Raw genomic sequence first — 144179 nt, 5'->3', positions numbered from 1 at the left:
AATGTTTTTGTTCGCACTACAAATTCTTGGCATTGTCCTAAACAGCACCAAACATGTCCTTTTGGTAGCATTTCTCTATGCTGAAACCACTTCCTGCCCCCCATCTGGAGTTTTCCACTGCTGCATGTCATCATCTGAATAGAACCTACTGCAAAGCGACATAACTACAGAGCACATGTATGCAGCACTCATAACGGCGTGGATTCGATGCAGAAGTATAAACCAGTCTTAACGGTGGGATTGTCTCACGGCTCTGACTCATGATTTTTCTGAAACTGAACAGGAAGTTTTGTTTGCTAAGCGGAGACGAAACAACCTGTGAACCTTTCAAATTAAATCGTTCTGCTTCGACTCGTCAGATTTACAGTAACAGTTTATAACAGCAGTGTTAGTTTACAGTCTGAGTGTACAAACACACACTCTCACACTCACACAGAACAGCAGAAACCAGTGTTACCCTTTCAGAGTAAGAGCTTTGATTAGCAACTTTCTTTCAGAATAAAATGGCTTCTTAAGTTTATCGCTGATAACACTGAGCAGCCGTGACCACGTTAAAAACACGTTAAAAACATGTTTACAAGTTAAAAATGTGACGGCTCATCCTCACTTTTAGTTTATTCTGAAAATCCGATCACTTCCTGTCACGTGATGATGTCAGAACCTTCACCTTTTTATGTCAGCCTGTTACATCTTCCAGTTGTTCCCATGAATCCTTGTGATTCCATTACAGCGAAGAATCCATGTACGGTATTTCCATCAAAACAAAGACTTCCAGGTTTTCCAGGATCCTGATCAAGTCTTTTTAAAAAAGGAAGACAGACTTCACTCCAACATCTCATGTGCAAAAAGCTTCAAGTCGGTTCATGTGCTGTGGTGAATCAGTTGCTGTTAGCAACAACATGCTGTTGACTGATTGGACGAGCAGTGATTCATTATTGCGTCTATCTGTTGTACTTCCTGTTACTCTCCTTCAGAATAAAATATCCTCCATTCTCCTTATTGTGTCCTGCAGCAGACCCCGCCTCCACAATGCTGTCAGACAGGCTGACTCCGCCTTGTTGATGATGTCAGAAGAGCATGCTCCGCCTCCTTGAAGGACTATTTGCTAGAAGAAATAAAAGAAGCTTTTTGTTTGATATTTATCAGGGGGGTGTAACGGGTCAGACAGGTCAGGGTTCGGCTCGTACAGACAAGGATAAAATAATTAGCCTCTCTATGAAAATTTAATTTTTTAAAAAGTATTCCCCAAGTGCTGTTAAACCAATCAAGGAATGTTAAGCACAGCTTTTCCAAAAATCCCAAGACAATTTGGAGGCCTATATTACTTAACTTTGCACACAGAAACAGTCCCACCACAACAGTGAAGGTTCAGGATCAGGACAATAACAAATACCGTTACACCCCTACTAACGGGCAGGATTCAACATTAAGCAAGGACTAAGCTATGTTTTTATGTATTCTCTAGACAAATGGTACCGTTCAGGCGTAAAAGACGGCGAGTTGCATTTTTATTGGTAGGCAAAGGCTAAAGAAAAGGTGATATATACATAACGTTATAATAATAATTTAAAAAAATATATATCATTATAATAAAAACAATCTTGCAAGCCAGGTTTTATTGCTGGCATGCAGGCTTGGCCTGGGGGCCATCAGTTGCTGACCCCCCTCTGGTCTAGTCAGTCTAGTTCAGAGGATTTAACGTTAAAAACAGTTTGAAACTGTCCTCGCACGTTTTTTTTTTTTTTTTTTAATTAGTTAGATTTGAAGACCATCTAGCGTGTAGCCAGCCCAAGTGTATGTGTGTGTGTGTGTGGGAGTGTGTTACCTGTGTCAGGTGTGGCTGTTGGTCTCACTGATTCTTTCTCCAGTCTGATCTCAGGCAGGCTGAAGATGGACGTTGCTGAAAAAGGCAACACAGAAAAACTTTTAAGTTTTACAAATGCATTAGACAACCCATGGGTGAAAGAGACTCTAGAAATATGGAAAACTATTGTAAGAAAGTAAAAACTTGAAAAAGGTGTTGCAATGCTTTTAATTCAAATTCGACATCCAATAGTGATTTCTAAGGTCCTTTTGTAAGGTTTTCTGGGGTAATAACTTTTCCAAGTAAGACTTAAAACAGCCATAAGTCCTCACTAAGGAGCCACTAGTGCCACCCTCTGGTGGTAGTAACACATTACAACTAGGTGTCTGTAAGATTGCTGGAAAACAAATATTCTTAAGATGGGACAAAGTCTCTTGAAATCTTTGGGATTTTTATAGGTTTCTAAGTCTTTGAAATTTTTCGAAAAACGTGCCCTATCCCTAGTTCATACTTAAACTTACTGTCAGGAAGTGACATCACATTGTTTCCAAGGTTGCTGAAGTAATGATGTCTCATGGCCTCATCTGCTGAGATCCTCTTCTTCCCTTCAAACTGCAGTTTAAATAAAGTGTCAACAAATAAATCATTATTATTATTATTATTATTATTATTATTATTATATTGTTATTATTATTACTATTACTAGCAGTTGTGTTATTGATCAGCAGCATATTTCCATCAGAATGAGACGTTTACTGACCTGTAGGAACTTTGACAACAGCTCCACACCTTCACTGCTGAGCCTGTAACACAAACACAGTTATATCTCCAGGCAGTAACAGATTTTAGTCTCCTCTTCTGTTTTTGTTTCTAACAGAAAATCACAACACCATAATGGCTTTGTAAGTGTGTAGTAAAGTTGTCTACCTGGGAGTGTGTGTGCTAAGGTGTTCAGCGCGGTACTGAGGGTAATTGTGTGTCATGAACTCTCCGTTTGAACTGATCCCGGGCCAGCTCTGCTCTGTGGGAGTACCTGGATAAAAGACACACAAAAACATGACACACAAACCCATTCATCACTTAAAATGTATGGAGCGCACACTGAGGTCAGGATAATGATGCATTTCCACCAAATTCTCTGGATCCATTCAGTTCAATGCAGTAATTAATGTTTCTATTATCAAAAGTGTGAAAAGTATAAAAATAACAGATCTGATTTTTTGCCATTGATCTGTTGGTGGCGTACCTCTCTGACCCTAAAGGGTGGGGCTAGACTCACTGCTTAAGCCTGTAGTTTAATAAAGCCTGGTTTACATTTCTGTGCTAAATCTATGTTTTTATGCTAGATCCCAGTCCAGCTGCCACATTTCCTGCTAGTTTGTGCAGGAAACCAAAACAAACACAAGCAAGATCAGGGATTAGTACCATACCAGACTGCTCGGTGGGAAGGCTCCATTAAAGACGCTGACTAGAGATCAGAATAAAGGAAGCTGATTGGCTCACCAAGTAGTTTGAAGATAAAGTGAAGCTCCTCTTCCACCGTTGAACCAGGAAACAGAGGACGACCTGTCGCCATCTCATAGAAGATACAGCCAACACCCCTTCACACAGCGAAAGGCAGGTAGAGACAGAAAGGTATACAGGTAGGAGGAAAGACTTTATTTTCAACAAAGAAGAGGAAAGTTTAAGAGAGGAAAGAAGATCTGAGAATCATTTCTGGTACCAAATTACTACAGCAACTATACTGTACTACAATACCATTATACTCAGAGGTGGGCACAGTACATAAAAATGTAACTGTTCAGAGTTGATCTGTCAACAAAGATGGTGACTTAATAAAAGAGATAATTCTACATTTTTGAAGCTGGGTTTTATAAGGTACTTGACAATAGTAATGGTATTAGCCTCCATTGATATTAGTGTATGTTACCCCTCGGTCTCAGGGTACCACCAGGGACGCTAGAATACACAGGGTAACAGACATTACCTGCCTGACTGCATTGTGCCAACTGTGAAGTCTGGATGTGGGATAACGGAATGGGGCTGTTTTTCAGGGTTTGGGCTAGACCCCTTATCTCCAGTGAAGGCTAATCTTAATGCTTCAACATACCAAGACATTTTGGACAATGCCATGCTTCCAACTGTGTGGGAACAGTTTTTGGAAAGCCTGTTTCTATTCCAGCATGTCTGTGCCCCAGTGCACAAAGAAATGGTTTGACCCACACAGAGTCCTGACCTCAACCCCATCCAGCACCTTTGGGATGAACTGGAACAGAGATTGCATGCCAGGGCTTCTGGTCCAACATCAGTGCCTGACCTCATAAACGCTCTACAGAATGAATGTGCACAAATTTCCACAAAATCACTCCAAAATCTTATGGAAGCCTTTTAAGAATAGTGGAGGCTGTTATAGCTGCAAAGGGAGGCCAACTCATACAGTGTTATTACAATCCCTGCTGGTGTAATAATCATGTGGCTGAATACTTTTGTCCATATAGTGTATCAATACTGTCTCTACTCCAGTAGTGCTCATAAAGTATGTGACTGCATGCCTAGAAAGAGCTTTCTTATGTTTACATTTTACTGTTGTGTTTTGTATTGCCTGTGGATGACGGTAAGTGTGCCCAGTTCTGGTTGTGGAACAGTACAACTACTTAAGAAACACATTCTACTACAGCAGACCTACACTAATCAACAGTAGTACTACAGTACTGACCACATGTCGATGTGGGTGGAGTAGTCTGTGCTTCCCAGGAGGATGTCAGGCGGTCTGTACCACAGTGTCACCACCTCGTTAGAGTATGTCTTTGTCGGGATCGACTTTGCTCGAGCCAAACCTGAGGTACACAAACACACACCTGAGTGACATCATCAATGATTCTACAACACCTGAGTGATTTCATCAATGATTCTACTGTACTGATGAAATCTTCCTCCTCAGGTAAAGGCAATAAACATTTTGTAGTTGTCTCACCAAAGTCAGCCAGTTTCAGCTCTCCTCGCTCGTTGATCAACAGGTTTTGGGGTTTCAGGTCTCTGTGGAGAACTTTCCTGCGGTGACAGTATGACAGACCACGCAGCAACTGGAAAAGGAAGAGCTGAGAGAAAAATCAGTATGGTCACTGTGGGGTGGCTACTGGTAAACTGGACAATCACAGATAATAAACCACTTCAGTCTTCACAGATAAGGGTAAAGCTATTGGTGACAACTTGGCAAAAGCTACAACTACATTCAGGTGGATCCAAAAAAATTACAGTCCCCCAATCAAAAATCCACTCTCTCAAAATATTAGAATTTGTTCAAAAGTCCAATTTGCAAAGCTTTCCTGAGCCTTCATTCTCTCATTCTGATTCAGTGCACACAACTGCAATGAGGGGGACGACTGCTGACTTGACAAATGTTCAGGAGACAGTCACTGACATCCTCCACATGAGGGTAAACCACAGAAGGTCTATGCTGAAGGAGCAGGCTGTTCTCAGAGGATGTAGCAAAGCAGATTCATGGAAAAAGTGTGACTTAACTGTCAACATGTCAACCAAACCCAGGATGAACCCCAAAATGCATGTAGTTAAAATGTTCTTACTTTGACGTTGTGTACATTGATGACATTTCCACAGTCGTCCAGATACTGTTTAAGATCTTTGTCCTGAAAAAGGAAAAACACACAAATCAATACATCAAAAACATAAATAAAAAAGTAAAAGAACTAGGGGTGCACCGATCGATCGGCCAAAATCGGTATCGGCGCCGATTTCCTTAATTTTAGGAGATCGGCGATCGGCCGATCCTTGTAAATAAGATTGGTGGATAAGATCGGTTTCATATGCCTCTACCTACTTAAATGTGAAAAATGAAAGACTAAAGGAACTGATATAATTTAGTAGTTTGGACAGCAAAGCTTAAACTTTTCATCTATATTTGTGAGAACTACCTTGTGTGCAGTTAAAACAACAAGTTAGTATTGTTCCATGGGTATTGTTCAATGTTATTCAATAAAATAAGATTGGAACATTGAAGGTGTATGCTGTCAGTTATAAAAAAATCTGTATCGGCCAAAATCAGAATCGGCAGGTCAGGCTTTTTAAAGATCTGTGATCAGTGATCGGCCAGAAAATTGCAATTGGTGCACCCCTAAAAAGAACCTGTTTGCATGCGCGTGCCTTACCAGATACTCAAACACCAGCGTGAGGGATTTCTGCGTGTGGATAATGTCATGAAGCGTGACGATGTTGGCGTGTTTCAAATCCTTCAACAGAGAAACTGAGAGGGAAAATACACTATTTTATACACACATTTATATTCATTGACCATCAAGTATAAATCACATGGAAGTTTAAAGCCTACAGTGTGCAATTCTTTCTGGAGTTTGGCTTCTCCCACTGTCTCCTAACGCCTCTCTCAATGCAGACAACACATTCCCCTGCCCATACAGAAAACAGCTATAAATCTGTGGTCCAGCAGAACCTGTGAGCCTTATCTCTGCCTAACAGTAACATTACATCAACAACTGGGAGTTTCTGCCTCCAAAAGCTTTTTTTCCCCAGTGATTACACAGGAGAGCTCCTTGCACTAGGTCTGAAATATGCTCCTATGTCATAAACAGCAAGTTGTCACGTGTGCATCAGCACAGATAACAGGACTAATGTATTCAGAGCTGTGAGTCTGAAGGGGTAGACAAGACTGTCCCAACACTATAGCATCTATTTAAGTTTGTCTGCTGTGGTATTTCTATCTGACACTTCAGCCTGCTCAGTGAAACTGCAGTAAAAAGACTGATTACTGTAGTATTATAAGTACTGTAATGCAGTATAAATTTTGTGGTACCTTCTCTGATGGCAGTACACGGAGCTCCTTCTTCATGCTCAAGTCGAATTTCTTTCAGAGCGACAAGGTTCTCTGTCAGTTTACTGCGACCTTTGTACACCGTAGCGTATGTGCCCTGCAGACAGATGAGTGAGAAAGATGTCAAACTGGTCAGCTTAGTTGGTGACAGTTTAATGGTGTATTCTGCTCTATCAAGAGTATCCTCACCTCTCCCAGTTTGTCCAGTTTGATGTATGTCTCCAGTTTACCAAAACCAATCTCTGACTGCAAAGAGTGACAGACAGGAAGGCAGAAAGTTCAGAAACTTGAAGTGAAAAAACAAAACAAATAAAATCCTGTTTTATTGTTGTGGCAAATGCGTTTCAGTCGTGTAATGTTGGGACTTTTTCTTAAAGAGAGTAAAACAATGAACTATGGGAAAAATTCTAATGCCCCTGGCACTGGAATTTTACACACTGATTTTAGACCCTCAAGTAATGTGATGAAATGTTTGAAAGACTGCCCTGTAAATATAGTCATTAAAAGAGACGTACCAGAGACACTCTGCGCAGACGCCTGCTGATTGGCTGATCAAACAGAGAAGGACCCATCACATTAAACTTCTCCAGGTAACCGTCAGGCAGACGAATATCAGCCGGCAACGACAGACGTTTGTTTATGTCCTGAAACATCAGAGAGATGGAATGGTATGGGTAGGATTTTTTTAATAAACGAGAATGAGGGTGCAGTGTTATGAATGAGTTTGTATCATTATGCATTTTAGCAAGACTGCATACCTCAGTGGAAATCTTTTTATTCCTCAGTCGGACTCTGACGGGACTCTGAACGTCATCTGAAGAAGATGCGGGATCACTCTCACCATCTGAACTCATCTTCACGTCTTCATGGACGATCTCTGAGGACACAAACACATTATTTTTACACAGACGCAGGTTTTATACACTCAATATTATTAAATAGCTATGGAGATATTAGTTTCAGTATGAAGATGTCTGGTGTTGTAGTATTTGTACGTAGAAGGGTTGTGTTTTCACAGTATTTTTATGCCTTTCGCTCCTCAGTATTGGGTGAAAATTTACATGGTTGTTACATAATAAACCTGTATCTACACCTGTAATCGCCTTTATCTAACTGATGTGTTTTGTTATTTAGCTTAGCAGTGAAGGGTGGGGGGGGGTATTAAAGGGACTTCCTGGGAAATAAAGGAAAAAATAAACAAAATAAAGGATTTGTACCCAGGCGGGTGGTGTGGTTCAGGTAAGAGCTCAGGCTGCGTCCAAGATTTCGTGGTTTCCGTCCATACGACTGAAGAAGAGACGAAACTGAAGAAGAAGAAGAACCTCGAACCTTTAAACCTGAAGAGGAGGAAGAGCCACGACGAGACACCACCTCTAACAAGGGAAACATAGAAGAATGGACGTGGTTAAAATGGGATCATGGATGATGATTGAAAAAGTCTGAAAAGATTGCTAAGGGGAAGTAAATCACAAGATCAAAAAAGCAGGCTTTTTTATTTGATTGCCTGTCTAACTGATTAACTGACCAAACAGCCGATCAATGAATTGATTAACCATCTACCTATCTGCCCACCCTTCTACCTGTCCATTGTTTTGTTATTTATCTCCAGTTTTAGCAGATGGTTAAATTTCTCCATCACTTTTATTCCAAGACATCCTCTACAGAAGACACTACTTGTAACTCGAAGCTGTGACTCAACTATTTTGGAACAGGGGTTTAAAGTGTGTGTTACCTGAGTCACTGTGTGATGTCACTTCCTGGTTGTTTGTGTCGCTCAGCATCCTGTCCCCGCCCCCAGCCCCTCCCCTTCCCAGAGTGAGCGACAGCTGTCGTTTGATCTTCCTCATCCTCTCCATGAGGGGGGGCCGGGGAGGCAGGGGAGGGCGGGACGCTGAAGGGGGCGGGGCAGCCAGGCTGGAGACCACACCTGAACACACAGGAGAGGAAATGTGGGTAAATTTCACAATAAAAGTACCATACAGTCTTCAGCAGGAAGCAGATATGTTTTTACATTTCACATTTATTTAACAGAACGCAGAGCGTGCCAGCTGAGGGCTTTACTTCTAAATCCTGAATTCAATGTCTGAGGGCTGAGCTCATTCCTGTTGTTTATGCACTTTATCTGACCAGCCTTCTCCCTTACAATCAACTTTCCATGAATATGCTTTGATACAACTTCGGAGAACAGCCTGCCTGTTCAGCTGTGTGAACTGGACTAGAGCGGAAGAATAACGTCACAGGAAACCTTTGCAAACTGGAATTTTAAGATAGTGGATTTTTGAGCTTCAAGCTGTCATGATCAAGATGAAAAATGTTTCAGTTTGTATTAGATGAGTCTAGAGTTTATGAAAATGTAACTTTCTGAAGTAAATCATGGGGGAAAAAGAACTTTTACATGATATTTTATTTTTTTGATATGCACCTGTATGTCTTTTTTTCATTTTCTGCTAAGAAAAGACATGTTGCTGCCACTCTTTTGCCTCTGACTGATTACGGTGATGTTTTATATATGCATGTATCTTCTCAATGCCTTAAATCTTTAGATACTGTGTACTATGGGGTACTGAGGTTCATTACCATCTAAAGAACTTAACTCATCATTTTCTTCTAGGTGATTGAGCTGGTTGGTTCCTCATTGACCACACTGGACACAAACATTGCCATATCCTTATTTATAAGACTATACTCAATCTGCTTCCATCAAACTTCTGTGAATATATGTGAAAAGTGCTGGAAGCTACAGCCATCGCTTTGTGACTAAGACATAAGACTTCATTTTATTTTCTGTTCTCAAAATCTGTCCAGGAATGGGTAAAAAGGAGTTTGGGGTATGCTGCCTCTGCAGCCTGAAGTCTGCTGCAGGAAAATCTGTGTCTCTTCAAATCCTTTTAAAGAATAGTTTGAAGGTGTTTGAGGAAATGCAAGGTGGTAGATGTTTTGACTGATGACCAGCACACTCTTGTAAATGAGATTATTGATCACAGTGAAGTTTACCTGGTTAAATAAATTACTGCTAACTAACAGGTGATCTACCTGTTATGCTAATTAGGGGTGTTATGGTATTTCTATTCATCCTGAATGCACTGAAGGCACCCACACAGGGGAAAATCTGCACCAGGTTTTAAACTTAACCAAAGCAATATGTTTTTTTTTGTAGTGCAGATATTTATTTCCTTGTTGTTTTATTTTTCACCACTTTCATGTTTTTATCCTCTTTTTTTATTTATTAACTACATTACAGGTAGAACAGACTGTGACAGGTAGTCTCTTTTTTATTTATTAACTACATTACAGGTAGAACAGACTGTGACAGGTACTTTTGAACAACACTAAATGGCGTTAAACATTTCTGTTGTTTCAAAATAAAATACTGAACTTAAAATAGGCATCCTTTTTGTTGCTTCGTTTCTTTATGAAACGAACTCTTAACCTCTAGTAACCGTTACACCTCTGATTACACCTGAATGACAGGCGGTCTACCTGTCCGCTAACATGCTATCACCTGGCTGACAGGTGATCTACCTGACAGCTGTGCTACGTCACAGTGAGATAGTTACACTCCCACTGGTTTCCCTGAACATTAATTATGATGTAAGGCTAAGAGCTAACGGCTAACAGCTAACGTCATGACTGCGCTCTCTCCGTGTTGTCGTCTATGTACTGTTTCTCTGTGGTTCCGTCTATATGCTGCGTCTCTCTATGGTGCAGTCTATGTTCTGTGTGTCTGGTGTGGTCTATGTTCAGTGTTCCCTCTGGTGTTGTCTATGTGCTTTTTATTATGGTGCCGTCTATGTTCTGTGTGTCCTTTTGATGCCGCCTGTGTTTGTCGTTTCTCTGTGGTGCCGTCTATGCTCTGAATTCATTCACGCCACGGTTGTGTATCAGTAAACAGAGGACGGGGCCGTCTATTTGCTGCAGTAAAGTCAGCGTTATTAATAGCGGCGGAGGCGGAGCGGCAACGGTAAGGCTACTCCGTTAACGGTTCCTCACGGTGTAATAAACGGTTCCCTTTAACGGATACCTGAATCCCGAGGGAAGGGGTTACTCACCGGGATGATGTGTCCCGGTCTGTCCCGGGTTATCTTTGGCTCGGTTCAGTCTGACAGATAGTCCCGTGTTTGTGTCTCCCGGTAATCTGCAGCCATGTTGCTGCTCCGCTCCTCCGGTGTGTCCTAACGGAGAGTATTCGCAGCACCGGGAGTGACGTCACAGCCCGGTACCCCCAGCGTTCATTATAAAACAATAGCAGGTTAAACAATACAAAAACCCAATGATTATCGTTAAAACGAAATTCATAACAGCCTCATCTTTACGAAGATATTTTTTTACAATCGTGAAAAATATTTGGCATATCTGTAATGATTAGCGTGAAGTTTATTCATATTTACACAATAAACTCCGGTGGCCCTAAAGTGCAACTGTATAAAAAGAATTAAATCATGATCCCAGAAAAAAGAGGCAAATATATTTCATTTTTTATTTTTTATATATGGCATGTATTTCAATTTCATGAAATTTTTGTCTTTTGAAAATGTCTTGGTGGATGTTGCCCCATATTTCCTGTCTTTTCATCTGTCCTATCAAAAAATAAAGGCTAAAAGCCCCCCAAAATGTGTTTGTGTTTCACAAAACATTTTTGTGCTTAGTGTTTTTTTTTTTTTTTGTTTTTTTTTGCAACAATGCAATATTTTTTGTTTACTTTCAGGGTCACCATCATATACTGATAAATTTGCTGTATTTATTCTGACAAATAAGTTGATATCTGAATCTTATATTCTTTTAAAATTAATCTTTTTTTCCATAAGTGTGGATTATAAATGTATATGAACCAAAGCAAAAGGTTCAGTTAAAAATATTATCTAAAGCTAAAAGTTTTCTTTGTCTTATTCAATTTAAAACACTGATGAAGAGTTTGCTTTTTTTTCTTGTTAAACAGTTTTTCTTTTATGTATTTTCAGGAGGTGTCAATAAAAACAAATACAACATAATTAGGTTTTCTTTGGCTTATCAGGCTCAACGAAGCTTCAAGCTTCAGATAGAGAGATCAGGTAACACACAGCTGGACGTGAGCTTCCTCTGTTAAATCAGACCTTCTGCTTAAAGCTGTGTGCACACTCACATAAAATTGGGGCTTTAAGGCATCATTTGATGCTTCTTCTGCAGGAAAAGGATTGATCAGCACCTGTTTAATTCTGTCAGATTAAAATAATAAGGAATATGGAAATATTTGCAAATATAATTTTGACTTCCTACTCTAGGTTGGGAACCAATGAGCTACATGGTGATGTTTAGGCTGTGTATGGATGATACCTTCATTTTATTACCTGATTGAGGCGCTGTACTCTTTTTGCCTTCTACTGTTGTCATGATCTACTAAATTAAATGTAAATACAAACAGGAAAAGGTAAAAACAAGGCGGGCTCAGAGATGTGATGCAGGCCTGTGTTACTGTAACTGCATGGCTCTCTTCTGTGGTATTTGATATAATGTTACTCTACCAGAAGTGTCCATAAGTATATTTTTTAAACTTAACATCGGTATAAAATCTATGGAGATCATTCCCAGGTAATAACTTACAAAAACAAAGACTCAAAGACAGTCTTCATTGATATAAAGCTGCCACTCTGGTCTGGTCCTGACTGAATAACAAGTTTAGGTGAGGTTTAAATTTTCATGTTGTTGACAAACATTCACAGACATCATCATTAAAATGTGTCAAACATTTTAATCTCATTATTTAAAAATCAAACTTCTGTCTGAGTAATACTCAGGTAACACAGGTGTGTCAGGACAGGTGAGGGGGGTTGATAAAACACAGTTCAGCAAATCAGTCAGTTTTATTTACAACTTTTTACACACACAGCCTTAGATCTGTAAAATCTTTCATTGAACATGTCCAGCAGGGCCCGAAGGTAGGCGTGCCACTATCCACCTCCTGTTCCCATGGTTGCAGTCTTGCTAACCATCCAGTCAGGAAATGTCACTCTGACTTGTTGGTGTTGAATATCTTGGCCAGCAGTGAGACATTTGATTGGCTCTTCTGCTGTATAAGGCGGGCCTTGTCCAGGCGTTTCTGGGAAACCGAGTTCTTCTTCTTCTTCCTCTGTTGGATTTCCTCCTCCGTCTGACGCTGCGTGAAGTCCCACGTCTTGTCCTCCACCTGACATCAAAAAATAAAATGAGAAATAAAATTTTTCAGCAAACATCTCTGTGACTCTTGAAGTCTCATGTAGATTTTCTCCCTACATCTTAAGCCTGGTTCAGACCAATGATTCACAGCACAATGAATCACTGGTACTCATATTACATACTTTATGGTAAAGTAAATGCAGCTGCTAGGCAAGCATGAAAAGTGGATGTGGAAACTAAAGCACAGAATCACTGCTAAGTTTCAACTTACAAATCTGTGGTTTGAATTGGTCTTTTTACAAGCTGTTATGGATGCATGTGTTATTATATCCTTCTTTGTTCAGGAAATCATTAAAAATAAATATATTCAACATATAGCTGGGAAATCATATTTTTCAAAGAAGTTTAAAGAATCAACAAACAATGTAAAATCTATGTGAAGTATTATGGACCAGCTGCTAAATAAACCAGAGAAACCATCATTATTGCTGGCTTCAGCTTCTTAAGGGTGAAAGATTGATCAGAAATACACAAAGGCCTGAATTTCGGTACAGGATTGCGAGAATCATTCAACATTCAATTCCTGCAAGTCTTAACCTCATAATGTGGAAAAATCCTGCATAAAAGTATTAGTGTACAACTATTTCTCAAACTGCCCCCATATATCATGTCTTTAACATTTGCATGATCCTATCTCTGAGCTCTGCAGGCAGTTCCTCTGACCTCATGGCTTGGTTTTTGCTCTGATGTGCATTGAGCTTGAGAGGACTGCAAAGAAGAATCCACCAATCCTGGCGTGTAAAGCTTTTGTCATATTCAGAAAGACTGGAGGTTGTAATTGCTGTAAAAGGTGCTTCAGTTAGGGGGTCTGAATACTTCTGCACTGTGTGTAGGGGTATAGTTTTTTGGTTTTAGATTTAAATCTTGTTTTTTAGCTCATAATAAAGGCATTCTGTTCCATCCAGGTGAGTTTACCTGTTGTCCGTCTTTCTCCCTCTTCCTTTTAACCTTCTCCAGGTGAGCGCTCCGCTCTACGTTGTTCAGGTAGAAGTTTGTCTCCCGCTTGGCCTGAGACACTTCTGTCCTGAGTCTCTGCTGTAAGACGGTCTTTTCATACGCCAACCGCTCGCTCAGGTGAGTCCAGTGGAACCTGTGCAGATACTGCACACATACAGACAAGAAAGAGAGACTGGGCTGTGACTTCTGGTTTATCTATAATGAACATCCTGTGCAGTATAAGGGTGTTATGTCACAGACTAACCTTTATGCACCACAAGTCAGAGGAGAAGCGTTGGCGTTTCCTGGTTCCCATTGGCGTGTTGTGAAGAGACGCTGCGACTCTTTTGGCGACTCGTTTGTCCATAAACTCCACCCACCCTTCAGTAAAGTCACACCTGGACTTCCTCTTCTTCTTCACCTGACGATCTGAAGACAGAGAAGACGACAGCGTTTGAAGGTTTGGTCCAGACATTTCACAATAAGAGCATCTGTTCTGAAACATTCGATCAATCTTTATTTGTCATATGCATCAAAAAGCACAATGTAAAGTCAATGCAATGCATTTCATCGTATCACCTTCTCATCCATTAAAACAATTAGCAACAATAAATAGAAGAATAAATAAATGGCATCATAAAAATAGATAAATAGGACTGTTGTCATAATGATTTACCATGATATATATATATTATAGATCATTATGCCTTAACAATAATATACAGTCAGTGCATTCAGAAAGCATTCAGACCCCCTTGAAGAAGGTCTGAATGCACTATATATGTCCAAACTGTACAAAATAATGTGCATATATATATAAAATCAATGAAGTACCTTCAGGTTGAAGAAAGATGCGCCCAATCTCTCCATACACTGACAGCAGGTTCCTCAGGTGTTTGGGGCGGAGTCTTGGAGGAATGTGGCCCAGGTAAATGATACCTGGTACACACTTCCTGTCTCCAGCACCTTTCTGCTTAGTGCTCTTCCCCTTCCTAACAACTTCATCGCCACCACCAACTCCATCCTCATCACTTCCTCTCTCTGCAGAAACCCTCTCCTCCTCCCCCTCTTCTTCTCTCATTTCCTTCTCCTCTTCACTCCTCTCCTCATCCTCCTCCTCTTCTTCTCTCCTCTCCCCTTCCTCCTCCTCCCTCTTCTTCATTTTCTGCAAATCAAACAAGCACATTCACAAAGACAGATATTAATGAATCATGTTAAAGTGATGTTTGCATCCCATCTTACTGTTGCCCTATCACTAGTGTATATCAGGGTTGTCCAAACTACAGCTTGTGGGCCAACTGCAGCCGGTCAATAAAAATAAAAATTAAGGTTATTAATTATTTTTGAATGGTGGACTTCTTCTTTTGCATAAACAGGACACTGTCCTATTCTCTTTCCACCTCCGCAGATAGTAACTTTTGATTTTTATAAGCTGTGATTCTAAATAATTAAAGTAAAAAGAACAAAAAGGCTGTGAATGTTTTATTTTGTCTAATCAGTCTAATATGCGGGTGAAAAACAACTTCTCTGTTTTGGTGGATGTACCTGTCCTGCTATCGTTCATCTCCCTCTTTCATTGTTTTTGTTGTTATTGTTGTTGTTTCTCCATCTCTCTTTATCCCCTCAAACCCCAAACACATCTCCAGTAGACGGCTGTTCAACATGAGTTTGGTTCCTCTCGAATTTTCTGCCTACTTAAAACGAGTTTTTTCTTCTCACTGTAACTTTGCTAAGTTTTTCTAATTGCTGAACTCGTGGAGGATTAATGCTAGGTCTTAGTAAAACAGAAATGCCATAAACAACAAAAATGATACACATTTTTAGTGAGAGCTTTAACAAATCCAGAAAAAGAACCGAAACAACAAACAAGCAGCTCCGTTTGACACTCGTAATAAACCAAAGAGTCATTTAAACTTACCTCGATTTTGGAATATCCAAATAGCTGGATTATTGCTTTTTTTATATATATATATATATATATCATTTAAGTCATTTTAATCCTCTTCTGATAAAACTCCACTGCTCCTCTTCTCACGTGCGGAGAAGCCGTCGCGTAATGATGTCGAAAGCAAACGTACGGTGGCCGGGAAGTCTTCGTCTTCCCTTTACTGGCGACCGCCAACAGGCGGAGCGTTATCGCCACCTAACGTTCATATCAGTCCTTCTATTTGAGTGCATTCTCATCAGTCCATCTCACTCTAAGTTATTGATTCCAGTGATTCCTTCTTCCTTTAGATTGTCCATGAATAATTGTCTTTCATTCGCGAATATTTTACACAGCTCCTTCTTGATTACAAAAAAGTTCACGTCTTAATTTCAAACACACACACACACATATATATATATGTGTATATCTATATAAAGAGGATGATTTTCCCTTTTTTATTTTATCCATAAATCTTGGTCAATAAAACTTGTCTTTTTTTTCACAAATATTTACAAAAAGCCCTAATGCCAAACGTGAAAACAGATGTCTATAGAGTAATGTCAAAAATATAAAAATATACACTGTAAAATAAATTACTGCATAAATATTCACCCCCTTTATGTTGGTATTTAGTTGATTCACCTTCAGCTGTAATCACAGCACTGAGTCTGTGCGGATATGACTTGTTTTTGTATCCATCCTCTGACGTATACTTTTCAGTAGTCTTTTCTCTGAGTTGCTTGGAGTGTTCTTTTTGGTTCATGGTTTAATGGTAGCGAGGAATACTGATTAACCAGTGACTGGACCTTCCAGACACTGGTGTCTTTGTGCAACAATCACTGAAACACATTCACTGGTGATCCAATTTCACTTATTTTTTATCACATATTTTGTGATGTAAAATAAGTGTGGTTTTGACCACAATTGATTTATAAAATGTGTTTATGAAATGCAAAATTGTTCAACCATCTAAACAGGAATGGTATGTATATTTTTCAAGATTCCCTTCTAGACCATGGTGATGTGGTCCGATAAATAATAAATAACATAATGTAGTCATAGAGGCATATGTGTTATACAAGTTAGAGAATTAATGTTTAATGGTTGTGTGTGACTGGACACCGCTTGTAAGGTGCACCCTCTCCTGGATTCTGGGCAAAAGACAAATTAAACTTTTTCTTTTTCTCTTTGTTTCTTTATCACATTTCAATGTTTTGTCCTTTTTGTGGAACCGGTCTGTAGTATGATTCATTATTCTGCAGATCATGTTGGAAACCATTATCTTATTGTTTGGCAAGCCTGGTGAAAACATAGAAAGACTCAGCACATCAAAAATTATTTGTAGCTAGAATCCTACATCAAACAAGAATGGGACAACATTCCTCTCCCAAATCCCCAGCAGCTCCTCATTTCCCAGATGTTTACAGACTGCTGCTAAAAGAAGAGGGGATGCTATACAATGGTAAACATGGCCCTGTCCCTGCTTTTTTGAGATGTGTTAATAACATGAAATATGGGCTTGTGAGCTTTGCATTCATTGCATTTTGTTTTTGCTCACATTTACACAGTGTCCCAATGTTTTTGGAATTGGGGTTGTAAAATACAGATTTAATATCTGAAAATATCACCTTTTCCTTGCCCTCTTTATTCACGCTAAAAAGTTCAGTATATAGACTTGGCAGTTTGTGATTAATGCCAGATAAAGACTAAGATTGAGTCACAAAATGACGAGGTTCCTGTTCATCAGAAAGACTGGATGACGCCCAGAAATTATGACTTTAGTCTATAAATAACCATTTTTTCATCATACTTTACCACATTTTCATGATCTTATCAACGTTCTTCCACTTAAAACATAATTTCTCTGCAGTACAATGAAGAAGATGATGATATAGATCTGTTTCATCTGCCAAATGACTCAAACCTTAAAGGTTAGGGTTAGAGTAAGGGGATACATTTAAGTTTAACACACCATAAAATAAGGAAAACCGTTAAATCCTGTCCCACAGTTGAGGTCGCTCCACTGTCGGGGTCTGCAACAGATGCCTTCTGGCCAGCATGCAGTCTGGAACCTGCCAATCCTGCCCCCTCCCCTCGGGCCCTAACAGGGTTGAGCTCAAGGGGAGTCAAAGACTTTATATTAGATGTTGAGGCTGCAGAACCCCCCCCCCCCCCGACATAATGAGAAAGAAAAGCTGTTTAAAAAGTGGCGCTGCCAGCTTACTCCACTCCAGGAGCAGACGGTGAAATAGTGCAGAGGCGGATGAGTGAAGGAGAGGGAGCACAGTTTCGCAATTATGCACAGTTGGAGGAAAAATAAGTAAATATTTCTAAAGCAGCTCTGTTTAAGATGAAGTGAAAAACACTGCAGACTGTCCTCTCTGTTAACAGAATGATAACCTCTGAATAAATACATCTATTCCAGTTATACTGAACGTGTAGTTCTTGAGCCACATGTGGCTCTTTTGTGATGTATGTAGCTCTTTTATGTCTTCATTTTAAAAATTATTCCCAAAACATTAAATAAAGGGACACTTTGACCCCAGGAATTATCAATGAAAAGTCACATTAATAAGTTTGTTTTCCACACTTATACTGTTGACTTTAATTGTCAACATTTAAATTTGTCTGTATATTTCTATTGCCCTTATTTGCAATTTTTTTTGCCATTTTTAATCAATTTTTACTGCTTTAAGCCCATGTTAGTCACTTCTTTTTGCCCAGTTTTTGACTTTTATCCTGCTTTTTACTATTTGCAGTTTTCCCCATTTTGCCCATTTAACTGCCTTTTGCCATTGAATACCACTTTTTCATCAAATTTTTGCCACTCTTTGCTGCTTTTTGCCCATTTTAATCACTTTCCACTAATTTTTTGTCATATTTTTACCACTTTTTTTCCATTTTTGCAACCTTTAACTATTTTTTTGTCCATTCTCAAACAAATTTTGCCACTTTCTGTCCTTTCTTGCCACTTTTACTACCCCACAAAAGTACCGCCAGTTGTTCCACCCTGAACAGCTGATCACTGGTAAGGAGGATGCTGCCAACAACTACGCCCGTGGACACTACACCATCGGCAAAGAGATCATCAACCTGGTGCTGGACAGGATCCGCAAGCTGGTGGGTGACTTTATTTTAAAATGATTCAGCTCTTAATTTTAATTAAAAAGTTTCCATTTAATCACATCCCTTTATCTCACATGTGCTCACTGTTTCCCCTCTTTGTCCTCAGGCTGACCAGTGCACAGGTCTTCAGGGCTTCCTTGTTTTCCACAGCTTTGGAGGAGGCACCGGCTCTGGTTTCACCTCCCTGCTGATGGAGCGTCTGTCTGTTGACTATGAAAAGAAGTCCAAGCTGGAGTTCTCCATCTACCCAGCTCCCCAGGTGTCCACTGCTGTGGTGGAGCCCTACAACTCCATCCTGACCACCCACACCACCCTGGAGCACTCTGACTGTGCCTTCATGGTGGACAACGAGGCCATCTATGATATCTGCCGTAGAAACCTCGATATCGAGCGTCCCACTTACACCAACCTGAACAGGCTGATGAGTCAGATCGTGTCCTCCATCACTGCTTCCCTTCGTTTCGATGGTGCCCTGAATGTTGATCTGACAGAGTTCCAGACCAACTTGGTGCCATGTCCCCGTATCCACTTCCCTCTGGCCACCTACGCCCCTGTCATCTCTGCAGAGAAGGCGTACCATGAGCAGCTGTCGGTGGCTGAGATCACAAACGTCTGCTTCGAGCCAGCTAATCAGATGGTGAAATGTGACCCTCGCCACGGCAAATACATGGCTTGCTGCCTGCTGTACCGTGGTGATGTGGTGCCCAAAGATGTAAATGCTGCCATCGCCACCATCAAAACAAAGCGCACCGTCCAGTTTGTGGACTGGTGTCCCACTGGTTTCAAGGTTGGCATCAACTACCAGCCTCCCACTGTGGTTCCTGGTGGTGACCTGGCCAAGGTCCAGAGGGCCGTGTGCATGCTGAGCAACACCACTGCTATTGCAGAGGCCTGGGCTCGTCTGGACCATAAGTTTGATCTGATGTACGCGAAGCGTGCCTTTGTTCACTGGTATGTGGGTGAGGGGATGGAGGAGGGAGAGTTCTCCGAGGCCAGAGAGGACATGGCTGCTCTGGAGAAGGATTATGAGGAGGTGGGAGCTGAGAGTGGGGAAGGGGAGGAGGATGAAGGAGAAGAATATTAAAAGGCATGTGCTCTCTTGTACTGCACTGTAACCTGTGCCTTATGTCAAAATGAAACATAGTCATGTCTGCACTTGTTTGGCTTTCATTAATGCACCTGTTGCCTGATTTTTAACATCAGCATTATTAATATAGTAGATTACCTTTGTCATTTTGTTTTGCTGTACTGAAGAGAATAGTTTCTTTAGGCAATAGTTCTTGTTTTAGCACTGTTGCTTTTTTCACTTTGGATAAATGTTGATCATAACCCAATGTCTGTAATATTTTAAAATTACCCTTGCACATTAAGACATGTTCACTTCCTTAGGCCATTGTTGCTGCCTAGTATTTCAATGTTACACAAAGAAAGCTAGACTTGTGAATTTTGGGAATTAAAATATTCACACATTATGTGCCATTGTTGTCAAACGCTTGTATTCTTTATTCCCCACATCTTTTCTCATGGAGTGTCTGCCTTAAAGTCTTTATAACTTCTGTCATTTGTTTACTGATGTGTGTCTGTGCTCTTTACTGTAAGTTTTCTATGCTAGGTCAAATTCAATAAAAAGTAAGGTAGCTTGAGCTCAAGGTTTTGAGGAGGGATAGGTAGAGATAAAAACCAGTTATCCTTGCACAACATAAAATACAGTAACGTGAACACAATGAGGCCACTATTTCTTTATATGCAGGGCTCCAGTATTGATTTGATGCCATGAAGAAGTTCGTAGAGAGCCTGCTGCTGTTGGGGGTAGCTGGTAATAACTCCACTGACTAATCAGGTTTGTCTGTTTAGTATTCCCTTTGAAAATACCTTGAATTTACTCATGTGACAGTTTTTTTCTTTCTTTTCCTATCACAAATCATTGATAAGTCAGTTTCTACATCCTGGTTATTTTTTTTCCAATGAGTTATAATTTTTTAAAGTGTCAAGGGTAGTTTTACCGTGAAAAACCTCATTGAATTTAGAAAGGGCCAGCTCCTGAACACAGAAGGGCCTCTAGAGGTAGGAGGGAACTGAAACTAAAGATCACAAGACATAATGCAAAGGGAGAAAGTTGGGATGGAAAATAAAAACTCTAGGTGCCTAAGTAATATCTGGTTATCAGCAATAATTGCTATGCCTTGCCTAAAAAATGGTTTTCCAAAATAATTTTCTACAAACAAATGCACAGCCATCCTTTAGATGCATGCATGGTGTCTTACCAAGTTATAATGGGCATGATTTTTCATCTTAGTTCTTTAAAATTCTCCAGCAAGATAACAGTAACTCATTGAACATGCCTACATAAACATATGTAATCATAGTGCCCCCTTCTGACCACAGGAAGTGAAAAAAATGGGTCATATCTCCACTGATTTTGTCTTTGCTGTCCCCCAAAAATCAGCCTCAGCCCACCGTTCAACCCAGGATTCTGAATTTTTGTGTGAATATAGGTCATCATCAGACCTACAAAAAAGTCTCTTGCACCCATGCTCAAATCCCAACAGGAAGTCTACCAGTTTCATCCCAATTTCACTAAAAGAAGTTTTTGATGGTACCAAATGAATTTAACACCTTCTAACTTTTTAAAAAACTTGATTCTTTGTTCTTCAAAATTCTCCAGCAGGACAACAGTGCTACACTGAACTCACCTACATTAAAAAACATCACAGTGCCACCTATAGGAATAACAACAATACATAATAGGAAGTAACACCAGTGAGTCATATCTTCAATCCTCTTGCTGTACTTTACTTTTAAAGCTTAGATTAACACAGAAAACATCAATATTTTTTCACAACAGGGCCAATTTTTAGAAGGATGTCTCACTGGAGACAGCAAGTGCTTCAATATTTTGTCAACTTGTCACGAATGATGTGTAACTGTCATACTGTACATCTGATTACCTTCAAATTTCACATGTATAATCAAGGTCATAGTTTTTTCTTCCTATCATTGATTTTAACCAGTCAAGCTCAGATTTAAATAGAAACACCCAACTATTTGATCCCTAACACTGACATGTCATGTATTTAATCATTTATTCATTCATTTATTGAATTATTCATTCATTATTTTTTCTTTTTTATTCACAGAACAATGTTGTATCCTCCTCAGCAAAATCTACAACTGTCATCGTCAGTTCTTTTCCTGAATTTCCACACTTTCCTTCTTGTGAGTACTTAGTGAGATAACTTGAAAGCCCATAAAGAAGCAGAGCAAGATTAATTCTACATAAACTGTAAACATTTCAGTCAAGGACCTGTACCTACATCTCCATATTTTAAGATTACAGACTCATATTTAATGAATTGTCCTTTATCATCAAATGTGTCATTTACAAAATACATATATTTATTGGAATGTAGAGGTCACTATGCAGGTTAATTTTTGATAGAACATTTTTCATCCAACCATAGGATCTGTTGTCTGGCCTCTGTAATAGGTTTTTTTGTTTTGTTTGTTTTTTTTTCATGGCACAGACTGAAAGTTATACCTCAAAGACTGCAAGATTATCATAAAGTTCATTCAGAGACTTTTCAAGGCATATCAAGCACATTTTTAAAAAAGTTAGGGGTAGCTGAAATAATGGAAAAATATCTACAAAATGAAGGATTTAGACAGAGGAATAGACTGGATGTAAACAAATTAGGGTTATGAGAAAGTATTTTTTACCCGTGAAGCTTTCAGACTGTGATCGAGATTTCCATGTATGCATAGATAGACATACAATTCTGAACTACAAACCCTCTTTGAACAGCTCCTTGCTGGGCAATACATTCAATGAACCACTAGATGGCAGCAAAGACAACGTTTTCCTAGAAAGGCTGCACCCAAGATTGGAAAGGCTCAAAATGGTTCAGTGAGTGTGTTTGGCGTTGTATAGCCTAGCTTCCTTGCTAGTGTGCTTTCTCCTTAAAGAGACAGAGCACACTGGAATCTTAGGGGGACTAATGCCATCATAACTGCAAAGTACCTTTAAAAAGCCAACTTCAAAAATACAGAAATATCCCTTTAAAATCTTCATCACCAACACTGAAATTGAATAAGACTGAACCTCTGTTTCAAACAGTCTTTTAATAGGAAATGTAACCTCTATTTACAAGAAATACACAGATCTGTTTGTTCTTTTGCCCGTCTCCTATAAAACTTTACCAAAAATACTTTAAAAATACTTAGACGTTTAACTTAACAGAGCGGAAAAAGTCTCATGAGGCTATGTATGTTTATGCTGTATATAAAAAGAACAATAGCTTATCAAAAACAGATTTTTGTTTAACTGTAACTTATTCAAACCTGTGTGTTCACCTGTCATTCACAGACAGAGAGTAAACCTGCTGAATAGCATTAAAGCTAAAGCTAATATGAAGTGACAGTAGAGTACAGAGGAGCTTCGACCCGAGGCTCAGAGTAAATGACATTATTTACTCCACCAGAGGGGGCGCTGTTGAGTGAGGCGGCTTGATTGTCGGAGAAATTGATTTCAGAATAGGCAAGGTTCCTTGAGTCGTCTTCAGTCTAGAAGAAAACAGAGAGGTGAAAGTTCATCAGTCCGTCTCCTGGTCAAACTCAGACTTAAATGTTTCCCAAGATCTAAATTATTTTAATAAGGAAATATCATGTTAATGAAGGTACTTCTAGTGTCTGCTGGGGCCCTGCAACCAGTGTTTGTCACCAAATGTCGTAAATGATTTACAGCCCCATTTACCAAAAAAGTTGGGGCACTGTGGCTAAATAAAAACAGAATGCAATGGTTGCCAAATCTCATAAACCCATATTTTATGCACAAAAGAACATAAACAAAATTGTAGCTGTTGAAATTGGGACGTTTTGCCATTTCATAAAAAATATTAGCTTATTTTGAACTTGATGGCAGCTACACATCTCAAAAAAGTAGGGACAGGGTCATGCATATGTAGCATCCCTTCTTCTTTAAACAGTCTGTAAACGTCTGGGGAAGGAGGAAACCAGTTGCTGGAGATTTTTGAGAGACATGTTGTCCCATTCTTGTCTGGTGTAGGATTTTAGCTTTCCTGGGTCTTCTTTGCCAGATTTTTCACATTATGATGCTCTACATCTTACTACTATAATTGGAGAGCTGTCTGTATGTATGTATGGATGTCTCAAGTTGCAAACCTCCCTGCTGCTCCATTTGTCATTCATACCTCTCAGAGGACTTCTTGGGTGGACTGGGTTGAGACTGGAACGATAACAACTTCATAAATATGTCTAGATTTTGTATAAAACTCCAAATTTGCTGTTTTCTGCTTCAGTTTGTTCCTCCTCAGGTCCTTATCCACCATACGGCTGATGTGCTGGTGTATAGTTAGCGTATTGCATCACTTCCTCTTTGAGCGGTTGCTGTTTCTGGAACTTTTCTGACTGCCCATTATGGGGTTAAAAAAAACCTCCTGTTCAGTTTTGCAAAGTGCAAAGAGCTTCACACTGTCATATGGACTAAAAAAATATTGTAAAATGCAAAGCAGGTGTTTTAAACATGCAAATAAAGCGCAACTAAATCTGGCCAAACTACTTTATTATGCAGGACTTTCCATTTAGTGAGTCACAGATTGCATAAGTGCATGCACAGAGTGTTATAAATTAAAAGATATGCAGGAGTGTGTGTACAAAATGACGAGTTCATGCAGGGGAATTTGCTTTCTCTGTGCAAGTAACCCAATCAAGAAATTTTTTCTCCAGAAAAAGTTTTTTGATATTCATTAACTTTTTTATCTGTACTTTCTTAAGTAAAGGATGCTTTACTCATGCAGATAAAAATGTGGTTAATAAAAAAAAAATAAGGCTGTTCTGTTAGATCAGAAGTAATTATTTCAGCTTAACCACAGAATAATGATATGCCATGGATCAAACAGTGAATAAAATATCTAAAGGCAACTAAAAAAGGTAAATGTTTGATATCACAAGGTGCAGATAACATTTGAGTCGTCCACTGAGCTGTGAGGAGTTTTTTTGTTTTTTGTTTTTTTTTTACAGTCAAATAAGACATTAAGAGGAGCTGTATTGCTCTTTTTTAATCACTGTGAGAGCAGGAAGGAGCAAAGGTGAGTAGTATCCAGCTGTGATGTGTTCATTTACGACTTGAAATGTATTGTGATTAAAGGTCACATATTTCCTCCCCTTAAGACAAGTTTATATTGTTCTCAGAGGTCCTCAAAACATGCCTGTGAAGTCAGTTGATTCCAGTATTGGATTTTTGCATGTCTAAAAGAATCCCTGCTCAGAACGAGCTGTTTCTGTGTCTGTGGCTTTAAATGTTACTGCACACATTTTCTGAAAGGTGGAGGAGAGAGGGGGGAGTGAATGGATTTTTCTGATTCTTGGGGGGATTGTGGGCTGGTCAGGGCACATATTTTTTGCTAGAAAAGCTTACAAAGTGTATTTTGCATAGTATATTACCTTTACACTAATAGCTCTGAAATAAACCTAACCTTCTGCATATGACAAGACTGAAAGTAACAGTTAGGGTCTAATTCCTACATTTGATAGCAGATGTCACTTTCCTCTTTCAGTGGAACACCATGGGAGCTTTTTGCATTCATCATATAAGGTTTTAATTGCTCCCTCTGTCTGTGCACATTTGGGCAGAGGACTTCCTCAACAAAACAACGGAAATTGTTTCTATGAGATATGACCTCTGGTTCCTGTTTCTGAAATTAGAAGTTGGCAAGTTCGCTGTACATTACTTGTTCTTCTCATAAAGCTCATTTGAAACCACAGGACAATTTTAAGGACTTTCTCTCTGGTCTGCCTCAGCTAAAATATTTCCTCATACAGTCCATGAAGGTTCATTTGTGAAGGAAAATGATCCCAAAAAGTCTGTTTTCTAATCACAAAGTTTAAATGCTGTGGCAGGTTTTCTCACTTTGTCATGTGAACTTGGTAGGTCGATGAGGCTGTAGTCGTCTGTGGGTCCATTGTTTGGTTTTGCAAACGTGGCACTCGTGTAAACTGTAGAAACGCCCACAGGAGATCTGTTCTGTCTGTCCTCTCTGATCTCCTCATACACCCGGTTCACCTGCAGAGGGTTGTAAAGATGCTCTGATTCATGGAGTGTATTTCTACGGAGACATTATTGTTGCAGAACTCAAGAACATATTTCAGTGTTTTGAGAAGATAACTTAATGAATTTAGGTTCAGATATTTCTTCAAACATTCCATTCAAACTTTCCCTGGTGCTCAAAACTGCCTTCATGGACTTGCGTAGATTTTCTCTGTGCTAAAAATGTCTGCTTGCTCTCAATTCTTTAGTTGCTCGGTCAAATTTTTGTTCAAACAATTCAGATAGAACAATTCAGACAAAATTTCTCCGCAAAGAAGTAAACTTTCTCTGCTTGCACTCAAAACCGTGTCTGCATGCATGTGAAACTCTCTCTGCTTGAGCTCACAACTTTCTTCACATGTACAAAACTTTATCTGTGCAAACTGCTTGCACTCAAATTTTTCTCTGTGTATAGAAATTTCTCTGTATGTGAACTAAACTTATTCTTAGCACATAATACACTTCCTCTGTTTGTGCTCAAAATCTTGTTTTCGTACAAAACTTGTTCTGCCTGTGCTTGAAACTGTCGTGGGAATGAAATTTTCTCTGCTTGCGCTCAAAACTTTATCTGCATATGTGTAATCTTCTCTGCTTGCGTTCAAAACTTTCTCTGCTTAAACTGCTTGTGCTCTAAACTTTCATTGTGTGTAAAAAAAAAGTTTTCTGCTTGCACAAGCAAAACTTTCTCTCTGTGAGAATTAAACTGTTTGGCTTGTGCTCAAAACTTTGTGTGCTTAAGTCTTGCTTCACTTGCAAACAAAACTTTCCCTGCTTAAGCTGCTTGAGCTCTAAAATTTCTTGCATGTGTACAAAACTTTTTCTGCTTTCTTTGTGTGCATGTGAAACTTTCTTTGCAAAAGTAGGAAAGTTTCTCTGCTTTTGCTTAAGACTTTTTTCATGTGAATAAAAAACTGCACCTGTGAAAGCTCCTTGTACTCTAAACTTTCTTCAAATGCTTACAAAACTTTCTCTGCTTCCACTCAAAACTTTCTCTGCCCATAAATTAAACATTTTCTGCTTGCTTTCTAACCTTTCTTTGTGTACGTACAAAATTCCTCTGCTTTCACTCAAAATTTACTCTGCATGCAAATTAAATTTTTCTGCGTGTACTTAAAACATTCTGTGCATGCATACAAAACTTTGCTTGCTTGCTCTCAAAAAATTCACAGCATGCAAATTAATCTTTTTCTGCTTGCACTCAAAACCTTCTTTATGTGCATACAAAACTTTATATGGTTTAAAACAAAACATATTCTGAACAGTACATTTTTTCAGCGTGTGCCAAAAAACTTTCATTGTGTGCTTACCAAACTCTTTGCACAAGTAGGAAAACTTTCTCTGCTTGCGCTCCAAACTTCCTTTGCATGTGAATAAAACCCATTCAGAGCACAGAGAAGACTTTCTTTGCTTGCACTCAAAACTTAAGTTGCTTGCTCAAATTCCATTCACTTTCAGCTTCAACTACTCTCCACTCGTTAAGATTGCTTTGCTTTCTTATTAAATGGCCACTCTTATTTTTCTTTGTGCCTGAGCGTGAAACTTTTTCTGCTTGCACTCAAAACTTTCTCTGTCGCTCAAAACGTATTGTGCATTTAGACTGTTTGATGAACCAATCAATAGGATACAGTAATAGAATTGACAAATCATGTTTGCTCTCACAATGTAAAAATCCTCATAAAACATTCTCTAAAAAGTGAAAAAATTGCATTTTTTTCATTAAAAAAAATGCAAGAGCAGAAATACATTTTGAGCGTGCAGAGAAAGTTCTTTAAGTAATCTGAGAAAGCAACTGAAATGGAAGGAGAATTGTTTGAGCACAAGTGCAGGAAATTTGAGTAAGCAAGAAGGCAGTTTTAGAGCACAAAGAATGATTTTAATAGAAAGTTTAAAGAAAAACCTGAGTCAAAAATCAATAAATCATGCTCTCATAACTTTAAGATGAACTATTCACTCACCTCCTGAATGTCAGCATACTCAGTCTGAACAGGTGGTCCTAAAAGATAAAAACCAGCTGAGATAAATCTATATATATTTTATAAAGAAAAAATCTCATAAGCCTAGTGTAGTTTCTGTTTTTTAGACTGAAGCAAAAGGTGCAATATTTTTGGATTTTATAGAAAATATGTAAATATTTGTGATATTGTTATGGCACCAATTTTGAACCAGTAACCCCAAGAAGTTTTCTGAGAATAATCAAGGACAATTGGAGCAACGATGTGGCTTGCAAATCGAGACAGACATACAGACACGCCGCTAATTGCAGAAGTAAGATAAGGGAGTTAGGAGAAGTAGAGCAGCAGCCTGATTTAGCAGGGGTGAGTGGTAGCACAGACCAGGGCACCTCATCCTGGCTCTGGTTCCTTCACTCCTCCTTCTACACTCTCTCTTTAGACCTCTCTATTTAGTTTCCCTTTTCATGTGTAATGCTGGTACCAGGATCTGTGGTATTCTGATTATGGGAGAAATTTAGGGCCATGTAGAGTAGAGAACACTACCCGGAGTTTGCATGAACCAAACCTGGATGTCTTTTTGGGCTGAAATTGTGGTAAATTGTTAAGATAAGGAGGTTTTTGTGTAAGTATGGGGGGCAGTAGGAGATAGTATAGAAGGAGGGATCCACTTTTAGTTTTTCCTGTAGTCTTACCTTTGGGTTTTCTGGTCCTTTTCCTGTAGAGTATCAGTAGAACCACTGATAATATGATGACCAGGATGAGAAGAACTAGACCCAAATACAGCAGATGACCTAAAAACAAATGTATAATATCACACTTCATGGTTTGCTGGAAGATATATACTCCTCGGTCACTTTATTAGGCACACCTGTTCAATTGCTTGTTAGCACAAACAGCTAATCAGCCAGTCACATGGCAGCTACTCAATGCATTTAGGCGTGTAGATGTGGTTAAGATGACTTGCTGAACCGAGCATCAGAATTGGAAAGAAAGGGGATCTAACCCTCAGAGCTCACAGCTAGTTTTTTCACCATCATGTCTCGTCTGGACTTTTTGTCTTAAAAAGCTTATAAAACATCAACCCTGTGGTGCACAGTCAAGCTCTATATATCCGTTTTTTTCAGGACAACCTGGGCTTTAAGAATATATCTACTACAGTTATGTCACGTAAATGTTTTAAAAAAGTTATAGGATTCTAAAGACAGGAAAAAAACAAATTGGAATTTGAAACTCAGATTTTTATTTGTAACACGCAGAAAACATTAGTGACAAAGCCTTTTCTTTGTACCCCTCCCACAATGCATTGCGCTAAACAATATGGCAATGCCCTGGGCAGAAAGCTGAAGTAAATGATCCAAAATGGATTAAAAATGGACAAAAAGACACTTATTATCGGATTCACCAATGTGGATTCAATCTTTAAAGACCCCAAAAAGTCACAGAAGTTCCGGGTTGGCTAGAACGGCGCCCTTTAGGGCTACGGAGACATAAAGAGTAGCAAACAAATGCAAAGAGAGTCAGCTTTCCAAGAAAAAAGAGTAAGGATCTATGAGTTATGGTTTAAAAGCTATCAACGTTTTTATAAACTTGTCACTTGTTATATACTACAACACCATCCCAGAGACCCCCAAAAGTTCTTGTCTCACTAGAAAATGTTCTGTTAGAGCTACAAATGTATGGAAGAAATCATCAGAAAAGCATAATGGAGAGATTTCAGGAATCAAACAAAAAAAAAGACAGTTAAGTACCTACGACTTATGGTTAAAACATTACTGAATGATTTATAAAGGGGTGTGCCTGCTACACGGATCCATGTGAGCTCTAAGGGGTTAAGTGACTTTAAACGTGGCATGGTTGTTGTTTCCAGACTGGTCTGATGAAGATGCCTCATTGATGTCAGAGGTCAGAAGAGATTGGTCAGACTGGCTCGAGATGATAGAAAGGCAACAAGAACTCAAATAACCACTTGTTATAACAGCAGCAGAAAACACAACAGCTGTCACACCTGTCAGCTAAGAACAGAAAACTGTGGCTAAACTTCACACAGGCTCAACAAAATTGGGCAATAAAAGAATGGAGAACCATTGCCATAGCCATTGAGTCTCGATTTCAGTGTCTCTTTAATTAAGGAGGAGTTTGTATCGAATCTTGAATTCTCTGAGGAATGTTTCCAACACCTTGTTGAAACTATGCCATGAAGAATCAAGGAAATTCTGAAAGCACAATGGGGTCCAGTCTGGTACTAGCAAGGTGTACCTAATAAAGTGGCCAGTGAGTGTATTTTTGAGCCATATCATGCATTGCACTGACCCAACATTAACATTTTTACGATATTAAATGAAGACCTGATCATCAAAAACTAACACCAAAATGAATTAACATACCATAAATACAAGGTCATGCATTCATGTGCATGTTTGTAAAATTAAAACCAGCTATTACAGTTTTTAAATCTGCTGGATGTACCTGAACCTGATGTCTGCTGCAGAGACTTCTTTGTGGTCTTGGAGGAGAGTGAAGGAGTTGTGGTACTTCCTGAGGTGGAGCTGGATCTCTGTGTGGAGGTCGTTGTGGTCGATGCTGAAGAAGGTTGGAGAGTCACTGTTGGTTTTGAGGTGGCTGTTGCTGGAAGACATGACAGAATAGTAAGAGACAAACTGTCCTAATATCAAAGTGAAAACAGTGAACATCTTTGACCAGCAGGAGCTAAAGGCTGCTGTGGATCAGCGCATTTAGTGCAAGAGTCATAAGTCAATTGTAGTGTGAGCTTGGGCTGAGCAAAACTGGGGAAAGTGTTACTGTTACTAAAGCTAAAATGATAGGTGGTTTTAAAGATGCAAAGTTTTATAAAAACTCACTGTCAATGACTCTGAGCTCAAACGTATCACTTGAATCTGGAGCCAGCCCTCTCTCCAAATAACATTTGTACTTTCCAGAGTCAGACTTTGTCAGATTTGTGATGCTCACATAGATAGTTGTAACAGATTCTTTATATTCAATGCTGTATCTGCCCCTTGAAGCTCTGAGACCATCTGTTTGAACAAGAGTCTCTTCATCACAGTCATTCCTACAAAACATCCTCTTCCTTCCAGAGACAGTAAAGGTGCATGCAACTGTGATGTTTTTCCCTTCAGTTTCTGTGCGGACACCGATATCTGTATGCAATACAGCAGTCCCTCCATCCCTCAGAGCTGTTGGAAAGAAAAAAAAAAGATTAATTATTACCTGAACTATTTGTAAGATAAACATGAGATTTTAGAGTTTACTCACAGTTCCTAGAATCAGAATCAAGCAGCTGATCTGAGAGACATCTGACAGCAAATCTCTCTGATGGGGCGACCTCGAATATAGGGTAGGAAGTGACGCACTAACCCTTGTTGGATTTTTCCTTAGTTTGTTGTCTTATTTCTTATCTCCCCCTGCCCCCCACTAATCCTAACCCTAACCTTTAGGCTTTGGTTACCTAACCCTCTATAGATTTTCCTCAGTTTGTGGTGTGTTAAATTTAAATTTACCCCCTACCCCCTAACCCTGAACCTAACCTTCACCTTTAGGGTTCTGGTGCCTGACCCTAACTGTTGTTGGAGGTTTATTTAGTTTGTTTTGTGTTATATTTAGTTTTACCCTCTCTTCCTTGTCCTAAACCTAATCTTTTGGTTTGGGTGCCTAACCCTAAACCTCGTTGCATTTTCCTTAGTTTGTGGTGGTTTATATTTAAATATATCCTTCTGATTAGATTTTCAATTTTCATACATAAAATTCTGCTGTTGGGGAAAATTGCCACTTGCTGTAACCTCAGCAAGTGGAAAATATGCATCATTCAGGTTCCAGCCTGGGTAATATACATAGATTCCACCCCATGGTGGAGGTCGCCCCGTTGTAGAGGTCTGCAGCCAGATCCTCTATGGTGGCTGATTTACGTTTCTACTCTCCTCATCAGTGGAACAACTTAACAGAGGAGCCAACACTGTCCTAACTGCATGTTAGCGTAACATATTACATCTCATTGTACATCAGTGCTTCAGTCCACACTGCATCCATCTGCTCTGTGAATTTCAGTCTCTCACTTTGACTTTGAATGCAGACAAACAGCAGAGTGGAGCTTTTACTGACAAACCTTTGACAGCTTAAACATGAGTAGATTTTGCATCTGTCTTGACAAAAGTCAGAGCACAATCCAATCATGGATGTGGATATTAATGCACGACTATCTCCACTTTGTTAAACAAGCTAAGAAGCTCTGCTCATGGAGGATAGACAGGAAATCTTCCTGATTTTTGAGATCAAATTCCTCAGGGTTGTGGTTGATCAAAAGTTAACATGGAAACAACATGCTGAAAAAAATAAAGGGAACATTTCAAAGTCAGTTGCAACCCTGGATAAATCCAGAAATATTTTTAATTATAAGGCTTTGTATTTAATCTATCACTCACTAATTGTTCCCTGTATATCTTCTTGTGTGGAATTGTGGGGATCCACCTTTAAAAGAACCATAAATTCAATAATAAAAACAGCAAAAACAAGCCGTACATATCATTAATAAGGCTGATTATTATGCTCACACAGATCCACTTTTTCTAAATTTTGATGTCATGAATTTTTATGTCTTGTTTTACTACAAAATAATGGAAATAATGTTCAGAATAAAATCAAAAACACTCCCTGACTCAGTACAGAGGTTCTTTTCAATTCAGGAGAGTCCGTATAATCTCAGAGGTGTTTGTTAGTTTACTGTACAAAAAAGCTAAAAAAGCTATGAAAAGGAGAAGTGTTTCTATTGTTGGAGTTAAATTGTGGAATGATGCCAATATAAATTTAAAAATTTACTTTTGGTCAGACCTGACCAATCGTTTCAGAGGTGGATCTGCCTGACGACAGACGTGGAGTCTGGACAATCTATCTGCTTAACAAGGTAAACAATAAATAACTTTTAACTATAATCTGTTAATGCCAATATTATTGTGTATCTCTGTTGCCTATTAAGTATTTTATACACTTTTTACTCAAAGATCCACCTTGGGGGAAGAGTTAGTTTAAACACAGCTGTAAACTGTCTGTGCAGCATCAGTTTCATGTTCACCTTGGTAAATAATAAATATTAATAAATTCTATTCAACTAGAAATTTTTGGTGTGCTACTTGTGTCATATTTCAGTTTAATATAGTCATCGGGTGTTTTAACCCTCCATTTCCGCTGTTTTCTACATGAACACAGGATATCATTTTTAACCACAGAAACCAACGTGTTTGGAATAAAGCCCATTAGAAAGGCTTTATTAGTCACTGCGAAAATCTCCCACTGCAACAGATAAAACAACTGAAAAAAATATACTAGAAATAAAGAAAATGTTGCAGAAGACAGGAGCAGAGTACTCACTGAGGAAGAAGAAGCAGATCAGAGTTTTATGGACTTTCATGGTTGACAGTCTTTTGGTTTCTAGTGTTCTTCTTCCGTATTAGAAATAGAAGCCACTTCTCTAAATGATGGACTCCTTCCCTAAACAGCAAACACACTCCTCCCTTCAGCATCAGCCAAAGGCAGTTCAGCCTTCTCTAAAACACACCTAAAGAATCACTGATTCTTAGAGAGAGAGAGAAATATGAGATCATTTTTCTTTTTTGATGTGCAAAAATTTCATTTAACAAAATAAGCTTAGTGTGCAAACGCCTTTACAGTCAAACCCTGCCCATAGCTTTTACAAACTAATGCTGAAGCCGGTCATAAGAAGGGCCAACACATCTTCTTCTTCATGAAAAGCTTTCAGTGCTGTTCTTCAGGTCAGGTGTGGGAGCAAATGCTGATTCTCCCCGCCAACCTCCTCGCCAGTCCTCATCATCTTTATCAACATTATATTAGAGGATAAAGAAAGTAAATCAGTCACACTCTGTGTGATATTTTCAAAAAGAATGCTGAGGGATATATCTTATTCTGAAAGGAACAAAACTAGGTTAAAACCCAGTCTATGGCTGACCACAACTATCTGGGGCAGCGTTACCCAACCCTGCTCAACCGAAGAGCCAAACTGTTGAAAAATGCCTTTGAAAGAGCCACAATGTAAGTGGTGAAGGGTGGCAAAAACTGATAAAAGTGGCAACAAAAATAAGTTAAAGGTGGCAGCAGCAAAAAAGGGGCAAAGTAGGCATAAAATGGCAAAAAGTGGGTGAAAAATGGGAAAACAGGGAGAAAAAGTGGCAAAATAGGACAAAAGTGGCAAAAAATTGGGAAAGAAGTTACCAAAAAAATGTGTTACAAGTGGCAAAAAATTGCCAAAAAACAGCAAGAGGCAAAATGAGAGTAAAAGTGACTTAAATACGTAAAAATGTGAGAAAATGGTCAAAAAGCAGCAACGAATGACGTGGTGTGCATGCGCTACTCTTGTGGCTCAGACACAGACACACACAGCTGGAGCGCACACACAGCGCTGACGCGCTGGTCCTCCGTGGTCAGAGAGGAGCTTTAAGAGGAGAAAGTTCTGCTGTTTATCCTCCAGTATTCTGAAACTTCTGCCCTCAACAGATAGAAGCCTGAAGTCTAAACTACCAACATGTTAGCGTGAGTTTCAGTGTAAGTGTGTGCGTGAGCGTTGCGTTTGTGTGTGTCATTGTTGGGCTGCATGAAAGCAGACAAGGATGAGAGGAGAGCAGCTGAGGCTGCTGCGTAAAAGACACACGAATGGATGATAGGAGAAAGAGTGACGGGGGACAGGAGATCAAGATGGAAAAATTAAAAACTGAAGATTGTGCAGGAGTCTCAAATCACAAGTCAGAATCAAGTACAAGAACAGCGGTCCAGTTCGGAGTAAACTGCAGCGGTCCTACAGTGACATCCAAGCTAACAGCGAATGCCAGACAGCACGGGACAAGGCCCGCCACCATCATCATAAAGCCATGCTGAAACAGACTGGAAGCACAGCGAGAACATTTTTTTCTGTCACAGAAAGCTTTCAGTGTTGCTCTCTGCGCTCGTTTGGATTTCGACAAAAGCGCCGCTGCGGCTCAACCCCAGCTAATGACTAGCAGGCCTGCTAGAGTCATTAGCTGGGACACAACAACTCATAAGCTGTATACAACAACTAACCCTTTCCCCTCAACTATCACATAATCATGCCAAAGCAGGGCAGAAGAAGAGTGAAAACATCGTTTTCTGTCGCAGAAAGCTTTCCGTGTTGCTCTCAGCGCTAACTGTGATGAAGAAATGTGTTGGTCTGGCTGAGGCCGAGTTAAAGGTCGGCTAGCAGCTGTTGTTTACAAGCACAACAAGCAACCCTTTCCCGCTTTAACTATCACACACTCACGCTGAAGCAGTTTGGCAGAAGAGCAAAAACACCCTTTCTGTTACAGAAACCTTCAAGTGTTGCTGTCTTCACTTGTTTTTATGAAGAAATGTCCAGTTTTGACTAAAGTGCTGCTGTGAACTAATCGCTACACGAGCAGCCAGGGTACACAGGCATTGATACAAGAAGTTACCTTTCCCCCCTCAACTATCACATAGTCATGCCAAATTTATTTATTTATTTATTTAACCTTTATTTAACCAGGTTGGTCCCATTGAGATTAAAAGATCTCTTTTTCAAGGGAGACCTGGCCAAGACAGGCAGCAGCAAAAAACACAAAGCAGGTCAGCAGAGGAGTGAAAACATCTTTACCAACATGAAAAGCTTATAGGGTTGTTTTTATTCTTTGCCATACAGAAATGTGGCCCAGTTCTGCTGAAACAGAGGTCAAAGCTATATCTGAAGTATTTAGAGCAGTGGAGGCAGCCATTAGAGAGCTTTCAGCACAAGTAAACCCCGCCTATAGAGCAACTCTGTATGGCTCTACTTATCACAGTGGAGGCAGCCATTAACGACAGCATTCAGTCCAAGCAAACATGACTCAGTACAGCTTTGAAAGTAAGGTCACTCACTCAGCCAGTGACTTACCCAGTCAGTCAGTCAGAGCCATAAAATAAACTAGAAATAACAAAGAAAAATGTTGCAGAAGACAGGAGCAGAGTACTCACTGAGGGAGAAGAAGCAGATCAGAGTTTGATAGACTTTCATGGTGGAGGGTCTCATGGTTTATGGTGCCCTTCTTCTGTATTAGAAATAGAAGCCACTTCTCATGTCCCTAAACTGCAGACACACTCCTCCCCTCAGCATCAGCCAGAGGCAGAGAAACAACCTGCAACTATGATGCTGTAAAACTTTGCCTTATAGTCATTTAAGCTGAATTTATGTCATTTTTCTTTCATTTCTGTTCAGCCTTCTCTAAAACACACCACTTGGTCTATGGTGATACTCTTGGATTGATCACACAATGGGCAGGTTAAAGTTGAAAATACCTATTAATAATGATTTATAATATAATGTAATATATATGTTTCATATATATATAAGTGTGTGTGTATGTGTAAAAATTTTAATGTATAAGAATTAGGGGTGTAACGTTTCTTGTAGGCTATTTGCACATACTCCCTTGACAAATACATCTGAACCATTTAAAAAAAAAAAAGTAAGAAAAACAAGTGTTAAAATATTTATCCGCCAATCTTGGCGGTGGTAATGCTGGTAAGTGTGGTTGCTAACCGCTATTAAACCACCAACGAAGAAGAGGAAGTTGTCAGCATACTAAAACAGGATGAAGAAAAGTCCGCTCCTGACTTCTGCTGCAAGAGCGGCAGAGCAGCGAGACCCGCTGCCCTTTTCTCCTGCCTGAGTCTGAGCTAATCACTCCACTAGCAGCCACTGTATACAAGCATTCACACAGCAACTAACCCTGTCCCTGTAACTCTCTTACACTCATGCTGAAGCAGGTCGGCAGAAGAGTGAAAACATCTTTTACAACATGAAAAGCTTTTAAGGTTGTTGTTATCCTTTTTTTTTTGTCTCATACAGAAACGTAGTCCAGTTCTAGTAAAACAAACTCAATGCAAAAGCTATATTCAAGTATTTATGGAGGCAGCCATTACTGATGGCTTCCAGTACAACTAAACCCACTCATAGCACAACTCTGGGAGTATAGTCACTCACTCACTCACTCAGTCAGACATATACAGACCCATGTGTAGGGCCGACCTCTGCGATCATCCAAAAGCAGGAAAAATATTCAGCAGCAGAGATTAATAATACAGGAGGAGAGTTATTTTGGTGAAATAACAATAAAATGATTCTTGCTAGTGAGCTAACTGTTCAGAAATGCTATTTTGGTGGTAATGATATTATGTAAGATCATTCAAATAATAAACACATTGCATAGTACAGGGTTACCAAAGGAAAAAGTAACAGCCTTGGTCAAAACTGTTTTATCATTTTAGCAACAAAATAGTGTTTTATTGTGAGTTAAATTCCCTCTCTTGCAGAATGGTTTATAACAAAGTCTGTATTATTGCACTGCAATAATGAATGAACACATGTAGTCAGCTCTTTATTATTACAACTAATGAAGTCAGTTAACTCTATATAATCAGCTGGATAGCTGCTAGTCCACCTTAATAAAATATTTGTTACTTTAATTTGTTAGAGTCAAAAATGAAAACAGCAGCCATAATGTAAGTTTATGTTTGTCACAAAAATGAGGGACCAAAATAAATCATGTATTTAGAGTTTCAAGCAGGTTTAATTGCATTCAGGGCAAATTATTACATTATGAAAAAGTCATATTTAACATGCGACTGTGCAGAACTTTAAGTCACATTTAAGCCAAAATTGAAGCAAAGATGTGGCGAGTAAGCCGCCTGAGGGCACCATCGGGCGGGAAGGAGGACTGGCACGACCCCGGTCATGCTCTGGATTTTCTTGCAATTTTCCAGGAGCACTGCAGAATTATCTGTTGAAAAATAAGGAAGTCCACACCTTCAGGATGGAGTAAGACATGGATATCATGAATAAGCACGGCCTACGGGAGCGTCTGTGCAGGTAGTAGGGTTGCTAAGAGCCCACAGTTGTGCTGTGGATGTCCAAAAAGCACCAGAGGTCTCTGGACTTATTACCAGGTCTGAAAAAGCCTGGACTAAAGAAATGTTGCTGAGCTTGACCTTAGCTGCTGAGCGACACACACATGTGTTGACATGTGTTAAGCTCGACTCTCTCGTCTGTCCTCTCTGACCTCCTCATTCACTCGGTTCATCTACAGGAGAAGAACAAACTTGGGTTGGTAACAATATCAGCTAATTTTACTCAACTCTTTAAAACTCATGTCTCCAAATCTGTTCAGACTCACCTCAGTGATGTTAATGTACTCTGGCTGCTCATCAGGGTCTGTAAAAATAATCAGAAGATCAGGATCTGACTGGGGCAGCAACAAACAATTATTAACTGAGTCAGGGACAATTTTACCCTCCCCAGGAAGAAGGTATGAATTTTTAAATCTATCATCCCTGTATTAACCAACAGAACACAGATATCTCTGAAGAATGCTTTATCCTCTGACACACCACTGTTTCACTGACCTGAAACTGTGGTGTGTCAGAGTCGTCTGAAGGTCATGTGGTAGTTTTGGTTCCTAACTGTTGTTGCTGCAGAGAGCTCGCTGGGAGTGGATTAAAGTTGGGCCTGTTTTTGAAATACAACAATAAATGCTCTAAAAGGTGTTCTGAAGTCTTTAGTGGTATCAAGAGAACTACAAAGATATGAGGAATCCTACTGGACATGTATCTACACATCTTATTTATCTCCATGTTTTCATGAAAATGGGATTTCTTCCTCTCAAAGTCCTGATTGTCAAACAGGCATGGATCTGGGATCAGCTGGACTGCCAACAGGGATCCAGGAGCTGAATTTGGCCTGGCCACTGATGAGGAACCAGGAGAACAAGAGTGGTCCTCCTGCTCTACGACTGGGGGCCTCTGTACTCTGGTGAAACTGGAGACAAGCAGTGCTCATCTGGGACAGGAAGCAGGAGGCGCTCAACCAGGACAGGGAGGCTGAGGGTCTTGAGTACAGAAAGACTGCTGAGGCTTGGGCTGAAGCTCAGGGGTGCTGTGATTCTTGGCAGAGGACAGGACTTTACCAGAGAGACGCCTCTTTTTCTTTGGTGTTCTCATTTTCCAGGAAGGATGGATCCTTACCAAGGAGATGTCAATTGCCATTTTTCTAAGGTAACTTCAATTCTACACTGCTCATGATGGCAAAAAGACAAAAAAATGACAAAATGTTGAAATTTCAAGAAAGCAAACGTGGTTATCACAGGAAAATGGGGTTAAAACAAACTGTATGGATGTGAGCTATCATAGAGTCTTGTTGCTGATGATCCACCTTTGTCGGTAAAACAGTCTGTCTGTTTCCTAAGCAGATAAAACTCCTCACTCCTCAGCTCTGACTTTCCTCACCTTTTCTGGTCCTCATCCTGACGACTATCATCACAGCTGCTGATGACGTGATGAATATGACGACCAGAACCAGACGCATGTAGAGAGGAATACCTGCACATATTAGAGCACAAGGAAAAAAGTTGAATTTTCTTAAAGCTTTTTTGTTGCTGTGTCTGTAATGGAGGATTATGCAACTGTGGAATGATTTTTGTGTTTTATTAGGTTGTGGTGGTCTGGATGTGGTTTTTGGTTTTGCTGTGTTGTTTTAACTTGATGAGTGAGGAGGCTGAACTTTTGGGACTGCGTTTCCTGGCTTCAGATTTTGCTGGGCCCCTGACAGACCCAAAGGATGGGCCCTCCCTCCCCAGCTGTGGTTTATTGATAGTATCAACGTCTGAGTTGGATCGGTAGCATTGATGCTAGTGTCCTGGCTAACAGTTATTTTTGAGCCTTTATGTTTACTTTTAACACATTTTAACCACTTTTTCACCCATTTTTGCTGCTTTTAATCTATTCCTGTCTCTGTCAACCAGTTTTGTCAGTATTAACCCCCTCTCACCACTCAAAGGTGAAGAAAGAGAGTGTTATGCAAATCACCACAGTAAGAGTGGAAGGGAAAGGGAAGGGAAATGATTTTTCTGGTATTTAAGGGGATTGTGGACAGGCCAGGAGCACATATTTCTGTTAGAAAAGCCTGAAAAAGTGATTTTTGCATAATATGTCCCCTTTAAGAAAAGGGTTTTACATTTTAAGGAAGGCTATATACTTTATAGAGATACATATATACTTTTAAATTCTTGCTTTTATAAGAGTGGTTAATACTCCCCATTTGGCGAGGTCTCCCTTTTACCCTCTTCCAAATTTTATGCTTCATCAGTGCTGAGTGTACAGTCTTTGTAAATCTTTACCTGTTATCAGTGAATTTGGTAAACGTACCTGAAGCTGATGTCTGCTGCAGAGACTTGGTGGTCTCAGAGGAGAGTGATGAAGGTGTGGTGACACCTGAGGTGTTTGGGTTCTGTGTTGCCATCAGTGTGGAGGTCGATGGAGTCTCTGCTGAGGAAAGAGTTTGTTTTTTTATGTGGTTGAGCTGAAAAACATGATGAAACAATAACAGACTAACTGCATAAAAACTGAAAACAGTGAACAAAGCTAAAGGCTGCAGTCGCTCAGTGTGTTTAGCGCAACAATTTGAAATCAGTGTAGTATCAATTAAGGTGCATTTAGAAAGTGTTCAGACCCCCTCCCACTTCTTCAGTTTTCTCCTGTTTCATCCTGATGCTACAGTCTAAAAACATTTTTATTCCCATTACTCTTCACTCAGAACCCCATCATGACAAAGTAACAGAATTTAGGAAATTTTAGAACTACAGTCAAATATCAGTATCAATATTGTTTTTGGCTGCAATGACTTTGTAAACATCACCATATCCAATCTTCAAAAATCCAACATTGTGCATCCCTAGTAGCTTTTATCTGAATTCACTTCAAAGACAATAAACATCTCTTTAATTATTATACCAAATCTTGTTTTTTATGGAGTATTGATAGAATTCATAATGAAGAAAATATTCAGCTTTAAACATCAGAACAAGTCAATAAGGAGCAAAACTCACCTTCAATGACTCTGAGCTCAAACGTCTCACTTGAATCTGGAGCCAACCCTCTCTCCAAATAACATTTGTACTTTCCAGAGTCAGACTCTCTCAGATTTGTGATGCTCACATAGATCATTGAAACAGATTCTTCATATTGAATGCTGTATCTGCCACTTGAAGCTCTGACACCATCTGTTTGAACAAGAATCTCTTCATCACAGTCATTCCTACAAAACATCATCTTCCTTCCAAGGACAGTGAAGGTGCATCCAACTTTAATGTTTTTTCCTTCAGTTGCTGTATGGACACCGATATCTGTATGCAATAAAGCAGTCCCTCCATCCCTCAGAGCTGTTGGAAAGAAAAAAAAAAGATTAATTATTACCTGAACTATTTGTAAGATAAACATGAGATTTCAAAGTTAAGCTCACATTTCCAAGAATCAGAATCAAGCAGCTGATTTGAGAGACATCTGACTGTAAATCTCTCTGATGTGAAAAATAGCCACTTACTGTAACTAGGGATGTAAGGATACACTCAACCCACGATTTTTTTCCAATCCTGATGTTGTTTTTTTTTACTCATAAATCAAATATTGGGATATAGTGATACACTTGACTCCATTTAATTTGAATACATAGAGTTCATATTTTTGAAAAACCAGATTAAAGTCAAAATACAGATTATTAATCTTTTATTTAAATTCTCAAGAAAATTTCTGACGAATAAATTTTCCTCTCATGTCCTTCTCACAAACCAAGTAGTTTTGAAAAATTCTGAGGTCGTGTTTGAATTCATAAACTAAAATATACTGCACATTTCTTCATTTATCAACTTGAGAAGTTTTGAAGAGAGGACGAGTTTGTAAAACAAAACTCGCCATGCCCCGCTCACTTATCATATGAGCTGTAATAGCCAGGTAACTCTGGGTAGTGCAACTCGTCCAGCCGTCTGTCATCGCAGTGCTATCGGCATCTCTGAGTTTGGACCACCGTTCGTTTTGTTTCCGTGTAGAGTGCAGGCATAATAGACTGGCTAAAGTGTGGGCGGGAGGGGATGAGGTATTTTGGCTCCAGCGCGTTTACTAGCTGCCGAAATCCCTCGTTTTCAACTACTGAAATTGGCCTCATATCTTTGGCAATAAAAATACCATTGCACTTGGTTATTTCCTTGGCTCTTGCACTTGTTTGTGACAGGGGACCAACAAATCCACCTCAGGCTTACCGCTGCCACACCTCTGACTTAAAACTAAACGGGGAGTCCGCCACTGCTAAGTCTTCACCCGCCGCTGCCATGACTGCAGTAAATTTACCTGACATAGTCCGAGTGTGTGGGCTGAACTCAAGTCAGCAGACGTCAAAACAAGCGGCACTAAAAACAGACAGCACCCCCTATTGTTAAAGCTCATATTGTGCTGTATTGATTGAAATCCCCCCGTATTTGTATCGATTTTTAGCTGATTCAGGATATATCCTTACATCCCTAACTGTAAACTCAGCAAGTACAATGTACATCATTCAGATTCCAGCCTGGGTAATATACATAGATTCCACCCCATGGTCAAGGTCGCCCCGTTGTAGAGGTCTGCAGCCAGATCCTCTATGGTGGCTGATTCACGTTTCTACTCTCTTCATCAGTGGAACAACTTAACAGAGGAGCCAACACTGTCCTAACTGCATGTTAAGGTAATATATTGCATCTCATTGTACATCAGTGCTTCAGTCCACACTGCATCCATCTGCTCTGTGAATTTCAGTCTCTTGCTTTGACTTTGAATGCAGACAAACAGCAGAGTGGAGCTTTTACTGACAAATCTTTGACAGCTTAAACATGAGTAGATTTTGTGTCCGTCTTGACAAATCAATCAAGGATCAATCATCATGTGGATATTAATGCACAACTATCTCCACTTCGTTAAACAAGCTAAGAAACTCTGCTCATGGAGGATAGTGAGAGGAACTCTCCCTGATTTTTCTCTATTATATCAAAATACTTAACCTTTCAAAGCAGATGGATTTGCCAGACTCCATCTGTCAGCAGGAAAATCCATCTTGAACAGCTTCAATCACCAACGTTTGTGCCAAACCTAACACTGTTTGAGTCATTCAGCGTCATTTAAAGGGGGAACAAGGTGAAGCTACAGTTGGGGTTCAGTTGTACTTAAAGCTATTTGCAATGGCTGCCTCCAGTGCAGGGATTAGCTCAGATATAGCTCTAGTTAAATGTTGATCTTAACAGAACTTGACCAAGTTTCTGCTCTTCTCCCTCGTCTTCTCCCGGTCTACTTAGTTCTGATAGAACAGCTGCTACTGTAGCTACATCCGTGCTAAACGGCAGACATCGCTGTCAGCTTCCAGTACAGCTAAACCCCGGCTGTAGCTAGCTCACTGTCCTTAACTTTGGTTTAGTCAGACCTGACCAATCGTTTCAGATTGGAGCTTTTGAAGATGGATCTACCTGACGACAGACGGAATCTGGACAATCCATCTGCTTGACAAGGTAAACAATAAATACTGTCAGTCTTTAAATTATAATCTGTTAATGCTGATAATATTCTGTATCTCTGTTGCCTATAAAGTATTTTATACACTTTTAACTCAAAGGTCCACCTTGAGGGTAGAGTTAGTTTTAACAGCTGCAAACTGTCTGTGCAGCATCAGTTTCATGTTCTGTGTTTACAACAGTTAATTGTATCAACCCTAGCGAATAATAACTATTAATACATTCTCTTCAACTAGAGCATCTGGGTGTGTTACCTGTGTGATATTTTAGTTTAACATAGTCAGCTGAAAGCTCTCAGGTGTTTGAACCCTCCATTTTTGCTGTTTTCTACATAAACACAGGATATCAAACCAACATGTTTGAAAAAATGATGGAGAGTCTTTTAGTTTCCATTGCTCTTCTTCTGAATTACAAATAGATGCCACTTCTCTAAATGATGGACTCCTTCCCTAAACTGCACACACTCCTCCCCTCAGAGACAAAAACCTGCAACTATGATGCTGTAAAACTTGGCCTTAGTCATTTAAGCTGCATTAATGTTGTTTTTCTTTCATTTCTGTTCAGCCTTCTTTAAAAAACACATTAAGAATCACTGATTCTTAGAGAGGGAGAGAGAAAAATATGAGATCGTTTTTCTTTTTTGATGTGCAAAAATTTTGTTTGAAAACCAGGCTTAGTGTGCAAACGCCTTTACAGCCAAACCCTGCCCATAGCTTTTGCAAACTCATGCTGAAGCCGGTCATAAGAATACAGTACAATACAAAAATAACTTTATTCATCCCTGAAGGGAGATTCATTTGTCTGTAGTCTCATCTGTTTATAGTAGAATTATAGCATCTGATTGCTGAGGGTCTCAATGATCTTCTATATCTTTCCATCCTGCAGTGAAGGGATAGGAGCCGTCCACCACCGTTGTTTTTTTGGTCATTTAAGGTGATATGAAGTGGATGATCCATGTTCCCTAAAATGGCCTCCACCTTCTTCATTGCGCGTCTCTCCACCTCATCCTCCAATGAGTTCAACTTGATTCCGACCACAGAGCCAGCTTTTTGCACCAGTTTGTTCAGGCGCCTTGCATCCTTGTGTTTCCCACTGCCTCCCCAGCAGACTGCAGCATAAAACAGAACACTTGCCACCACAGACTGATAAAACATCTGCAGCATCTTACTGCAGATGTCTAATGATCGGAGTCTTCTCAGGCAAAAGAGACGGCTCTGCCCCGTTTTGTAGATGAAGTTTACGTTTTTAGACCAGTCCAACTTATTATCCAGGTGTACACCTAAATATTTATACGATGTCACCACCTCCATGTCCACACCACAAGTGTTCACTGGCTGAAGAGGGGGTTTGGATCTGCGGAAATCTATGATCATTTCCTTTGTCTTTGAGGTGTTGATTAGGAGGCAGTTTTTGTGACTCTAGTCACTGAAGGCACTTATCAGATCCCTGTATTCGGCTTCTTGTCCATTTCTGATACATGCCACCATAGCAGTGTCATCAGAGTATTTCTGAATGTGGCAGGACTCAGTGCTGTATTTGAAGTCTGATGTATACAGTGTGAACAGGAATGGAGCCAGGACTGTTCCCTGTGGAGCCCCTGTACTGCTCATTAATGTCCCAGAAACACAGTTCCCCAGCCTGACAAACTGTGGCCTTCCTGTCAGGTAATCTGTGATCCAAGAAACACAGGAAGGATCCACTCCCATCTCCGTGAGCTTGTCTTTGAGTATGGTGGGTTGGATGGAGATGAATGAGTTTAAAAAAATCAAAGAACATGATTCTCACATAAACTCCAGGTTCCTCCAGATGAGACAGGGCACAGTGAAGCATGAAGAGGATGGCATCATCCACTCCAGTGTGTTCTTTGTATGCACACTGCAGGGAATCGAGTTTGCCTTTGACCTCAAGCCTCAGTAGGCGTAGAATCAGCCGCTCCAGAGTTTTCATGATGTGTGAGGTAAGGGCAATTGGTCTGTAGTCATTTAGTTCAGCCGGACATTTTAGTTTTGGTAACGGTACAATACAGGATGTTATCCACAGAGCAGGCACCTGCCCCAGCTGTAGACTCAGGTTGAAGATCCTGTGGAGAGGTTGACACAGTTGTGCAGCACAGTCTTTAAGCAGCCTTGGACACACACCATCTGGGCCAGCTGCCTTCCCAGAGCAAAGTCTCCCAAGCTCCAACCTCACCCCTGTCTCTGTGACAGAGAAGAATACAAGTGCTAGAAGGGAAGTGGCTGCAGCAGTGGTGACGAGGGCCAAAACATCTTTGTCTTCATGAAAAGCTTTCAGTGCTGTTCTTCAGGTCAGGCTGCAGTCGCTCAGTGTGTTTGGTGCAACAATTTCAAATCAATGTAGTGTTAATTTGGGCTGAACAAAGCTTGACAGTGTAGTATATGTTTTAATATACAGTGCATTCAGAAAGTATTCAGAACCCCTTCACTTTATTCAGTTTTCTTATGTGGCAGCCTGATGCTACAGAAAAAAACCAAAACATTTTTATTCCCATTACTCTACACTCAGTTCCCCATCATGACTAAGTAAAAATTATTTTAGAAATTTGTGCAAATAAGTTAGAAATAAAAAATGGAAATATCAACAATCCTGTCTCTGAGCTCTGACTTCCTTTGACCTCATGGCTCAGTTTTAGCTCTGATATCATTGTCAGCTGTGAGGCTGTCTATCGAGAAGTGTAATCCTTTTCACACATTTTGCAAATTGTCTAACTACTTATGTCAATCTGATATCATATTTTTTTATTTTTAATTGATGTAAAAATAAAAAAAAACTGCTTTCACTTTGTCATGATGTGTTACTGAGTACAGATTAATGAGAGGGTTTTTTTTTTTTACTGTAGCATCAGACTGCAACCTAAGAAAATTAAAGAAAGTAAAGGGGGCCTGAATACTTTCTGAATGTGCTAAACCATCTGTTTGAACCAGAATCTCTTCATCACGTCATTCCTACAAAAGATCTTCCTCAGTCCAGAGAGAACGATGGTGCATGCAACGTCCATGTTTCCTCCTTTAGTTGCGTCATGGACATACATATCTGTGTGTCAAAAAAGTCTCTCCATCCATCAGAGCTGTCATATACAGTATATAAAAGAAAAAAATATACATATCTATATTGTTATGATTGCAACTTAGACAACCCCAATTAATGGAGTTGCAGTCACTGCATCCTATGAAAACACAACCATGAGCTGAGCAATAAACCAGAGGTGAATAAATGGCAGCTGTGTGTACTTGGTGTGAAGTCTGGAGCTCGACCCCACAGTGTCCTTCCTCGGTAACCCGACAAGCACGGTTTTTGGCTCCCACGGTTTTTTTGTGTTGTGGTGGAGAGATGGTGGGAGCGGTGGTGCAGGTTTAAAAACGTGCGGGCTAAACTCATGCAGCTAAGCGAGCACGGTGCAGCTGAACTACACAACTTCACACATTTGTCCCTCAGATGTAAGAGTGAAGCAGTTCTTTACTGCGTCTCTATCTTGGCTCTGCAGCTGCTCTCCGTACAGGTGTCCCCAATTTCACAATCAACCGGTTTTCAAACACACAGACCGGAAGTGACGTCTCCCAACACCGACCTGTGTTGCTAGGATTTGTAGTCTTTATTTCACAGGCTTTACCCGACAATATATTTACACACAGCTGCTGCATCTCTGTTTGATACCAGCTCATAGTTTCAGGGGAAAAGAAAAGTGAGAAAGAGAAAAGACCCCAAACCTATCCATAACAATATATATCTATACACACACACACTTGACATTCAGCCACAAACCGTCCCAGTGCCTGCTGGAGGTCCTTGGCTGAAGAAGCCAACAGAACCACATCATCTGTTGAAAAGCAGAGATGGAATTCTGAAGTCAGCCAATCAAAAACCCTCCTGCCCCTGGCTGTACCTCCAGATCCTGTTCATGATAATTACCAATTGCTTAACTAACTTCCTCAGTGGGGTGTGGAGATGACACAGGCATTTACAGCACATGAGGCAAGGTCAGCCCATGACAAAATAATCATTTTTTTTCCGTGTCAATTTCAAAATGTAATATTTAAAATATTGATCATAAAATTATATATATAAAACCCAACCAATAAAAACATCCTGGAAGCTTCAGAATTCCTGTCAAAACCACTGGGACAATCTGATGAAATATTTAGGGAAGAAAAAAACATTTTGTAGAAAGTACTACTTACGGTTAACTTATACAGTACTTACGGTTGCCAGTATTTTCTCAGTTCTTGTGTAAGAAACCCATGTGTCTAAAAAAATGCCCAAAAACTAGACAGTGTTTCACATCCCCTACAAAACTAAATGAACAAAAACCAACAATAAAAAAATTAAACAACAGGAAACACAAAGAATAATGCTGAAGGAAAAAAAGCAGAGTACTCACTGAGAAAGAAGAAGCAGATCAGAGTTTGATGGATTTTCATGGTTGAGGTTCTGATAATTTATGTTGCATTTATTCAGATTTCTCTGTTTAATGAAGTCCTTCCTCAAAACACACACTCCTCCCACCACCAACAGCCCACCACAGAGGGAAAAACCTGCAACTGTGCCTCACTGTCACTTAGAGCTGCATTATTTGGTTCCTAGTCAGGCTATTTTGTTATTCTCTCAAACACACTGACATGCAGCATGGAAACATCATTAAAAATAATAAACTATAAATTGCTGTTGATCCTCACTCTGCTGTTTCCCCTGTCTGTGGATGACCACATACTGCTCCCCCTTTATTTAAACCCTTGAATGAGTTACTAGGCTCATGTGAGCCCAGAGGACTTTACCATTTGGCAAAGGTAGGCGATTGCCTGGATCCCTGGGAACACATAGTTAAACATTTGGACAGAATTGAAGGGTGCCAACAACTTCATACTGATAAAAATATCAATAAATAAACATTTTTATTAAAATTAGCTAATAAAAATCTGACATTGTTTTGGAATTGTGGTTCAACATAATCATTTGAAAAAAAACTAACTAATGAAACTGGCCTGGACTAAGTTGGTGGTACTCTCAACTCAATATTTGGTTGCACAGCCTTTTGAGGCAATCTTTGCAAACGTGTGATTTCTGTAACTCTCAATGAGACTTCTGCACCTGTCCCAGGTATTTTGGCCCACTAGTTTTGAGCAAACTGCTCCAGTTGTCTCAGGTTTGAAGGGTGCCTTCTCCAGACTGCATATTTCAGCTCCTTCCACAGATGTTCAGTAGGATTTAGATCAGGGTCCATAGAAGGCTACTACAGAATAGTCCGGTGTTTTGTTCTTCACCTTTCTTGGCTGTTTTAGGTCTTCCTGTTGGAGGACCCATGACCTGAGACTGAGACCAAGCTATCTGACACTGGGCAGCACATTTGGCTCTAGGATGCCTTGATAGTCTTGGGATTTTATTGTACCCTGTACAGATTCAAGACCCCCTGTGCCAGCTGCAGCAAAGCAGCCCCAGAACAAACCCAAGCCTCCCCCATGTTTCACAGTAGCTACTGTCTTCTTTTCTTTGTGTGCTTCATTTTTGTGAACAAAGAGCTGATGTGACTGTCCAAAAAGCTCCAGTTTTGTCTCATCTGTCCAAAGGACATTCTCCCAGAAGCTTTGTGGCTTGTAAGGATGGATTTTGGAAAATTCCAGTCTGGCGTTTTAATGATTTGCTCTCAACAGTGGAGTCTTCCTCAGTCGTCTTCCATTTAGGGCACTTTCACATTAGGCCCAGTTGTTTCGAACCACGCCACGACTCCTCCCCCTCCCCCTTCCCCCCGCTGGCTTGCTTTCACACTAGCAACATCCAACCGTGTCAGTGTCAGTCTGAAACAGCAGGTGGCGGTATGCACGTAGCTGGTTTACAACCCCCACAAGGAGGAGAAAGAAGAAGAAGCTACTATGGCAACCACTGGGGTCATGACCTGAGCTAAGATTGTTTTTGTTTTGACCCGGCAAAAAGTCCATCCTGCAGCCATGGAGGATTTAAAATCACTTTTAAGATGCCAGTAACATCGCTCTTTATATCTGCACATCTACTACAGCTCAGAGGAATAAATGGGCTCACGCTGCACAGATACAGCACTTTCTGACGTGACAGAAGACTTTTATTGTCTTTGCACCTCCTCTCACTGACTCAAACTTGTGTTCATCTGTAAGGTGAGTCACAACAGACCGTTTATTGACTGGACTCTGATGATTTCCGCCCTTTCTAGAGGAAAAATGTGAACAAACTGCCGCTCTGTGGAAAGAAGTTTAGTTTTCAGGATGCATCATAAAGCTGATACGACGCTCTGTCCCGTATCCTGGCACAGTTGCATTCACATCTCATCTGAACCGTGCCAGAGTCCACTTGAATTGCCCCTGAGACCACCTCCCCAAGTGGGCCTGGGCCCGGTGCCCGGGCACGGTTCGTTGACACACGTGGAAAGTGCCACAGGCTAAATACAAACCCTTGCCGTACATGTGGTGCACCTAAAACCAACACGCCACCTGCACCCCCCTATTTTTCTAATAGTAAATGTAGATCTGGTCACCTTCTGGGAGGTCTGGGTTTGTGAAACATAGACTAGAAAAACAGCAATTATGATGCAGATCAAACAAGCTGGTAGCTGGTAGCTGACTTCCTTTAACTTATCTGTAGCAAAGCGCAAGAATAACACAGAATGATACTGAGGAGGATTCTCTACAATAAAGAATTCCTTATGTCAGTTGGTGTTTACAGCACTATTATAACACATTTATAAGAATATCCATGGCTGTCAGCAGTAACGCATTAATCCTTATTATTGAAGCCCATTATTGAAGAGAAAAAAACAATCAGGTTTACTTGCATGTTTTAGTGTCCCTTTTAGCACACTTTGGTTAAACCACTGCAGCCTCTAACAACTTACAGGAAAATCTTTTCTATGAATAAGAGTACAAAAACTTAATATTGGGACTGTCAGCATTAATGCATTGATTACAGTTAATTAGGATCCATAGTTAATGCATTAATACTTCTACTCATGATTAACCAAATGCTGTGCTTCTGAAGAGCTCTGTGTTGTTGGGCTGAAACCAGAAAGGATTATGGGTAAATGTTGGACTGGCATTGAGTTTCTACAGACTTTAAATCAGAAACTGCTCTGTTATAGTAGGAGCTGCAGTCTGTCTGCCTGTGAACAGATTATTCACACATATATAACCTATTATGATCTGCTAAGGTTAAAATACACACAGTAGTTATGTGATGCTGGCTTAAGACATCTCTGACCACAAGATGGGGCTGTTGGTCCAGTTTGAACACGCTCACACTGACAGCTTTATTTCTTTTAGGATGTTGTATTGAATATACTTGTTGAGGAATGTCATTTTATGCGTAACTCACTTGCCATCGGATCTGTGCTCTAAATATTGATTGAAGTGCGCAGATTTTGGTATTTTAAGCTTTTTAATAAAAAATGTCTTGTGTCCCAGTCTTTCACTTTTATTGGCCTTAATTTTTTTTTTTTAAAGATTTATTTTTTGGCCTTTTCATGCCTTTCTTAGATAGAGGACGACAGTGGATAGACTCAGAAACAGGGAAGAGAGCGGGGAGAAACATGAGGGAAATGGTGCCACAGGCCAGACTTGAACCCGGGCCGCTCGCGTACATGGTGCACGCCTTAACCACTGGACTACTGGTGCACCCCTGGCCTTCATTTTGATAGAAGGTCAAAAGGTCTGTGGCCATTAGGTCTTCACTAGGGATGGGTCATTCCTGAACGAGCTGGTTCAAAGAGCCGGCTCTTTTACATGACAAGGGCTGATTCATATCATAATTACCATTACTATTATTCTTCTATTTGTTGAGTGTGTCTGTGTGTTATGTGTTCAATTAGTAGAGATGGTCTTTTCCCCTCAGTACTCTTCTACAGACACACCACACGTTAAAGTACTCATGCTTGATGTTGTAATATTAATGTTTTATTTCAGGTGTGTCATGCAGCCCAGCCACTGAGCAGATTTCCTCTCACCCACTGGGTGTTTTGGGTAGGCAGTACATTTTGCAAAATAATTACAAAATAATTTATCAGACAGGCATTGTTGTATATGACAAGAACCTGTGTCATCAGGTTCTTGAAAGCTAAATCACTTTTGAATCATAAATCATAGCTTCTTACTCTTACAGCGAGCTGTTCTAATGATGATATCCATGCCTTTGACTTCCTTACAGATTCTCTTCTAACAAGCCTGGAATATGGGTGACTTTTCAGGGTCTTTAAAAATTAAATCCACACCAGTAAATCTGATATCACTCATCCTTTAATCTATTTTAAAACCATTTTTGAGTTTGGAGGTCTGTAGCAATTGACTTGACATTGACTCTACTCTATGCGCCTCAGCATCTGCTGACCCCGCTCCATCATTTTACGTGGCTTACCACTTTGTGTCTGAGTTGTTGTCGTTCCCAATCGCTTCCACTTTGTTATGATCCCACTGACAGTTGACTGTGGAATACTTAGGAGGAAATTTCCCCACTGGACTTGTTGCACAGGTGGCATCCTATCACAGTACCACGCTGGAATTCACTGAGCTCCTGAGAGCGACCCATTCTTTCACAAATGTTTGTAGAAACAGTCTGCATGCCTAGGGGCTTGATTTTATACACCTGTGGCCATGGAAGTGACTGGAACACCTGGTTTCAATTATTTGATGGGTGAGTGAATACTTTTGGCAACATAGTGTATGACGTATTCTTTTACTTTAACCAATCACTGAAAAGCATTTTTTGACCCCATGTTTGCTACAGGTGCTAACGGCTAAAAATAACGTTTGCTAACTGCCGTTAATCATCAAACATCATCCAGCGTGGATGAAAAATATGACAAGGCATTTTGCCTATGTGAGTACTGTGAAGCCTACAGCCTAAACCTAGAGGCAGCATAAAATATCAACACTGACATCGAGTGGTGAAATCGCTAATAACACGAGATAATATAACATCTTCTTCATCTGTGTGCAGAACGGTAAAACCCATGACATCCCAGCAGAGTCAGAGGAGTGGAGGACTTCCTGAACTTCCAGAGACAGTCACAGTCCTCTCCAGATCCACAACAGTCCCGCTCACAGCTCAGTTTACTGCATGCCAGTGGGCCCAGAGTCTGGATCTAATAGTCACTACCATTATGTACAGGGATGATCATCAGTGGACTAGATAGACAGTTCATACACACTGGTCAAATACATGAGTCTAGTTTAACTCATTTAAAGAATCAACTGAAACAAATCACTTCAGCTTTAACTAAAGTAATGTACGTGACGTTATATGTTGAATTTCTCTCAATATCTATGATGTGGTTTGAAATAAAATGAACAAAATCTCAAGTTCTGTTACTTAGGGCCCCAAGTAAGCTTGGGCCGGTCCTGTCAGTGAGTGTGTTCGGTGTTGTATAACCTAGCATCCTTGCTAGTGCCTTCAGTGCTTTCTCCTTAAAGAGACAGAGCACACTGAAATCTTAGGGCAGGGGTCATCAACTGCATTTCTACAAGGGCCAGCTTATGTTTATGCAGACACTGAGGGCCTGTGTGCCAAATAAACTAAATAAAAGAAACATTTCGGTCTAAATAATTGTTTTTTTCTTTGAAATGTAGCTTATTTTTAGCCTTTAGCAGTGAACTCAGTCCCTATTCACACAGTTCAATCCTTATACTGCAGCAAGCCACAAGGGGGCGTTTGAGATATTTAAGCCACACTTTTCTGGGGCTGCCATCTAGTTTGATGTGAATTTGCTGCTTCCTCATTGGTGAAAAACACATGAAGGAAAATGACATTTTGTTTTAATTCTCAGGCAGTGAAAAAAACTTTCAACACCCCTGATTTTTAAGATTTACGCAAAAATCTGCTGCTTTAATCAAGAATGGACTTATGACCAGTTTGTCATGAATCTTATTTGCTAAAAATGGTTAATAATAGTTGGATTTTTGTAATTGGATCAAACATTAAGCCAATCTTTAAAAAAGTTTCAGTCTTATTTTTGGAGTTTCCTAAATATCTGTAGGTATCATAGAAGTAAAGAAAAAAAAGATACTCTAAATACAGCAATATTTCTTCTGGATTTAATCAAGCTACTGGGGGCTGGATGGGAAGCTGTGGGGGGCCTGTTGTGGCCCCCGGGCCTCCAGTTGATGATCGGTGTCTTAGGGGGACTAATGCCATCATTATTTCAAAGTACCTTTTAATAGCCAACTTCAAAACTACGGGAATATCCCTGTTTCAAACAGTCTTTAAATAGGAAATGTAACCTTTATTTACAAGAAATACACAGATCTGTCTGATCTTTTGCCAGGGTCCTATAAAACTTTAACAAAAATACTTTAAAAATACTTAGAAGCTTAACTTAACAGAGTAGAAAAAAGTCTCATGAGGCTACAAATGTTTATGCTGTATATTGAACTGTAACCTTTCAAACCTGTGTGTTCACCTGTCAGTCACAGAGTAAACCTGCTGAATAGCATTAAAGCTAAAGCTAATGTGAAGTGACAGTAGAGTACAGAGGAGCTTCGACCCGAGGCTCAGAGTAAATGACATTATTTACTCCACCAGAGGGGGCGCTGTTGAGTGAGGCGGCTTGATTGTGGGAGAAATTGACTTCAGAGTAGGTGAGGTTCCTCGAGTCATCTTCAGTCTGGAAGAAAACAGAGAGGTGAAAGTTCATCAGTCCGTCTCCTGGTCAAACTCAGACTTAGATGTTTGCAAAGATCTAAATTATTTTAATTGGGAAATATCATGTTAATAAAGGTGATTCTAGTGTCTGCTGGGGGCCTGCATCCAGTGTTTGTCACCAAAATGTTGTAAATCATTTCCTACCCCATTTACCAAAAAAGTTGGGGCGCTGTGGCTAAATCAAAACAGAATGCAATGGTTGCCAAATCTCATAAACATATATTTTATGCACAAAAAAACATAAACAACATTTTAGTTGTTGAAACAGACATTTTGCCATTTCATGGAAATATTAACTCATTTTAAACTTGATGGCAGCAACACATCTCAAAAAAGTAGGGACAGGGTCATGCTTATGTAGCATCCCTTCTTCTTTAAACAGTCTGTAAACATCTGGGAAAGGAGGAAACCAGTCGCTGGAGATTTGGGAGAGGCATGTTGTCCCATTCTTGTCGCTACATTGTTTTCTAAGTCCAGGTAGACCAGTTCAGGACCCAGACTCTTCTGCTGTGAAGCCATGCTGTTGTGATGGATGTGGTATGTGGTTTGGCATCATCTTGCTGAAATAGTCAAGGCCTTCCCTGACAGAGACGTTGTCTGGATGGGAGCACATGTTGCTCTAAAGCCTCTCCATACTTTCCAGCATTGATAGTTCCTCTCCAGATGTTAGAGCTGCCCACGCCATAGACACTAATGCAACCCCATATCATCAGAGATGCAGGCTTCAGAACTGAGCCAGGAAACAAGCTGGATGCTCCCTCTCATCTTTAATTCACAGGACACTGCATGTGTGGTTTCAAAAAAGTATTTCAAGATCTGATTCATCTGACCACAGAACAGTTATCCATTTTGCCTCTGTCTATTTTAAATGAGCTTTGGTCCAGAGAAGATGGCGCATGGATTTATGGATTATGTTCACATATGGCTTCTTCACTGCATGATCCAGCTTTAAGTGCCATTTGTGGATGGCATGTCCAACTGTGGTGACAGACATTGATTTCTGCAAGGGTCCCTGGGCCAATGCATTGATTTCCAGTCAAGGTTCATTTGTGAAGGAAAATGATCACAAAAAGTCTGTTTTCTAAACACAAAGTTTAAATCCTGTGGCAGGTTTTCTTACTTTGTCATGGGAACTTGGTAGGTCGATGAGGCTGTAGTCGTCTGTGGGTCCATTGTTTGGTTTTGCAAACGTGGCACTCGTGTAAACTGTAGAAACGCCCACAGGAGATCTGTTCTGTCTGTCCTCTCTGATCTCCTCATACACCTGGTTCACCTGCAGAAGGTTATAAAGATGCTCTGATTCATGAAGTGTTATCTCTATGGAGTCATTATAGTTGCAGAACTCAAGAGCATATTTCAGTGTTTTGAGAAGATAACTTAATGATTTTAGGTTCAGATATTTCTTCAAACATTCCATTCAAGCTTGCCCTTGTGCTCAAAACTGCCTCCATGGACTTAGATTGTCTCTGTGCTAAAAATGTCTGCTTGCTCTCAATTCTTTAGTTGCTTGCTCAAGTTTTTGTTCAAACACTTTAGATTAATTTTGCTTGCTAGTAAAACTGACACTCATATTATCTCTGTGCTTGTGTTCGACACTTTCTCTTCCCACCTGAAAAACTTTTTCAGCTTGCACTCACAAAATTCTCTGCATGTGTATTAAACTTTCTCTACTTGTGGTAAAAACTTTCTTTGGATGTTTACTAAACTTTCACTGCATACATCATAATCTTTCTCTACTGGTGCTTAGGATTTTCTCTGCATGAATACCAAATTTCTTTGCAAAAGAAGGAATTTTCTCTGCTTGTGCTTACAACTTTCTTTGCACGCATACAAGATTTTCTATTTGCGTTTGAAACTTTCTTTGCATGCAAAAAAAGGATTCTGAACATGTAGTAAACTTTCTCTGCTTGCACTCAAAACCGTGTCTGCATGCATGTGAAACTTTCTCTGCTTAAGCTCACAACTTTCTTCACATGTGTACAAAATTTTATCTGCACGGGCTGCTTGCACTCAAATTTTTCTCTGTGTGCGTATGGAAATTTCTGTGTATGGAAACAAAACTTTCTTTGCATGTGTAAAAAAATTCTTCTTCGCACATGATACACTTGCTCTTCTTGTGCTTAAAACTTTCTCTGCCTGTGTTTGAAACTGTCATGGGAATGACATTTTCTCTGCTTGCACTCAAGACTTTATCTGCATATGTACATGATCAAAACTCTCTCTGCTTGCAAGCAAAACTTGCGCAGCCAATTTGGCAATTTGGTAGACCGGGCTGCGCCGAGATGGGTGTGGCGGCGCACCAGGGGGAGATGTCGACAGATTCAGCTTGGCGCAGTGTCAATTTCGTGCCAAGACACTGCACGGAGGGTGCGCTGAAAGCCTGCCAGCTCCAACCTGGTCTATTCTCGGCGCAGGCGAAGCGCGCCTGGTGTAGTCGTAATTTGGCTGACAGGCGCGCAGTGCGCACACGTCACCAATACCTCACAGGCAGGTTTCCAGAGTGTCAGGCACATTTCAATGCAATAAAAAATCACAGCAACCACTATTTAATGTAACCGTCTGAACCAGCATATACATTTGTATCTATATAAACTGTTCCATCACATCTGATGTCAGATGAAAGATGTTTGTCACGCGTAATTGAAACTCAACCTGATGGCAGCTGGGAGTGATAAAAACTAGCGAGTTCACATCTCAGCCAACCACAAACAGCCACGGCATCCGATACGGAGTATATATTCAGCTTCTCTCATCTCATGAAATTCAAAAGAAAAGAAAAAAGAGAGAGAGACGCTCGCTGAATAAATGTAAGTCAGTCGGTGTCTTAAGGATTTACCTGTGATTGCCCATATTTCTCTGTTTTAATCTTTATTCTTAACGTGATCGAAAAAGATGGAGTACATTATTGCAAGGAGGATGAGGAGGAGATACTGGAGAATATAGAGAATATATCACCAAAGGTTCTCCTATTTGGCGATGACAGAGCAGGACTGCAGGTGGATCACAAGCATGATGCCTGGATTAGCCTGCTGCTGTGTTTAATGTAATTGTCACTTTATTTTGTACTCCTATTCATGACACAGGAACAGATTACATCTGTCCCGCGAGGTGGTCCACACGGTGACGCGCATCGTGGCCTCTGATGCACAGCCCAGTGGCCACTGTGTGCCTTCTTTGCTCTGACAGCTTTTTTTTGGCCCTTCTCCTTACATCATTGAACCGTTTTTTTACATTGGGCAGCGGATCTCAGAATATCTGGGCAAACTTGATTGACAATATTAGTAACTTCCTCCAAGGCAGTTTTTGCATCATCAGCCCGTGGAGGTCTGTTAGCAGTACCATATATTCTGGTACTGCGAGCTTGGACCTCCCAGATCAGCACATCATTTTCCTCCTGGGAGAAGTTTGGCCGCCTGGAGCTGCTGCTGCTGTCTTCGTCCATGGGGGTGGCAAGGTGAAATTGGCACTGCGCCTTGCCTGCAGCACATTTAAAGGCAAGGAGAGGCGTTCATTTGATTGGTGAAGATTACACTCGGCTGTGTTAAACCCACTCATGCCTTCTCTCCTCCCTCTTTGCCACTTGCGCTGGTGGGAGGGACGGAGGCGTGGGTGCGCCGCGCTGCGCCGGACTGCGCCGTGCACGAAAATTGCAAAATGCCCTGGACACACCCCGTTGGCGCGGCGCAGGCATGGCGCAGGGCAGGTGCGCCGTGCCTGCGCCTAGTCTACAAAAATAGAGCCCTAAGACTCTGAACCTGACACTTTGATGAAAGACAGCTTCCAAGGGAGATAAACACCCTAAAATCAGAATCTTTCGATTGGTCCACCCAAATGGTGAACCCTCTCAGACTAAATCCTGCCTTCCTAAAAGCTGTAAAAGCTCTGCACCATGTCTCATAAATCAAGAGAATTCTCCCCTTAAAAGCCTGTGGCTGACAACAACGAGAGGACACATCCTGCCATAAATACTTTTACAGAACTTCTAACTGTGTGAGCTGAAAGTATCATAACTGTCTTAAACCTCAACAGGAAATGTTAATATTGTTCTGAGTCTGTTCATAAGTAACACAACAATGTTTTTCTTATGTCTCTAAGCCTTTCAGTCTGGGATTAATTAAGTTTAGAATTTAATCTAGATGTGTTGATTTCACTGATATCCAGAGACTGAAAATCTTCTGTGGAACCACAGCGACCTCTCCTGGTTGTTTCGGTTATTACAGCTCTTCATGAGAGTCTGTAATTAAAGATGAAATGTTCGGTTTTAATCTTGTGTATGATCATTTCACCATGTTGTGTCATGTTTACTTTGTGGCAGTTTATTGATATTATTCTAGAATTTTATAACCATGTTACGTTATCTCTACATTATCTCATTAAGTTACTAATTTAATGACAAGTGGCTGTAGGGATATCTGATCCCCCTGGAGGAGGCAGAGCTCACACGGCAACTCCTCCCCCTTTGTTAAACTAATATCAGAACCAAGAGTTTGGACCAAGGTGGCCAAGTGGTTAAGGCGCGCCCCATGTACGTGGACAGCCCGGGTTCGAATCCAGCCCGAGGCCTTTACCGCATGTCTCTCCCTCGCTCTCATCCCTGTTTCCAACTCTATCCACTGTCCTGCTCTGTCAAATAAAGGCACAAAAATGCCCAAAATAAACCTTAAAAAAAAAAAAAAAAAAAAAAAAAAAAAAAGGAACCGAGCGTTCAGCTCAGTACAGTTGAGCTGCAGAGAGCAGTCCAGTGCAGGAAGGAGGGGATTTCTGTTCTTACGCCTCTTTTCCCTCTCCTTTGTCTTAGAATCTGTTGTTTCCGGAGTCTTCCTAATCTTTTGTGTTTTCGTCAAGTTTGAGCCGAGTCATCTCGAGACTTAGAAAAAGACTTTCTCTCCATGAAACACGTTTCCTTCTTCAAGCTGTGCCAGATCCAATCAGCCGAATGGGATCTTGAAACCATTTCTATCGGGCACCAATTTTTCCTAACCTTTCTATAGCCTTTGCGCTAACTTTTTCTGTAAAGCAGAGTTTTGTTTTTGTTTTCTTCACGCGTCCATCACTCCATCACTGTGATCGTACAGTCAACGTGATATCGAACATCTGCAGACATTTATCTGAGCCCAACCCGGTTCAGAACCTCGACCAAGCTGACACACGGTAGCTTCGGGCGCTCCAGATCTGCTCAGACGGCCCATCTCCTGCCGTTCCTCCTCCACGGCCTCCTGCTGCAACAGAAATAACGTGGGTCTATTCCATCTTTCCTGGTGAAGGTGTCTCCAAATCCAAAACTAGTTCTAGTTCAGTCCAAATCTATTTTCTTCTAAATTCACACTCCAAATTTTACGCCGTTAATAATGATCTTTTCTGCCATTATCAAATATTCCACTCTTCACCAAAACTAGTCAGCATCCTTCCGTTCTTATCATATTTAGTCATGTTCTGTTTATTCATTCACATTATATTCATATAACCTGTGATTTATGCCTGTCTTTTGTGATTTGATAATAAATCTTCAAAATTCAGCCGTTGTTTGAATCATCAATATGAAGCTGAGAGAAACAGAGTCACTGTTATGAAGACTCATCCCCTTTAGAAATGAGGTTGATTTACAGTTAATGTTGTTGATAATTTCAAGTCTTGATTAATTAATAATTACGATATTTTATTGGTTATTAAATAACAAATCAGCATAAGCGGTGGTGCCCTATTCTTTTACGAGGTTTATTGATAATATTCACTTATTATCAACTTTTAATGCTACACCGCCCACTAAGCCTGATTCTGTCAGCTAGCTAGTTAGCATTATGGTTGACAGAAACGTAGCTTCTACCTGTCGAGCTATCTGCCAATCAAATGAGACGTGCCAATCAGTCCACAGTGAAGTTTTTCCTAAATATGATCTAAACCCTTGGTTCCCAACCTGGGGTCTGGGACCCCCCAGGGGGGGCACCAAAGATCTCAAGGGGGGGCGTGAGGCTTTGTCTGCTTTGAGGCTGCCAAAAATAGATGTGCAAATATTGACTAAAACCATGATAAAACAGTTAATAAGTAGTTTATGCAAAGGTCTTTAGATAATAAAAGCATTCATAGGCCTCTTTTAAGGGTTTTATCAGTGAAACAATTCAAGTCTCTGTTGATTTTTGGTGTCAGTGTGCCACTTTTTCTTCACTCTTGGGTCCTGGGGGGGCTCTGCTTTTCTTCAGTGCATGTAGGGGGGCCTCAAGGAAAAATGGTTGGGAAACACTGATCTAAACCATTGGGGTTCAAGATTAGAAATACATTTTGAGTGTGCAGAGAAAGTTTTGTAACTGAAATGAAAGCAGAATGGTTTGAGCACAAGTGCAGGAAATTTGAGCAAGCAACCAAAGATCTGAGAGTGAGCAGACATTTAGAGCACACACAGAGAAAATGTAGAAACAAGGAGGCAGTTTAGAGCACAAAGGATGGTTTTAAAAGAAAGCCTGAGGAAAAATCTAAGCCCAAAATCAGTAAGTCATGCTCTCATAACATTAGGATGGGCTCTTGGTTTTGCAACAATAAAGACTTCAGATATTTTCCCAACACTTAAAAGGACTTTAGTCCATGAAGTACTCACCTCCTGGATCTCGGCACACTCAGTGTGAACAGGTGGTCCTGAGAAATTTTATTAAGAAAGATAAGTTTAATCGAAAGACAGATAAAAACAGTTGATATATATACATATTATAAATATATATTTATAAAGGTAAATCTCATGAGCCCAGTGTAGTTTCTGCTATTTAGACTGAAGCAAAAGGTGCAACATTTTTGGATTCTATAGAAAATCTGAAAATATTCATGATTTTGTTATGGCACCAATTTTGAACCAGCACACCCAAGAAGTTTTCTGAGAAGAATCGAGGGCAATTGGAGCAACGGTGTGGCATGCAAATCAAGACAGACCCACAGACACGCTGCTAATTTAGTAGATAAGGGAGTTAGGGGAAGTAGAGCAGCAGCCCAATTTAGCAGGGGTGAGTGGAAGCACAGACCAGGGCACCTCACCCTGGCTCCGCTTCCTCAGTCCTTCTACGCTCTCTCTTTAGACCTCTCTCTTAAGTTTTCTTTTCATGTGAAATGCTGGTACCAGGATCAGTAGTATTCTGGCAATTTATGGCCACGGAGAGTAGAGAACACTTCCCGGAGTTTGCATGAACCAAACCTGGTTGTGTTTTTGGGCTGAAATTGTGGTAAATTGTTAAGATAAGGAGGTTTTTGTGTAAGTATGGGGGGCAGTAGGAGATAGTATAGAAGGAGGGATCCACTTTTAGTTTTTCCTGTAGTCTTACCTTTGGGTTTTCTGGTCCTTTTCCTGTAGAGTATCAGTAGAACCACTGATAATATGATGACCAGGATGAGAAGAACTAGACCCAAATACAGCAGATGACCTAAAAACAAATGTATAATATCACACTTCTTGGTTTGCTGGAAGATATAAACTCCTCGGCCACTTTATTAGGTACACATGTTAAACTGCTTGTTAGCACAAACAGCTTATCAGCCAATCACATGGTACCTACTCAATGCATTTAGGCGTGTAGCTGTGGTTAAGAAGACTTGCTGTATCGAGCATCAGAATAGGAAAGAAAGGGGATCTAACCCTCAGAGCTCACTGCTATTTTTTCACCATCATGTCTCTTCTGGACTTTTGTCTTAAAAAGCTTATAAATCATCAACCCTGTGGTGCACAGTCAAGCTCTATACATCTTTTTATTTAGGACAACCTGGACTTCAAAGACCCTGTAAAGGGAAAATAAACCTGTGTTTAGGTTTGCTGTATGACAGTCCACTGTGTTATGAACCTCCAGGTCAAATTTCAGTTAAATTAAACATCTCCAAGTTTATAAAATTAAACTTCAAAATCATGAAAAATGAGGCAGTAAAATCTGCTCCAGGATAGAGCTCATGACATCATGAGCCCACATATTGGCCCCACCAACATGAAACCAAGTCAGGAAAGAGGTGAAAAACTTTCTAACAGTCTCAATCCAGAATTCAGTCACATTTAGATCCCAGTGTTTTCACATGGTTACAGCAACCATATTCCAACATTTCTAGTGTGTTCAGACACAAACTTTGGATTTCACTTTACAGGGTCTTGAAGAATATATCTACTACAGTTATGTCACTTAAATAAAAAAAAAAAAAGTTATAGGATTCTAAAGATAGAAAAAAAAAACAAATCGGAATTTGAAACTTAGATTTTTATGTATAACAAACAGAAAACATTAGTGACTAAACCTTTTCTTTGCACAGACTTGTTCTCCCATCTCTTGGGGACCCAACTGTGAAAAAATCCTGTGACTAACAGTTTTCAAAATATCTACAAATATACAAAGAAAAGTCCATCTGATGTCTTTCACTTAGATTCATTTGTTCCTTCCTCAAAGCAGTAGAGATGTGACTGGTCTACTGCCCCTCCCACAATACATTGCACTAAACAATATGGTGATGCCCTGGTCAGAAAGCTGAAGTAAATGATCGAAAATGGATTAAAAATGGATTAAAAGACACTTATTATTGGATTCACCAATGTCGATTCATTCTTTAAAGACTCCAAAAAGTCACCAAAGTTCCGGGTTGGCTAGAACGGCGCCCTTTAGAGCTACGGAGACATTGAGAGAAGCAAACGAACAACAAGAGGGTCAACTTTCAGAGAAAAAAAGAGTAAGGGTCTATAACTTATGGTTCAAAAGTTATCAACGTTTTTATAAACTTGTCACTTCTTGTTATTTACAACAACACCATCCCAGAGACCCCAGAAAGTCAGCCAAGTTCTTGTCTCACTAGAAAATGTTCTGTAAGAGCTACGAATATATGGAGGAAATCATCAGAAAGGCACTTTCTGAGAGCTTTCAGATAAAAAAAGACAATTAAGTACCTACAGCTTATGGTTCAAACATTACTGAGTGATTTATAGAAGGGTGTGCCTGCTGCACGGACCCGTGTGAGCTCTAAGGGTTAAGTGACTTTAAACGTGGCATGGCTGTTGTTTCCAGACTGGTCTGAGTATTTCAGAAACTGATGATCTACTGGGATTTTCACACACAGCCATCTCTAGGGTTTACAGAGAATTGTCTGAAAAAGTAACCTTGCAAAGCAGATGGATACGCCCATTTCCTCTTTTTTCACTGGTGAATCCATCTTGTTAAGCTCCCATCTGAACCGTTTAGGCCCGGTTAGAAAGTGACAGGACCAATCAGCAACGAGGTGCAGTACTTTCAGGCACGGCAGAGTCGTGATGTAAACAAGGAGCGGCAAGAGGCCAGTGCAATTATGGTGGCAGAGATTAGCGTTGATGCTGCTAAAGCGTAAGTTCTATCAGAACTTGATAACAATTCTTCATTAAAAGAAGAACAAAGAACAGCAGTGAGTTGTTTTCGTTTCAAAAACAACAAAAGTCGAGTACTTACACTTCTATAGTCGCCATGTTTCGCGTTATTCCTCGGTAGCTGCACACGTGCAGCTTGATAGCGGCTATGTCACGTGTTTTGTTGCTCTTATTGCCCGAAGAGATGTGACAGAACGTTCATCCAATCACACTCCGAGTTGTTTTCAAATCCTCTGCCTTTTCTCAAATGTTTCCTACTGAAGCTTTCCCAGATGGATGAGTGAAACAAATCCATCTGGCCTGACAGGTTACTGAAAAAGAGAAAATATCCAGTGAGTGGCATGTGTGTGGATGACAACGCCTCATTGATGTCAGAGATCAGAGGAGATTGGTCAGACTGCTTCCAGATGAGAGAAAGGCAACAGGAACCAAATAACCACTTGTTATAACAGCAGCAACAGAAAACACAATGGGTGTCACACCTGTCAGCTAAGAACAGGAAACTGTGGCTAAACTTCACACAGGCTCACCAAAATTGGGCAATAAAAGAATGGAGAACCGTTGCCTGGTCTCATGAGTCTTGATTTCAGTTTCTCTTTAATTAAGGAAAAGTTTGTATCGAAGCTTGAATTCTCCAAGGAATGTTTCCAACACCTTGCTGAAACTATGCCATGAAGAATCAAGGAAATTCTGAAAGCATGATGAAGTACAATGGGGTCCAGTCTGGTACTAGCAAGGTGTACCTAATAAAGTGGCCAGTGAGTGTATTTTTGAGCCATATCATGCATTGCACTGACCCAACATTAACATTTTAACAATATTAAATAAAGACCTGATCATCAAAAGCTAACGCCAAAATGAATGAACCTACCATAAATACAAGGTCATGCATTCATGTGCATGTTTGTAAAATTAAAACCAGCTATTACAGTTTTTAAATCTGCTGGATGTACCTGAACCTGATGTCTGCTGCAGAGACTTCTTTGTGGTCTCAGAGGAGAGTGATGGAGTTTTGGTACTTCCTGAAGTGGAGCTGGATCTCTGTGTGGAGGTTGTTGTGGTCGATGCTGAAGAAGGTTGGAGAGTCACTGTTGGTTTTGAGGTGGCTGTTGCTGGAAGACATGACAGAATAGTAATAGACAAACTGTCCTAATATGAAACTGAAAACAGTGAACATCTTTGACCAGCAGGAGCTAAAGGCTGCTGTTGATCAGTGTGTTTAGTGCAAGAGTTAAAAACCAGTTGTAGTGTGAGCTTGGGCTGAAATAAACTGGGGAAAGCATTATTGTTACTAAAGCTAATAGGTTGATTTAAAGATGCAAGTTTTATGAAAACTCACCGTCACTGACTCTGAGCTCAAACGTCTCACTAGAATCTGGAAACAACTCTCTCTCCAAATAACATTTGTACTTTCCAGAGTCAGACTTTGTCAGATTTGTGATGCTCACATAGATAGTTGTAACAGATTCTTTATATCCAATGCTGTATCTGCCACTTGAAGCTCTGACACCATCTGTTTGAACAAGAATCTCTTCATCACAGTCATTCCTACAAAACATCCTCCTCCATCCACGTAATTTGAAGGTGCACATTACTGTGATTTTTTTCCCTTCAGTTTCTGTGCGGACACCGATATCTGTATTCCATAAAGCAGTCCCTCCATCCCTCAGAGCTGTTGGAAAGAAAAAAACATTAATTATTACCTGAACTTCTGTAAGATTAACATGAGATTTAAAGTTTACTCACAGTTCCTAAAATCAGAATAAAGCAGCTGATTTGAGAGACATCTGACTGAAAATCTCTATGATGGGGCGACCTCGACTGGGGGGTAGGAAATGACACACTAAGCCTTGTTGGGGTTTTCCTTAGTTTGTGTGTCTTATTTTTAATTTTATTCCCCCCCCCCCCCACTAATCCTAACCCTAACCTTTAGGCTTTGGTTACCTAACCCTCTTCAGATTTTCCTCAGTTTGTGGTGTGTTAAATTTAAATTTACCCCCTACCCCCTAACCCTGAACCTAATCCTCACCTGGTTCTGGTGCCGAACTCTAACTGTTGTTGGAGGTTTACCTAGTTTGTTTTGTTTTATATTTTATTTTACCCCCTCCTCCTTGTCCTAACCTTTTGGTTTGGGTGCTTAACCCTAAACCTCATTGGATTTTCTTTAGTTTGTGGTGTTTTACATTTAAATGTATCCCCCTCAGTAAATTTTCTATTTTTATAAATAAAATTCTGCTGTTGTGAAAAATTGCCACTTACTGTAACCTCAGCAAGCAGAAAATATGCATCATTCAGGTCCCAGCTTGGGTAATATACATAGATTCCACCCCATGGTCGAGGTCGCCCCGTTGTAGAGGTCTGCAGCCAGATCCTCTATGGTGGCTGATTTATGTTTCTACTCTCCTCATCAGTGGAACAACTTAATAGAGGAGCCAACACTGTCCTAACTGCAGTGGCGTGCACAGACTTTTTCAAGGGCAGGGGCAAAAAGAAAGAAAAGGGCATATACAGCGTGTTCTCGCCACTGAAGAGGGCACTAAGTTTCGCATGTTTTTGAGGGTAGTTTAGACATGTTTATACACTGCCTGGCCAAAAAAAAGTCACCACCAAAAAAAGGTCACACACTCTTATATTTCGTTGGACCGCCATTAGCTTTGATTACAGCACACATTCGCTGTGGCATTGTTTCGATAAGCTTCTGCAATGTCACACAGATCCACTTTTTCTAAATTTTCATGTTATGAAATTTTATGTCTTGTTTTACTACAAAATAATTCAAATAATATTCAAAGCAAAATCAAAACGCTCCCTGACTCAGTACAGAGGTTCTTTTCAATTCAGGAGAGTCCGTATAATCTCAGAGGTGTTTGTAAATTTACTGTACAAAAAGCTAAAAAAAGTTAAGAAAAGGAGAAGTGTTGGAGTTAAATTGTGGAATGATGTGAATATAAATTTAGAGGCCCTGTAAAGTGAAAATAAATCTTTTTTTAGGTTTGTTGTATGAAAGATCACTGTGTTATGAGCCCCAGGTCACATTTCAGTCTAATAAAACATCTCTAGGATTATAAAACTAAGTTTCAAAATCATGAAAAATGAGGCAGTGAAACCTGCTCCAGGATGGTGTGGGCGTGTCTGTTGAATGAGCTGAAGCCACGCCCACTCATGAGAAATACAATCCTCTCAGATTTAAAAATGTTACAATCTGAATGTTGACCTTATGATCAGAGAGCAGCTGTTTGGCTCTGAGCCAGAGAAGAGACAAAGTCTGTTTTTTGTCTCAAATCTCTGCTCTGATGCTTTAAATGATCCATAGACCACTGTAGCTGATAGATTTGGTAAATTTACCTCACAATGAATAAAAAAAAACAAAACATTTAACTGACAAATTTCAGTAAAGGCAGTGACATCAGCTAACAACAGACTGGACTGAGATGAACTGCTCTGTGATTTTATATTCTAGTGTTAGAGGGGCGGGGTCATTCCCCACTGTGGGCTAGTGACATCATGAGCCCACATATTGGCCCCGCCCACATGAAACCCAGCCAGAAAAGAGGTGAAAAACTCTCTAACAGTCTGAATCCAGAAGTCAGTCACATGTACATCTCAATGGTTTCACATGTTTACAGCCGCCATGATCCAACATATCTAGTGTGTTCAGACACAAACTTTGGATTTCACTTTACAGGGTCTTTAAAATCATGTAATCCACTTTCAGATTGGAGCTTTGGAAGATGGATCTGCCTGACAACAGACATGGAGTCTGGACAATCTATCTGCTTAACAAGGTAAACAATAAATAACTTTTTAACTATAATCTGTTGATACCAATATTATTGTGTATTTCTATTGCCTATAAAGTATTTTATACACTTTTAACTAAAAGGTCCACCTTGGGGGAAGAGTTAGTTTAAACACAGCTGTAAACTGTCTGTGCAGCATCAGTTTCATGTTCTGTGTTTGAAAAAAAGGTAATCACATCAACCCTGGTAAATAAAATAAATGAATAAATTCTATTAAACTAGAAAATTGGGTGTGCTACTTGTGTCATGTTTCAGTTTAATATAGTAACCTGAAAACACTTGGGTGTTTTAACCTTCCTTTTCTGCTGTTTTTTACATACACACAGGATGTCCTTCTTAACCACAGAAACCAACATGTTTGAATAAAGCCCATTAGAAAGGCTTTATTAGTCGCTGCAAAATTCTCCCACTGCAACAGATAAAACAACTGTGAAAAAATAAACTAGAAATAACAAAGAAAATGTCGCAGAAGACAGGAGCAGAGTACTCACTGAGGAAGAAGAAGCAGATCAGAGATTGATGGACTTTCATGGTTGACAGTCTTTTGGTTTCTGGTGTTCTTCTTCCGTATTAGAAATAGAAGCCACTACTCTAAATGATGGACTCCTTCACTAAACTGTAAACACACTCCTCCCCTCAGCATCAGCCAAAGGCAGAGACAAAAACCTGCAACTATGATGCTGTAAAACTTTGCCTTATAGTCATTTAAGCTGCATTAATGTTGTTTTTCTTTCACTTTTTTCTTCCGACTTCTCTAAAAAACACCTAAAGGATCACTGATTCTTAGAGTTAGAGAGAGAGAATAAAATATGAAATCATTGTTCTTTTTTGACGTGCAAAAATTTAGTTGAAAAAAAAAAAAACAGGCTTAGTGTGCAAACGCCTTTACAGTCAAACCCTGCCTATAGCTTTTACAAACTAATGCTGAAGCCGGTCATAAGAAGGGCCAACACATCTTCTTCTTCATGAAAAGCTTTCAGTGCTGTTCTTCAGGTCAGGTGTGGGAGCAAATGCTGATTCTCCCCGCCAACCTCCTCGCCAGTCCTCGTCATCTTTATCAACATTATATTAGAGGAAAAAGAAAGTAAATCAGTCACACTCTGTGTGATATTTTCAAAAAGAATGCTGAGGGGAATATCTTATTCTGAAAGGAACAAAACTAGGTTAAAACCCAGTCTATGGCTGACCACAACTATCTGGGGCAGCGTTACCCAACCCTGCTCAACCGAAGAGCCAAACTGTTGAAAAATGCCTTTGAAAGAGCCACAATGTAAGTGGTGAAAAGTGGCAAAAACTGATTAAAGTGGCAACAAAAATAAGTTAAAGGTGGCAGCAGCAAAAAAGGGGCAAAGTAGGCATAAAATGGCAAAAAGTGGGTGAAAAATGGGAAAACAGGGAGAAAAAGAGGCAAAATAGGACAGAAATGGGAAAAATTGGGAGAGAAGTTACCAAAAAAATGTGTTACAAGTGGCAAAAAATTGCCAAAAAACAGCAAAAACATGGCAAAAATGACAGTAAAAGTGACTTAAATACGTAAAAATATGACAAAAATGGCCAAAAAGCAGCAACGAATGACGTGGTGTGCATGCGCTACTCTTGTGCAGGCTGCCGCTGCCTTAGATTGTTAATGGTGGAGATTCTTCAGAAATTGATGCCGAGGCTGCTTGGAGGATGTGCAAAAATATCTACTCTGCAAGACAAGCTTTCAGTGTTGCTCTCTGCTCTTATTTTAATAAAGAAATGTTGTCCAGTTCTGATCAAACAGCTGCTAGCTACAGCTACATCTGTGCCAAATGCTACACCACGGCAGACAGTGTAGCTATCTTCCAGTACAGCTAAACTCCGGCTGTAGCTAGCTCACTGTCCTCAGGTGATGCTGATTGGTCAGACCTGATGTTCTGTGTTTAAAACAAAGTTAATTTCATCAACCCTTTTTAGTAAAACATATTCATAAATTCTATTTAACTAGAGAACTTGGGTGTGTTACGTGTCTCATATTTCAGTTTAATACAGTCAGCTGAAAGCTTACTAGTGTTTGAACCCTAGATTTCTGCAGTTTACTACATAAACACAGTGTTAAAAATCTCAAACCCTCAAATTCACTGTGTTGAGAGAACCGACTTTCTGGTGTTATTGAATTATTTTTATTGAAAAAACAATTAGTCTCAACCCCATTTTTAATTATCAGTTGTAATTCTTAAACTCTGGAACATTTAACCAAAGTTTTACTTTATTTCTTATGCAGTGGATAGCTTCACTAGTTTTGTATGTGCACATGTCTATAAATAGTCCATGGTTGCAGCTGCATCTGAAGAACCGAAACCTTGCCGACAGACGAAGTGTGAAAGGCACAGTGCGGTTTCTTCTGCAGGTGTTTCATTCATAGTGTATGGACCTACTTTTCATTGCAGAGTTGTAGCCTCCCTTGTTTACAGTGCACCTAATAGGAGTCACGTGTGCGCAGTGATACCTGTGTTGCTCTGTCTGTGACCTGCAGTAAAAATGACACGCTAAAGCTGAGCTCCGTGTCTGCCTCATTCCTGAATATTGTTGTCACAGACACAACAGCATCGCACATCTTAGAAAGACAGAGAAGGACAAAACAACAAGTAGTGCAGTGGATAATCGCATATTTTACAAGAATCGTTCAAATAGTGACACAAGCATGAAATTTGGTACATGTAGTCTTCAAGGTCCACTCTTTTTAAAAATAACGCTGGCAACATAAAAATCCAAGATCGCAGTCATTTTTCAAGAAGTCTTCCTTGCCTGACCACATTTGGTTTTATTTCATTTTTAAATTATTGTTGCCAAATGATTAGTCAGTTTTGTTTTAATTATTGTCATAACATAGAATTTTATTACAAAGATGGCATCCAAGATGGCCGCCATGAATTCAAAGTATTCATACCTAGGCAACTACTGAACATATACACATGATTTTTTGGTGTGTACATACTTTTTTGGGTCGTAGAATTCAATGCAGCCATTTTCACATTTGTAAGTACATAGCTGAAGCAATGATGACAGCTTACAAATGTAATAGCATGAATGTCAGCACACAACCAGGGCACACTGGTGACATCGCTGCTGTAACTCAGCATGGGGTTCAGTGTCAGCTGATCTAGCTTTTCTAATACTGTAGTATTAGACTAGTCGTTGTTGTATAGTTTAGTTTAGTGTCCCAAATGCTGTCTAACAGCCCCATATTCATTAGCTAGTAAACAGTAGTTGGTAGTTATTAGATATAGTTAGATAGCCGTATCTGAATTGACAGGGCGTGCCAGCGCGGGAGAGCCGAGCCAAGGGTAAGGGGTCTGTCTCCCCTGTCTTCTCCAAGCTGAGCCAGTACCCTCTCACTGTGGAAGATGGCAACCTGGAGATACTGGAGAAGTTTGTCATACTGATGTATGACAGGTGCAGCACTGCTGCCACTGTGGACGAGGCCAGGCTTGACATGTTCACCAGAAAGCAGAGGCCTTACGAGGCAATTCAACCAACCAGAGTAGCTCTGCTCCAGCACACCAAGCTGGCCGTGTTTGGGCCCAGGCAACCAAGTGTCAGCCAGAGGCTGAGAGTCCTGCTGACTGGATGGCAGAAGGTTGGTGAAGAATGGCAGGTCTCCTGGACAGCCAACTCCCCCACAGCTTGTACACTTGCAAATGTGAGGTGTGACTTTTTACTCCTCTAGCATTTTTTTTTAATTTCTTTATCTTTATCTCTAATCATGGTGCTTATTTGTACTAACATGACTGCATACATACATGTGTGTTGTTTCCTAAAAATGTGTCAGTTCAATTCATTCTCTTCTTATTACTTGTTTATTTATTTATCTTTTTTTTTAAATGCCATGGTGTAATAGTCACTATTGTCAGCGTACATTGGGTACCAAAAAGTACCTTTGAGTTTTGACCCTGATGGTTATTTATGATGGTGAAAACATAAGTAAAAATCATTATTATATCGCTGTGTTATAATTTTTCCTTGGCACGATTCACTTGAAAATTATTTCATCACCCTACAGGGTTACATTAAAATATAAATCGATGCAATCCAACATTCTTGACTACAAAGATCATTGCTGGGTCTGACTGAGACGTTCTTGATTACTTTGACATCCATTAGACGTACGATGAAATGAACAGTGTACCATTGCTGAACTTTGGCCTTCTTCAGGAATTAACTTGGCAGCTGACAAAATCTTTGAATAAATGTAAAACTTTAAGTTCCTTATAAAGTTTTCCTTTGAATCACCTAACCTTGAAATATGGGTTTTAAGCCAGGATATGCATAGATCTGTGTATTTTTTCTTTGTTGGATGAATAACTTTGGAAGACAGGATCAAACAAAATACGCAATTTTTTTTTTTTTTTTTTTTTTTTTTTTAGATTTGTTTTTAGGCTTTTTCATGGCTTTATTTGGACAGAGGAGGACAGTGGATAGACTCAGAAACAGGGGCGAGAGTGGGGGAGAGACATGGGGCAAAGGACCTCAGGCCGGATTCGAACCACGTAAATGTTCGCGCCTTAGCTATCGACCCCCGGCGCGCCCGGCAGTGTCTTTGAATGAAAATATATGTTTCATGGCAGACATCCTTAATGCCATTTTTGATGCAGTTCAAGTAGCCTTTATGGTTATTGGAACAAGTCTGTTAGATTCTCTGAACCGAAAAAGGTAGAATTAGACACAAAATCATTTGTCTATCAGTAGCTGGGACATGGAGGAATTTGACTTTTGTGGCAGCCATCTTGGTTAAAATCTAAAATGTAACTGCCATGGACAAAATTGCCTTCACCTGCCATTTTAGTGTACAAAAATCTAGAATTGGACAATAATTGTTTTGTTTTTTTCCTTCATTTTTTTAACCCATTACAATGGGGCTCAGTGTGATGTGTCGGCCATCTTGGAGAATGGTCGCCATCTTGAATTTTTGCGTGGCCAGCGTTTCTTTTATTTTTATTTAAGTAAGCTTTGAAGAGTACATGTATCAAATTTCATGCTTATATCACCATTTTAACGATTATTTCACTTATCTGCTCCACTGAAGGGACTTCTGGGTGAACTTTTGAACCCTCCATTGCTGCTGACCTACTGAACTCTCATCTTCCATGAACTGGTGAACTCTCAGTTTCTGCAAACTTGAGAACTTTGTCCAACTTAAAGAGGCGGGACTTTCGATGGTGATACGTCAGCGAAACCAGGTATAAAAAGGGGCCCCAACTTGCTCATCAGGTCTCTTGTAGACTCCAACCTGTTGGCTCCATTGGCGTGTTCCTGTTCTTCGGTCCTGAGACCTTCTGTGGGCGATCCGTGATAACGCCTATCGGTGAACAAACCAGTTAAGGGTGGTTACTACTTGTAAGTGGAAAGGAAACTCCTCTACAAAAGAGGGTATCAATAGAAGCTAACAAGTACTACCCAACGGCTATTAAAAGTCAGAGAGACCCATGCTGGTATTTTACTCACTGAAGGTAGCATCAGCTGATCAGAATAGACAGTTTCTATGGTCCGAGATGGAGAACTAAATGAAATCAGAAGCTAGCTTTTGTGGTTTCAACTCATGAGGGTTTTTGACCATTTTGAATTTTTGGGTACCTTTATTCTCATGTTGAACCAAAATGTTTGTTTTTGCTTCTAAATTGATTTTTACATCATTTTTCATCACTGGAATCATTCAAAAATGTTCATGTAATCCATTTTTGTCAGTGATGAATTTACTTTTACATGTAATCTGTTAAATCTGACAATGGGATTATCATTCTGGCTTTTTGAGTGATTTGGTACATTTTTGACTGAGCTGCACATACATTAACAAGGTTTTTTAAAACCAAATCTTAGACTGACTTTGTCACTAAAACTGCTGGAGCAACCTTACACACTCTCAAGGCTTTAAATTATTTCTTTTTCTTGTGGGATTATTGAGGACGTATTATCAGGAGGGTTTTTTCTTCGGACCAACAAGGCCCCCACAGGTGAGTCTCATGAGTCAACATGGCTTTTCTCTTCGTTCTTTTCTAAAAATACAACAGGCACATTTACACACGTTTAAGGGGGGGTTGGTTAGAGCAGTAGAGAGCTATTGTGCTCTGAGTTCTCGCAGCCTGTGAGTAACGCTACAGCATAAACGAGTGAGTAAGGAGCTGCAGATTGAAGTCAGACAGGATTAAAACAGTCCTTGTATCTTTTCACTAAGTATTTTATCCTGGATCTCGTAACAACTGAGAAAATCATGGCAGAGCAGGGAGGAGTCGTCTCAGGAGGTAATATAAGAGATGGGTGTGGTTGTTGTCTTCTCTTTATCCTTGAGCCTGCTTTGTCCATGCTGCCACTGCGCCTGAGTGAGTTTGTTTGAGGAATGATTCAATTTTTTTACCTTGATTTGCCAAATAAGTGCATCCTTTAATTGTGTTTATGACTTTCAACAGAGGTAGAAGTTGTTTATTGCCAATGAAACCACTAAGAAGATTAGTGTCCTAGAATTATTCGTCTACTTTAAGAGACACAAATCAGTGAGTAAAATTAATTAAAAAACAAAATTCAACTTAATACATTATCATCCTATGTCCTAAATTAATGCACAGCTTGAATTATGGCTTTGTGGATGGTTGAGGCTGTACCTCCACCCCTCCTTTATTCTCATCCCCCATTAATGTTCCCCTGTCAGTTTACAAATGAGCAACTTTGAGAGCAGCCTCTCTCAACAAGATACAAACAATCAGTAGCAAAGCAGTATGGCAGGTCAGAGTGAGCCATTTTCAATGTTAGTTATCTTTGCATCTTGTCATGATCACATAACACTTGTTTAATGAGCTACTATCTCTCCCATGCTCTCTTTAGTGTCTACACTCTCAGATCAATACAGCCCACCTCCAGCGATATCAGCAGCAGCCTCCTCACCAACCTCTTCAACAGAAGCTGTTCAATATACCCCATCAGGTGAAACAGACTACTTTTGCGTTGCACTGCCTGCCCCCTAACAAAGACATGAGGTGTGGACAATAATATGGTATGTTGTGATTTTATGTTACCTTCTTTATGAATATGGGTTGCTACAATTCAACCAGTTATACTGTAAGGTATGTTTCTGTACGGTGTTTTAAATTCATGCTCCATGTGCCCCCTTTTAACTTTGAGCACCTGCCCCTAGGTCTCTGCACGGCCCTGTTATTATTATATAATGCAAGTTTATGTTTGTCACAAAAAACTAGGGACCAAAAAATCATGTATTTAGAGTTTCAAGTAGGTTTTACTGCATTCAGAGCAAATTATTACGTGTATGAAAAAAGTCATATTTAACATGCAACTGTGCAGAACTTTAAGTCATATTTAAGCCAAAATTGAAGCAAAGATATGGCAAGTAAGCCACCAGAGGGCACCATTGGGCAGGAAGGAGGACTGGCACGACCCCGGTCATGCTTTTCTTGCAATTTTCCAGGAGCATGAGAAAATAATCTGCTGAAAAATAAGGAAGTCCACACCTTCAGGATGGAGTAAGACATGGATGTGATGAGTAAGTGTGGCCTACCGGAGCGTCTGTGCAGGTAGTAGGGTTGCTAAGAGCCCACAGTTGTGCTGTGGATGTCCAAAAACCACCAGAGGTCTCTGGATGTATTACCAGGTCTGAAATAGCCTGGACTAAAGAAATGCTGCTGAGCTTGACCTTAGCTGCTGAGCGACAAACACATGTGTCGACATGTGTTAAGCTCGACTCTCTCGTCTGTCCTCTCTGACCTCCTCATTCACTCGGTTCATCTGCAGGAGAAGAACAAACTTGGGTTGGTAACAATATCAGCTAATTTTACTCAACTCTTTAAAACTCATGTCTCCAAATCTGTTCAGACTCACCTCAATGATATCAATGCCATGTGGCTGCTCATCAGGGTCTGTAAAAATAATCAGAAGATCAGGATCTGACTGGGGCAGAAACAAACAATTTTAGGTTGATTCAATGGCAATGTTTCCCATATTAATCAAGGAATCAGGGACAGAATTTTGAATCTATCTTCCCTGTATTAACCAACAGAACACAGATATCTCTGAACTAATGAAGTAAAATGGAAACTAAATGATACACTAAATGTTTGACATTTGACCTTTGACCTCCAAAATCCAGTCAGTTCATCCTTGAGTCAGAGTGGACATTTGTGCAAAGTGTGAACAAAATACCTATCTAGTTCAAGAATGCATTGAGGTATTTTCTTTGAATTTTGCACAAATGTCCACTCTGACTCAGAGATGACCTGACAAGATTTTGGGCATACAAGCTCAAAGGTCACTGTGACTTCAAATCTTGTGAGCACAACAGTTCAAGAACGCTTTATCCTCTGACACACCACTGTTTCACTGACCTGAAACTGTGGTGTGTCAGAGTCGTCTGAAGGTCATGTGGTAGTTTTGGTTCCTAACTGTTGTTGCTGCAGAGAGCTCGCTGGGAGTGGATTAAAGTTGGGCCTGTTTTTGAAATACTACAATAAATGCTCTAAAAGGTGTTCTGAAGTATTTAGAGGTATCAAGAGAACTACAAAGATATGAGGAATCCTACTGGACATGTATCTACACATCTTATTTATCTCCATGTTTTCATGAAAATGGGATTTCTTCCTCTCAAAGTCCTGATTGTCAAACAGGCATGGATCTGGGATCAGCTGGGCCACCAACAGGGATCCGGGAGCTGAAGTTGGCCTGGCCACTAATGAGGAACCAGGAGAACAAGAGTGGTCCTCCTGCTCTCAAGTGGGGCCTCTGTATTCTGCTGAAACTGGTAACAAGCAGGGCTCAGCTGGGACAGGAAGCAGGAGGCGCTCAACCAGGACAGGGAGGCTGAGGGTCTTGAGTACAGAAAGACTGCTGAGGCTTGGGCTGAAGCTCAGGGGTGCTGCGATTCTTGGCAGGGGAGACAAGACATTACCAGAGAGACGCCTCTTTTTCTTTGGTGTTCTCAGTTTCCAGGAAGGATGGATCCTTACCAAGGAGATGTCTTTGGCAAAAATGCAATTTTTTTAAGATAACTTCAATTTTGCACTCCTCATGATTGCAAAAAGACCAAAAAAGACAAAAAATGTTGAGATTTCAAGAAAGCAAACGTGGTTATCACAGGAAAATGGGGTTATCATAGAGTCTTGTTGCTGATGATCCACCTTTGTCGGTAAAACAGTCTGTCTGTTTCTTAAGCAGATAAAACTCCTCACTCCGCAGCTTTGACATTCCTCACCTTTTCTGGTCCTCATCCTGACGACTATCATCACAGCTGCTGATGACGTGATGAATACGACGACCAGAACCAGACGCATGTAGAGAGGAATACCTGCACATATTAGAGCACAAGGAAAAAAGTTGAATTTTCTTAAAGCTTTTTTTGTTGCTGTGTCTGTAATGGAGGATTATGCAACTGTGGAATGATTTTTGTGTTTTATTAGGTTGTGGTGGTCTGGATGTGGTTTTTGGTTTTGCTGTGTTGTTTTAACTTGATGAGTGAGGAGGCTGAACTTTTGGGACTGCGTTTCCTGGCTTCAGATTTTGCTGGGCCCCTGACAGACCCAAAGGATGGGCCCTCCCTTCCCAGCTGTGGTTTATTGATAGTATCAACGTCTGAGTTGGATCGGTAGCATTGATGCTAGTGTCCTGGCTAACAGTTATTTTTGAGCCTTAGTGTTTAGCTATTATTGGTTTCTGTTGTTGAAATTATTTATTTGAGCCACTTTTTAACACATTTTAACCACTTTTCCACCCATTTCTGCCACTTTTCTCCTGATCTATTTTTGAAAACGTTTTAACCAGTTTTCCTCACATTTAAATCCTATTTCACCACATTTTCTACCCATTACTGCCGCTTCAAATCAATCTTGGCACTTTTTAAACCCTTTCCTGTCATGATCTCAGCTGTTTTCTCCTGCCTAGTCCTTTTGTTTCAGCTGTTTTCCCATCCCTAGTGTGTGTTGTCTATTGTCTGTCTGTGTATGTGTCGCATTTACACACACACCTGTTGCCACTCCTGTTGCTAATCCTGCTGCACACCTGAGACCCATCCACCAATCAAGCTCCTGCAGAATATACCCGGCTCTTCACTCCAGTCTTCTCCTGATTGTTCAGTTTCACCTCGTGGTAGCTGTGCTCCTGGCTCTAACCCTTGAGAAATTTGGAAAATTTAAATTCTGAATTTTTTTGTGAAACTCTGGACCCTTATATTCATCTCTGCTCTCCTCGTCCTTGGATCACCACTCACCTGGATCATGCCTGTTTACCTCACCGTGCCTAGCTCTCCGTTCCAGCTGACCCTTCGACTTCCAATAACCCCTCCATCATTCATTCACTAATCGTTACAATAAACATCTTGGAATCTGCATCTGTTTCTGTTTTTGGGCCCTAGATTTCAACAAACCTATTTAACCTATTTCTGCCTCTGTCGAACCCATTTTGCAGCAATTATCCCATTCTCACCACTTTTTATGTCTTTTAAGTCCAAGTCTTAATTGCATTTTCCTGCTTGCTGAGCCTATTTTTTGCTTCTTTAAACCCATTTCTGCCATTTATAATCTATTCCTGCCTCTGTCAACCCTTTCTCACCACTTCTTATGCCCATTTTTTGCAAGTTTTCATCAGAGTTTTCTTCTTGTTCAGCCCAGTTTTGCTACTTGGTACCCCTATCACCACTTGAATTCTGCTTTAAGGAAATGGTTTTACATTTTAAGGAAGGCTATATACTACATATATATACATAAATACTTTTTAATTGTTGCTTTGATAAGAGTGGTTATTATTCAGGTAAAAAAATATGATTATCACAGCTAACCTTTACATTACACATCCCTGTTTGACAAGGTCTCCCTTTGACCCTCTCCCAAATTTTGGAAACCCCGGCCTTATGCTTTATCAGTGCTGAGTGTACAGTCTTTGTAAATCTTTACCTGTTATCAGTGAATTTAGGAAGTGTACCTGAAGCTGATGTCTGCTGCAGAGACTTAGTGGTCTCAGAGGAGACTGATGAAGGTGTGGTGACACCTGAGGTGTTCGGGCTCTGTGTTGCCGTCAGTGTGAAGGTTGATGGAGTCTCTGCTGAAGAGGGAGTTTGTTCTGTAGGTGGTTGGGCTGAAAGACATGATGAAACAATAACAGATGAACTGTATAAAACTGAAAACAGTGAACAAAGCTAAAGGCTGCAGTCGCTCAGAGTGTTTAGTGCAACAATTTGAAATCAGTGGAGTGTTAATTTGGGCTGGACAAAGCTTGACAATGTAATACATTTTTAATTTACAGTGCATTTAGAAAGTATTCAGACCCCCTTCACTTTCTTCAATTTTCTTCTGTTTCATCCTGATGCTACAATAAAAAAAAATAACATTTTTATCCCCATAACTCTCAGAACCCTATCCTAACAAAGTAATAACAGAATTTTAGAAATCTATACAAATAAATAAAAAATAAAAATGGAAGAGACCGTTTGCAACCTGAGCTAAGTTTGTGAAGCTTTGTGCACGACCAACAGACTAGAGATCAGCCTGAGTCTTCTTCTAACAACTTCCTTCCTCAAACTGTGAAGTCTGTTTAAAAAACTGAAGTTTGAGATCTGATCTACAGTCAAATATCAGTATCAATATTGTTTTTGGCTGCAATGACTTTGTAAACATCACCATATCCAATCATCAAAAATCTAACACTGTGCATCCCTAGTAGCTTTTATCTGAATTCATTACAAAGACAATGCACAGCTCTTAAATGATTATTAAGACAAACGTCTCTATATCAGGTGTTTGTTAAATACTGGGTGATTCGAAATATTAAAAAAAACAAAACCAAGAATAATAACCTAGCAAAAGTCTCAAACTAGCTGACATAACACAAACTATCCTCAAACAGTCGATATCTCTGACTCACAGGTGTAACTGTGACATCTACTCCCTGTGTTTGCCGCTCCACTGTTCATATTAGCTCTGCTGAGTCTGTTTATGTTGCAGTTTGAAATAATGTGATATTTTCTGAATCTGTCTCTTGGTTTTGATGGAGTATTGATAGAATTCATGATGAAGAAAATCTTCAGCTTTAAACATCAGAACAAGTCAATAAGGAGCAAAACTCACCTTCGATGACTCTGAGCTCAAAAGTCTCACTAGAATCTGGAGCCAACCCTCTCTCCAAATAACATTTGTACTTTCCAGAGTCAGACTTTGTCAGATTTGTGATGCTCACATAGATAGTTGTAACAGATTCTTTATATTCAATGCTGTATCTGCCACTTGAAGCTCTGACACCATCTGTTTGAACTAGAATCTCTTCATCACAGTCATTCCTACAAAACATCCTCTTCTTTCCAGAGACAGTGAAGGTGCATGAAACCTCTATGTTTCTTCCTTCAGTTTCTGTGCGGACACCGATATCTGTATGCAATAAAGCAGTCCCTCCATCCCTCAGAGCTGTTGGAAAGAAAAAAGATTCATTATTACCTGAACTTTTGTAAGATTAACATGAGATTTAAAAGTTAAACTCACAGTTCCTAGAATCAGAATCAAGCAGCTGACTGCAAATCTCTCTGGTGGAGCGACCTCGACCGTGGGGTAGGAAGAGATGCACTAACCCTTGTTGGGGTTTTCCTAGTTTGCGTGCGTTATTTTTTATTTTATCCTCTTCCCACTGATCCTAACCTTTAGGCAACTGGATGCCTAACCCTAACCCACTTTGAAGCTTTTACTTAGTTTTTTTTTTTTTTTTTTTAACGTTATTCTTAATTTTAATTTTTTATATTTTCCCCCTCCCCCATGTCCTAAACCTAACCTAGGGTTTGGGTGCCTAATCCTCACCATCTTTGGATTTTCTTAGTTTGTGGTGTGTTAAATTGGATTTTAACCACCCCCAAACCATCTTGACAAAAGTCAGAGCAAAAACCAATCATGGATGTGGATATTAATGCACAACTCTCTCCACTTTGTTAAACAAGCTAAGAAGCTCTGCTGATGGAGGACAGAGAGGAAATCTTACTGATTTTTCTCTTTTATCAAAATACTTAACCTTGTAAAGCAGATGGATTTGCCAGACTCCATCTCTGTCACCGGGCAAAGCCATATTGAAAAGCTTCATTCTACAACATTTGTGCCAAACCTAACACTGTTTAGACCAATCAGAGTCTGCTCCTGGTCTCCGCCATTAACAGTCTTTGGCAGTGGTAACCTGTCAGCCTGTGAGAAGTGCATGTGTACAGTCATTGTGTCTTGTCTCTCTGATTGGCCTGTCATGAATGTGACAGAACGTTCCTCCAATCACCTTCTGAGAAGGATTTGAAAAGTCCCGCCCTCCACAAGCACTTTCTTTCCCAGATGAAAGAGAAATATATCCTCGCAGAGGATATTCGACACACTAAATCTGGTATGTCAGGTTACAAAATACCGTCATCAGATATGTATTCAATAAAAATCAAACTGATACAAACAGCAGCAGACACACAGCGGAAAGTCAGCACTAGTTTGCATGATCTCTTTTTAAACTTCAACACTGATATGCTGTTCATATTTTTTGCAGGTATTTTGACGGACATGTTTGTCTCTGTGCAGCAACAATGAAATATTGTAAAGACTTGTGGACCTACTTTATCAGTCTTTTTTTATAACTTTCAGCTGTAATTGCTTCTGCTGCTCTGTTAAATGTCACACCTCCACTTCTTCCCTACTCTGGTGTGAACCAGAGTCCTGCAAGACAAACGGAGGTAGTAGACATGCACAAACCTGGTAGTAAACTGAGCACACAGACTGGCACTCGTGTGATTTATGAGTAGTGATAGTGTTTGTTGGTGGATAAAACTTGTACTAAGAACGGTTGGTAGAAGTGCAGAAACATCTTCTCCACTAAGAGAAGCATTCAGTGTGGCTCTTTGCTCTTGTTTTAACATAAAAATGTTGTCCAATTCTGATAAAACAGTTGCTACTAACGCTACATCTGTGCCAAACGCTACACCAAAGACAGACACTGCTGTCAGCTTCCAGTACAGCTAAACCCCGGCTGTAGGTAGCTCACTGTCCTCAGGTGGTGCTGATTGGTGCAGTGTTAATTTCGCTGACTAAAATGTGGTCTATGAGTGAAACCATTCTTCAACAGCCTTTTATCCATGAAAAGGCTAGACTAAAACTAACAATAATAGATCTGTGATGACAAAAACTAAATTTAGTTGTCGTCAAGATGACTAAAACTAGAATAAAAATGTAATTTAGTTTTCATCAGACATTCAAAATCTGTGATATTTCTCCACTGTGGGTAAATCTGTCTAGATAAAATGCATCTGTAGCTATTCTGCCTCTCAACTGTAGAAAGCAGGGACCCCGGGTTTGGCATAGAACACACGGCCATGATTTGGTACCAGATTTAGCCAAGAAAATAAAAGCTTGAACTACAATTAAAGACTGAAATGTGAGGACTTTTTATGGACTAAAACTAGACTAAAATGTTTTGAGTTTTTGTCGACTAAAACTAAACTAAAACTAAAAAGGATAGAAATGACTAAAATGTGACTAAAACTAAAATACATTTCATTTAAAGACTGAAACTAAGACTAAGACTTAAATTAAAAATAGCTGCCAAAATTAACACTGGATTGGTCAGACCTGACCAATCGTTTCAGGTTGGAGCTTTGGAGGATGGATCTGCCTGACGACAGACGTGGAATCTGGACAATCTATCTGCTTAACAAGGTAAACAATAAAAACACTTTTAAATTATAATCTGTTAATGCCAGTAATATTGTGTATCTCTGTTGCCTATTAAGTATTTTACACACTTTTTACTCAAAGGTCCACCTTGGGGGAAGAGTTAGTTTAAACACAGCTGTAAACTGTCTTTGCAGCATCAGTTTCATGTTCTGTGTTAAAAACGAAGTTAATTACATCAGCTCTATTAAATAAAATATATTAATACATTCTATTCAACTAGAAAATTTGGTGTCAGCTGAGGTGTTTCAGTTTAATATAGTCAGCAGGGTGTTTTCACACCTGAGCACTCAGGTGTGAAGACACCCTGTACATCAGTGGTTTTCTACATAAACACAGGAAATCATTTTTAACCCTTTAAAGCCTGGATACACAAATTATAGCCAGAAAATTATCTTTTTTTTAACTGAAATGTTTATTACACTTTCTACTGAAATCCAAAAAAAAATCCACATTTCTATAAAATGTAATATATATTTTTTGTATCTCATTTGATACATTAGGTGTTTTTGGTAACTGATAGTCCACTTGAGGGCATTTTTTATCATGTATCAGATTGTATTCTGAATTTTCTTTTAGTAATTTCTTCATCATATTGATTAGATCAAGGTATCATGAAGTATGTATTAAATATGACACAAGAGGCTTTAAGAGGCTAACTACAGACACCAACATGTTTGAAGAAAGCCCATTAGAAAGGCTTTATTAGTCATTGCAATTTTTTCCCACTGCAACAGATAAAACAACTGTAAAAAAAAATATACTAGAAATAAAGAAAAATGTTGCAGAAGACAGGAGCAGAGTACTCACTGAGGAAGAAGAAGCAGATCAGAGTTTGATGGACTTTCATGGTGGAGAGTCTTGTGGTTTCTGGTGTTCTTCTTCCGTATTAGAAATAGAAGCCACTTCTTTAAATGTTGGACTCCTTCCCTAAACCGCAAACACACTCCTCCCCTCAGCATCAGCCAAAGGCAGAGACAAAAACCTGCAACTATGATGCTGTAAAACTTTGCCTTATAGTCATTTAAGCTGCATTAATGTTGTTTTTCCATCATTTCTAGTCAATCTTCTCTAAAACACACCTGAGTGTGATACTGTTGTTTTGATCACACAACAAAAGTTAAAGTTGAAATACCAATTAATAATAATTTATGATAATAATACAATATATGCTTCATATATACAGTAGATATGAAAAGTCTACACAGCCTTATTAAAATGCCAGGTTTTTTGTGATGTAAAAAACATGAGACCAAGACAAATCATTTCAAACTTTTCCCACCATTAATGTGACCCATAACCTGAACAAAAACAAACTGAAATCTTTCAGGGAGAGGAAGTTAAAATAAACAATAACGATGTGGTTGCACAACTGTTCACACCCTCTTAGCATTTTAACAAGGGTGTGTAGACTTTTATATCCACTGTATATCCATGTTGGGATGATAATGATTAATCAATGATCGATTGGTCATTAAGAATTTACTTGAGTGTGAAAAATGTCCTCGATCCATTGATAACTGCAATAACAAAACAACGTTTCTGTGTCCTCGTTTTCATCAGTTGTGTGTAAAATGTAATTACTCACATTCACCAGCAGATGGCGCAACGTTTTCAATGATGGTAAGATGATCATGTCTGGCAGTAAAGAAGACCGCCATAGACCCTGGTAGAAACATCCTGAAAATGAAGCGAGCGAGGCGAAGTATGTTACCATTTCTAACTGAAAGAAGAAAATGCCACATGTAAGAATTGTGATTCTGTAACAAAATACCAAACTCTAATTTTCACAAGCAAACCCTTGAGGCTTGGATGACTGCTTTAAAGCATATTTTTTCTCCTCATACATGCATAATATGGAACAATCAACATTTATCTAGAAACAAACCATTGTACATTGAGGAATGGATTGATAAAGGTCTTATCTTTGTTCTGGACATGCTCCCTGATAGAGGCAACCTCTATTCACATGAAGACTTTATCCATAACAAGGGTGGAAATGTTTCACGAAGAGAATTTAACTGTCTTACAAGAAGTATTTCTCCACAGCGACTACATTTAATCCAAAATGCTTGGTTTTATGGTCGTTTGAATGGAGTGCTTCCTAAACTTTTAACAGGTGGATCTGTGATGGTTTGAGTAATAATCGCCATATAAGAAGAGTAATGACCGCAGAACAAAGTTTATCACCCCAGTCAACACCTCTCTGGAAACTCTCTTTCCCAAATATTTCAGCAGAACAAATGTGGTCAGACCCTCACAAATTTCTCATCCCCAATAAAGTGAAAGAAGTTCACATGAAAATTTTGCACAAATTCTACCCCTGTGATACATTTTCAAGCAAATTCAAAGAAAATATTTCTCCATTATGGTCCTTGTGCAAAACTGAAGATGAATCATTACCACACTAATTCTACTCATGTTTTCATTCTCAAACATTTTGGGTTGAAATATCTCTGATTGAAATGAGGTTTAAAGGACTGTAATTTCTGGTTTGTGGGATTCACTGTGGTACATCGGTCCGAATGTAGAAGTCAGGACCCCAGGGTGCATTTACTGCTCTTTATCTGCTCCAAATGAAGGTACAGCAACTCACAAGGCACTTAAGGCGCTTGCCCTAACCCCTAAGTTATATTTGTTATCATGTGGTTCTGTAAGCAGAAATAAAAAAATACATAAGCATTGGAAGAAATGAGGATAAGCTACAGGTAGGTGTACAACAGCTGAACTTACAAGAAATTTTTACATTAAAACTAAACATATAGTCCAAATCAGTGGTTCTCAAACTTGGGGTCAGGACCCCGTTAGGGGTCAGAGACACTAAGAGGGGGTCACCAAATGTCTTTAAAAAAAAACTTAAGATAATTTTAAAACTACACTGTTGCTCCTCTATACCAATTTGACAAAATCCTTTTAACTTTTTAGTACACTTTTTTTTTCACTTTTTTTTTAGTACATTCTTGCCCCTTAAAATCAATTTTGACCAATTTTAAACCCTTTCCATCACTTTTTTCTGCCTGTTTTTGCCACTTCTAAACCAATTCTTGCCACATTCTGCCCATTATTGCCTCTATCAACCATTCTTTACGCTCCTTTTTGCCCATTTTAACCACAATTAACCCAAATTTCTCCAGTTTAAATCAATTTTTTGATCCCAGTCCACCTAATTTCCATCAAATTTTTGGACTTAAAAGCCATTTCAGCCACTTTTTGGTTATTTTTCCTACTTTGATCTAATTTTTGCCACCTTTAAGTCATTTATTTTGTTCCAAAATCCAATTTCATTACCTTTTCCACCATTTTTTCCATTATTAACCAATTTTTAGCAATTTTTAACTTATTTATTTATCTATTTATTTTGGACAACAAACAATAAAAAGTAAAGCAATGATAAAACAATCCACAGTCCATCCCACAAAGTTTTTCATGAGTCTGAAACAGGAGTAGGAAGAAGCAGAAGCCTTTCAAGTCCTACCCCCACTTACTGTTCTTTTGTAAACACCATAATGTTCCCTATGTCGCTCCTTATCCCAAACCCCCCTAACCCACCCCCACCCTCATTCATTCACTCAGTCACTCACTCACCCATCGTTCCATTCATTATTCATTCTTTAGCATGGCAAAGTCAATAGAGACATACTTGTCTCAATCCCCAAATCTTACAATTCCAAAATAAAACCAAACAAAAAAAAAAGGTAGGTACAATAATCCTGACAATAACAGATTTTTTTTTTTCCCAGAGGATTACACGAACAGCCCTTAGACAACACTTGGCTCTCCTTCTATGATTCTAAATCTCCCAAGAATAACTTTTGTATAACTTTTCTTAAGTTGTTTGACATTTTCACTCATTTTCATATGTTTTTCTAAACCATTCCACACAGTGTCACCCCACAGACAGAAATGCACATATTTTTAAGAGTAGTACGAACACTGGGTAGAAATGAATTTCAGTTATGTTTTTAACATAAGTTATTTTCATTTAAATAAGGCTATTTACTGCACAAATGAATAAATAAAGATATTTGTTTCTTTAATAAGCGTGGTTATTTTTCAGGTCAAACATAAAATATGGTTTTCACAGCTTTACTTCACAGTGGACCATGGTTTTCCTGACCTCCATGGACCCCCAGTTTGGCGGGCCAGAAAGTTCTCCCCTTTATCTCCCCTTATTAGACGGCCTTGTCTGCACTTGATTGTGCATGTCTATGTTAGACCACCTTCAGGTACAGTGGGGGTCCCCGGTCTCTGGCACCTTTATTTTGGGGGTTGCGGGCCGAAAAGGTTGAGAACCACTGGTCTAAATAACCATTAATTGTCTTACTGAAATAACTACACTATGCATTCACACACAAAGCTCGCTCTTATTCAAAAAAGCATTAAAGCTGCATATATAACAAACATTAAATCAACACTTCTGCACACAGAGATGGATTAAATCCTTATAATCCTCAGCTCTGTCCCACTAGGCAAGAGCACCATCTGGTGGCTGAGAGCTAACAAGCAGCATCACCAGCAGTTCTAGGAGGTGCCACACATTAAAGGCAACTCAACTGACACCAAATAACTGCAAAACTCTTGACTGGACTTACAACTGCCTTAGATGAACATTAAAACTTGCATACCACAATCTCTAACCAATGAACTACCAAATAAGAAATAATATGAATCACAGATAGGTTACTGCTGCAGATTAAGAAGTAATTTAACACTTAGTAAGCAAATGTCCACACAATACAAGGCTTAGAAAAACAGGGGAGCAATGTACATAGCACAAGCATAATATAACCTTTACCAACTCAAACCAAGAAACTCTATAACATAAATAAAACTTCTGTACTTACTGTAGTATGGATGCACATAAATACAAATAAGGTGAACTATAGGAGTATGCACCTGAGTCCACACAATGCTCACGCTTCTTCTTAGAGGCAGCTCACACACTGCTCTGCTGTGACATCACAGTCTGTGATAGGGGGTGCGGCTTACAACCCTGGGCCTTTTCTACAATGATGATTTATCATTGTTTCAATAGATTGACACCTATAACAGAAGAAATGGTTTTGTTTCTACACTGTGTCTCAGATTCACAGTGAATTGACAATGCAGTTAAACTCAGTTGTACCCTTGAAAAATATCATATCCACAAGGCCAGAGTGCTACAAACCATCCCTAACATTCATCTATTTCACATTGAACTCAAATATCTAAACTTGGCACAAAAAGTAAGGAAATTTGTGTTTGGTGTGTTTGGTTATTTCTTTGTTGTAACAATGCTTCCTGCCAATAAACCTTATACCATTGTAAAGCCTGTTTATTTCCCTTTTAAATGATGCCACATTTGTAAGGATCATGCAATTGTGGGATGAGCAGCAGAGCTGAGTATGTGTGTTGGGCCCATGAAAAATGTGCCAAATCTTCTCTGCGAATCCCAAACAGCTTATTTTGCTGTAGCTATTGACTTTGTTTTGAGCACCTGGGGCCCGGTTTGACTGATCTGGATAGGGCCCGTGCAATAGGGCAACTTCAAGCTAGTGTTCTGCAAAACCAAGTTGCGGCATTGTTTGGAGTGAACTCTAGTACCATCTCCAAACTGAAGGCCAAGTTCCATATAACAGGGGATGTCAAAGACAGGCCGTCCCAAGAAGACGACACCCCAAAAAGACCATTTCCTCACCCTGTCAGCACTAAGGTACTAAGGTACTAAGGTACTAAGGTCCCGTAGGCTGTCTTTTACAACTTTGCAGTCAAGGTTTGCAGGGCGATATGGCCGACGGCTCTCTGCCCAGACGATCTGGAACAGACTGCACACAGCCAATCTCCGGTCTCATAGGGTTCCCAAGAGGCCTGCCATGACTGCCCTTCACCATCAGGCCCGTTTGCACTGGTGTCAGCATCACATACACTGTGTGTGTGTATATATATATATTTATTTATTTTTCATCTATAAGTGCTATTATCAGCCAGCTGTTATTTATTTTCAATCCTTAATGATGCAGATTTAAGCATTAGCATTATTTCCTTATCACCACACACTTGTTACTGTCAGTGCAGAGTGCAGGATATTGTAGTAGCCTGCTGTTTACCTACAGATGAAACCTGCTTCATCTTCCCTCTCTATGCAGCTGTCTGTCTATGTCACATACAGGAATGCAGAAGGAAAGACAAACTGGAGCAATCACAATAATCACTCAAAATATCCACGAGAGAGAAGAATGAGCTGTTCACAGCCTTTCTCCCTCCCTTACGCTCTATTAGCGACAGATGTCAGTCAGCACTATGGACAGCGCCACATTAACACACAACCAACAAATTCATCTTTTACAACACAAATGCACACCCATACACTACACCTTACCATTCATTACATGCCAAAATATATATAATAACAATAACATCTGAGCTTTTACAGTTTTTACCCTACAGCAATATCCACACTGAACAAAGCCATAACATAAAATACGTGGTGGGGGGGGGGCTGCTTTTCTAAGGGACATGTACTGGGGGCTTCAAGGAAAAATGGTTGGGAAACACCGGCCTATTTCACATTTTCTCCATCCCTCTTGCTGTGCTGAAACAGACTGCAGTTATTAAAAACTTAACTCGTTTGATGTTCTCAAAGCTCCCGCTTCTGGTGTCACTGACATGACCTTCTGACCTCTGTTTTCAAGACAGGAAAGCGTAGACGCATGAAAATTTACGCTGATAAAAGTCTCTTTGTAAAATGAAAGTTAGAAGTGAATGAAAAAGCTGCACGTTTTAAAGATAAAAAACATATAACTATCTCAATATAGCATTAGAAAAAAATCTTTAATAAAAAAATCCTTTATTTCAATTTTCTGGCACAGCTGCAGAGAGTCACTTATTGTCACGTGTAGTAAAAAGCTCAAAAAGGGAGGACCCAACTGCAAAAGGCACAAAAGCTACAACAAAGGTGCAAAAAAAAACCAAATGTACAAAAAGGCCAAAAATACTAAACCTAAAGCTCACCAAAAGAAACACTAAGGAACACTGGAGACACAGAGAGGTTCACAAACTGGGGATTCACGGGCAGGACACACAGACAAACTGACAAAGATACAGAGAGACACAGAAACTAAAGAGACGCAGGGAGACAGGTGAGGCCAGTGACACAGGTGAGGGAAAACGAGACACAGGTGAAGGCCATCAGGGTGGAGGGAAAAACACAAGGGCAGGAAGAAAGCCAGAAAGCACACACAAGGAGAAGAAAACTACAAAATAAAACAGGAAACACTGAACAGGAGAACAAGGAACACATGGAGGGATGGGGATAATAAAATGACACTAGAAACTAAACTGGAAAACACAAGGACAAGAAAAGAGAGAGAAACCTAAGTAACTAAAAATGAACACAACAAAACCCAAAACCATGACACTTATGAGGTGCCAAAGAGTGGGTCGCCGACCCCTGACCTATACAATATCTGTTCCTAACAAACATACTATAAATGAATAAAGAAATAAAAGCATCACATATTCGCTGCAGATTTGTCAGCTGTTCCTCATACACCTCAGTTAATGTACCAACAGATTTGGCACTCCCAGAAAAAAAGGTTAGGAATCACTAAGCTTCAGCACATCTTTCCCAATATTTAGCTGTTTCAGGTTTTTAGGAACATTTATTTCACTTTTGGTGTTGTAAAGGTAGCTTTAGTGTTCTCTCTCTGTCTCTCTCTCTCTCTCTATCAATCATTTGCTGGATCAGTCACTGTGATCATCTGTGTGTCTGAGAACAAAGTAGACAAAGGTGCATTCATGTGTGTACTGTTATGTTTAATCTTAACAACACCACTGACCTTAACAGTGTTAAGACAGAACACGACCATAAACACCTCCAATACAGCACACCTTCATACTGAACTGTTCTTTATGTAAGTTTCTAACTTTCAGTTTTGTTCCTGATCTATTTAAATCCTCCAATCAACAGCAGACCAGCATCTGAGCTCTGAGCACGCAGCACAACACATCTGATCCAGATAAGAATCCAACATGAGAGACTAATTATGAATAAAGCCTGTAAATGTGCAGTAAATATTGAATATTGCTGTCAATATATGCTGTTAATTTCTTTATTTAACTATTATTTTAACTCTCACTGAGCTCTGATTTCATGTTGACATTTCCTCTTCATCTTTCAGACTTTCTCAGACTTGAAGCTGTCAGGTAGGTACATTTATTTTCAAAGAATAAGAGCACATTTATCAAATCATTATACTAAACTTAGTATTTCTACAGAGACAGGCCTCTTCATAATTTATACCGTTTATTTTCTGCTATTTATGACTAAAACTAAACTTGGCAATGTGTACAATGAAGTTTATGTTTATTGTACAAGCTTAAAAACAATTTCTTTTTCTTTTTGCAGGCCTCAGTGATGCAGGTGAGTACAGTTCAAAGTTTTGTTGTATTAACTTTTTACTCATTTGTGTTGATAAGTGTTGCTAAAAGACAATAAAATCCTTTCAATTCTTCTATATTAAAAGAATTTATGTCATTAAAATCATAAAATTAGGTAAGATCATCAAGTTAGGGTGAAACACGATGAAGAAGACACTGTTCTTCTTTTGAACACATGTTTAAGGATTAATGACAGACCGTAGATCTCTGACAGACACTCTCACAGATCGTTTATCTGAGTCATCCTCTCTGTCAGAATGGAAGTGCTGTTATTTGCCACTAAAACCTTCTAGATTTATCTTTTTTATTTTTGTCAAATTCAGCTTACATTCATGGAAAGACACATAACAAACATTACAGACTAACATTTCATAAAATAGAACAAAAAAAAAAGTCACAGGTCTGACTGGGGTAAATTATGTACACACCTTTTTGAAAGTAGCTATATGAACAGTGGCTCGCTTTAGCTTTGTTAGCTTTAGCTGAAGCTAAAATAGCTACACTAGCTACACAATTAACGCTACTACATAAGTCAATGTAGCTGAGTTAGCTTTAACAAAATTAGTGTTAGCAGAGCTAAAGCTAGTTAAGGCTAACATAGCTACTTAGATATTGTAGCTACAAAGATGCTTTGTAAAGCTTAGCTTTAGCTATGTTAGCTTGGTTAGCTAAGTAGCTACATCATCTATGAAGCTTACCTAGGTAACATAGCTAAAGCTATGCTCACAAAGCAGCTTCATAGCTACGTTATCTACATACGTAGCTTACCTAGCAAACAGAGCTAGGTAATCTATGCTGGCTGCATTAGAATGTTTCATGGAAGAAGAGCATATTTAAACCTTACACTGAAGGTGAGCAGTCGACTAAGTCTTTGCCTTACGACCATCCATTGTTAACTCAGTTAGTTGTGTTATTTTACTTTTACTCTGCATTTTAAGCATGAATGGATTTAGAACTACAATAGAAACAACTGTGCACATATTTCATTATTTTTATCTATAAGTGCTATTATCAGACAGCTATTATTTATTTTTATCCTTAATGATACTGATATAATCATTAGTATCATTTCTTTATTCACACACACACCCTCGTTACACCTACTGACAGCCTGAGTTAATGAAGGATATCATAGTAGTCTACTGTTCACCTACAGATGAAACATTCTCCACTTCATCTCCTCTCCCTATCATACGCTGCTGTCTGTCTACATCACAGGAATGCAGAAGGAAAGACATGTTTTGGTCCGTTCAATAAACACCAGCATCAGCAAAACAATCTGAAGGACAAACTGGAGCGATCAGGATAATCACTCAAAATATCCACGAGGGAGTAGAATGAGCTGTTTACAGCCTTTCTCCCTCCTAGTGACAGATGTCATTCAGCACCATGGACAGCACCACATTAACACACATGCCATGTTTCAACACAAACATCAACAATCTGACCTTTTACAACACAAAGGCTCAATCATACATTCTACCATACATTTATTACACACCAAAGTATTTAAATTATCATCAAATTCATCAATCTTCTAAATAATATTGAAGACTTCACAGCAGGAGAGTTGAGACTAACATTTACAACCTGTTTATTTGGCTCAAACAGCCCACTACTGATCCCTTGGCCTCCTCTCTTTCTTCACCTGACTGATGCTGTCATGTGTTAACTTGTCTTAGTTTTTCATGCTGTTGTTAACTTTATCTCCACTATTCATCGCTGACAATACTTTAGTCCTCTTGGGTCCGACAGACGCAAAGGTTTTAATAGGAAACTTATCAAAGCTGATCGCCTTGTTACATGGCCGTGTTCTGACCTCTGTTTCTAAGACAGGAAAGCAAAAAAGCTGGCTCCGGGACCATGGTTTGCTGACCCCTGCCCTGTCCCTATACGGATGTTCAATCCAACTTTTATCAAAAGTTTTAGCATGTATTCCTGCTCTGATATAGATAGGGTCTTACATGAGTAGTCTGTAGCCAGGCCCCCCTCCAAAAATGACAAACTGTTAGAATAAAAATGTTGTGTCTTTTTGTCTGTGTCCCATACAGTTGTGAAAAATGATCTGAAGCTTGGCACAGACGGGGAACTTCCTGAAAAATATGAAAGCAGTGGCTATGCAGGTGCAGGGGAGTTCCTGGATGAATATGAGAATGAGAGTGGTCAATGTCATCACAAGAGAGGAGCATTCGCTGGTGCTGGAGTGGGCCAGGTGACTGAACATGACGCTGAGCTAAGAGGACCCAATGCCGGTGCAGGATACCAGACGTCCTCAGAGGGAGATTTCAAAGCACTGGCTCAAGCAGAAGTGTTTAGTGGATCCGCCTCTTTGGGTAAAGCTGATTTGGGGGTTAATGCACTCAAAGTAGGAGGAGGAGTAGAACTCTCAGACCACGGTGTGAAAGCCATGGCTGAAGCGAAGCTGGCCAGTGTTTCGCTCTCTGGTGATCGTGCCAAAGCTACCATTGGTCTGTCACTGGCGTTGGAATCGGAAAGGACGGTGTAGAAGCGAAGGTGCTGGGAACTGGTGTCTCCATCGGTCGTAAAATCGGTGTTTCTGTGTTTGGAACTGGGTTTGAATTTAAACTGTGGTAAAATGTGTCTGCTGTAGAGTCAAACCATTTCAAATCTGTGATTGAGTTAAATAAAAACATAGCAAATCTACAACAGGAAGGTTTCCTTTCCTTTCTATTAAGAATGTATTTTTTAGTTTTGATTGTATGTTTCCATTATTAATGTAATTTTGGCCTCTGGTGGTAAGGGGCGTGTCCAGAGGAGTTGCATTGCCCCTTCTGAAATCTGACTGGCCACATGTGCTGATAGAGTTCTAATAAAACCTTGATCTTAAATGATGATTGGCTTTTTCTCTAAAGGGTTCTCTGGAAAGTAAATTAAATATCTACATATTTTCTGCCCCCACATGCCCCACAGTTTTTGATGAACATGGTCACCCAGAACGTTCATGGTCTTAACATCCTCTCTGCCTTCACTAAACCTTTAGTACCATTCACACATATTCCTCAGTTAATGTACCAAAGGATTCAGATGCTTTTTGTTTAATTTCACCAAAAATTTCAAGGTAAAATGTGTGCAACTCTTAAGCTAGCAGTGAATTAAATACTACAAACTGCATAAACACCCAAGCTTTAATAAATGTAGTGAAAAAGTGAGTAAACTCCTGTTTGGTAGATTATTTCTTTATTGTAACAATGCTTATGGTAATAAATCTTATACCACTGTAAAGCCTGTTTATTTCCCTTTTAAATGGTGCCACATTTGTAAGATAAATACTTTTGTGGGATGTGAGTATGTGGGTTGCCCCAATGAAAAATTAACCAACTCTTCCCTGCCAATACCAAACAGAGGTAGTCTCTGATAAACCCCGATCTCTGGGGTCGAGGGATGTCATCATGGAGGACAGAGTTCAGTCCCTGACTTTTGAGGGATGAAATCCCAAAAAACACTTTTTGTGTACAAAAAGCTTAATCAGGTTTATTTTTCCCTTTTCGAAAAAATAAAATAAAAAATTATGCAATAGACTTGTGGAAAGAAAATTTTTGCAAGGTAAGTTTTTTCTAGTATAATTTAACCCTACTGTGATTGACCCTTGGCCCAAACAGAACGGTCCAAAACCTTCAAAAAAATCATATATATATATATATATATATATATATATATATATATATATATATCAAGGATAATACTGCTGCAAATCCCTATGGACACATTAAAACAACAAATTGGTAGATGGCTGGAAGTTAAAATCAAATGCAATCAATAAAAAATGCATTTGTGGCAGAACAGCATATATTGCAGTTTGGTGAGTTGAGTTATGATGCTCTTCTACGGAAGAGTATTAGGGCCACTGAAAAAAAAAATTTTGAGACAATTTTTTTTTTTTTCAATTGTGAGAAAAAAGTCAGAATTCTGAGATTAAAGTCAGAATTCTGAGTTTAAAGTCAGAATTCTGAGAAAAAAAACATCTGAGACTTTTTTTTCATTTGAAGAATAAAGTCAGAATTCTGACTTTTTTTCTGACTTTAATCTCAGAATTCTGACTTTAATCTCAGAATTCTGACTTTTTTCTCACAATGGAAAAAAAAAAAATTGTCTCAATTTTTTTTTTCCAGTGGCCCTAATACTCTTCCGTACTCTTCTGACATCTAAAGAAATTCTGTTTTTTTTCTTCAGATTGAGGTGTTTCATGTTGTTCTCACTGCACATTTGAAAATAAAAACTCATTCTGTTTATTCAGTAAGCTGCTTGTTTCTTGTACCAGTGCAGCAGCAGGCTCTTATAAACACCCTGTAGTTTATTATTTCAATTTCCATTTACTGTAAGTGGCTGAGAGCAAGGAAGCACTCAGTGATCTGACCCTGGAAGACCTCAAAATAAAATCATTTAAGTGCAGCCCAGTCTGTGCAAGTCATCTTGGCTAATGAAGTTACTTCAGCTTTCTGTTTCACATTTGTATCCCAGCGATGCAGGCAAAGGTAGAAATGCACACAGGAAACAGAATTTTTCTTTATTATTTATTGCTTCATACTTTAAACAGCTCGGTATATTTTTAAAGCCAGATTAACAGATGATAAAATTAATGTTAATTGTTAATGTTAATAATGTTAATAATTGTTAATTAATGTTAATGTTAATTATTATGAGTAAAATATGAGCTTATAAGTTTGATAATCATTGCTGTCTGCTTTTATTTACATTTTAAACAGCACCCCAACTTTTTGGGAATTGGGATTGTATGATGTTGGACAATGATTCCCATTTCTCTTTCATGATTGCTCAAAATTAATGATTGACATATTGCAGGGGTAATGCTTCTCTTTGGGCAGTCGATGTACAATAGTGATCACACCATTCACTTCCTTAGTAGAAGTCTATTTTGGTTTCCTTCTTATAATAATCTCTGGGCTGTAGATATCTGTGAAATTCATGCTAATCCAAGTTAAATTTCTCTGTCTTCTTGATGCAATTTTCTGTTAAGAGGTGGGCTCTCATTTATTGTGAAAAGTTACAGACTTTCTGCTTAGTGCAGTAAATAAAACAAACAAAACCAACTGAAATAGCTCAACACAACTAATGCTTCAACTGGTTTCCCCAAATCCAACTGAAAATGCAATTTGATAACAACTTCTCCAGTCTCAAACTTATTCAACCCCTTCATGGAAAGCATCTTCAGTACTTAGATTTGCATTGTTTGCTTCTATGACCCGCTGCAAACCAGATGCACATCCAGACACCAACAACTTCTGTCAGTGACCCTGAGAAATCCTAGCCCATTCCTCGTGTGCACTGACCCCCAGTTCAGTATTATTCTGGGGTCTGCATGCTGCAAACACCTTCTTCAAATGTGGCAGAGTCAAAAATTAGGTAACAGCACAGATGATTCTTTACCAATCTATAAGCATTTCTTAAAAGTCTGTCTGTTAAGATTGGTCTTCCATAGCCTCAGCCTTTCATCTATACCACACAACAACCAAAATCATCATCCTGTCCCATAGAATAACATCTGTTACTGGAGGCAGTGTGATGTGTGGGGCGGCATTTCCCTCACTGGAAAAACGAGGCTCATCATCACTGGAAGAAATCTCAATGCACAGAGATGTAGAGATGAGATTCTGCAACCAGTGGCAATCCCATATCTCCACAGTCTGGGACCAAATCTATCCTCCAAGAAGACGTAGCTGGCCCCCACAGAGCGGGGTTTATCAGTGACTACCTACGGTATCTGGTAGTGGAGAGCATGGAATGGCCTGCCAGTAGTCCTGACCTCAACCCCACTAAACCTTTGTGAGATCAGCTTGGGCGTGCTGTTGATGCCAGAGTGACCAACACAACCACAATGGCCGACTTGCGACAAATGCTGGGTGAAGAATGGGATGCCATCCCACAGCAGTGTGTGACCAAGCTGGTGACCAGCATGAGGAGGATGAGCCAGGCTGTTGTGGCTGTGTATGGTTCTTCCACACGCTACTGAGGCTCCTGTTTGTTAAATGAATAAATTGTTACATTGCCAATATGTCTTGTTTCTTCAAACTTCAATCATCCAATCCACCAAACACCAAACAAGAGTCAATGGCAGAATCAGCTGTTTGGCATGGCAGAGAAGATTGGCAAATTTTCATGGGCACAACCACATACTCAGCTCTGCTGCTCACCCCATAAATGCATGTTCCTTACAAATGTGGCATCATTTAAAAGGGAAATAACCAGGCTTTCTAATGGGATAAGATCAATCACCAAGAAGCATTGTTCTGATAAAGAAATAATCTGCCAAACAAAATCATCCACCTTTTGTGCAAAGTTTATAAAAATCACTAAAATGAGTGCCACTGACAAAGTAAACAATAGATATTTACACAATCAGCACTCTCAATGCTTAGATGACAGAAAATAACCAGGGATAAATATTTACAGACATAGTTCAAATTACGGGGAGCTGGTGGGAGCTCGGCTCCCCTGAAAGCCTCAAATGAGGCATTTAGGGGGAGTTCTAAAAAGCTGTCATGTAGGTTAGGACTTTATTTCATCTACACTAAGTTTCCTGAAATATAAAACCAATAACAAATATCTCAATGTTGTTTGTTTACTTGTTCAATACATAAGAACGTTTTTGACCATCTGTCCCCACAAATCAACAAAATTCTGCATCTATTCCTGCTGTGGTCATTCATACAGTGCCGTGAAAAAGTATTTGCACCCTTTCTGATTCCTGAGGTTTTTGCGTATCTATCACACTAACATGTTTCGGATTATCAAACCAATTTTCATATTTCACAAAGACAACCCAAGTAAATAGAATATGCAGTGTTAAAATGATTATCTAATTTTTTAAGGGGTAAAACAAATCCCATCAGGTCACAGGTTTCAGGCAACACACTTTACTCCATCATAATAGGGGCCTGTAGTCATAGGTGTTCATCAAATATGAGTTATATATCTAAAATTACTGATAAGGCTTATACCGTGTTATACATTATACCTTTAACTTTCAAATTTACTGTAATTTGAGTAAACCCTCAGTGATCTAAGGTTAAGACAATGAACACCTCCCTTCATGACCAATGTTGAACTGAACTGTTCTTTATCTAAGTTTCTAACTTTCAGTTTCGCTCCTGATCTATTTAAACCCTCCAACTGAGAGCAAACCAGCATCTGAGCTGAGAGCGAGCAGCACAACACATCTCAAGAAACCTGATCCAGGTAAGAATCCAACATGTGAGATTAATTATGAATAAAGTCTGTTAATATTCAGTGAATATCAAATCTTCATATTATTGCTGGATAACCTCATTGGTACTGGCAGCACTCTAGTTCAACAAACTTTATGTCATTTAATATAATCTGTGATCATCTCCTTATTTAACTATTCTTTTAATTTCCATTGAGCTCTGATTTCATACTGACATTTTCTCTTTTTCTTGCAGATTTTCACAGACTTGAAGATGTCAGGTAGGTACATTTATTTTCAAAGAATGAAAGCACATTTTTCAAATTATTATACTAAACTTAGTATTTCTACAGAGCAGCATTTCCGCTAGACTTTTTTTTGTCCCCGGTCAAAATGACCTCAAGAAGTCCTCAAGAATTCCGGCCATTTAGAACAACTACCGGACATTTGCTTTAACATTATTTTGCTGCATTAACAGCAGCATAAATCTGATATAATGTGATACATCCATACATACAAGTCTGCGCTAAACGGGAGAGAGGACACATTTTTATTTCCAGACCTGACCCAAAACCGAGACAGTAGAAACCAAGCCAACAGTAAACCTGAGTAATTAATACCCTGTTATTGCAGGCTGGTGGACACATGTTTAGGCCCTGGAACCAACTGCACAAAGTCTTTCTCTTATTTTTTCTTTGTGTAGGTGGTTTAAAGTATCAGAATAAAGGCTGCGCGCTTTTCCTTAAGCAGTCAGTTACACAATGTACGCCCACGTCAAAGCCGCAAAAAACAGTTTCACATTAGCACCGTTAGCATGTTAGCACATTGGCAGCTACTATTAGCAGCTTACAACAGCCAAATACCATCCTCCACCAGCATCCAAACATGACCCCCCAGTGCTCTGTTAACTGGACACTGCCTTAGAACTCTACATGTCAAATAAAAAATGAGTCTTACCGTCAGTTGCTAATGTCAGTCCTCATGATGATATCACTGCTAAAGCTGGAAATCCGACCATCCTGGTTTATTTGGACTAGTCCCAAATAGACAAAAGCTCCACAGCTGATAGTCCAGTCCAAACCTCCTCTCATTCACGGTTTATCCAAGACTACTTCTGCTAATTAATCGGCGTAGACCTCTCTCTCTGCTGCTGCTGCATCATCATCATCATGTTTCAGCCACTCAGCTAGTTCCCTTTGTTTCAGCCTCTCCATTACTGGCAGCGATGACATAAAATCCCTCCATACCGCTGATGACATCAAGCGTTTGGTTAACCAGGAAAACCTCACTTACATTAAAATTCTGCTCTATGAAAAAGCTCTGGTCAAACTGCCCTGCAGAGTCTCCAGCATTACTGAGGCATGCGCAGCAGAGACGCAGCTTTGCTTTGACGTCATCGTGCATACATAATTAGCCATGTGCTCGCCGTCTGAGGAGATAAATAACTCCATCACCGCAGGACGTAGATGTAGTAAGATTAGTCTACCTTTAGTTTAAATTAATGCATTCTCGCAACATATCTTCTATGTTGCACAAAATATAATATGCAAGCATTCAGTATTCACTTATCTGGTCATTGGCATGTTTTCTGACGGGAAATTTTGACCGGTTATATTTTTATCTGCCAGACTTCCGCCCTTTTTACCGGCCAATGATCGGCAGTTGCCGGCTAACGGAAACTCAGCACAGAGACAGACCTCTTCTTAATTTATGCACAATTATTTTCTGCCATTTATGACTAAAAGTGAAACTTGACAATGTGTACCGTGGAGTTGATGTTCATTATACAATAAAAGTTTCCTTTTTTTACAGGCCTCAGTGATGCAGGTGAGTACAATTTAACGTTTCGCTAAATTGACTTTATGTGTTGATAGGTGTCGCTAAAAGACAATCATTTCCTTACAGTGCTTCTATCTTAATGCTGTGTCATTCATTTGTCTGTTTTCAAGCCATTTTGGCTATTCTGAATGAATATAGCTCAAATTTGCAATAGGATACTTATTAAAAAACATTTTAGAATTTTTGTCTCAGTTTCCTAAATAAGCCTTTAATGGCCAAGCTACACAAAAAATGACACATTTGTTGATAATGACAGAAACTGTCCCATTAAAAAACCACTGAAACCATTTGTATTCTACATTTATCTAAGCATAAACTAATGCATTCCTTTATGTTAAGATTTTATTTTGGACCACTAGCTGTCAGTTTATTTTTATATTTGTCCACCATGGCGTTATTTTTTCCCATTCAAAGCATGCTGCAAAAATCCACACTTTACACCGTTTGCTACTAAAATGATAAGTGTGTGCCACTACTGATGTTGAATAATGGTGTGTGTATAAAAAGAAGCTGGTGTGTGTTTCCGGAATCCATGTATCATTCGTTCATTTAATGTTTGATTGCTAATTAACCTGGTGAAGGTGTTGTGCTCAGAAAAGCATCCTGAGAATCACATGTTCATCACTGAGGAGTTCACGCTTCCTGGAGTAATATAGGCAGTAGGCGATTAGAGGGGGGATGAGGGGGGTTGGTGTCCCCCTTGTTAGCAAAATGACCAAAATGCGTCCCCTTTGTTAACCTGCCATCCCGTCTCTGTCAGGGCAGAGCAGGGATGCTTAGTTGAGTATGTTCTGCCTGACTCAATGATCCTTTACAGCAGGGGTCCTCAAATGGCGGCCCGCGGGCCACTTCCGGCCCGCCAGCAGGTGTCATTGGCCCGCGAGACATTTGGGAAAAAAGATTGAAATTTTTTTTAAAAATATATTAATTTTTCATTTTTACCCTCTTAGGTATTTAAAATACAAATTTTCACTCACTTATCATGATTTTTCTAGTCACAGCAAGGAAAGGTAATACTCTGCAATAAATGAGTTAGATAAGGTACATTGAACTCTCTTTAGAGCAGGGAGGAGCATCGTAAAAAGACGCACCGTGCGTCACGCACGGCAGACTGCTTCATCACCTCAACTCTGCAAACATGCCGCCCAAAGAGAGGCTGATACAGACTGCATGATTTTTAAGACTGAAGGAGAAGTATTTATTGCCCAATTTAATACTGATTATTTTGTTGAAGATGAAGAATTTCACAACCGTGCACAGCTGCACAGACTCTCACTGAGTCCAGCCCTTTCCGAACCTTTGACTGTTTTTCTGCATCTCAGACCTTAACGAATGTCAGAGGTTTTTGCCTTGTAAAACCAAACTTCTATTCCTGTGGGGGGGTTGAAACAGCTGCTCTCAGGATAGCAAACACTTTCCCTGCGTAACAGTCCGTCGGCTCCAAACGCAGACATATATGCGATTCAGTTCAATGTCAGCCTGATTTAATCCCTCATTAGAAAGAATCTGTAATGCCAAACTAATATCAACTACATTTATTTACATACAATTTAATTTTATGTCAACAAGACCTGCAATTATGGTCTTGATCATTAACATTTAAACTGGACATAATTTATAAATCCTAGGCGTATTTGACTCCAGGTCTCATCAAAATATTGTTAAAATTACTCTCATAATGATAAAAACAAATTGTTTATAACTGAAAATGTATTCCTAACCTGGACACAGGCTGTCCTATGACATGAGAAATCAGCATTTTTCGTCTTTGTGCAGCACTAAAAGACATAATTACGCACGGAGATACGCCACTTCATGAGGCGCGCAGGAAAGTCAGGGGGACTCAGAGAGAACAGACATGCATAAGAACGACTGTTGTCTCTCAGACATGTGCTTAGAAGTCAAGTTTTCACTCAGTAGGTGAGGATTTATTGTTCTTTGAGCAGTAATAGAGCAGCAGTCAGGGAAACATCTCAACAGGATCCTACTGTCACTCTCTTTGTAGCATCCCTCCAGCGTGAATGACAGTTGACTCTCGTACTGATGGTTTTCGTGGTTTATTTTAACTTGAAAAGTAAACAAACTGTAGTTGCAGAAGTCCCAAAAGCACAAAAATTCACGGTAAGAACTTAATGTCTGCACAGGGGGTGCTAGGGTTTCACTTTCTACCGTAGATCTCTTTGTTTACTTTGCTCTGCTAACTTTTCTCACCGTAGTCAAGTTACCTTGTGTTACTTCAGTCACTTCCTTTCTGGCGCTTTCAAAGTAAAAGTCTGTTACTGATACACAGGAAGTAAAGTTACCTCAGCTTAAATCAACTAAAAAAAACTTCCTAAATAAACCATTACAAAAGGCTATTTGTAGAAACGCTTAAGGCTCAACATTTACACTCAATTTCGTTACTTACACTCTTTCTAGACTCTGCACTGATCCCAGGTTGGCTGAAATAATCTCAGGGTTTGATCAGATATTGTGGGCAACAGGTTGCCATTTAAAAGTCATAAACAGTCACACTGGATAAATGTTTATAATGAATATTCCAGTCTTGTAAATTTAGCATCAGTGGGTTTTAAAAATGTGAAAAATGTGAAAAGATGCCACCTGATACAAGGACAGCATGACGGACCTGTTTAGATTACTTGCAAATAAATCCTCTGTCTAAAGTGTAGCTAATTAGGCCTTACTGTGTGTGAGGGTATGTGTGTGTATATATATATATATATATATATATATATATATATATATGAACATCCAAGAAATCGTGTCTGGCCCTCGGCTTTCTGTCCTTGAAAAATGTTGGCCCCCAGGAAAAACTAATGGAGGACCCCTGCTTTACAGGGTTTCCCATTTATGTATTAAACTGCAGCGGATCACCACTGGTTAATTAGCCCCCCTGTTTTCACGTCAGTATTCCCATCCAGCATAACTTGTTGTGTCCCATGGATACACAGCCTGTTCAATGCACTGATCCTGCGCTGTTACCCCGCCTCCCTCCCTCTCTCCTCCTGGGTTTACAGTGAAACTCAGAGTTTGACACTGTAGGCCAGTGATAGCCTACTCAACTTGCGGCTCTCGAGCCACATGTGGCTCTTTAGTGACCAGTTGCGGCTCTTTTAAGGCTTACTATTAAAAAATCCTCCCGAAATACTCTATAAAGGAGGAAACTGTCAGCAGTAAAGACTGCAATAAGTCATATCAATAAATATAAATCCACACAAAGAAGACAGACTTTAACTGCCAAATTAAAATGAAAACTTGTCTATTATTACCTAGAGCTGTGAAAAAATATCGATGCAGCAATATATTACGATACTTTGACATCCGATACAATATCGATACTTAAATAAAAAATAAAAATTCATATTTTAGCCGAGTTGTTAGTAAAATACGACTTCCGCACCTCCACTGCGGTAGATGGTGCCAAAGAGCTACTCTGCTGTATGTAGCTGCGGCATTTCGTGGAGAAGCAGTCAGAGTGCATAGGTGAAAGGAGCGAACATGGCTGATAAAATAACACCTGCACAATTCAAAGCAGACGTTTGGAAGCATTTTGGCTTCAAAGTTAAAATGGGGAGCACAAACAGTGAGTTAGAGAAAGGCCGTGAAATATAGCAGCAACACCACCAACGTATTGTGTGATTTACATCATCTCTATATTTTTCTTAGTTAACTGTGTAGAATATCGCAATATATCACAATATCATGATATCCTGATATATCGGGATACTATCGTATCGTGACCCAAGTATCGTGATGCGTATCGTATCGTGAGGTTCTTACCAATACTCACCCCTATTATTACCGTCTGTTGCGCCCAAGACAGAGGAACATGCGTAAAAAAGCGCAGAGGAAGTCAGCTGACAGCGCATCTCTTCATTAAGTTCATTCATAGAGCTGTGCTGTCTTGTGTTCAAGGTGAAGCTTCTAATGCTCTTGTTTTAACACATTTCTTCAGTCACTCCCTACCAATGCTCTCCCATACGCGTATTTGATGATGACTTTTGCGACGCGCATCATCATCAATGAGCCAAACACACACGGATCACATTTTGAAATAATGTAAAATTGAGTGAAACTTGTCAAAACGTGGGTTTTTTATTTGATCTTAAAGTACCAATGATAAATACTGTCAAAAGGGCAGAAACAGAAAAACGAAAGCAACAAACTGACAGAACGATTTGTGAGGGGGAGCTGCAGGTGTGAGGCAGGGCCGATTTTAGCCATTTGGAGGCCCAGGGCAACGACCAATATGAGGACCCTCCGCTAAAAGCAATAATAATGAGAGGGAAAAAAATAGAAAGCATCCCTTTAAGTTATCAGAGTCACAGAACTACAGTAAATGTCCAAATATGAAATATAAATACCCAGACACCCATGATTCATCAACTCTTTGAAAAGCCTCTCATAGCTCTAAGTCGGCACATTCTGATATTTTAGAAAGACTTTAATCCAGGTGGAACTAACATAAATAAAAACATATTCTTATTATCAGTCAAATATCCTTTCTTCTGACACTATACAGATATTTTTATGTGGCCTATTTCATCCCATTTAACAACACAATAATCCATCAATTCACTGTTTTATTTCAGCTATGGATAGATTGATCATCACATCCCTGGTTTTGGATTGTGGCTCTTGCAGAAGTATTTTTAAGACAATGTGGCTCCTGTGTAGAATAAGGTTGAGTACCGCTGCTGTAGGCTGTTTTCCCATTAATCAGCTGAAAGTGGAAAGTTTCTCTGTGCTCATTGAAAACCAAATGATTAGTCAATTAATTGATTTGTTGCCAGCTATTTTGATCATCTATTTGTTGCAGCCTTGTATCAGTTTGTTTAATCATTTTTGTATTTTGAAATGACAAAAATAATTTGTACTTTAATTAACTACGATTCTCATCCTATATTTTCTATGTGTATTTTGTTACATTTTTAGCAAGTATTGGTAACAAGATACTTTTTGATGTATTTGTGCCCATCTCTGTGTGTTCATTATTCATAGATTTTTCTGAGTAATGTTAACTTTTTTCTGAGATGAGTTTTTTCTTACATGAACTCTAACTGGCTATAATAGTTTATTGTAAGAAACATGAGAAAATCCTGCTTGAATAAACTCAGTCCGCTGCATTAAATTTAATGTTGTATTTATTAATTACTTTTAAACACAGTACTTAAATACAAAAACAACTTGCTAAGATTTTAATGTCTTTTTTAATATGCCAGTGTAGAAATGAATGGGATTTTGTTATAATTTTAACATCTAATTATTAAAAATGCTACAGTAAAATAACATGGAAAATCAGAGGGGCACCTAGACACCCAAAAGTACAAGAATATGCTGGGATTTTCTGATAACACATATTGCTAACAGTTTGATTTTGTTATTTTATGGAACTTTGAAAACTGGAATATATGCTTGTGCTTTGCTATGTCTGTCATTACTTTAAAAATACTCCAGTAATAAAAGAACAATAAGGTATGGCAAATGTCTGCATTTCTACAAGGAAAACAACAAAAAATAATAACTGTTCTGTTTTAAGAAACCTGCCTATCATTCAAGTATAAGTTAAATTTCTGACTTGCACTTGAAGTCACCATGACGTCTCACAGGCAAAACGTTTTTATGAGGTCCACCTGAGACAGCGCAACTGACCGCAATTGGTGGGGGGGGCAAGGTGTATCCCCCTTGTTAAAAAAAAAAAAAAAAAAATCACCTACTGAATATAGGAACACAAACACCGTGTTAGATTCCCAGTTTATAACCCTGTACAGGAGGTACCGGACCAGCTCTCTATCCCTCAGGTAAGACTGCCAGCTATCATCCCTATCAGTATTACCAACAGAGGGAACTGACAGTATTTCAGCTGGTGGCAAGGAGACTCGCCTAACTTCCTAACTGCCTTCCTCCTAACGTCTATCCTGCTTCCTCCAATGCTGCACTCAGTCGAGTAGCCTTAGACTGAATACTAACATCAGACGTGTCAGTTAACTGCAGCTCTCCTCCATGAATCTTGGCTCTTGGTAATAGTGTTAGGAAATAGTTCAGAGATTTATACAAAAAATCCCAAGGGTCTGTTATTTTTATTGGCTAGAATAACCTATAGGAACCTTAGATGTAAGTGACACTTAAACTTGTAGGATCAATGGTCTCAGAGAACTTTAACAGACAAAGTCAAATGTCCAGTCCTTGTCTTTAAATGCAAATTAAGTATTTTATTGCAATTTAGCAGGGCAAAGCATACAACTTGAAATCATGGAATAATTGAGTACGGTAAGACCTTATGATTAATAAAGATAATTAATAGTAATATAAAAATGTGTAGTAAAAACCTTGTGCAGTTACCTTGTCCAAGTGAACAAAATGCATTACTGCCAATCAGATTAATCAATCATCCAATCAGTCCATCCAGCACTCCAGATGGACAAGTGCTCACATGGACGTCAGTCACTGATTCGACCAACTATCCCTTGTGTTGGTGCCAGTTATCCATTTGTTCATGCCAACTACACAAGAGTTGATGCTGAGTTTTAGTCCTTTAATTTAGGAGACCGAGAGAGGGGCCTCCAGGCCGAGGCGGCCCCTCTTTTAGTCCACAACGAACTGTAGGCTTCAGATAGTCCCAAGATCTTGTACAAAATCCTTAGAAATAATCCAAATTCCTTTTAGCTCCTTGTGGCTGGAGAGAAGAAAGACCTCCGTCCAAATTTGTAATCCACAGTTGAAAAGAATGGTTATCCACCCCGATTTGACACTCCTCAGCAGTGGTGCGCATGGGGGAGGGGCAGTCGCCCCCCTTGTGGCCCAATTGTTGAAAAACACACACTAAAGTGCCCTCTTGGGAGCCAAAACATGTGCTGAAGTGCCCTCAAGAGCCAAAACACATGCTAAAGTGCCCACTTGGGTGGCAAAAAGGTGTGTTTAAGTGCCCTCCTAATTGGCAAAACATACTAAACTGCCCTCTTAGGTGAAGAAAACACACTAAACTCCAGAGGACCATTAGACCAAGAAATACTATGAAACATTACTGTTGCAATGACTTTTATGTTGGGCCCTTTTTCGATCTATACTGAGCCAGAGCTATATCTCACAGAACCAGTTTGGATTATCTGGTGCTAATATGGTGTTAAAATGCACTCGAATACAGGAAATGGTATCTACTTAATTGAAAATGCTCTGGGGGAAGACCCCCAGACCCCCTAGGGATTTATTTATTTATTTCTGTGTGTTCTTCACAGTCCAATGTTGAATCTATACAGTTCTTGTGGATGCTGATCCTAACTACAAACTAACTTTAGTAGTCTGTCTAGTTAGTCTGTTTTAAGGCTATATAATGTGCCATTTGTATAACATATAAACATGTCTAAAGTGCCCTTGAAAACACGCCAAATTTAGTGTCCTCTTCAGTGGCAAGAACGTGCTGTATGTGCCCCTTTTTTTATCTTTTCGCCCCTGCCCTTGAAAAAGTCTGTGCACGCCACTGCTCCTCAGGTAAATAATCCAACAGTGGTAAAAAAGAGTTCTTTACTGTAAATCTCTCCAAACTCAGTCCCAAAAGCAGCAAAATAGAATAACTGTAGAGAAGCGATCCTGTACTTCTTGCAGTCTCGATCTTGCTCCTAAGGTGTCCGGGGTAGAAGAACAAGATTTTTTTCTGTTCTCCTGTTTTTATACTGATGGTCTGTTTCATACATCCATTTACATATTAGCACATTTTCTAGCAATCAGTACATAATAGCGTATTTCTTAGCCAATCGATTGCTTATAGTTTAATTCTTACCCATGAATTATTCATTCCTAAAAGATTCTCTTATGACTCTTGACTTCCCCTTTTAAACTCAAGCATCACCCTTGTCCCACAGTTAAGCACGACTCATGGCTGGTCAGCACTTTTGAACAGGACATGTAGAGACATGTCCTGGACTTGCTTTAACTTGTTCAATACATTTCATACAATGATTAAAACATTTCATACAATGGTTATCTATATTCTGATTACATTACACTTCTTAATATTTATTACATTCAAAAACAGCTTGCAGCAGTTAGCTTTTTGATCTCTTTTAATATAGGCTCTATGTTATCGTTTATTCAGGGTAAAAGGTGCTCTTACTATGGTATCCTCACACAGGGAATGATTCAACTTTACTTGACAACCGGCACCAAATTAAGTCATGTTCCTGCACTTGTGCTCCTTCATTTACATTCGTGCCATGCTTTGTTCCACCTTGTCCTTACGTGCTGGAGGGAAGCATGCAGCATCCAGGCACGGAAGAGTGTACTCATGCTGGTCAAATATACTGGACTTTAAGGCTCAGACGTACCCAGGTACAGTACAGATTGCCTAGTGTGAGTGCGCCCTAACTAAGCCGGTGTTTGTGCTACCATATATTATTCCAGGAAGCGTGAACTCCTTAGCAATGGGCATGTGATTCTCAGGATGCCTTTCTGAGCACAACACCTGCATCAGGTTACGCAAATCAATATTGCAATCAAATTGACCTTACAGCTGTTTTTTCATATTACATTCTTTGATCCCAACATAAATAGCAAAAGTCAAAAGGACGCATCATTTCCTGTTTATTTGATTTCGTTTCAGAAATGGAAACTAGAAAATGAACAGTATTTTTATTATTTGACTTGGTTTTTAAAACAGAAAAGTGAACAATGAGCCATTTTTCATTTAGTTGTTATTCAGTTATCAATCAAATATTAATTGAACCATGATACAAGGATTGTGAAGGTGTGTGTATTTTAACTGAGTTTTTCTGATTTTGTCCTATTGTAAACAGCGAAATTGAATAAAGATACTGGCCTTTAAAGGGTTAAAATCCAAAAAATATAATTAATATTTGATATGTATATTTCAGGCTGAAGTAGTTTTATAACACTGGCTTGTTTAAAGTGGGAAAAAATACTAATATATAATATTTTTACAGCTGATTTTAGGAAGCTAAAATGTTTTGGCATCTGGACGAGTGAGTTTTTTGGAGGGTTTTTTTTGTTTGTTTTTTTATCTGACATCGCAAAAAATAAATAAATGAAATAAAAAAAAATAACAGTGCATCAAAATCAATGCTGCTGCCAATCATTGACCCATCTCAGAGACTGATAAGAAACTGATTTGTTAGCTTTAGCTGAAGCTAAAATAGCTACACAATTAATTCTTCTATATAAGCCAGTGTAGGTGAGTTAGCTTTAACAACATTAGTGTTAGCAGAGCTAAAGCTTGTTAAGGATAACATAGCTACATACATATTGTAGCTACAAAGATGCTTGGTGAGCTTAGCTTTAGCTATGTTAGCTTGGTTAGCTATGTAGCTACATTATTTATGAAGCTTACCTAGGTAATATAGCTAAAGCTAAGCTCACAAAGCAGCTTCATAGCTACGTTATCTACGTAGCTTACCTAGCAAACAGAGCTAGGTAATCTACGCTGGCTGCAGTAAAATGGAAGAAGAGCTTTATTCCTGTAAGCAGACTCTGCTTTATTCAATATTTTGTAATCAGGATTTTCACGTCGGGTTTTAACTTTTAATTCTTGGTATCCTAGCCCTCACCTTAACCCAGGGGTCAGCAATCTTGTGTAGTAAGAGATACATTTTTCCCCATACCCCCTTTCCAAAAAATCTTTGAAGAACCCCAAAACATATTTAAACCTTACACTGAAGGTGAGCAGTCGACTAAGTCTTTGCCTGTCAACAAAACTGACTGATCAAAGGTATACGACCATCCATTGTTAACTCAGTTAGTTGTGTTATTTTACTTTTACTCTGCGTTTTAAGCATGAATGGATTTAGAACTATAATAGAAACAACTGTGCACATATTTCATTATTTTTATCTATAAGTGCTATTATCAGACAGCTATTATTTATTTTTATCCTTAATGATACTGATATAATCATTAGTATCATTTCTTTATTCACACACACACCCTCGTTACACCTACTGACAGCCTGAGTTAATGAAGGATATCACAGTAGTCTACTGTTCACCTACAGATGAACCCTTCTCCACTTCATCTCCTCTCCCTATCATACGCTGCTGTCAGTCTACATCACATACAGGAATGCAGAAGGGAAGACGTGTTTTGGTCCGTTCAATAAACACCAGCATCAGCAAAACAATCTGAAGGACAAACCGGAGCAATCAGGATAATCACTCAAAATATCCACGAGGGAGTAGAATGAGCTGTTTACAGCCTTTCTCCCTCCTAGTGACAGATGTCATTCAGCACCATGGACAGCACCACATTAACACACATGCCATGTTTCAACACAAACATCAACAATCTGACCTTTTACAACACAAAGGCTCAATCATACATTCTACCATACATTTATTACACACCAAAATATTTAAATTATCATCAAATTCATCAATCTTCTAAATAATATTGAAGACTTCACAGCAGGAGAGTTGAGAATAACATTTACAACCAGTTTATTTGGCTCAAACAGCCCACTACTGATCCCTTGGCCTCCTCTCTTTCTTCACCTGACTGATGCTGTCATGTGTTCACTTGTCTTAGTTTTTCATGCTGTTGTTAACTTTATCACCACTCTTCTTCGCTGACAATACTTTAGTCCTCTTGGTTCCGACAGACACAAAGGTTTTAATAGGAAACTTATCAAAGCTGATCGCCTTGTTACATGGCCGTGTTCTGACCTCTGTTTCTAAGACAGGAAAGCAAAAAAGCTGGCTCCACGGGTTGCTGACCCCTGCCCTGTCCCTATACGGATGTTTAATCCAACTTTTTTCAAAAGTTTTAGCATGTATTCCTGCTCTGATATAGATAGGGTCTCATATGAGTAGTCTGTAGCCAGGCCCTTCTCCAAAAATGACAAACTGTTAGAATAAAAATGTTGTGTCTTTTTGTCTGTGTCCCATACAGTTGTGAAAAATGATCTGAAGCTTGGCACAGACGGGGAACTTCCTGAAGTATATGAAATCAGTGGCTATGCAGGTGCAGGGGACTTTCTGGATGAATATGAGCATGAGAGTGGTCAATGTCATCACAAGAGAGGAGCACTCGCTGGTGCTGGAGTGGTCCAGGTGGCTAAACATGACGCTGAGCTAAGAGGACTCAGTGCCAGTGCAGGATACCAGACGTCCTCAGAGGGAGATTTCAAAGCACTGGCTCAAGCAGAAGCGTTAGGTGTATCCGCCTCTTTGGGTAAAGCTGATTTGGGGGTTAATGCACTCAAAGTAGGAGGAGGAGTAGAACTCTCAGACCACGGTGCGAAAGCCATGGCTGAAGCAAAACTTGCCAGTGTTTCGCTCTCTGGAGATCGTGGCAATGCTACTCTTGGTCTGTCAGCAGACACTGGGATTGGAGTCGGAAAGGACGGTGTAGAAGTGAAGGTGCTGGGAACTGGTGTCTCCATCGGTCGTAAAATCGGTGTGTCTCTGTTTGGAACTGGGTTTGAATTTAAACTGTGGTAAAATGTGTCTGTGGGAGAGTTTCTTTCTCTATTCCAAACCTCTGTCTGATTGGTTGATTCTTTATCTTGCTGCATTCTTATAAAAAAAAAAAATTGTCAAATATACAACAGGAAGGTTTCCTTTTTCATTTAATAATATATTTTTTAGATACTGGGCACCAAATTAAATAAAAGAATATATGTCCCTTACCACTTTTATGATTGCTAAAAGCATTAATCCATCCAACACAGCTCTTACTATTATTATTTTGTTTGTGTGTAAATGCAATTAATATCTAAACAGAGTGTTTACAAGACACCTATGGTTGATTTTCTCACTCTTGACTGTCACTGTCTGTCTGTAACTGCTTCGCATTAACATTTAAACACCTGTTAATAAAAATGTTCAAAAGTTAGTCTGAGTCAAGTGTCTTTAGTAAACTTCTTCATTATAAGGACAAAAACTTTGTTTATTATGAGGTTTAAAGGCTGTTTCTAGTGTAACAGAATGACCCCTCTATAAAAAAAATACCAGAGGAGACCTGATAGTCTAGAAAGAATCAATCCTTCAACATCTCAACTTTCCATCCTGTTGAAACGAGAGAGAGAGAGAGAGAGAGTTCTCACACCAACCATTCAGATGAAAGCATGAGAAAAAGACAATTACATTAACTATTGGACATGCACAAGAAGTCAAAGTAAACTAAAGTGTTATTCAGCCCTAAACAGACAGTACACTGTAGCAGATTATTTAAGCACAGTGACTGATGAGAAACTGAGGAAGACAGACCATGAACAGACTCAGTGATCACCGTCTGAATACAGACAGGTAACACACACACCTGGCTACCTAGAGAGGACAGACTGTGTCAGCTCTGTACTCAGAACCAGGTAGAAACAGAAACACACTTCCTGCTGCACTGCAGTAAATATGAACATATAAGGAAAAACATTCAGTAATCAAATCAAACAAAGGGTTTGTCCACATTGATTCACTACATGAAAGTGTTAAAATGACATCCATATTAGGAGGACACAGAATCGTCAGCATAGATGCTGCTAAATATATATGATCCTGTCATAGCCTGAGGGACAACCATTCAGTCTCCTCCCAACCAACACTCTGAAGATATTTTATTTTTATTCCTATCATTTTTTCAACAATCACTGTTATCACTGTATATTCATTTTTATCCTTAATTATTCTGATATAAGCATTATTTCTTTATCACCACATACTTTTTACTGTCAGTGCAGAGTGTAGGTTATAGTAGTAGCTCACTGCTCACCTACAGATGAAACCTTCTCTGCTGTCTGTCTGTCTGTCTGTCTGTCTGTCTGTCTGTCTGTCTACGTCACATACAGGAATGCAGAAGGAAAGACGTGTTTTGGTCTGTTCAATAAACAACGGCATCAACAAAACAAACTGAAGGACAAAGTGGAGCAATCAGGATAATCACTCAAAATATCCACGAGAGAGAAGAATGAGCTGTTTAAAGCCTTTCTCCCTCCTTCACTCTCTTTGAGTGACAGAAGTCATTCAGCACCATGGACAGCTCCACAACAACACACAACAGACATCAACAATCGCATCTTTTACAACACAAATGCACACTCATACACTCCACCATACATTCATTACACACCAAAATATTTAAATTATTATCAAATTCATCAATCTTCTGAATAGTATTGAAGGCTTCACAGCAGGAATACCTGAGCTTACCTGTTTATTTGGCTCAAACAGCCCACTACTGATCCCTTGGCCTCCTTTCTCTCTTCACCTGACTGATGCTGTCATGTGTTCACTTGTCTTAGTTTTTCATGCTGTTGTTAACATTATCACCACTTTTCTTCACTAACAATACTTTAGTCCTCTTAGGGTTCGACAGAGGCACCAGTTTGCTATGAATCTTATCACAGCTGATTGGCTATTTCACTGGTTCCCAACCTGGAGGCCAAAGATATCAAGGCGAGCACAAGGCTTTTTTCTGCTCTGAAGGTGCTAAAATTAGATTAGCAAATATTGACTAAAACCATGATAAAGCAGTTATAAAGTAGTTTATACAAATTCTTTTTGATATGTAAAGTACGCATAGGCCTTTTTTAGGGTTTTAGCAGTGAAACAAGTAAAATCTATGTTGATATTTGGTGGCAGTTTGTCACTTTTTATTCTCTCTTGGGTCCTTGGGGCTGCTTTTCTTTTATGCACATGTAGAGGGGGCTCCAAGAAAAAATGGTTGGGAAACACCGGTCTATTTTGCATTTCCTCTGTTCCTCTTGCTGTGCTAAACCAGATTGCAGATATTAAAAACTTAATTCGCATGATCTGCTCAAAACTTCTGCTTCTGATGTCACTGACATGACGTTCTGACCTCTGTTTTCAAGACAGGAAAGCATACAGTAGATGCATGAACATTTACGTTGATAAAATAAGTCTCTTTGTAAAATGAAAGTTAGAAGTGAATGGAAAAAGCTGCACATTTTACAGATAAAAAACTATCTCAATATAGCATTAGAAAAAAACCTCAATTAAAAAAACATACTTTATTTCAAATGTCTGGCACAGCTGCAGAGAGCCACTAAGGAGGGGCCAAAGAGCCATGGGTTGCTGACCCCTGACCTATACAGCACCTGTTCCTAAAAAATGTACTGAATAAAAAATGAATAAAGAAATAAAAGCATCACGTATTTGCTGCAGATTTGTCAGCTGTTCCTCATACACCTCAGTTAATGTACCAACAGATTTGGCGCTCCCAGGAAAGAAAGGTTAGGAATCACTAAGCTTCAGCACATCTTTCCCAATATTTAGCTGTTTCAGGTTTTTAGGAACATTTATTTCACTTTTGGTGTTGTAAAGGTAGCTTTAGTGCTCTCTCTCCGTCTCTCTCTCTCTATCAATCATTTGCTGGATCAGTCACTGTGATCATCTGTGTGTCTGAGAACAAAGTAGACAAAGGTGCATTCATGTGTGTACTGTTATGTTTAATCATAACAACACTACTGACTTTAACAGTGTTAATCTTTTATGACAGGGCAGGAGACAGAACACGACCATAAACACCTCCAATACAGCACACCTTTCAACTGAACTGTTCTTTTTGTAAGTTTTTACCGTCAGTTTTGTTCCTGATCTATTTAAACCTTCCAATCGAGATCAGACCAGCATCTGAGCTCTGAGCACGCAGCACAACACATCTGATCCAGATAAGAATCCAACATGAGAGATTAATTATGAATAAAGTCTGTTAATGTTGAGTGAATATTTAAATATTCATATTATTGCTGGATAACCTCATTGGTACTGGCAGCACTCTAGTTCAACAAACTTTATGTGATTTTATATATAAACTGTGATCATCTCTATGCTGTCAATTTCTTTATTTAACTATTATTTTAACTCCCACTGAGCTCTGATTTCATGCTGACATTTCCTCCTTTTCTTTCAGACTTTCTCAGACTTGAAGATGTCAGGTAGGTACATTAAATTTCAAAGAATAGGAGCATATTTTTCATATTATTATACTAAACTTAGTATCTCTACAGAAAAAAGCCTCTTCATATTTTATGCCGTTTATTTTCTGCTATTTATGACTAAAAGTGAAACTTGGCAATGTGTACAATGGAGTTTATGTTCATTGTACAAGCATAAAAACAATTTCTTTTTCTTTTTGCAGACCTCAGTGATGCAGGTGAGTACAGTTCAAAGTTTTGTTGTATCAACTTTTTACTTATTTGTGTTGATAAGTGTTGCTAAAAGACAATAAAATCCTTTCAGTGCTTCTATATTAAAAGAATTTATGTCATTAAAATCATAAAATTAGGTAAGATCATCAAGTTAGGGTGAAACACGATGAAGAAGACACTGTTCTTCTTTTGAACACATGTTTAAGGATTAATGACAGACCGTAGATCTCTGACAGACACTCTCACAGATCGTTTATCTGAGTCATCCTCTCTGTCAGAATGGAAGTGCTGTTATTTGCCATTAAAACCTTCTAGAGTTATCTTTTTTTATTTTTTGTCAAATTCAGCTTACATTCATGGAAAGACACATAACAAACATTACAGACTAACATTTCATAAAATAGAACAAAAAAAAAAAATTCACAGGTCTGACTGGGGTAAATTATGTACACACTTACTTTGAAAGTAGCTATATGAACAGTGGCTCGCTTTAGCTTTGTTAGCTTTAGCTGAAGCTAAAATAGCTACACTAGCTACACAATTAACGCTACTACATAAGTCAATGTAGCTGAGTTAGCTTTAACAAAATTAGTGTTAGCAGAGCTAAAGCTAGTTAAGGCTAACATAGCTACTTCGATAGCATAGCCACAAAGATGCTTTGTAAAGCTTAGCTTTAGCTATGTTAGCTCGGTTAGCTATGTAGCTACACTATCTATGAAGCTTACCTAGGTAATATAGCTAAAGCTAAGCTCACAAAGCAGCTTCATAGCTACGTTATCTACGTACGTAGCTTACCTAGCAAACAGAGCTAGGTAATCTATGCTGGCCTCAGTAAAATGTTTCATGGAAGAAGAGCTTTATTCCTGTAAGCAGACTCTGCTTTATTCAGTATTTTGTAATCAGGATTTTCAGGTCGGGTTTTAACTTTTAATTCTTGGTATCCTAACCCTCACCCTAACCCAGGGGTCGGCAATCTTGTGTAGTAAGAGATACGTTTTTCCCCATTCCCCCTTTCCCAAAAAATCTTTGAGGAACCACAAAACATATTTAAACCTTACACTGAAGGTGAGCAGTCGACTAAGTCTTTGCCTGTCAACAAAACTGACTGATCAAAGGTATACGACCACCCATTGTTAATTCAGTTAGTTGTGTTATGTTATGTGTCATGTAGAAAGTAGGGGCAAGTGAGGCATGTATCCAATCACAGCTACTTTGGCTGTGTGGAAAAGTGGGATGAGATACGCGGGAGATCCAATAACACCTGCTTGTGCTGCGTGGTGGCGGAGTAAGTTGGGGAGAGATCCAATCAGTTGACTAAAATTACTGTAAATTTCGTTGACTAAAATGTTGGGAAGTTTCAACTAAAAACTAGACTAAAAATAAAACAATTTAGATGGCTAAATAATGACTAAAACTAAAAAATATTTTTGGCAAAAGACTATAACTAAAACTAAATGGAAAAAGTGCTGTCAAAATTAACACTGACACCTACTGACAGCCTGAGTTAATGAAGGATATTACAGTAGTCTACTGTTCACCTACAGATGAAACCTTCTCCACTTCATCTCCTCTCCCTATCATACGCTGCTGTCTGTCTACGTCACAGGAATGCAGAAGGAAAGACGTGTTTTGGTCCGTTCAGTAAACACCAGCATCAGCAAAACAATCTGAAGGACAAACTGGAGAGTAGAATGAGCTGTTTACAGCCTTTCTCCGTCCTAGTGACAGATGTCATTCAGCACCATGGACAGCACCACATTAACACACATGCCATGTTTCATCATGCCTTGGCCTCCTCTCTTTCTTCACCTGACTGATGCTGTCATGTGTTAACTTGTCTTAGTTTTTCATGCTGTTGTTAACTTTACCACCACTCTTCTTCGTTGACAATACTTTAGTCCTCTTGGGTCCGACAGACGCAAAGGTTTTAATAGGAAACTTATCAAAGCTGATCGCCTTGTTACATGGCCGTGTTCTGACCTCTGTTTCTAAGACAGAAAAGCAAAAAAGCCAGCTTTGGGACCATGGTTTGCTGACCCCTGCCCTGTCCCTAAACGGATGTTCAATCCAACTTTTATCAAAAGTTTTAGCATGTATTCCTGCTCTGATATAGATAGGGTCTTACATGAGTAGTCTGTAGCCAGGCCCCCCTCCAAAAATGACAAACTGTTAGAATAAAAATGTTGTGTCTTTTTGTCTGTGTCCCATACAGTTGTGAAAAATGATATGAAGCTTGGCACAGACGGGGAACTTCCTGAAAAATATGAAATCAGTGGCTATGCAGGTGCAGGGGAGTTCCTGGATGAATATGAGAATGAGAGTGGTCAATGTCATCACAAGAGAGGAGCATTCGCTGGTGCTGGAGTGGGCCAGGTGACTGAACATGACGCTGAGCTAAGAGGACCCAATGCCGGTGCAGGATACCAGACGTCCTCAGAGGGAGATTTCAAAGCACTGGCTCAAGCAGAAATGTTTAGTGGATCCGCCTCTTTGGGTAAAGCTGATTTGGGGGTTAATGCACTCAAAGTAGGAGGAGGAGTAGAACTCTCAGACCACGGTGTGAAAGCCATGGCTGAAGCGAAGCTGGCAAGTGTTTAGCTCTCTGGTGATCGTGCCAAAGCTACCATTGGTCTGTCAGCAGACACTGGCGTTGGAATCGGAAAGGACGGTGTAGAAGCGAAGGTGCTGGGAACTGGTGTCTCCATCGGTCGTAAAATCGGTGTGTCTCTGTTTGGAACTGGGTTTGAATTTAAACTGTGGTAAAATGTGTCTGTGGGAGAGTTTCTTTCTCTATTCCAAATCTCTGTCTGATTGGTTGATTCTTTATCTTGCTGCATTTTTATAAAAAAAAAATTGTCAAATATACAACAGGAAGGTTTCCTTTTTCATTTAATAATATATTTTTTAGATACTGGGCACCAAATTAAATAAAAGAATATATGTCCCTTACCACTTTTATGATTGCTAAAAGCATTAATCCATCCAACACAGCTCTTACTATTATTATTTTGTTTGTGTGTAAATGCAATTAATATCTAAACAGAGTGTTTACAAGACACCTATGGTTGATTTTCTCACTCTTGACTGTCACTGTCTGTCTGTAACTGCTTCGCATTAACATTTAAACACCTGTTAATAAAAATGTTCAAAAGTTAGTCTGAGTCAAGTGTCTTTAGTAAACTTCTTCATTATAAGGACAAAAACTTTGTTTATTATGAGGTTTAAAGGCTGTTTCTAGTGTAACAGAATGACCCCTCTATAAAAAAAATACCAGAGGAAACCTGATAGTCTAGAAGGAATCAATGCTTCAACATCTCAACTTTCCATCCTGTTGAAACGAGAGAGAGAGAGAGAGAGAGTTCTCACACCAACCATTCAGATGAAAGCATGAGAAAAAGACAATTACATTAACTATTGGACATGCACAAGAAGTCAAAGTAAACTAAAGTGTTATTCAGCCCTAAACAGACAGTACACTGTAGCAGATTATTTAAGCACAGTGACTGATGAGAAACTGAGGAAGACAGACCATGAACAGACACAGTGATCACCGTCTGAATACAGACAGGAGCTGGAGTGCTGGAGTGGTCCAGTCGGCTAAACATGACGCTGAGCTAAGAGGACCCAATGCCGGTGCAGGATACCAGACGTCCTCAGAGGGAAATTTCAAAGCACTGGCTCAAGCAGAAATGTTTAGCGGATCTGCCTCTTTGGGTAAAGCTGATTTGGGGGTTAATGCACTAAAAGTAGGAGGAGGAGTAGAACTCTCAGACCACGGTGTGAAAGCCATGGCTGAAGCGAAGCTGGCAAGTGTTTCGCTCTCTGGTGATCGTGCCAAAGCTACCATTGGTCTGTCAGCAGACACTGGCGTTGGAATCGGAAAGGACGGTGTAGAAGCGAAGGTGCTGGGAACTGGTGTCTCCATCGGTCGTAAAATCGGTGTTTCTGTGTTTGGAACTGGGTTTGAATTCAAACTGTGGTAAAATGTGTCTGCTGTAGAGTCAAACCATTTCAAATCTGTGATTGAGTTAAATAAAAGCGTAGCAAATCTACAACAGGAAGGTTTCCTTTCCTTTCTATTAAGAATGTATTTTTTAGTTATGATTGTATGTTTCCATTATTAATGTAATTTTGGCCTCTGGTGGTAAGGGGCGTGTCCAGAGGAGTTGCATTGCCTATATCTACATATTTTCTGCCCCCCACATGCCCCACAGTTTTTGATGAACTTGGTCACCATGGTTTTGGACATCCTCTCTGCCTTCACTAAATCTTAAGTACCATTCACACATATTCCTCAGTTAATGTACCAAAGGATTCAGATGCTTTTTGTTTAATTTCACCAAAAATTTCAAGGTAAAATGTGCGCAACTCTTAAGCTAGCAGTGAATTAAATACTACAAACTGCATAAACACCCAAGCTTTAATAAATGTAGTGAAAAAGTGAGTAAACTCCTGTTTGGTAGATTATTTCTTTGTTGTAATAATGCTTATGGTAATAAATCTTATACCACTGTAAAGCCTGTTTATTTCCCTTTTAAATGGTGCCACATTTGTAAGATAAATACTTTTGTGGGATGTGAGTATGTGGGTTGCCCCAATGAAAAATTAACCAACTCTTCCCTGCCAATGCCAAACAGAGGTAGTCTCTGATAAACCCCGATCTCTGGGGTCGAGGGATGTCATCATGGAGGACAGAGTTCAGTCCCTGACTTTTGAGGGATGAAATCCCAAAAAACACTTTTTGTGTACAAAAAGCTTAATCAGGTTTATTTTTCCCTTTTCGAAAAAATAAAATAAAAAAATATGCAATAGACTTGCGGAAAGAAAATTTTTGCAAGGTAAGTGTTTTCTAGTATAATTTAACCCTACTGTGATTGACCCTTGGCCCAAACAGAATGGTCCAAAACCTTCAAAAAAATCACATATATATATATATATATATATCAAGGATAATACTGCTGCAAATCCCTATGGACACATTAAAACAACAAATTGGTAGATGGCTGGAAGTTAAAATCAAATGCAATCAATAAAAAATGCATTTGTGGCAGAAGAGCATATATTGCAGTTTGGTGAGTTGAGTTATGATGCTCTTCTGACATCTAAAGAAATTCTGTTTTTTTTCTTCAGATTGAGGTGTTTCATGTTGTTCTCACCACACATTTGAAAATAAAAACTCATTCTGTTTATTCAGTAAGCTGCTTGTTTCTTGTACCAGTGCAGCAGCAGGCTCTTATAAACATCCTGTAGTTTATTATTTCAATTTCCATTTACTGTAAGTGGCTGAGAGCAAGGAAGCACTCAGTGATCTGACCCTGGAGGACCTCATAATTAAATCATTTAAGTGCAGCCCAGTCTGTGCAAGTCATCTTGGCTAATGAAGTTACTTCAGCTTTCTGTTTCATATTTGTATCCCAGCGATGCAGGCAAAGGTAGAAATGCACACAGGAAACAGAATTTTTCTTTATTATTTATTGCTTCATACTTTAAACAGCTCGGTATATTTTTAAAGCCAGATTAACAGATGATAAAATTAATGTTAATTGTTAATGTTAATAATGTTAATAATTGTTAATTAATGTTAATTATTCTGAGTAAAATATGAGCTTATAAGTTTGATAATCATTGCTGTCTGCTTTTATTTACATTTTAAACAGCACCCCAACTTTTTGGGAATTGGGATTGTATGATGTTGGACAATGATTCCCATTTCTCTTTCATGATTGCTCAAAATTAATGATTGACATATTGCAGGGGTAATGCTTCTCTTTGGGCAGTCGATGTACAATAGTGATCACACCATTCACTTCCTTAGTAGAAGTCTATTTTGGTTTCCTTCTTATAATAATCTCTGGGCTGTAGATATCTGTGAAATTCATGCTAATCCAAGTTAAATTTCTCTGTCTTCTTGATGCAATTTTCTGTTAAGAGGTGGGCTCTCATTTATTGTGAAAAGTTACAGACTTTCTGCTTAGTGCAGTAAATAAAACAAACAAAACCAACTGAAATAGCTCAACACAACTAATGCTTCAACTGGTTTCCCCAAATCCAACTGAAAATGCAATTTGATAACAACTTCTCCAGTCTCAAACTTATTCAGCCCCTTCATGGAAAGCATCTTCAGTACTTAGATTTGCATTGTTTGCTTCTATGACCCGCTGCAAACCAGATGCACATCCAGACACCAACAACTTCAGTCAGTGACCCTGAGAAATCCTAGCCCATTCCTCATGTGCACTGACCCCCAGTTCAGTGTTATTCTTGGGTCTGCATGCTGCAAACACCTTCTTCAAATGTGGCAGAGTCAAAAATTAGGTATCAGCACAGATGATTCTTTACCAATCTATAAGCATTTCTTAAAAGTCTGTCTGTTAAGATTGGTCTTCCATAGCCTCAGCCTTTCATGTATACCACACAACAACCAAAATTATCATCCTGTCCCATAGAATAACATCTGTTACTGGAGGCAGTGTGATGTGTGGGGCGGCATTTCCCGCACTGGAAAAACGAGACTCATCATCACTGGAAGAAATCTCAATGCACAGAGATGTAGAGATACCATTGTATACCAAAATCATTTTTTTATGTTTCTGCAATGGTTAATACATCAATTTGTAGAAGCTCTTTAACCCAAATGATATTTTTAATGCTAAAATATAATTATTATTGTTATCCATGACTTTTCAAATTTACTGATTGACAAAAAAACTGAAAAAATAGGAAAGCACATTAATATTTCTTGATGAATATGTCAAATTATAGTTATTTACTTGCACTCCTTAACAGAAAAATGAGTTTTAGTGGTTGAATGTTATGCTTGATTTATTTCTGACTTCTCAGAGAAGCCCAGTGAGCTGGCTCAAATTTGGGTATAAAAAGGTAAATTCAGTTTGAAATCCCTCATTCCTGTTCAAAATGGTAAAATGTGGAGAGCTGACTGAAAATGAAAGAGTCCACATTAAAGCACTTCATGATGCTCGATGGTCTTTGAGACAAATATGACAGGTGGTCTGATAAATTTGTTAAGCACTGTAAATAAAGCATAATACTGCTGCAAATCCCTGTGGACACATTAAAGCAACAAATTGGTAGATGGCTGGAAGTTAAAATCAAATGCAATCAATAAAAAATGCATTTGTGGCAGAAGAGCATATATTGCAGTTTGGTGAGTTGAGTTATGATGCTCTTCTAAGATCTGATGAAATTCTGTTGTTGTTTTTTCAGATTGTGGTGTTTCCTGTTGTTCTCACCACACATTTGAAAATAAAAACTCTCTCTGTTCTTTCAGTAAGCTGCTTGTTTCCTGTACCAGTGCAGCAGCAAGCTCTTATAAAAATCCTGTAGTTTATTCTTTCACTTTCCCCTACTGTAAGTGGCTGAGAGTAAGGAAGCACTCAGTGATCTGACCCTGGAGGACCTCATAATTAAAACATTTAAGTGCAGCCCAGTCTATACAAGTTATCTTGGCTAAAATGAAGGTATTTCAACTTTCTGTCCCACATTTTTATCAGGTTGATGCATGCAAAGGTAGAAATGCACACAGGAAACAGAATATTTCTTTTATTATTTATTGCTTCGTACTTTAAACAGCTGGGTATATTTTCAAAGCCAGATTAAAAGATGATTAAATTAATGTTAAAGTGTCTAAGTTTCAACATCTGATCGTTTATGTTGTATTCTGAATAAAATATAAGCCTATAAGTTTGATCATCATTGCTGTCTGCTTTTATTTACATTCTACACCCCAACTTTTTAGGAATTGGGATTGTATGATGTTGGACAATGATTCCCATTTGTCTTTTATGATTGCTCAAAATGAATGGTTGCTATTATGCAGGTGTGATTCTTTCCTTTGTGCAGTTGTTGTACAATAGTGATCACACCATTCACTTCCTTAGTAGAAGTCTATTTTGGTTTCCTTTTTATAATAATCTCTGGGCTGTAGATATGTGTAAAATTCATGCTAATCCAAGTTAAATTTCTGTTAGGAGGTGGGCTCTCATTTACTGTGAAAAGTTTCAAACATTCTGCAAATTACAAAACCAATTACAACAGCTCAACACAACTAATGCTTCAACTGGTTTCCTCAAATGCAATTCTTTCTCTCTTTCTATTCTGCTGATTAGCTGATTATACTCTTAAAAGGAACCCTGCATGATCAGACAAGTTCATCTGGTTGGATAGATATTTGTGTCTTTCATATAAATATTGAACTAAAAAACTCATCATATATCTGTATTTTGAGCCATTTGAGTTTATAAATTCACCAGGAGACCGCCATGTTTTGGTCGGGGCTGGCGCCATGATGTCACAGTTCCGCGGTGATCCTCACCTTTCCTGTGCAGTAACCTGTTTCAGACTGGCAGCCAGTGTTAGGGCTGCATCTAAGAAACGCAGCACGTCTCACGCAGGGAGAATTCTAAAATTTGAGGTCTCTTCTATTTTTTATTTGCACCACGAGCAGTTATCTGTCCATCTAGACAGGAAAATGATAAATACAGAGCCATATTTACCTTGTTGTAGCAAATATGTATGTCCACATGGGTAGAAAATGTTTGAAATCTGTTTCTTGATGAACAAGATGAAGGCCATGAGCTAAAATGCGTCTGTTTAATAAAGTTGTTCCCCGAACTTCTCTTCTTTATGGGGCTTTCTTTTTCCACACGGTTCTGGTAAGGCCGGCCACACACTAGATGATTTTTTAATCTGAAATGATTTTAAAACCATGGGAGACCACAGACTTCAGGACAATTTCCAAAGACTTTTCATCTTTAATCCTCTGAACGCGCACACCAGACAATTGTCAAATCATTGGAGACCACACACCTGCTGACCTGCCTACAACCTAGAAAAAAAAAAAAACACAGATGTTTGTCGACACCGTCTTGCTGTCTCTCCACAACAGGCTGTCCTGGCGTGTGTTACAGGTGCAGCAAAAATCATAAAACAAGGGAAAGACTCAGGACGAAATCCTTGCTGGAATTAAGGTACGGTTGTGGTCATGGTTGTGAGTGGTGAAAGTACGTATGATTCGTCTAGTGACGCCACCCGGTCTGCTCGCTCTCATTGGTTGTTGTGGGTACTCCATCAGCGGCACTACAACCTAGAATCATAAATATCAAACATGTTTGATATTTACGATTCCAGGTTTGGCTGGCTACGACGCGATTTGGAGCAGTAAATGAATCGTGTTGACGCCACACACATGCAGACTACTCAGACAAATAATCGTTTGCGCCGAGGCTCCAGTCTACGCCCCCACGATCGTCCGGGGAGGCAAATCTTGCCCCAAATCAGGCTTAAAATCCTGTAGTGTGTGGTCGGCCTAAAGATAAATACAATATGAACAGACTTCTGGTTTGCGTCTTTCAAAGTAAAAGTCCACTTTAGTATTTCTTTGGAGAAACTCTGTTCATATGTACATAATACTTTTATTTTGAAAAGCTCCCGGCACGCTTCCACTATACACTGAATCCAATCACTTGTAGGAGGTTTACTGAGGTAAAACATAGGAGGAAAAACAGTTACTGCTCAGCAACGGAAAGGAGCGCTGCAGAACTGTGATGTCACACTATTGGTGCGGATCAAAACATGGCGGCCTCCTGCTGAGTTTATGAGCTGAAATGTACTCAAAATGCAGATATGTGGGATATTTAGTGAGGTTTTTAGTTTAATATACATTTGAGACATACAAGTATCTATCCAACAAGATGAACTTGTCTGATCATGCAGGGTTCCTTTAAAGTACTCAGTTAATCATTCAACCAATCAGCATGCACCCATCATAGTTTAGATCTGTCATTCTCAGCCTGTCATTTCAGGCGCTGCAACCCTCCTCCACCCCAGCCACCTCCATTCAATTCATCAGCATCTAGTCCAGATCCTCACAGGTCTTGTGCTTGGCTCAGTCTCCTCCTGCAAGCCACGTCAGAAGTCTACTCCTCATCTGATCCTGCATCCCTCATCAAAGCCACCACCAGTGTCCAGACACCATTGGGGGGGTATCTTATTCCTGCAGTTTACCTCACTACCTCTTCAAGAACATGAAGTCATCACAATGGAGTCTAATCGCCAAAGACATTGCACTTTTCTCTCATCAAAATTAGTAAAATAAATCACTGTTAAAATTGTATAAGGCTCTCCTGGTTGATGATTATTAATATATCAAGGGGTGAAATCAGTCCATTATTTTTGTCTGGAATCACTGACGAGGTTATGAGTGTTGTTGGTTTTTTCCCCAAAAGGATACTTCAACATTTTGGCAAATTCACCCATTGCCATAATCCCTACAGTAGGGGTCATCAAGTACATTTGAACAGGGGCCAGATTTAGTCTCAACAGGGTCTCTGGGGGCCAGATTACAAATAAAGAAAAATTAAATCAACATTTTGTTCTGATTAACATATTATTTTATTAGTATCTTATATATATATTTATTTATTTATATATATATATATATATTGGTTTTGGTTTTGGTTTTTTTCAAAACGCAGAACGTTTTTAGGCATTAACAGTGAGATTTATCCCAATCTATAATGCCATTGACCACAAGCAGACAAGCCTGCCCACAGAATTAACTGGGCTCCTGAAAATCCCAGAGAACGGGCCCTGATAATTATGATTTAGCACCAATATGAACTTGTTTTTAACACTTTTCAACACTTTACTGCTTCATTCTGCCATTTCTGCAACATTTTATGCCATTTGTAAACCTTCTTGCCAATTTTTGCTTTTTTTTAATCACTCTTTTTTTACCACTTTGGGGCCTTTTCACTGCTTTGCCATTGGCTTTTTTTGCACCATTTTGCCACTTTTAAACCATTTTTTATACTTTTTGTACTTTTTTGCCTCTTCAGCACAATTTTTTGCCATTCTTGAACTCCTTTAAACCACTTTCTTGCCTGTCTTATCCCTCCTTTTTCCGTTTTGGCCACTTTTAACCAATTTTTAATATACTTTTTGTCACATTTTAACCTCTATTCACCACTTTTCCTACAAGTTTTTGTCCTTTTTTGCAACTTCAATACCCATTTGGATCTTATTACCCATTTTTGCAGCTCTCTAACCCCTTTTCACCACTTTATCCAGTCATTTCAGCCAGTTTTAACACATTTTTTTAATATTTACAAATAATGGCTGACAAGTGAATTTCTGTAAAAACAGATTAAATGTGAAGTCATTCTTAAACTATCTGAATATTAATGGCTTTGGGGTTGATTTAACAGCTGCAGACATTTAAAGCCAAAAGATACTCCTAAAACCACAGCAACTTCTTTTCCTGCTTTTCTGAATTTAAAGATCTCCTGAGGGCCAACAGGAAGCTTTGGGGGGCCTGATTTGGCCCAGTCTGCCCAGTTATATTCTGTGGGCAGGCTTGTCTGCTTGTGGTCTATGGCATTATAGATCAGGATAGATCTCACTGTTAATGCCTCAAAACGTCCTGCATTTTGAAAAAAATATAAGATTCTAATAAAAAATAATACTAATAAAATAATATGTGAATCAGAACAAAATATTGATTTCATTTTTCTTTATTTGGAAGTTCGGCCCCCAGAGACTCTGCCTCTAAATCTGGCCCTTGTTCAAATGTACTTGATGACCCCTGCTATAGGAAGTCCAAGCTAGGACTGCTAGCATGAGTCATGCTTTAGTAATATAAAGAAGCCCAACAATAACAGTAAATATGTTTTATCTAGCCACTTAATCCAATTTTGTGCTGTGCAACAGTCTGCAATGGAATCGTGACTTTAAAAAAATGTCGATGACAGAGATGATCACAGGTTTCAGACAACACACTTTACTCCTTCATGATAGGGGCCTATAGTCAAATATGAGTTATATATTTAAAATGACTGATATTACTGATTACCTTATTATACATTATTCCTTTCACTTTCCATTTACTGTAAGTGGCTGGCTTTGAGTTAACCCTCAGTGATCTGACCCTGGAAGACCCCCTAATAAAAACATTTGAACACAGGCTCCGCTCTGTCTGCTCAAGTTACCTTTGAAGAAGGAATGAAGTTATTTTAGTTTTGTTTCTCACATTTTTATCAGATTGATGCAAATAAAGGCAGAAGAGCACACAGGAAACATGGGCCACAAAGATCAGATGCTTTTTCTATTATTTATTGCTTTATACTTAAAAGAGACGGCTATTTTTTTATGGCCAGATTAACCGAAAAATTATGCAAAGAACAGTTAACAACAGATATAGCGACTATCCTGCCCTCCTGCAGTCACTCGTGCATGGGAGTGGGAGACTGTTTTTGACGCGCTCTTACAAACAATTGTCCACACGATGATCCATGTTCGGGCGATGTTCCCATTTAATGATCGGCAAATTCATACCAAAACAAGAGGGTTAAACTGATGCAAAAAGAACTGATAATGTGACGAGGTGATGCTGCTGGAAAACAAAACGGTTAGGTGAGTGAGCCTAGCGAGCGGTAAAAACCGCATGACCTTCCACCCCATGTTCCCCTGGTTACCTGCCCCCGTGCCTATAAAGAAAACCCTGCACTGCCCCCAGTGGAGACCTGACGTAACCCATGAAGGACAAACAAACAGATGTGGCTCCTATAACAGATGTGTTGCTGCCATTACATTTCAATTGAGCTAATATTTTTTATGAATTGTTAAATTATCTAATTTTTAAAATCTGGTGTGTTGTTTATGTTCCAATGTGAAAAAAAAAACAGTTTTTTTTTCAATTTGACAATAATCGCATTCTGTTTTTATTTACAGTTCACAGTGAAAATCGAGGCTGTATTATGTTGGACTGTGATTTCTTTTTTTTTTCATGATTGTTTAAAATTAATGATTGATTTAATGCAGATGTAATGCTTCTCTTTGTGCAATTGTAGTATAATAGTGATCTCACCATTCACTTTCTTAGTGGACATCTCTTTTGGTTTCCTCCCTAGTCTGTGATCCTCTGTGTGTCTGAGAACCAAGAAGATAAAGGTGCAGTTAAATGGTTCATGTGTGTACTGTTATACTCAATCTTGACGGCGCCACTGACCTAAATGTTTATCTTTCATGACAGGGCGGGACACAGAACATAAACACCTCCCTCATGACCAATTTTGAATTGAACCGTTGTTTATGTAAGTTTCTTACTTTCAGTTTCGCTCCTGATCTATTTAAACCCTCCGATCGAGATCAGACCAGCATCTGAGCTCTGAGCACGCAGCACAACACATCTCAAGAAACCTGATCAAGGTAAGAATCCAACATGTGAGATTAATTATGAATAAAGCCTGTAAATGTGCAGTGAATATCAAATCTTCATATTATTGCTAAATAACCTAAATGGTATTGGCAGCACTCCAATTCAACATACTTTGAGTAATTTAAAATATAATCTGTGAACATCTCTATGCTGTCAATGCCTTTATTTTACATTTTTTTAAATTCCCCTTGTGCTCTGATTTCATGCTGACATTTCCTCTTTTTCTTTCAGACTTTCTCAGATTTGAAGATGTCAAGTAGGTACATTTATTTTTTCAAAAAATGAGAGCACATTTTTCAAATTATTATACTAAACTTAGTATTTCTACAGAGACAGGCCTCTTCTTATTTCAAGCACAATTATTTTCTTTTCTATTTCTATTTGCTATTTATGATTAAAAATTAAACTTGATAATGTGTGTAGAAAGAAGTCTATGTTCATTGTACATGCCTAAAAAACAATAACAGTTTCCTTTATTTTTTTCAGGACTCAGTCATGCAGGTGAGTACAATTTTATGTTTTGCTGAATTGACTTTTTACTCATTTGTGCTGATAAATGTCGCTAAAAGACAATAACATCCTTAGAGTGCTTCTATCTTCATGCTGTGCCATTCAGTTGTTTATTTTTAAGCCTTTTTGGCCGTGTTAAATGAATATAGCTCAAATTTGCCACAGGATATTCATTAAAAAATGTTATAATTGTTGTCTCAGTTCCCTGCCTAAAACTACACAAAAAACTGACACATTTGTTCCTAATGAAAAAAATGTGTCAAACCACTGAAAATGTATTTTGGACAACTGGCCTTCAGTTTCAAATTTTTATATTTGTCCATCAGATGGTGCTACTTTATCCCATTCAAAGCATGATGCAAAATTTACCACTTTACACTGTTTGCTACTTAAATGATAAGTGTGTGTCACTGCTGATGTTCAGTAATGGTTCTAATAAAACCAGAGGAGTTATGTAAAAATACTGGCCTTAAAGGGTCCAACTCCCAAAAATAAAATTAACATTTGATATTTATATTTCAGGCTGAAGTAGTTTTAAAGCACTGACTCGTTTAATGTGGGAAAATACTAATATGTAATATCTTCACAGCTGATTTAAGGAAGATGAAATTTTTTTGTTTTTGTTTTTTGGACAAAAAATTGTGGAGTTATGTAAACACACTGGCCTTCAAAGGGTTCAAATCCCCAAAATATTATTCATACTGGATATGTATATTTTAAGCTGAAGTAGATTTAAAAGACTTGGGAAGTTGACATTTTTTTGTCATTAGGGCCGACTGCAAGGGTTTTTTTGTTTTGTTTTTTTTTATCTGAAAAATAAAAATGCATCAAAATCAATGTTGCTGCCAACCACTGACCCATCTGAGGGCCTAATAATAATAATACCAATACCAATACCAATAACAATAATAATAATAATTATTATTATTATTATTAATATTATTATTATCATTATAGTAATAATAATAAGGCTGATGTTGTTTTAAAAATCTGACTTGTTTAAGAAGGAAAATAATATTAAGATATATTATTTTCACAGTAGTTTTTGGGAAGTTGAAAATTTTTGTCATTAAGACCGAGTGTGAGTTTTTTTTTCTACATCTGACAGAGAAAATAATGCTGCATCAAAATCAATGTTGCTGCCAACCACTGACCCATCTGAGGGCCTAATAATAAGAATATAATAATAATAATAATAATAATAATAATAAGGCTGATGTAGTTTTAAACGACTGACTTGTATTTTTTATTTATTTTTTATTTATTTATTTATTTTTGGGTGCGTTAGAATATCAAAAGAACTCTTAAGGGTTCAAAGAATTTATGGCAAGATCCTTCTTCTCAAACCAAACAGGCTGTGGTCAAATACAGAGAAGAAGATACTGCTCTTCTTTGAATATCTGTTTGAAACTGGGCTTTGACAAAATTGACTGTCTTTAAAAATGTGTCTTTTTCTCTGTTACCCATACAGTTGTGAAAAATGATCTGCAGGTTGGTACAGACGGGGACCTTCCTGAAGAATATAGAACTGTTGGTTACGCAGCTGCTGGTGAATTTTTAGATGAGTATGAGAATGAAGAAGGGAAGTGTCACCACAAGGATGGAGTGTACGCTGGTGCAGGAATGTTCCAGAAGTCCATTGGCAAGGCTGAGCTTAAAGGACTCAGCGCTGGTGCGGGAATCCAAGCCTCATCAGAGAAAGAGGTCAGAGTTTTTGCTCAAGCAGAATCAGTCAGTCTGGGTAACGATGATGTCAATGTAAAGGGGCCCAAAGCAGGAACAGGATGTGAATTATCTTTGAAGGATGGAGTCAAAGCCATGGTCGAAGCAAAACTGGACCTAGTTTCAGGCTCTATTGGTCCTCTGAGTGGAACGCTCGCTGCAGGAGCGCTGGACACTGGCGCTGGAATCGGATGGTCCGGGGTTGAAGCAAAGCTCCTGGGAACTGGCTTCTCCATCGGTCGCAAAACAGGCATTTCTGTGTTTGGCACTGGGTTTGAGATTGATTTTGGAAAAATTTTCAAGTGAATCTGTGCTAAAATCAGATTGATGTGACAGAACTTGGTTCTTGTAATAATCTCTGTTAAATCCAATAAAATATTATATAAAATATACTCTTTAAATGACCAGCTTCAGCTTCATCTGTAACTTTTCAGTTCACACTTAAACATCACATTTATCAAACCCAAACACTGACAATAATTTCAGATGAAAACTGAAGAGAGCATCCCCCTGCAAACTTTCACAGTTATTTCAGCTCATGGCAGGACTACATTTTACTACATTTATTAGTGATTTTACATCAGACCAAGGCAGCCCTCAAGGAGCATAAAGGGATAAGCTTTCTGGAGCCCAGCTGCATGGGAGTTCTCATGACAGTTGGCAAAACATGGTCCAGCCTTAACAATAACCAACAACCTTTTTTATAAAAACCCTTAAAACGTCTTATTAAAGCAACAAAAATGGTGCTTCTTCATCAAAAATGTATTGTATTTTAATGTAACACCCCCCAAACTCTTCTTAAAACAGATAAATAATGAATCAAAGGTAGGATAATGGAAAAGAAAGAGATCCATAGAATTTGTTAGTAAACCTTTTTCAGTCAGCTTTAACCATGATCTGAGCCTGGCTTTGGAGTCAAATTCAAGCCAGGAGGGTAACAATAATCTAGGTATTGTAGGAATACAGAGATGCCAATGTTTAAAAATCCTTATAGCTGGTACTGATATTAATGCTGATATTTAAATGTTGACACCTAAAACTGTGGACCTTAAAACACAAAATCCAAAAAGGGGATGTAAAAATGGGCAGAAATGTTCATATCTGCTGAAACATGTCAGTAATATTGTGCACCCCTGACTCATTGATATCATTAAATCAGATCAGATGATGGCCCTTTAATTGAGCCAATGAGGAGCCAAGTCATTTCTGTGAGCAGGCCTGCATAAGACAGCCCCATGGTTTCATCTGTTAAAATGAAAAACTTGTCCAAATTTATGATCAGATTTTATAAAAGAGGTCAGCTGTTAAAAAATTACTTATACTCACATGCCCAAACTTGATCAATGAAGTTGTGATGTGATGTGTGCTGCAGTGTCTGAAACACAGATATAGACACACAAAAACATAGAAGGAAAGAGACCACATACAACTCTAATACTGAGTTAAAACCCAGGAAAAAAAAAGTTTTTAAGACAAGATTTAAAGTTACATACAGTGGGAGACATTTTGATCTCAGGAGGCACTTTGTCCTATTATAGAGAAGCCACAGCAGACCACTAGTAATGTTTATCTTCAGCTAAGCAATATGATTGTTTGTCATCTGTGTAATTCTGCCCCCACAGATTCAATACACATGGACAAAACTGTTGGTACCCTTCTGTTAAAGACAGAAAAACCCATAATGATAACAGAAATAACTCGAAACTGATGAAAGTAGTTAGAAATAAAACTTTACTAAAAATTAACTGATGGAAACCAGACATTGATTTTGAATTGTGGATCAACAGAGCCATTCAAAAACAAACTAATGAAAGTGGCCTGGACTAAGATGATGATACCACTAGAAAATATCATATGTAAAATAATGTGACCATAAGGACACGTTAAACTACGGTGTGCCCTCTAATTAGCCTCACAGGTGTTTTCAAACTTGTAATCAGTCATTCTGCCTGTTTAAAGGCTGAAAGTAGTCACTGTGCTGGTTGATATCTTGGTGTGTCCCACAACTTCCAAAGAGATAAAAGGTGACCTCCAAGGTCAAGGTACGTCAGTGTGCACTATCTGTCACTGTTTGAGCCAAAGTGGACTTAATAGAAGACGAGCAAAAAAGACCTCACTGTTGAAAGCAAATCAGGAAAAAAGCCAGACTGGAATTTTCCAAAATGCATATTGACAAACCACAAAGCTTCTGGGAGAATGTCCTTTGGACAGACAAGACAAAATTGGAGCCTTTCGGTGAGTCAAACCAGCTCTATGTTTACAAAAATGAAGCACACAAAGAAGAGAAGACTGTACCTACTGTGAAACATGGGGGGGGCTTGGGTATTTTGCTGCTTTGCTGCATCTGGCACAGGGGGTCCTGAATCTGTGCAGAGTATAATGATAAAAACTTGTGAATTATGGAGTGATAAAAATGCATTAGAATTTAAAAAATGTAAATGATGAATTATGATTTATTAATTTGTGGTTGATGTGATTAAAAAATGCTGCAATTTGATGAAAATAGTGGCAAATTTCATTATTTTCTTAGTTTTTCATGAACGATTTAACATTGACAACAACACTTTCATTTATCATTTAAGGACTGAAGCCTCAAGGGTGGAAGTCACAAAAAATGATGATGATAATATTGGTGATATAAATGTGTGTGATTTGAATCTTTAAGCTAAAATGCATGTAAATTAAAATATCAAGTATTATTTCTGCAACAAATCTTTGAGCTTTAAAAGATTTATTTCCTATATTGTAGTGTTTTGCACTGCTTTTTTCTGTTTTTTTTTTTTTTTTTTTTGGTTTTTGTTTTTTTTTTACTAAAAATGAAGTGGCTAAATTAGTGAGTTTAGGGAACATTCTCAAGTTAACTGTTTCCACATAATTGGAGTCAATAAGGTCAGACTAAAGTCTAAGTCTAAAAGCCACATAATAATTTCTATGTATACGATCCAAGATAAAGTAGAAATCAAATCCTGAGAGGTTCATAATTGCCAATATTTTAAAGAGTGGATAGGGTAGTGTTTTCTATCTAAAAGAGTTGAAGACATCATAAAATACTCCAGCCTATACTTCAGCAAAAACATGGTTTCTTTTAGATCATCTTTTATTCTAATTCCTGTCTCAATCATGTATAAGTGTGTGCACGAGTTTGTTCAAAATGACAAAAAGTTATTTCTTTTTCTAAAACGAGTGAGACTCGTTTATATTTAACATCTCTGCTTTGCTCAGTGCGTGTGTGACAGACTGACCCAGGATCAGCAGCATCACTGCGCAGACTCACAGCTGACAGGATCTGATCACTGTTTATCAAACATGTTCAGAGCTCAGAGTAAAACTTATAGAAAAGAGTGTTGTCTGTGACGTGGAGGGTGCATATTTATTTTTCTCAGCTAAAGCTCAGTCATCCTGACTCATCAGACGTACGTGTCTGTGTTATTAGCTTTAATCAGAGCGGTGAGTCCCTGACTTAAAACGACACAGTATCAAACAGACACACGACACTAACGAGCTGTGGGCTCAGGCTGAATTGACGTGCTGTATGTTGGCTGTCTGCTAAATCTGACTTACCTGTATTTTACTGAACACCCACTCTCCTCTTTGCTCTTTCCTTCAACTCTGCGGCCTCGACATCTACCAGAGATTGCATATTAACGACAAGAGCACTCACTTCATCCCCAATTCAAGCACAATCAATAACTTAACGGAGGAGCGAGTTGAGACGTACGACGGAGTATTAGGGCCACACGAAGAGAAAAAAAATACTTTTTTTTGACATTACGAGAATAAAGTCATAATATTACGAGAATAAAGTCGTAATATTATGAGAAAAAAGTCGTAATATTACGAGAATAAAATATTACAAGAAAGAGAGTCTGCCATTAAAATGAGCAATGTTAAGCATCTTGTGAAGTTATACTTTAGTATCGGTTTCACAAATAAGGAAATACTTCATCTTTTGGTACATCAGTATCAAATTATTATCAGAATCAGGACAATACTCCGTAATAGATCTGTGGCACCGCGGCAGACTGTCTTTCTTGTAATATTGTATTTTAGTAATATTACGAGGTTTTTTCTAGTAAGATACAAGACTTTATTCTCGTAATGTTACAACTTTTTTTCTCGTTATATTACGACTTTATTCTTGTAATATTACGAGTTTTTATTGTAATATTATGACTTTATTCTCGTTATATTATGACTTTATTCCCATAATGTAAAAAATATATATATATATATTCTTTTATTTATTTATTTTTTCTCTTCCTGTGGCCCTAATGGTCTCTATGCATGAACTGCTTCCACATTTGGCATTAGACCGCTCCCACACTTCCAGTCGGGAGGAGAGAAAGGCCTGTGATGGCAAATTCATTGAGGTTTACTCGCTGTTTTCATGAGTTACCTGAGCTGGCTGTCAATGACGAGTTAAATTTAGCTGAAGATGTACGTTGCAGCAACGATGTCCAGAAGTGCTTTTAACCTGTTTTTGAAACATCATTTTAACATGTTTGGATGCCAAGCGATGATGATAGAGTAAACACAACAATCGAAACAAAAAAAAAAAAACAACGAAACGGACAAATTAAGGCAGTATAGGAGGGTTTAGTTTCCGTTTTGGCTTAGCACATATAGTTGGGCGGAAGTTGTGAAACGGTCTTATTTTCCACCGGAAATAGGCCACCCCCTGCCTACATAGAGCCCATACTCCTTTGTAGAGAGAGGTAGGTTTGGGGCTTTGATGAAAACTAGTGGTGGGCGATACTGCAAGATTTAATATGATCCGATACCAAGTAAATACAGGACCAGTATCACCGATACTGATACTCGATATGATACCTCTTACTTATAAAAGTAGCAGTATACATAATTATTAAATTGATATGAATAAAGCCAATAAAAACTTAAAAAATATAATCTATCATTTATTTATCAGTCTTAATGAATAGAACTAATTCTTTTCCAAGTTATCTTTAACTATCAATCAAGTATTTGGGGTCAAACATATTTCAAAGCAGGATTTTAACTTCTATATTTTTTGTAATATGGGACTTGATTTCATCCTTTTTGTTTTCCCACTGTACCTAATGGTTAGACTGTTTAAATTAGTTAATTAATCCGTGGACTATTCAATGTGTGGTTTTAGAAAATGCTGCAAAAAACTTTCTAAACTTTGGAAAACGCAGTCAAATTATAGGAGAAAAACTAGTAAACAGTAATAAAGAGGAGCAGATTTAGAAGTACTTTCTCAAAGTCGTTAAAAATTAATCGTAAATGCATCAGAGTCAGCTACAGAACTGCTTTCTTTCCTGGTTTTTATGACTAACAGCACTAGCTGTGGCTTTGGCTCAATGAAAAACACCATCAATGTCTTTGGTTGGAAAGTGAGCGGTGCAAATTAGACATGAATCTAACATCCTCTTCATGCATCAGTGTTATATAACTTTGAGATAAAAACTTATTAGACACTGGAAATGCTGACTCACCTTTGCATTTTTGTGGAAAGTTATTTCACAAAGCTGCAGCGGTTTATTTATGCCATTCTCTCCAGTTTGATACAGACATGAGGCCTCTGAATAACCGTGTGTGCGTGCCTTGAGTGTGTATGTGCGCGTTTGCTCTATCTGATTGGTCGCCAAAGTCGCGTGACACAGAAACCAGTGCAGCAGCGGACTTTTGGCACAACAGACAGACAAGAGCGAGGTTTGACGTTCTTTGAAGTACTCATTTAATATTGATACTTTTAAAAAGTACTCGATACCAAACGAGTACTTTGTAAATATCGATATATCGATATATCGATCCTAAAGTATCGATATCGATACTTTAGGATCGATACGCCCACCACTAATGAAAACATGTAGTGCTTAAGCCCATGTAGCCACCCCCTAACTCTGCCGATGATGCCACCTAATATACTGTAATAGTAAGATAAGATATGATGCTCACAGACTCAAGATAGAAGCACAAACCAGGCTTTAGTGTTCAACTCTGTCAGTAAACATATCACATTTCATTTCAGGGAAATGTTTCCAGCCCATCCCTTACCAACCCGATCCGGTACCCCTCCTTGTTTATCTCAAGAGCTTCATACTTCCAGTTTCGTTTATACTCACTGTTATTTAAACCCCCCAAATGAGGTCAGCCTCAAAGCTGAGCAGAGAGCACGCAGCATCAAACATCTCCTAGAGACGACATTCGGGTAAGAAATTCAGCATGTGAGGTTTTTCAAAGGAAATGTATTACTCTCATCCTCCTCTGATCTTTATATTCCACTTCATATGTAAGTAGTAGGACTATATATTTTTTCTTAGTTGCCTTTCAGCAGAATTACTGTTGTTTTATAGCTTCTAATTATTTTTATTCTATTTTTATGTGAACTGTTTTGCACCAAAACATGAAGTTAAATTCCCTGCATGAGTAAATGTGCTTTAATTAGACTGATTCTGTTACAGTGACTCTGATCTGTTGCTGACATTCATCCAGCCCAAAGATGTCAGGTAGGTAGACATTTAAAAGGGTGCATGCTCATTGAATAATACACAGAAAAACAGTCTACTTTGTTTTGTTACTTCATGATAAAATTATAAGAGTTTGTTTTAACATTTCAATCCTGTTGGGCCATGTGTATTTGTGTTTTTTTAGAAAGATTAATTGATTAATTTGGATTTTTTGGTAACTTGTAGATTAATAAGGACATTCTTACAGAATTGGTGAATGACAACTTCTCTGTCCCTTTCTTTCAGGTATTCCCAAAGAGAGTGAGTAAATAACTTCTGAGATATTTCAGTCCATTTTGTTTTTGCTATTTACAACAGAGATGAAGAGAATGAAGCCAAATATGAGCCTGCAGATTAACAGCTATTAGATGTAATCATTCTTAAAACAAGTGACTGAGATTTAAAACAGAACAACTGGATTTTGTTTCCTGAAAAGCTCTGGGAATTTGACCTGAAATATAAAAACTTCAATTGTGAGAAAGTGAAAACAATATGAGATGGTCAGCTTATTGTGATAGTCTAGTGGCTCTCAGTTGGTCTAGAGTCCGGACCCTCCACAACCTCCTGACCAAAATTTCTGAAGTGTTTAAATCATAGCCTAGGGGTTTTCGATAACAAATGGGGCACTCGACACTAGAGCACTAGAGCACTAGGACTTGGAAATAAGGATGTGATAAAACAAAGACATGGAGAAATGTCCTTCAGAATAAAAACACATCATAGACTTTTCGGCACATATTTTTTTTCTGTGTCCCACTTTAGGGTCTCGACCCACCAGCTGAGTGCACAGGGTTCAGACCACTTTGCACTGCATTCCTTTATGTTAAGATTTCATTTTGGACTACCAGCTTTCCATTTGTAATTTTTAAATTAGTTCATCAGATGGTGCTATTTTTTTCCATTCAAAGCATGCAGCAAAATTTCACACTTTCTGTTAGGGGTGTGAATCTCTCCTCCTCAAGACGATTCAATTCGAATCTCGACTCACAGACTACTGCCCCGTTTACACGACAACGTTTTTGAGTGAAAGCGCAAAAGTTTTGTAGTGTTTTGGCTGTCCGTTTACACGGCAACGGCGTTTTGATGCCTGAAAACAGAACTTTCGGCTCCAGGGTGGAAGTTTTTCAAAACGCCCCTGTCTCCGTCTCCATGTAAACAGGGAAACTGGCACTTTCTGAAAACGGACATGCACACTGCGGCTGCGGTAAATATCCCTGCACCAGTAGGCTTATACCGCACGCACGGATGGGAAGCCCAAAGCAAAGATGGCCGACACTAGTGTACTGTTGGTGCTCCTCACTCTTTTGAATTTTACTGTACTTCTCCAACAAAGTGTTGATTTACTTCACCATCACTTGGATCAGCGGAGACGTATTTTGTGCCTGCACCAGATTCTGACTCGACCCATACGGGCGTCTGGGTCTTAAGGGTTAAATAACTGTAACAGAGGCTACCTTGTATGTGGTGTGCTGAGAGATTTTGGCTTGATCTCAGGTGGGCCTTGGGACAAAAAAAGCTTAAAAACCACAGCTTAACACACATTTTAGGTTAAAGAAATAATAAACCTCTGGGATGTGAAAGTTGCTGGTGGCCATATTTTTATTTAATTTAAATATTGATTAATTGCCCAGCCTTAATTATTCCAGAAAAAAATCCATTTAAATTCCTAAAAAAAAAAAAAAAAAAAAATCACTCAAGAAAAATTGTGTCAAATTGCCTAAAAAACCAACAAATACATTGCCCCAAATTCCATGGAAATTATGGAAAATTCCTCCAAACATTTAAACATCTTATTTTGTATGTCCATTATAACTACTGAAATTTTAAAGACAAACACTATCCAACAAATTCCAAAAAAAAAATACTAATAATTTCCCAAATTACCAAGAAAATACCTAAAATTTAAAAGCAAATTTCCCCAAAAAACTTACAAATAAATTTCTCAAATTTCTATGAAAATGCCTGAAAATATTTGCACAAAATTCCCCCAAACAATTTTTCCAAATTTTCATGAAAATGCCCCCAAAAATTTCCCCATCAACTTCCACTGAAACTCTCCAAAATAAACGAACATCCCCAAAAAATTTCAATGAAAATACATGAAAATTTCCTTACAAGTTCCCCAAAATACCCTGGGGATATTCCTGAAATTTTCATAACAAATTCTCCCTGCATTTCAAGTAAATTACTCTTAGTTTAATGAACATTTTGGTCAACTATCTAAAAAAATTCAAGCAGAAATGATCACTATGATGTAGGAAAACTAAACGTCAGCATCCTCATATGTACATGCAGAAATGGCACATTAATCAGAGCTGGGAAGAAAAGCATTATCCTGCCCAGCAACAGTGGGAATAGAAAACTCTCATGACTACAACAGTAGTCAAATCTTGAGTCTCAAAAGTAAAACTAATGTGGAGCAGAGACTTTGTGGACAAAGTTAAAATTATGTCTTTTTAAAACCAATGCATTCTTAGACCTAAATCTGTACTGATATAATCGGCAATGTGTTGATATTCTTTCTTAAACAATATCTTTATAAGTATTGTTTTAGAATATTTCTTATTTTGATTTATTTTAATATTCTTAAATCTTCAAATAACACCACATTTTTTACTGAGAGTATCATTTACCAGTACTGTCTCATATAAATTGTCCCCTCTTTGTTTGCAGTTGTCCAAAATGAACTGGAGATTGGTGATGGGGCGCCGACTGACACCTCTGACCGGCCTGGTAGAGCCTATGCAACAGGGGCCTACGCCGATGCTGGGAAATTTGAAGACAAAGACAAGGAAGGGGCGTATGCTGGGGCAGGAGTGGGCCATGCTCGAGGTGAATGGAGGGGATTTGATGCTGAAGCAAAGGGGCCCAACGCCAGCGCAGGATTCGAATTATCTGATGAGTCTGCTAAAGTCATGGCCAAAGCAGAACTGGTCGGTGCTTCAGCCTCTGCTGGTCCTGCCAAAGCCACACTCGCTCTGGCGGCTGACACCGGCATCGGGGTTGGAAAGTCCGGTTTTGAGGCAAAGGTGCTGGGAACCGGCTTCTCCATTGGTCGCAAAACAGGCTTTTCCATTTTTGGAAGTGGGTTTGAAATTGATTTTGGAAAATGGTGACTTTGTGACGTACAGCTCTGTGTGATTCTTCCGGCTTCAAACCATACATGATACACATGATGTGTTGTAACACCTTTGAGATCTCATCTCTTAATCGTTTGCTGTAGAACTGCAGATCTGTGTTGAATAAAACTTTTATAGAAGCCTTAAAGGTTGTTTGTCTTTTTTAATGGGAAAATTTTCTTTGGCAAGACAAAAATTTAGTTTTCACCAGTTGAAACTTCAAATGAATCTTCTACCACAGCTCAAAGAAACGCTGACAGTTCATTTACATCAACAACTACAGTACACCTTCTCTGTCTAAAGGTTTGGTGCTTGGCCCCCTCCTGTTGTTTAAACTTGCTCCCCCTTTGGTAAAATCATCTGACATCATGGTCTCCATTTCCACCGTTTAACCGATAACATCCAGCTCTACATCTTTACATCTTTACCAACTCCATCACCACAGAAGCAGTTTTCCTCAAAACACGACTGATCCAGCACTGCAGGATTGATATTAAAAGTGACATCTTTTTTAGTCCTAGTTGGATTCTGGTGTGACATTTACAGTTTTTAAGTGTAACAGCTGAAAATAAATCATTTAGACAAACATGTAAGTGGAACTACTGGTAAAAAGGCAGCTTTTTTTGTAGGGAGGATTGTTTAGATTCACTTGTTAAACAACTAAAAAAAAATCCAGGGGTTAAGGGACGCTGGTAAAAATGTTGGTCTGAGGCCCTGAATGAGGTAGGAACATTTACTGCAGTTTTCTACACACAAACAGTAGCAACACAAACAAAGACAAGTAAAATAATTCTTGTCTTCAATTTCTGCTAAATCAATTGTAACTCCTGTATACACTAACTTCATATGTTAGAATATATATATAAGACTTTTAAGATTTACATCACAAGATGCAGTGTGATATTTAAGGCCGATTTCCACTTTTTATATTCAAACTAAAGGGGAGAAATTCATCATAACTGGGATTAAACTGTAAAACAGCACTCTGCAATATTTCTTTAACCTCAAGTGTACACATGAGGACAAAATTATCAGCCCCTCTATGAAAATTTCCTTGATTTAAACATATTTTCCAAGTGTTGTTAAATAAAGCAAAGATTTTTTTAACACAGCTTTTTCCAAACATTCTAGTTTTATTTTGGATGCTGAAATTATTTTAATTGCACACAGAAATGAAACTATTTCACAAAAACCAAAAAGTACCAGGGTTTAAATTACTAGCCCCCCTAGAATCCCAGCCCATTTTTCTTTGGTGAATCTCTCAAGCTCCTCCAGATTAGATGGTCCTCTCTCACATGGACCTTCGTCTTCAGTTCACACCACAGATTTTCAGTGGGATTTAAGTCAGGGTTTGTGCAGGCCACTCAATAACGCTCACTTTGGTCTTCTGAAGGTAGATCTTCACCAGGAGCCACATTTGTTTTGGGTCGTTGTCGTGTTGGAAGGCAAAGTGACGACCAAGATCCAGTCTTGTTGCTGACTGCTTCAGGTTTTCTTTCAAAATCTCCTCGTATTCTTCTTTCTTGTTGGTTCCTTCCACCTGGACAAGGTTTCCAGTTCCAGATGCAGTGAAGCATCCCTTCATCATAATCCCCCTGCCACCATGTTTCTCTGTGGGGACGGTGTCCTTTGGGTGATTCCCCTCTCCCTTCGTTCTCCAAACATAAGCAACCTCTCTATGGCCAGAGAGCTCTAGTTTAGTTTCATCTCACCAACAGACACGCTTCCAGGATTCATAATCCTTCTCCAGGTTGTCCTTAGCAGACTTCAGTCTGGCTCAAATGGGAGTTTTTCTTGGTCTGCAACCTCACAGTCCATTCCTGCAGGGGTCTACTGATGGTCTTCTTTGAGACTACAATTCCTGACTTGTCTACAGTTTGTCTACAACTTGTCTTTACTAGTATCTTGGCAGTTGTTCTGGGGTCTTTAGACACATCTTCACTTGTTTTCTTTCCAGAGTCTTTGAAATCTTTCTCTTCCTACCTCTGCCAGGGTTGCTCTGGACTGTGTGGCTCTTTGCATTTCTTGATGACACTTCTCACTCCAGTTCTCGACTCTTGTTATAACTTTATAGATCCTTCTCCTGCTTTGTAAGCATCAACAATTCTCTTTCTCAAGTCTAAACTGATTTATTTCATTTTTGGCATGGTGCCTTCACATGTGACAGCCTAAACTCTATCGGAAGCTTTTATACTGTGTGTAAACTGGGGAAAAACTTTTGGTTTTAACTTGATTTTACAAGCTTTGAGCGTTAAAACCTTAAAGCACATTGTTGCTCAACAGTGATTTGTGCTATGGCTCAGTGAAAAGGTCAGTTCTAATGAAGAGAGCGAATAATAGTGACCCTGGTCATTTTTGCCTTTTCTGAAGTTCTGTTATTGTGTGCAAATAAAAATCATTTATGCCTTCAAAAGGTATCTAGTATGTTCAGAAATGAAAATCCTTGCTCTGCTAAAACCAAAAACACTCAGGGAGATCTTGAAAATTTCCCAGACAGCTATTAATTTTGTCCTCAGCTGTATGTTTATGTTAGAGAAGGGTACCACCCCTCTTCCTGTCCTGGTCTATGAATGCTGTTTCGTTTCAGTTTTGTTCTTACTCTCTGGTATCAAACCGTCTGAAAGCAGAGTAGTCCAGCTGAGCTGAGAACACACAGAACATCTACAGAAACTTCATCAGGCTAAGAATCAAACATTAGATTTATCATAAAACAGTTCGACATACAGTTCATTTAAAATAACACTATACTATCCATTTATATATTAATACATGCTTTTTATATTCACCTGGAGTTTATGCTGACATTTCCTCTTTTCTTTCAGATTTTCTCAGACCTGAAGATATCAGGTAGGAACACTATTTTTAAAGAACAAGTTTAAGCATGTTTTTCAAATTGCTGCACTAAACCCATTTATTTCTGAAGAGACAGGCCACTATTAATATACATCTACATTTTTCTGCCTTTGGCAGGGTTCCTACATGCTTTAAAAAAAATCAGATTTTAGACTTTAAAGACCTGAACAAACACAACAAATGTTTATGAAATATCAAATAGTGTAGGGCAAATTTTTTTTTTTTTTGTCATAAATGCCCATATTTGATTATTACAGGCTCATTTAATGCCTCTATTCCAGGGGTGTCAAACTCAATCTCAGCAGGGGCCAGATTCTGGATTCAGGTTTAACCTTTGGGCCTAACAGGGTCACCTTTGTAACCAGAAACTGTCAACCTCATTTCACCAGTAATTAAATATGAAAAAAAAACTTTGCACTGATGATCAGTGATTTTGATATTTAAAAAGTTAAAAAGATAAGTTTAAAGGTTCATAATCTGAAAAAAGTGCATTTATTAGTTCAAAAAGGTCAAACCATGAAATTGAAATTGAAAAATACAGTGTTTTTAAAAGGCAAACATATTAGAAAGAAAGACAAAATCATGAGTTTAAAAGTCAAAATATGATTGAAAATTTAAATTGTGAGTCTAAAATGTCCAACCATGGAATTATGAAGTCAGGGTTTAGAGTTGAAAATATGAGATAAAATACAAAATAAGTGGTTAAAAAGGTCAAAATATGAATTAAAATTTAGAATCATGAATCTTAAGGCTCAAAATATATGAGAAATTAAAAAACATTATGAGTTTAAATGCTCAAAGTATGAAATAACAAGTCAGAATCCTAAGTTTGAGTCCTTTTTGTGAGATGCAAAATTAAAAATGTGAAATAAAATCACAAATTAATTTCTTTTCACACATTCCTAACTTCTTATAAAATTTGTTTTACTCCTAACTTTTTTTTAGATTTTGTGACTTAACAAGGAGATCTTAAATCATCAAGCATAAGTTCATGTTTTTATAGTTGCAGAAATCTGCAGACCTCACACTGATGGGCCAGTTATGACAGAAACATGAGATCATCTTGAGGGCCGGATTTGGCCCCCAGGCCTTGAGTTTGACACCCGTGCTCTATTCCATCAACAAACTGTATGTTAAAGTTTATCTAAACATTGTTTCAGGTGTACTGAGCTGATTCTCATCATTTAACTATTAAAAAGCTGAAAAATGCTTTCTGTTGAAGAAGGCCTGTTAAAATAAGGGTGGGCTGCATAATTTCTAAGAGGGCAACTTGGTAGACGAGAGATTAGAGAACTAGACTAGTGTTTCACAACAGTACAGGGTTTATTTATTCACATAGAGTACTGCAAAATAAGAGAGGGGCCTAGGGGGCCCCCAGGAAGTTTTGATCAGTAAGAAACATATAAATAAAAGCTCACATTCTAGTCAGCTTCAAATTGTGTTTTTTATCATGTTCATTTTAAAACTGAGTAGTTACATATAAAACATAAATAACACTAGTAAGCTGTTTACTGCTTTAACATCTAAAAAAATAGACGGTCTGAAGTGAACTTGAAGTCCAAACAGGAAATAGGATAATCTACAGATATCACCAAAGTAAGGGGATAAGCTTGTTGATGTTGTTTATTCATTGACATTGTGATTCATCTCACAGTACGGCAGAATTTTTAAATAAGATCACAATATTCTCTTAAATGCAACAAGCCCTGGCACTACATGTTAGTTTAGTAACAGGATATGCCATTGTTCATTGGGAAGAGATGCAGACATGAGGGAACACAAATGAACAGGCTGCACTGCTGTAATAACTGGTGACTGTTATTGTGGACAGAATCATTCACAAAAACAACAAATAAAGTCAAATAAATGTAGCTAGAAAATAAAGATTAGATAAAGACGCAGAGCTGTACAGTATGTTGCACATGCTACAAGAAAACT

At 39.0% G+C, this 144179-nt stretch overlaps 7 protein-coding genes across 13 annotated transcripts in view; 1 reads left to right on the top strand and 6 right to left on the bottom strand.

Moving 5' to 3' along the window:
- The window catches only part of cdk16 (cyclin-dependent kinase 16), a 15119-nt gene extending 4297 nt beyond the window's left edge, over positions 1-10822 (bottom strand). The window contains exons 1-17 of the mRNA XM_041799827.1: positions 10697-10822; positions 8380-8574; positions 7865-8020; positions 7406-7524; positions 7163-7291; positions 6837-6893; positions 6630-6744; positions 5971-6065; positions 5389-5451; positions 4779-4902; positions 4521-4641; positions 3308-3405; positions 2732-2837; positions 2565-2607; positions 2326-2416; positions 1826-1900; positions 1-1105 (exon numbers count right to left, since the gene is read on the bottom strand). The exon at positions 1-1105 is cut by the window's left edge and continues 4297 nt beyond it. Coding sequence (XP_041655761.1) covers positions 1068-1105; positions 1826-1900; positions 2326-2416; positions 2565-2607; positions 2732-2837; positions 3308-3405; positions 4521-4641; positions 4779-4902; positions 5389-5451; positions 5971-6065; positions 6630-6744; positions 6837-6893; positions 7163-7291; positions 7406-7524; positions 7865-8020; positions 8380-8503 — 1554 coding nt within the window. The 5' untranslated portion in view covers positions 8504-8574; positions 10697-10822 and the 3' untranslated portion in view covers positions 1-1067. The remainder of the gene's footprint in view (positions 1106-1825; positions 1901-2325; positions 2417-2564; positions 2608-2731; positions 2838-3307; positions 3406-4520; positions 4642-4778; positions 4903-5388; positions 5452-5970; positions 6066-6629; positions 6745-6836; positions 6894-7162; positions 7292-7405; positions 7525-7864; positions 8021-8379; positions 8575-10696) is intronic.
- The window catches only part of LOC121517796 (tubulin alpha chain-like), a 1079624-nt gene extending 1059594 nt beyond the window's left edge, over positions 1-20030 (top strand). The window contains exons 5-6 of the mRNA XM_041799832.1: positions 18691-18819; positions 18932-20030. Of these exons, the coding sequence (XP_041655766.1) occupies positions 18691-18819; positions 18932-19909 (1107 nt within the window). The 3' untranslated portion in view covers positions 19910-20030. The remainder of the gene's footprint in view (positions 1-18690; positions 18820-18931) is intronic.
- Positions 12353-15813, bottom strand: abt1 (activator of basal transcription 1). Its single transcript, XM_041799835.1, has 5 exons — positions 15691-15813; positions 14607-14937; positions 14038-14201; positions 13752-13937; positions 12353-12807 (listed from the first exon to the last, which is right to left on the bottom strand). Exons 1-5 carry the CDS (start codon positions 15754-15756, stop codon positions 12628-12630), a joined length of 927 nt encoding a protein of 308 aa, XP_041655769.1. The 5' UTR covers positions 15757-15813; the 3' UTR covers positions 12353-12627.
- A 2897-nt stretch (positions 20031-22927) lies between the features above and the next one.
- On the bottom strand, positions 22928-33324 carry LOC121516952. 5 transcript variants are annotated; one of them, XM_041798401.1, is made up of 8 exons: positions 33256-33324; positions 32313-32358; positions 30738-32213; positions 30346-30504; positions 28572-28670; positions 27883-27920; positions 25751-25903; positions 22928-23385 (listed from the first exon to the last, which is right to left on the bottom strand). In XM_041798401.1, the coding sequence occupies exons 3-8, from the start codon at positions 31126-31128 to the stop codon at positions 23227-23229; spliced, it is 999 nt and encodes a 332-aa protein (XP_041654335.1). In that variant the 5' UTR covers positions 31129-32213; positions 32313-32358; positions 33256-33324; the 3' UTR covers positions 22928-23226. The 5 variants fall into 5 exon arrangements, with proteins under 5 accessions (XP_041654335.1, XP_041654336.1, XP_041654337.1 ...); XM_041798402.1 differs by lacking the exon at positions 32313-32358 and having other exon boundaries at positions 30738-31070; positions 33256-33319; XM_041798403.1 differs by having other exon boundaries at positions 30738-31070; positions 31150-33304.
- Positions 33325-37931: 4607 nt separating this feature from the next.
- LOC121517354 (hepatitis A virus cellular receptor 1 homolog) lies at positions 37932-46595 on the bottom strand. The gene is made up of 6 exons (XM_041799054.1): positions 46517-46595; positions 40785-41117; positions 40105-40224; positions 39187-39279; positions 38079-38116; positions 37932-37985 (listed from the first exon to the last, which is right to left on the bottom strand). Exons 2-6 carry the CDS (start codon positions 41005-41007, stop codon positions 37932-37934), a joined length of 528 nt encoding a protein of 175 aa, XP_041654988.1. The 5' UTR covers positions 41008-41117; positions 46517-46595.
- A 5277-nt stretch (positions 46596-51872) lies between these two features.
- Positions 51873-74700, bottom strand: LOC121517605. Of its 2 annotated transcripts, none has more exons than XM_041799500.1 (7): positions 74605-74700; positions 64619-64951; positions 64233-64391; positions 61238-61336; positions 60526-60563; positions 55057-55209; positions 51873-53898 (listed from the first exon to the last, which is right to left on the bottom strand). In XM_041799500.1, exons 2-7 carry the CDS (start codon positions 64869-64871, stop codon positions 53740-53742), a joined length of 861 nt encoding a protein of 286 aa, XP_041655434.1. In that variant the 5' UTR covers positions 64872-64951; positions 74605-74700; the 3' UTR covers positions 51873-53739. The 2 variants fall into 2 exon arrangements, with proteins under 2 accessions (XP_041655434.1, XP_041655433.1); XM_041799499.1 differs by lacking the exon at positions 74605-74700 and adding an exon at positions 67571-68357.
- Positions 74701-74724: 24 nt separating this feature from the next.
- Positions 74725-131147, bottom strand: LOC121517606 (hepatitis A virus cellular receptor 1 homolog). 2 transcript variants are annotated; one of them, XM_041799501.1, is made up of 9 exons: positions 88754-88813; positions 88367-88423; positions 83352-83443; positions 82574-82693; positions 79154-79486; positions 78012-78164; positions 76291-76383; positions 74925-74962; positions 74725-74831 (listed from the first exon to the last, which is right to left on the bottom strand). In XM_041799501.1, the coding sequence occupies exons 4-9, from the start codon at positions 82611-82613 to the stop codon at positions 74778-74780; spliced, it is 711 nt and encodes a 236-aa protein (XP_041655435.1). In that variant the 5' UTR covers positions 82614-82693; positions 83352-83443; positions 88367-88423; positions 88754-88813; the 3' UTR covers positions 74725-74777. The 2 variants fall into 2 exon arrangements, with proteins under 2 accessions (XP_041655435.1, XP_041655436.1); XM_041799502.1 differs by lacking the exons at positions 88367-88423; positions 88754-88813 and adding an exon at positions 131105-131147.
- Positions 131148-144179: the final 13032 nt, after the last annotated feature.

This window comes from Cheilinus undulatus, linkage group 11 (genome assembly GCF_018320785.1).
Source record: "Cheilinus undulatus linkage group 11, ASM1832078v1, whole genome shotgun sequence".
Lineage (NCBI taxonomy): Eukaryota > Metazoa > Chordata > Actinopteri > Labriformes > Labridae > Cheilinus > Cheilinus undulatus.
The sequence above is the reverse complement of the archived record's forward strand: the minus strand, read 5'-3'. Positions and strand labels throughout refer to the sequence as shown.

What these genes read in the sequence shown, in the direction of transcription:
- abt1 (XM_041799835.1), bottom strand. Translation starts at nt 15,756, where the DNA reads ATGATATATATATATATATATATAAAAAAAGCAATAATCCAGCTATTT. An exon ending in TTGGATATTCCAAAATCGAG is followed by an intron (nt 14,938 to 15,690) that starts GTAAGTTTAAAT and finishes TTTGATTTGCAG; the next exon opens with AAAATGAAGAAGAGGGAGGA. An exon ending in CATCTTTCTTCAACCTGAAG is followed by an intron (nt 14,202 to 14,606) that starts GTACTTCATTGA and finishes CTCTGTCTTCAG; the next exon opens with ATCGTCAGGTGAAGAAGAAG.
- LOC121516952 (XM_041798401.1), bottom strand. Translation starts at nt 31,128, where the DNA reads ATGTTTATCTTACAAATAGTTCAGGTAATAATTAATCTTTTTTTTTTC. An exon ending in AAGGACCAGAAAACCCAAAG is followed by an intron (nt 27,921 to 28,571) that starts GTAAGACTACAG and finishes TTTATCTTTTAG; the next exon opens with GACCACCTGTTCAGACTGAG. An exon ending in TACCAAGTTCACATGACAAA is followed by an intron (nt 23,386 to 25,750) that starts GTGAGAAAACCT and finishes GTTTTCTTCTAG; the next exon opens with ACTGAAGACGACTCAAGGAA.
- LOC121517354 (XM_041799054.1), bottom strand. Translation starts at nt 41,007, where the DNA reads ATGATGTTTTGTAGGAATGACTGTGATGAAGAGATTCTTGTTCAAACA. An exon ending in TGAGCTCAGAGTCATTGAAG is followed by an intron (nt 40,225 to 40,784) that starts GTGAGTTTTGCT and finishes CTCTTTCCTCAG; the next exon opens with CAGAGACTCCATCGACCTCC. An exon ending in CAGGATGAGGACCAGAAAAG is followed by an intron (nt 38,117 to 39,186) that starts GTGAGGAAAGTC and finishes TTATTTTTACAG; the next exon opens with ACCCTGATGAGCAGCCAGAG.
- LOC121517605 (XM_041799499.1), bottom strand. Translation starts at nt 67,610, where the DNA reads ATGAAAGTCCATCAATCTCTGATCTGCTTCTTCTTCCTCA. An exon ending in AAGGACCAGAAAACCCAAAG is followed by an intron (nt 60,564 to 61,237) that starts GTAAGACTACAG and finishes AAAATTTCTCAG; the next exon opens with GACCACCTGTTCACACTGAG. An exon ending in AGTGTGCCGAGATCCAGGAG is followed by an intron (nt 55,210 to 60,525) that starts GTGAGTACTTCA and finishes AACCTTCTGCAG; the next exon opens with GTGAACCAGGTGTATGAGGA.
- LOC121517606 (XM_041799502.1), bottom strand. Translation starts at nt 82,613, where the DNA reads ATGAAAGTCCATCAAACTCTGATCTGCTTCTTCTTCCTCA. An exon ending in TGAGCTCAGAGTCATCGAAG is followed by an intron (nt 78,165 to 79,153) that starts GTGAGTTTTGCT and finishes CATGTCTTTCAG; the next exon opens with CCCAACCACCTACAGAACAA. An exon ending in GCAGCAGACATCAGCTTCAG is followed by an intron (nt 76,384 to 78,011) that starts GTACACTTCCTA and finishes TAATATGTGCAG; the next exon opens with GTATTCCTCTCTACATGCGT.